At 37.4% G+C, this 121,896-nt stretch overlaps 1 pseudogene; it reads right to left on the bottom strand.

Annotated features, from left to right (window-relative positions):
• Positions 1–5,217: 5,217 nt before the first annotated feature.
• On the bottom strand, positions 5,218–93,540 carry LOC122915450 (annotated as a pseudogene).
• Positions 93,541–121,896: the final 28,356 nt, after the last annotated feature.

Here is a 121,896-nt window from a genome sequence, read left to right as displayed (position 1 = left end):
ACAATTGTATACAATATTGTATACAATTGGTATGATCTGTAATAAAAATGTTTTAAAAAAGAAAAAAAGTTAAAGTTGTTCTACTGCAAGAAACTTTTCATACCTTATCAGAGTTATAGTCTGCTTAACCAAAAAATACCCAATTTTAATGCAGTTCAACAAATATTCAATATGTAAATTTTGGCAGCCACCAAAAGTTGCTTGCAATGTAAACACGGAGACACAAATAGCTTTGAGCTCAGAATTGTGTTTAACCGAGAAACAACAATTTATACACACAGTGCTTGGAACAAGGCATGTGTTTATTACCACATATTTAAGTCAAGCCTGTGGTAAGGCCAGTCCACTCCTAGGTCCTTCTCATACCAAGGCTAATCCAGAAAGAGAGAAGAGATGTCCTCGCCCACAGAATGTCGGAGCGTGAGAGGGGTATAACCTGCTTTGGAGATGGGTCTCTGGGCAGCCTATTTCCTGGGAGGTCACTGTTCCCTCATAGTGTAGTTTAACCTCCACACAGAACATCCCCTCAGTATCCATATAAGCCACAGGCACGTGGCTACAAAGACCCCGAAATACTTGGGCATAGATGATACTTAATAAGATAGAAACACAAGGAGTTTTGAGCAATAGGTGCTTCGTTTGAGTCCAAAGGGTAAATAAAATGTTTAGGTACTTGGATCCCTTTGGGTTAACCGTGGAAGCCCCTTCAGTGAATTTTCCAGCTTGACATTTGACCAGTGGCTTCTACAAGAAACACTGTGAACCTCTTTCAAGCCTTCACATATGCAATAGCTCCTCCCTCAATACTCTTTCACTTAGCTGCAGCCCTCAGCATTAGCTAATGAATGTTTTGCCTGTCATTTTAAACACAAAGTCATTCATATTAAAGTAAATAAAACAAGCACAAAGTCACTTCCGCTGTTTCCATATTTAGCTTTGTGTTTCTGGATGTTACTGCCTCTGCATAAGGTTTGTTGGCACAATTCCTTCTAAACTGGAAGTTGGTGGCTTCCTAATTCATTCAACCAGTACTGATTGGGCAGCTCCTTTATGTCAAGGTCTGTTCTATATCCCTGTGTACCCAACAAGAGAGTTTCTTTCCTCCATGGCGTTTACATCAAGAGAAATAGATGATATATAAGTAAATAATTAAGATAATTGCAGACTTGCATAAGTGCCTTGCAGGGGAAAAGCAGAATAATATGACAGAGGAAAATTTTGTGTGTATGTTGTGGGAGGTGCCCACCTCAACAAAGAAATGCCCTCTCTAAAAGATGATGTTTTTAACTGAGACCTGAAGTGTGAGAAGATATCAGCCATGAGAAATCAGAGGAGGCACACACAAAGTAGAGGAAACACCATGTCTCAAAGTCCTAAGACCGTAAAGATCTGGGTTATTTAAGAATCAGAAAGGAGCTCTGTGTGGATGAAACTTCACAAGACTAGGGAACAGACAAAATAAGGCCGATCATGTGAGCCTTCTAAGCTAGCTTAGTGAGTCCATATTTTATCTTTAGTACAGTGGGAAGCTGTTGAAGAGTTTTACACAGGGTTGTGAGATGATAATTAATATTAATGTAAGAGCACTTTGCAATACTGTGGAGACTATATTACAGAAGAGCTATAGGGGAAGCTTAGGTATGAAGCTGTTGAATCTCTATGGAAGAATTATAAGGGGAACTTACTTCAGAGAAGATAGAGAAACACAGACAGAATGAAGATATATTTTAGAGCTATGGTTGCTGACTTATTAGATATGAAGAACAAAGAATTTGGAGAAATCAAAGATTACTTTTTGCTTTCTGCTTATGTTGGATGGCAGTGTTGTTACTGAAATGATAAGGGTGTCACACGGTTGGAGAAGTGACATCAAAGATTATGACATCTATGGAAATTTTTAACCAATTATGTTAATGGGACAGTTATATGCATAACTGATTTGTACTCAGGTAAATCCAAGTGTAGTGATATCAAATAGTGAATCTTTAGCATGTAAATAATTTTAAAATTTCATTTCTATCATTTTAAATCTTAGAAATGAAGAGTGTCACCTAAAGAAAGAGTAGAGCTAGAGAAGGAAACATAATCCTAAACATAATTAGTACAGGGTGAGCACTCAGAAAGCAGACTGAGAATATGGCACTGGGGAGGTGGGAAGAAACCCAGCAAAGTGACGGAGAAACCAGAAGAAAATGTGTTTTGGGTCCAGAAAGTCGAATGTCATTTCACTTATACTGGATCAACGATAGCCCTACTTAGCCCCCTTTAATTCATAGTCCACACAGAATAAAATGGATTTTTATCTCTATCACTCTTATTCTTATTCCATTCAATGGATTTCCATTGATCTAAAAATACATTCCAAGTCCCTGGGTGTCCTTCTCAACATCATGCTGATGGAATCCTCATTAAGTCTGAGCTAGCCTCACTGTCTTTCTTTGCACCAAAAGATGTTATCTTCCATGGTTTTTCCCTGTACTTGAAATTCCACTCCTACAGCTTTTTATATTTGGTTATATTCCAATCATCTATCAATAAATACTGGCTGAAAAACTGGAATGATTAACTTGAAAAAACCCAGCTGTGAAATACAGGTTTTTTTTGAAAGAGTAAACATGTCCAGTGAGTTTGCATCTCATTGCCTTCTGCCGTTGCATAATTCTGAACCTGTAACTCTAGAGGAAGGAAAGACCAGTGTTCTAGAGAGTTGCTGAGTCTGGCAATGTATGCAGGTGAGCACCCGACCTAGGTGCTCCTCTCCAACACACTAGCACGTCTGTGCTTAGCTTATCAATCTCATTTTCCCTCCTGCATGAGGCTAAACTTGAATACTCTTATCAATGCTGAATCCCATCTTACCATTACCATCCCAAAAAGTACCAGTGTCACATCCAAATCTTCTCCCTACCCACATTCTTAGATCATGTCCTTCCTCTTTTTCCAGACTGCATCCTGTGCCCTGTTTCCTTTTCTGTGATTTCTAAGGTCCCTTCCAGCTTTGACATTCTGTCTGTAATTAGAGTGCTGCACGTGATCTGTCTATAAATACAGCAGGAGTTCAGAGGTTAGAGTAATTGAAGAAAGTTTCCTAGAGGAAATGTGGAGATTGAATAGGGTCTTGGGTAATAGGAAGAATTTAAACTGTCAGAAAAGATCGTCCCAGGCTGGGGGAACTGCATGACTCAAAGCAGGGAGGTGAGAAAAAAGATGTGTGCAGAGTGACTGATGAGAGATGAACTTGACTGGTATAGTGGGTGTGGATCGGGGATTCTGAAAAATAATCCTGAATCAAAAACAAATAATAATAAATAGGAAATAAACAAGCACCTGAGGGTGACTGAAATGAAATCTGGGTTTGGAAATGGCAACAATATTCTGCCCTAGGATTTAAAAAAGAGTTTAGAAGCCAAGGGAAAGTCTGAATTGAGAAATTTAGGATGAATTCATAACTCTACTATATACTCACTTTCTGGAGGTGAAGAATCACTTTAGTGGGTTTCAATACACCTAATTATACAGCATAGATGAAATACTCTAAATGAATTGTTTTTTAGGGCCTGACCCATACCTAAAGAGAGGTCCTTAGCTGGGTAGCTATGCCACCAAAAATAGAAAGGTGACCGGATCATTCAATCTTCACTGTAGTTATGTAAAAAGTAGGACACAAGGAGGCTTATATCACAGTTCAAGTCATTATTTAGACTTGTTAATAAAGGAAGGTGGAGGGCGGGAGGGAAAGATGGAGGGAGAGAGGGAGGAAGGGAGGAAGGGAGGAGAGAGGGTAAGAGAGAGGGAGGAAAAGGAAAGGAGAGGAGAGGAAAGGAATTTTAGTCATGCCCTAGCCTAAATTGTTGGCCTTTTACATCACAAAAATTAGACACTCTCCTCACGGCAAAACAGATAACAGTTAACAGCTGACAGAAAAACACAAATCCTTATTTTCCAAAACTTGAAATTTATGGCTAATTATTTAAAATAAAATACTTTTTTTATGTAGATACTATCTGCACAAGGTTTAAGAATGCATATACAGTTCCAGGTGCCTAACAAACATTACACCTTTAATCAGTACAGCAAACCACAGGAATAATGATTTTTAGTAATAATAATATAACAAGAATAGTTATGATATTTTTTCTCATGAAAAAGGAAGCTGATATTCAAAGCTTAAATGATTTACCAATTTATCCCAACTTGAAAATGACAGAGCTGCAGTATGAATTTGGGGAATACCGTACTCCCTAGCCTTCATGACTGCTGTTCACACATGCACTTTCCACCCCAAAACAGGCCAAATTAAAGTATGCTCAGAAAGCCAGCTGCATCCACATCACCTGGGAAACTTGTTAAAAACCAACATGTCAGAACCTACCTCAGACCACCTTCACTGTAACATGTTCTCCAGGTGATTCTGGTGTGCATGAAAAGTTTGAAGCAATGAAAAAAATCAAACTACTTCCTGTAAGTCACATAGTGTAAATGCCTCATGAACTTTTTAAATGAATTCTTCCAAACTACCAACTTGGTGTATGAGCCTCTATTTTCTTAAAATCCAGTATCTCAAAATTAAAGCTGAAGCCATTGGCTACCATACTTGACTTTCCAAAATAAGGCTTTTAAAGACAAGCCTTCTTAAAGAACTGAACTGAAAAACTGAAGAATGGCCAGTGAGTGGAGACATAAATAAAACAAAATTTTGAAGATGGAAATGTATTGGATGATCTGAGAGGTTAATAGAATATGCATAAATCGGAAACAGGAAAGGAGTGACAAGATTAAGACTGGTCAAGAAAGGATCTCAGGAACTCAAGTCATGTACATATTTTTAAAATCAAATATGTTGGGAGCCTTGGGTGGCTCAGTGGGTTAAGCCTCTGCCTTCGGCTCAAGTCATGATCTCAGGGTCCCTGGATTGAGCCCTACATCGGGCTCTCTGCTCAGCAGGGAGCCTACTCCCCCCTCTCTTGCTCTGCCTGCCTCTCTGCCTACCTGTGATCTCTCTCTCTCTGTCAAATAAATAAATAAAACCTTAAATAATTAATTAAAAATATGTTGAGATATAATTTGTATAATGAATCTATGTAAGTGTACAGTTTGATGAGGTTTGGTTTTTTCCCCCCAAATCAATACAACCTTCACTGCATCTTTAAATTATCACAAATAAGTGTGAAAAATCACCCAGCATCTTGCTGTTTCAGTAGCTGGACAACTTAGACCTTATTCGTCAGCCTGCTGGACTTTTCCTTTTTCAGAAACACAGATTCCAGACATTTTCTGATATTCTTATTTTTTAACCATCGTGGCTTGCTGAATCAAAGCAGCTGAGTTTGATACAAATTCCAATGTCATTTTCTTCAAGAATTAACTCATCTTTCTGGGCTTGAGATACTGAACAAGCAACACCTGGCCTCACCTGACCCCTATCGATGTACTTTTCACCCAGGAAATTTTGAATTTCAACAGCAGAACCATTCTCCTGAATAACAACACTGATGGGGAAACGAGCATACATAGACCTCATCTTGTAAAGAAAGCCCAGTGCAATGCCCTGATCATGTTCCATATGTGACTGCAGAGAGTGTGAGCAATAGCCGGTTCTTTTCTAGTCCATTGACCGTTTGTCAACTCGGAGCCTCTTCTTATTCTTTCCAAGGATACTGAGTTCTACAATGATGTGATTGTTGTCCCTTTATGGGGTTGCTCTGGGGCTCTTCGCAGTAACAATATGCCCATTCCCTCTGAGTCTCATTGCTGAGAACTGTCTTCACTCTTAGAGAAGATGCCACAAAGAGAGAGCTGATGAGTCTTGACCAATGCATACAATCATGTAATTCCAAACAGGATCACTATCTAGAACTTTTCTATCACTCTGCAAAGTTCCCTTGTGCCCCTTTTCAGGCAACACTCCTCACCTCTGGCCCCAAGCAACCACCAACTGGCTTAATTATTTCTCTTTTAAAATGTCATATAAATGGAATCATACAGTATATGAAATCTTGTGGGTCCATGTTGTTGCTTAGAACCAGTAGTCTGTTCTCTTTAATTGATGTAGTATTCCATTATATAGATACACCACAATTTATTCATCAATTCTTTTTTTTTAAAGATTTTATTTATTTATTTGACAGAGATTACAAGTAGGCAGAGAGCCAGGTGCAGAGAGAGAGGGGGAGGCAGGCTCCCTGCTAAAAGCCCGATATGGGGCTCGATCCCAAGACCCTGAGATCATGACCTGAGCCGAAGGCAGAGGCTTAACCCACTGAGCTACCCAGGTGCCCCCATCAATTCAGTTCTTGATGACTACATGCATTGTTTCTAGTCTGGAGTTACTATGAGTAAAGCATCTATGAACATTCCAGTGAAAGCCTTTGTTTGGACATATATTTTCATGGAATTGCTGTTACATAATACATGTAAGTTTAACTTTATTTAAAAAAAAAAAAAAAACTGTCAAACTGCTTTCCAGAATGGTTGGGCAATTTAACAATCTTACCAGCAATGAATGATAATTCCGTTTGCTACACATCCGCACCAACAGTTGGCATTGTCAGTATTTAATTATTCTACTGGGCACAGACAGATATCTCAATGTATTTTAGTTTACGCTTTTTGCATGATCAACGATGTTGAGTATTTTCATATGCTCATTGGCCATTCATATATCTCCTTTTTTGAAGTGTCCAAAACTGCTTGCCATTTTTGAAAATTCTATCTTCTAATTATTGAATGAGTTTTAAAAATTAAATCTGTATGTAACATCTTTGTCAAATAAATGTGTTCCAAATACTTTTAGTCTGCAAATAAATAAATAAAACCTTAAATAATTAATTAAAAAATATGTTGAAATATAATTTGTATAAAAATGAAATGAATCTATGTAAAGGTACAGTTTGATGAGGTTTGTTTTTTTCCCCCAAATCAATACAACCTTCACTGCATCTTTAAATTATCACAAATAAGTGTGAAAAATCACCCAGCATCTTGCTGTTTCAGTAGCTGGAAAACTTAGACCTTATTCATCAGCCTGCTGGACTTTTCCTTTTAGTCTGTGGTTTAACTTTTCATTTTCTTAATGGTCTCTTTCAAAAAGCTAGAGCTTTAATTTTGATAAATTCCAATTTACTACCTTTTTTGGTTCATGCTTTTTGCATACTACCTAAGAAATGTCTGACTATGCTGAATGGCAAAGATTTTCTCCTAAGGCTTCTTCCAAAAGTTTTATTTTTTTATTTAGTATTTATGTTCAGGCCTATGATTTATTTTAAGTTTTGTGCATCGTATTAAAAGTTGAAGTCATTTTTTTCCATATGCATAGCCGGGTTTTCAACACCATATTTTGAAATTACCCAGTGAGTTTCTTTCACATATTTCTAAAATATCTATGAACAAATTTATGTGTAGTACTACCTCTTACATTTTTCTCTTCCATTGATCTACATGTTCATCCTTTCCCAAAATCACATTGCCTTGCTTGGCCTAGATTTATAGTTACCTTTAAATCAGTTAATGTAAATGTCTGATTTTGTTCTTGTTTCACAAAACTATTTTAACTATTCTAAATTCTTTCAAACTGCGAAATGTTAGTAAGACCTTGGCAATTTTATGGAAAATGTCTGCTGGGATTTTGGTTGAATTTGCATCATATTTATCTATCTGTTTGGAAAGACTCTGTTAGCACTGTTAGCTAAACAAAAAATGACACCTTAACAAGAGTCTTCCGATTAAAAAAAGAAATCATCTGTCTCTCCATTTATTTGTATCTTCTTTATCTTAGCAAAATTTTGTGATAGTCAGTATAAATTTATTAGACATGTTTAAAGGAATTATTCCTAAATATTTCATATTCTAAGTGCTATTATAATTGTATTGTTTCTTTAAGTTTTGTTCTTTTTTTTTAAGGAGAGCATGGGGGAGGGGCAGAGGGACGGAGAGAGAGAATCTTAAGTGGGCTCCATGCCCAGCTGGAGCTCAACTGGGGGTTCCATCTCACAGTCTCAGAGCATGACCTGAGCGGAAATCAAGAGCTGGATGCTTAACCAATGGAGCTACCCAGGCACCCCTCTTTAAGCTTCATTTCTAATGCTTATTAGAAATAAACTGACTTCTGTGTGCTCTAGCCATACTAAATTCATTTAATTCTGATAATTTTTTGGACCCTTTGAATTTTCCATATATTCATGGAGTCTGCAAATAATAGACAATTCTGTTTTTCTTTCTTCCATTTGCATGCCTTTTTGTCTTTTCCTTTTTTTATCAGTACAGTGTTAATTGGTAGTGATAAGAGTATTTGACTCTACCATGCTCTTGATCCTAGGTCTAAGCTTCCAAGACTTCAAGAACTAAGTGTCCTGTTTGCTCTGTATTTCATACAGATTCCCTTGACTAGGTTGGTGCTATTTATATTTTGCTGAGAGTGTTTATCATGAAAAGATACTGAATTTTGTTAAATGCTTTATCTGCATCTATGTAGATATTCATGTGATCTTCTTTTATTCCTTTTTTTCTTTTAGTGTGTCAGGTTTTTGAAAGTTAAATTAGCCTAGTATTCCTGGGATAAATGCCTCTTGTTCGTGGTATATTATCCTTCTTTATATTATTAAATTTGCTACCATTTTGTTAAGGATTATTTTGTCTTTATTCAGCCTGTGATTTCTATACTTACAAAATAATTGTCAGGTTTTTTTTGTTGTTGTTATAAAATGAGTTGGAAAGTTTGTTCTATTGTAGTTTTCAAAGTATTTGCAGATGATTTGATTTACTGTTTTCTTAAATGCTTGATTGTGGGGGTTCCTGGGTGGGCTCAGTGGGTTAAATCCTCTGCCTTAGGCTCAGGTCATGATCTCAGGGTCCTGGGATGGAGTCCCATATCAGGCTCTCTGCTCAGCAGGGAGCCTGCTTCCCTCTCCATCTCTGCCTGCCTCTCTGCCGGCTTGTGATCTCCCTCGCTCTCTGTCAAATACATAAATAAAATCTTTAAAAAAAAAATGCTTGATTGTGGTTTTAATCTGCATTTTTGTGAAGACTAGTAATGTTAAGCATATCTCCATACTTGAGGTTGGTTCAAGTTTTTTGGGTTCTTTTTCTTAATATATTGATTTCCAGGAATTCTTTATATGATCTGCATTTGAGTTCTTTGTCATATATGCATTGCAAATATTTTTTAAGTCTGTGGCTTGCTGATTCATTTTTTTGATAAATAAAACATTTTGATGAAATACAATTTATTATTTTTTTTCCTTTGTTTGGAAAGCAAAAAAAGCATTTGTTTGAGAAATATTTGCTTACCCCAGAATGACAAACAGTGTTCTATGTTTTCATCTAGAAAATTTATGGCTCTGGCTTATACATTTAGGTCTATTATCCATCTCAAATTAACATTTGTATCTGCGAGAACAGGATTGAACTTTTTTTCTTAATCTAGTTTCTTGTGCATTATTTAGTAAAAACATTTAATTTTTTCTCATTATATTGACTTGATGCCTTAGTCAAAAATCAGTGCTTATTTCTGCATTCTCTTTTTTTGGTCATTAAACCTATTGATCTTTATTCAAACACCACATTGTTTTGATTACTATAAGAAATTTTGAAGTCAGGTAGAATAAGTCCTTAAGCTCTGTTCTTTCTCAAGATCATTTTGATTTCAAGATATTTTAAATATCCATTTTAAGATCAGTTTTCACTTACTGAAGGAAAAAAAAACACTGGGATTTTGGTTGGGATTGTTTTATCTATAACTTATTTAGAGAAAGTGTTCTTTGATTCTCTAGAATAAATTGTATTATGTTTAAAATCCACTTTAAAATTCTTTCCAGATAGTTTATAGAAATACAGCACATTTTTGTATATTGATGTTGAATCCTGTGAAATTATAATTTCTTAGTTAACTTATTGCAGTTATTTGTAGGTTGTTTGGGGTTTTCTACACAAATAATCATGGTATCCACAAATATTAACAGTTTTACTTTATTGTTTATAAGGTTCTGCCTTTTTTTCTGCTTATTGCAGTAACTAGGATACATAGAACAATATTGAATAAAATCAGTGAAATTAGACCTTGTTTTGTTCTTGATTTTTGGGGAAAAGACTTCAACATATCTCATTAGTTATGATATTAGTTCTACATTTTTTGTAGAAACTCTTCATAGAAAAAATTTCCTTCAATTTGTAGTTTAAATCATTTTTACCATGGGTGTTGAATTCTTTTAAATGCATTGTTCTGCACCTACTAAAATTATCAGTTGGGTTTTCTCCTTTACTAATTAATGTGATGAAATACACTGATTTTTGAATGATTAAATCAAATTTGCATCACTGGTGTGAACCCCACTTTGTCACAGTATATTCTCTTTTCACATACACTATTTTAATACTTTTTATGTCTACATTTATAAAAGAGACTTATCTGGTTTGTCTCCCTCTCTGATTTCTTCCCATTCAGTTCCCCCACCCCCACAGGGACCTATGGTCCTCTGTACTATTCCTTACATTCCAATGATGTACTATACCTTGGCTAATTGAATTTAACTTTAAAATAAAAGAGATACTTGTCTGCATTTTCCTTTTCTCACAAAGTCTTCTGAGTTTGGGTAGCAGAGTAATGATAATCTTATAAAACTGAGTAAGGAAGTATTCCTTCCTACTTTATTTTCTCAAATAATACATGTTGAATTGGTTTTGTTTTATTTTGCTTTTTCTTGGCTGTGTGATAGAATTTGCCATTTAAGAAATCTGAGCTTATAGTTTTCTTTGCAGAAAGATTCTTTTTTTTTTTTTTTTTAAGATTTTATTTATTTATTTGACACAGAGAGCGTGAGTAGAGAGAAACAGAGAGGCAGCACAAGCAGGGGGAATGGCAGGCAGGGGAGCCTCCCTGCTGAGCAGGAAGTCCAATGTGGGGCTCGATCCCAAGACTCTGCGATCATGACCCAAGTTGAAAGCAGTTGCTTAATCAATTGAGCCACCCAGGCACCCCCTTTGTGGAAAGATTCTTAACTATGAATTAATTTTTTAAGTTGCTAGAGGGCTATTGAGGTTTTCTATTTCTTCTTGGGTTATTTTTGGTGCCATATGTCCACAAGAAATCTAGGTTTTAAATTCATTACCATAATATTTTTCATAATATTTCCTTGTATTGTCTTTTAATATTTGTAGGCTCTTTAGTCAGATCCATTCTTTCATTCCTATTATCAGTAATTTATGTCTTTTCTATTTTCCTTGATTAGTCAAGCTAGGGGTTTATTGTCACTTTTACTGATTTTTTTTGGAACCAGATTTTTATTTCCATCAGTCTTCTTCACCCTCCTTCAGTCTTTGTAGGTCATGGCCTTGCAGCCAGTGAAGGACTGAAGTGTTTCAGAGGAATTGCTCTTAGTTCTGCCTTCATAAGCATTTTACCCCATGAATGTGAAGCAGGCCAGTGGAAAGACTGGAACAAAAGGTGCAGACTTTTGTGGCTGGGGAGGCTCAGGATTCTAAACCATCACACCAGTCAACAAGGGGCCATCTAAAGTATATTAAAATCTTGGTAGATATCTCTGTACTTCCATATCTGGAGGATTTCCTGCTTTCTGCTACTCTTCTAGGGATAAAAGCAGCCATTTTTAAAAAATCTTTATTAAATGTTTGCCATTTTCTGATTTTAGGTTTATATGAATCCTCAGCCCTCTGATTGTTTTTTTTAAAGTTATATAATTTCGAATACATTTGTTTCATTCCCTTTGTTACCAAAGGAGTTTTGTTTGTTTGTTTTGTTTTTAAGTAAAGTCTATGTAATTGGGGTGAGAAAGAAGATTACTGGAAAATCATATATACAGATCACCCAAGATATTTCCCCAAAATTCTCAGTATTGTGAAATTGTTCAGTCCCAATCACCATTAGAACTATAACATAGTCTCTGATTTTTTTATTGCCATTAGAGTTATAATCCCTCCAAACCTTATATTTATTTCACATTAAATGACACCTGAATTCAACTGTTTTTTAGATATAGCTGTTAGCCTTTCCATTCTTAGAACTAAAGAATTCTTCAATATTTATCTGACTTCTATGGCTAGTTATACCATGCAATTTCCAAGCTGATACAATTCATCCTGACTCTTCCATATTGGAGATTTCTTTAGTTTTGATTTCATTGCAACATGTATTTCTACTAAGTTGTTATTCTTTTATTAATTTATAAGGGTGTGATCTTCTTTTTAAATGGGGTATACTATCTGCTATATCCTGTATGGAATCTATTTACACTTGCTACCTAGGAGGAATTATCTGAATTTGCCACCTTTACTAAAATTATATGCCTAAATTTGTCCAAATAATAATTAAACAACAAATCTTAATGTTAGTTTCTTAATTCCTTCATCTCAACAAACTATTGAGTCTAGATATATTCATCCAGTCCTGTCAAGTTTGATCAATGTGGACTCTAATGGGTGTTTTCTAAAATTGCTTTATTATTCTTTGCAAGTATAGGAAGAGAAAGATTTCTTCCTCATCTACCTCTACATGAGTGATGGTAGTTCCAAACAAGAAGTCCTGTAGCATCTTTATTTTACCAGTTACAAAGTCTAGTAAAAACACACCGATTTTTATGAGATATCTGTGCAATAATTATACATGTATTATTACCTTCTTTTACAGTTATTCCTAAACCAGCTACTATTTTATCATATTTGACCAGCCTCTAAATATTTTATACTACTAAATTTATGCTCCGCCTTCTCTTCTATTTCAATCCAACTTGATAGCCAATTCTTCTGTTCTTTTTCATAGAAAAGCTTCCAGTTACTTAAACTATACTTGAACTATAATTTCCCAAGTCTACATTAAAAGTATATTTTAATCCAACAGATTATGTATTTCTATATCACATATTGATTGTAGTTTATGTTATTTTTCTCATTGGAATCTGTAAATGGTTTCCTTAATTTTACTTACTGCTTTAGTCTTCAAGATTCACATTAAAACAAAAACAAAGGAGAACAAAATGAAACCATTTGTATGTCTACATAGATTTTATTTTTGAAGCTATGATGATTCTATAAGAGGATTTCTATGCTTTTCCCAAGTAGAAGCTATTCCTAAAGTCCTCAGGCTACATCTCTCATTCCTAAATAGGACTGTCTATTCTTATTGATTGATATGGGGACATACTTAAATTGCTACTTCCCTATTACATTTCACTGAGGTGACACCTTAAAACCATTACCATTATAAGAAATGGAAGATACATTTCATTTCTCAGAGCTACTTTTTATTCCTTTTACCTTGTGAAGAAGTGGATTGCATTAGAAAGAAACAAGAGTAAGGATAGGCTTGGTCATGCTACAGTAACAAACAATCCACATCTCAGTACACTACCCAAGCAAACTTCCCTTCATGTTCATGATATTTATTCAATGCAGACCATCAGAACAGCTTTATTATTGCCACTCAGGAAATCAAACTGATTAATTCATTGTTATTTTTGCTTCCATGATCTCTAAGGCAAGGAGAAGGGAACCTAGTGAATTATCTATCTCTCTTTTTAAAGAATTCATTTATTTATTTGCCAGATCAAGAGCAAGAGCGAGAACGAGAGTGAGGGAGAGAATGCACAAGCAGGGGGATAGGTAGGCAGAAGAAGAAGCATACTCCTTGATGAACTGGGAGCCTGATGTGGGACTCGATCCCAAGATCCTGGGATCATGACTTGAGCTGAAAGCAGATGCTTACTTAAACTACTGAGCCACCTAGTTGTCCCTATAACTCTTAAAAGAATTATGTCTGGTTGCTGGTCACATTTCATTAGCCAAATTAAGTAATATGGCCATAAAAACAAACAAACAAACAAACAAACAAAAAGAAGAAAGTATAACTCTAGGTTATACCTAAAAGGAAAAGAACCAGAATACGTCTGAATGGTCCTATTGATTACCACAAAATAACAAAATTAATGGGCAAACAATAAATTTTGCTTATTAAATATCAATCCTAGGCTCCTTTAATATCCTGATTTGGTAATAAAATATAAAATACTAATTTGACATTGGTCAATAAAGCAAGTATAAAATCACAAGTTTAAGGCTATCTGCTGTTTGACTTTTTCTTGACTAGCCATCTTTATCTCCTTTATACTTTGTATTTACCCTTTACATATAAACATGGTTGTTATGACACTGAAAACACATTTACTATATGCCTTGGAATATTCTTCGCCTGAAATATTTTTTGATCTGTGTAACTAAATTTTAAAATTCTTTGAGCCATATTTTTGGGTCTACAATTTTCATGAAAACACATCATGGCTAACTATAGGGAAATTAATGCATTTAATGAAATTTATTGTATCACTTTTCCTACTACTTCTACCTTCTGTTTACTTAATTTAGACTTGGTCTCCCTGGGTAAAAAAATTCTTAAACTGATATCATTATCTGTAAATTTATTGAATTGGCCAGATTATCCTAAAGGGAAAGAAACTTGTTTTCCTGAGCAGGATTTTAAAAATGTATCAAAACTTAGTCAAAAAACACTTAGGAGCGAATGTTCTCTCCAAAGAAACTGGTACAGTTATGAGCAAGACAGTCACTCCAACTATCAAGGGTTATTGACAATAAGTGAATAATTTCACAGTTAGTGATCTAATTACTGGCAAAGACTAAATTAAGTCCAAGGCAAAAATTAATAAAGTCCATTTATTCATGAACTTGTGGAAGGGACTCCATCTGCTATCACTTTCATTTTTGCATGGCTCAAAGGTGTGAGAAAGAGTAAAAAAAAGCTGGCATACTTGGACAGGTTCTGATTGGCAAGTACTCTACTACGGTGGGATTTTTTGAACCAGGCAAAGTTTCTACTTGGTCTTCAGGCACATCTGGAGGTCCTTGCTCAGCTTTACCTCAGCAAGGTAAAGGTTCTTGCTCAGATTAATTAAGCAATCTGAGATAGTTCAAAAGAGGAAGGATCATTCAGTGTTAGGAGCAGAGGGTTTTCTGAAAGCAGTAATTTCCTGAAACAAGTGAGGTTCGATGGACTTTTTTATCATCAAATAAATTGTCATAATGGTCCTTATGAGGGAAGTGGCAGCCATGACAGGCTATTTCTCCCGACCATTGTAGGGAATACTATCAAAAGGAACTATATGGTATTCAGTGATCATCTAATAGGTTCTGTGCCCTAGGTTGGGGTCAGCAAAGGAAACTCTCCTTAAGTAAGTCAGATATCACATAAATTTGGGTCCATGTGTATGTTTTCAGTTTGGTCTTGAATACATAGTATTGCGTAAAAGTTGTTAGCATAGTTTTACTTCCATTTATACTTTAGAAATACAATTTTTTTGCAACTTTACATTTTTAATTATATCCAAACACAAACCAATACCATTAATTATTTTTTTCTGTTTCATGACCTCTAATTTTTTTAGTATGATAATTTTCCACTATAAAATAGGTTTCTTGTTTAGTTACAGAAAAGGGAAGAGGTCTGTAATTTATAGAGTACTTGCTATAAACTAGGCAGGGACAACATAACATTTTCACTCAGATTCATAACAATTCTCTAATATTCTCTTCTTTGTTGTTGTTTTTGCTGTTGTTTTCACAGGTGAGGAAATGGAGGCTCATAGTAATTAACTTGCTCAGTGACTCATGGTTCAGATTAGAAGCCAGCTTGCTTTTGGCACTAAAAGCCGCCCTGTCTTTGTGTGTGCGCATGTGTAGAAGACTGATGATTCACAGACCTGTACCCCTGAAGCAAATAATATATGTTAAATAAAGAAATAAATAAATTTACTACCAAAAAAATAAAATTACTTTTATGGAAAAAGTGAAGGCAAGTGAATGGGTCACTCCCTTCTAGACCTTAGACCACTGTTCTTCAACATCAGCACTACTTACACTTCACACAGGTAATTCTTTATTGTGAGGGGTTGTCTTGTAACTGTAAAATGTTTGGTAGCATCATTTCCCTCTGCCCACCATGTACCCAGCAGATACTAGGAGCCCCATTCTCCAGTCATAAACATTTCAAAAATCTCACAGCACATTAACAAAATGTCCCAGAGTATAGGGGAGACAAAATAGTTTCCAGTATAGAACTATTGCGTTCAACTCAATTACCATGGCTTGGCAAAGAGCTTCATTGTAAGAATTAGACCACTCAAAGCAACTGTATCTTTCAACACTATCATGTAGAAGTTATATTGACCTCATTAGTAACTTTATAGTGTATGGTGAAAACATGCATTATTTTTCAGTAAATATTATTTTAGATTTTTTTGAATGAATTCATTTGTGGAAGTTGATAGCAATTAATTTGGCCTGTCATTTTGCCTTATAAAAAAAGAATTGATAAAAATCAATACTATTAAATAAATAAATCTGTAATCTTCCTCTTTCAGATACATGACAGTAGTATACTTCTTGGTCCTCACTGTGTTTGCTAAGGGCCACATAACTTGTTCCAGCCATAGAACAGTGAGCAGAAGTGACACGGGCTGATTCCTCTCTAGAACAATGAAATGCCAGCCTGAGACCTACCGGAGCATTCTTTCCTCTGTGTTGGGATTTAACAGTCACCTTAATTATTTTTATCATAAACATGCATAAGAGGCGGGGTGCCTGGGTGGCTCAGTGAATTAAAGCCTCTGCCTTCAGCTCAGGTCATGATCCCAGGGTCTTGGGATCGAGCCCCGCGTCGGGCTCTCTGCTCAGTGGGAAGCCTGCTTCCTCCTCTCTCTCTCTGCCTGCCTCTCTCCCTACTTGTGATCTGTCTGTCAAATAAATAAATAAAAATTAAAAAAAAAAAAAACATGCACAAGAGGTATGCTTGGGTGGCTCAGTTGGTTGAGCGGCTGCCTTCAGCTCAGGTCATGATCCCGGCATCCTGCATCGGGCTCCTTGCTCAGCAGGGAGCTTGCTTCTCCCTCTGCCTCTGCCTGCCATTCTGTCTCCTGTGCCCACTCTCTCTCTCTGACAAATAAATAAAATCTTCAAAAAAAAAAATGCACAAGAAATACTCTAGATTAAAGGCAAATGATTTTTTTTTTTTTTTTACTTAAAAAACAAATAACCACATGGATTTTGGCATCTCAGTTTTTACGCTGTGGCAACACAAGGAGAGCCAGACCAAATCTACTCTGCATACGAAGTCTGTATCTCATATGAGAAACATAAAAAAAAAAAAAAGAAGAATTTTTCTTTGCTTATATTCAGGAGAAAGAGGTAACTGCCTTTATCTGTCTTACAAAAAGACAGGAGGAAAAAAACCTTGCCCTCTGAAGATGGGATGAAATGGATTCTGGGTTCTCACTGTAACCTTTCAGAATGTAAATACGATCTCTAAGGGCCAGAAATGCCTTCCTGCCCAACCCCTCCAACCTCACCATATCTTTGGTTTCTATGACCTAGAAGATATATTCAAGGTCCTGAGCATCATAAATCTCTCCAGTTACCTCACTATCTATTCAGTTGTAATTAATTACCCAAGGGTTGCTTATGGCCAAGCATCCCAATCCACAGAGAACAAAATTGTTCTGAAAACTCTAACTCTATAGCAACAAAAAAGTTTTGCTTAACATGCCACAAGTTTTACAAATCTTTATCTGGTTTTGGTATAGGGTACTGCTATCCTTGTAAACTATGTTGGGTAGCATTCCCTCCTCCTCTGTTGGCTAGAAATGGTTGTCAAGAATTGGTGTTATTACTTGAAATGTTTGGTAGAATTTTTGAGTGTAACTTTCTGGTCTGGAGATTTCTTTGTTGTTGTTGTTGTTTAAAAATTTTGAACTACTATTTAATATTATTTATTAGTTTTAGGACTCTTCAAAATATTTATTTTATCTAGAGTGGTTTTGATTGCTTATGGTTTTTGAGGAACTGGACTGTTTGAAATAGATTTTCAGATTTACATGTGAAGAGATTTTGTAGTAGATGGGTTTTTCTAAAAAAACACTTGCCAAGTCCCTAGCATCCATTCTCTATATATGTGGATAGATAGATAGATAGACAGAGACATAGATATAATGATACATATATATGAACATAGATATATACATATAATGGAATATTATTCAGGCATAAAAAAGAAGAAAACCCTGCCATTTTCCACAATAAGAAGGGGCCTTGAGATCATTGTGCTAATTAAAATAAGCTAGACAGAGTAAGAAAAATATTCTTTTTTAATATTAATATTTTATGATACAAAGTTTCCTTTAACACTCTTTCAGTTTCATCCCACAAATTTTGATATGCTGTGTTTTTATTCTGTTCAAAATATTTTCTAATTTCCCTTGAGATGTCTCCTTGACATGTATATTTTTTAGAAGTGTGTAATTTAAATTCCAAATGTTTGGAGACTGTCCCTTTATCTTTTTCTTACTGATTCCTAGCTTAATTCCGTTATGGTCATGCATGATTTCAAACTTTTGAGTAAGTTTGTAACATTACCCAGAATATGGTTTTAGTGTCTGTTCCACTGCACACTCAGAAGGAATATTCATTTTGCTGTTGCTGAGTTGAGTATTCTATAAATCCCAATCAGACACAGTTGGTTCACAATGTAGTTCAGTTCTGGTATATTCTTTTTTTAAAATTTATATTCAATTAGCCAACATATAGTACATTAGTTTCAGATGTAGTGTTCAATACAGTTCTGTTACATTCTTACTGATTTTGTGTCTATCTATTACTGAAAGCAGAGTCTTCATCTCTGTAACTGTAATTATGGATTTGTCTATTGATCCTATAAGTTCTCTCAGTATTTATTTCATATATTTTGAAACTTTAATGTGAGGTACATACACTTTTAGGATTGCTATGTCTCCTTGGTGAATTTGCCCTCTCATCATCATGCAACATCCCTCTTCATTTCTGGTAAATTTTTGTTCTTAAGTCAAATTGGTAGATATTAATCTAAGATTTCCAGTTTTCTTTTGATACATATTTACTCAGTAGGTTTCTTCCTATTCTTTTACTTTTAATCTAGTTATCATTATGTTTTTTTTTAATTTAATTTAATTTTTCCAGTGTTCCAAGATTCATTGTTTATGCACCACACCCAGTGTTCCATGAAATACGTGCCCTCCTTAATACCCACCACCAGGCTCACCTATCCCCCCACCCCCCTCAGTTTGTTTCTCAGAGTCCACAGTCTCTCATGCTTCTTCTCCCCCTCCAATTTCCCCCAATTCACTTTTCCTTTCCATCTCCAAATGTCTTCCGTGTTATTCCTTATACTCCACAAGTAAGTGAAACCATATGATAATTGACTTTCTCTGCTTGACTTATTTCACTCAGCATAATCTCCTCCAGTCCCATCCATGTTGATATAAAAGTTGGGGATTCATCCTTTCTGATGGCTATATAATATTCTATTGTGTATATGGACCATATCTTCTTTGTCCATTCATCTGTTGAAGGTCATCTTGGCTCTTTCCACCATTTGGCAATTATGGACATTGCTGCTATGAAGGGAGTACCTGAAGTGAGTTTCTTTTCAAAAGTATATAGGTGAGTCATAGTAGTACTATATAAATTTCTGAAAATAATTGTTTTATTTGTTTGGTAGTTTTTGTTTTTATTTAATTGATGTGGTCTAACTCATGATATTTAATTACTTGCTATTAAGTTTGAGTTTAGATTTGTTGTTTTATTATATCTTTCCTATATATTGACATGGTTTTTCATTTCTATGCCTTTCTTTTGCTGCCTCCTTTTAGATATTTTTCACATTTTAAAACTATTTCATCAATTGTGTTATTTACTACAACACTTTTTATAGTATTTTGAGAGGTTGCCTTCAGCATTAAATACGCTATTTAACTTTTAACAAGTTACTTATTTTACCACTTCAAGTGGAATGTAGAAATCTTACCACCATATAAATCCCTTTTCCTTCTCTGCTTATGTTAATGTCTTATGTAGTATATTCACATGCACTGAAAATTCATCAGGTGATTTTCTAATGTTTTGTTTCATATTTTTAAAAACTCAAAAATATAATAATAGTTTGTTTTATTTCATCAATATTTGTAACTTTTCTTATTCTTCCATCATCCTGCTATTCCAAGTTTCTTTCTGGTATCATTTTTCTTCTGTCAAAAGAAATTCTATCATAGTAAAATTTTACAACAGTTATGCTGACCACACATTCTCTAAGTTTTGAGAAGTTTTTACATCATTTTTTATTTTTGAAGGATAATTTCACTGAATATAGTTTTGGGGGCTGACAGTAGTTTTCTTCTAGCCCCTAACAGATATGAAGACACTTCCTCCTAGCCTCTATGAGAAATCTCTTGCCTTTAAATCATTATCCCGCTATAGGTAATACACTATTTCTCTCTCATTGCTTTCAAGATTTTTTTCTTTCTCTTCAATTTTCAATAGTTTGATTATGATGCAAAGGACTTCTTTGTTTATTCTGTTTGTGGTTCAGTAAGATTGCTCAACCTAAGAGTTTATTCCTTTATCTAAATTTGGAAAGTTTTCTGCCATTATTTTTTCAATTTCTTTTTTCTGCATTGCACTCTTTTTCCTTTCTTTCTGGATCCCCAATGACACATACATTAGTTCTTATTGTATTCTCCCATGGGTCCATGAGTTAATAGGGTTTTTTTTTTCTCATCTTTATCCCCATTGTTCAAATTAGATAATTTCTACTGCCCAACCTTCCCTATGTCATCTCCATGCTGTTATTAAGCTGATCTTAATACCTCACTCATCCCATGAGTTTTTCTTTTTAAAAATGAACACATGTCTAAGATTTTATTCAGCTCATTAATTACTGAGGGAACCAGTCAGATGTTAAGACTAGTTCTGAGAGATATGATGAGCTAAGTATCTATTTGTAATTTATAAAAGAAATGTTTAGGATAAGATTTCCGTGTTAGATACAAACTAATTAATGTCCTCCAGGACAATGGATTATAAATTTTGAGGTTATCTTTCTTCTGCCAGACAGATTTTTGCTTTTCTCATGTCTACCAAATAAAAAATTCACAACTTAAATGTAACTTCACCAAGATCAGGCATTTTGAAGAACAAACAATATGTTGAAGAAAATGCATTGCCCTAGGCAATTTTTAAGAAGGCTTTTGCCCCTACATGACATTGAAAAGGCACACTGCCTTATTTGCAGTTTTTTGATAAGTTTTCTTAACAGTGGGAGAGAGGTAATGAGATTACTGGCTCGAGAAGAAACACTTTCAAAACACTGTATAATCACTCACAAGGAAGACAAGAATCCACACAATTAGAAACCAATGAAGCGTAAGTGCTGTCCAGTTACACTGAGCAACTACCCTGAGGTGTCACCCACTTAGCTGTGGCCACAAGAGCCTTATGATACCTGGAAGATGGATTTGACTCTTTACAAATATCGGAAAGCCCAAGGCCTTCTGCAAGATTTCTGAGAACCCCAAGAAGGTTTGCATTCCCATGTTCTTCTCTGGCTCTGAGCTCTTATTTTTGGTGAATTAATTCAATTTAAGGATTATCTCATTCTCTTGCTATCATTGTCAATGACAGAAAATGTGTCCCTTTCCTTAATTTACACAACCCCAAAATGAAATAAAGCCCACTTATATAGGCGTTTATAGGGACATCACTGGAAGGTTTAGGAAGATGGATTTATATTTCAAGTGCAAACAGCTTAAATATTAACAATTAGTATTCCCCAAATGATGCTCCTGCTTCTGCTCCCTTCTCAGATATTTTATACACTATTCTCCTTCTTTCTGACCAACCAACTTGTTTAATTCTCAATAAAAAAAAAATCATCATGGTTGCTAGTTAACTTAGATGCTCAAGAGTTTTAATTTCACTTTAAGCAGTTTATTTTAAAATGGTCTTGGGGCATTGGGGTGGCTCACTCAGTTAAGTGTCCAACAGTTTATTTTAGCTCAGGTTTTGATCTCAGGGTTGTGGGATGGAGCCCCTGGGTCAGGGGGGCAAAAAGTCCCTGCTCTGGTGGGAGTCTGCTCTTCTGCCCCTCCCCCTGCACACTCCCACACACACTCTCTCTCAAATAAATAAATAAATCTTAAAACATAGTAGTCTTAATGGAAGTTTGATTCTTCCTCTCAGAAAATTTCTGGTGCCAATTGATAAATCAAATTCTCCACCCATTTTTTTTCCCAATTTATTTATTTTCAGAAAAACAGTATTCATTATTTTTTCACCACACCCAGTGCTCCATGCAAGCCGTGCCCTCTATAATACCCACCACTTGGTACCCCAACCTCCCACCCCCCCGCCACTTCAAACCCCTCAGACTGTTTTTCAGAGTCCATAGTCTCTCATGGTTCACCTCCCCTTCCAATTTACCCAAATTCCCTACTCTTCTCTAACGCCCCTTGTCCTCCATGCTATTTGTTATGCTCCACAAATAAGTGAAACCATATGATAATTGACTCTCTCTGCTTGACTGATTTCACTCAGCATAATCTCTTCCAGTCCCGTCCATGTTGCTACAAAAGTTGGGTATTCATCCTTTCTGATGGAGGCATAATACTCCATAGTGTATATGGACCACATCTTCCTTATCCATTCCTCCGTTGAAGGGCATCTTGGTTCTTTCCATAGTTTGGCGACTGTGGCCATTTTTTTTTTAATAATAAAGTATTAAATTTGTCTCCTCTGTAGAGCAATAGTGGTTGACCTTAACCTCCTTTGGGGACCACAGCTCTGTAGTTGGAAAGGAAGTTTGCCTCACTCTCAGTTTTAAGTGCCTGCAACCTGTTTCCCCTGCTGTCATCATCACCATCCCTGCAAGTCAGTTAGTCTGGGAACTGGCATGAGAAAGAGTGGAAAAAGAAAAAAAAAAAAAGAAGAAAAGAAAATATGGGGTTTCCCTCACCATCTCTGAATATTAGACAACCTCTTGACTGTTTCCCAAGTCAGAGCTAGAGGAAGTCTCCTGGAGTGATCTCAACAACATGCACTTCCAGATTTGACCCAACCATAAGTCTGGGCAAGTGAATACCAAAGCGGGGAACAAGACAGAGTCATCTCTTCTATGTGGTATTTCAAATTCTGTTCTTCTTCCCCAATCTGCCTGCTACTAATTACTTCTTAGCGTCCTGAAATAGCTTTCCCATGAGTTCTGTTCAGGCTTAGAGCTCTACCAGTGGCAGAGAGAGAGGAAGTACTCTATCTTACTCATAAAGAGAACCTGTTTAGTAGTTGAAGTGCTTTTGACTAACAACTGATGAGAATGGCTCTGCTTACATATATGTATCTTTTTTCAAATGGTTATTTTTGTCAGAATAATTTTAATAGCAAGCTGATGTAACCAGTACTCCAACAGTGTTTGACTGATTTAGTGTCACGATGGCTATATACATCATATGCCATATCTCTTACTCTTTATTTAACTATAAAGACAAATCTAAAACATATTGAATATGTACTCTATGTATTTTCTAAGCATTTTGCATATATTAAGCCATTAATCTTAAAACAAGCTTATGAATTAACTACAACCCTGAATTCATGAAAGCATAGAAAAACTTGCTCTGAGTACCCAGCTAGAAGGTAGAATCAGACCCAGGGTCCAAGTATTGGCAGAAGGGTTCCACAGTCTTTGTTATTAATATACTAGACATCTTTCCTGGTATAAAATAATTAGTAAGCAGTGTGCTATGAGCTGAACTGTGTTCCTTTCAAATTTCATATGACAAAGTCCTAATTCCTAGTACCTCAGGATTTGACTATATTTATAGACAGGGTCTTTATACAGGTGATTAGATCTCAATATTAAAGATAAAATGAGGTCATATGGCTGGGCCCTAATCCAATATGACTAGTGTCCATTTAAGAGGAGGAAAATTTGGACATGGACCTACATGGACAGAGGGAAGACAGTGCGAAAAAACTGCCACTTAAGAGCCAAAGAGAAAGAACTGGAACAGAATATTCCTTCCTGGATTCTCAGAAAGAACTAGCCCTACCAACACCTTGGTCTTAAACTTCTAGCCTCCAGAATTATTTAAAAACTAAATTATATAAAAACTAAATTACACCCGTCAGTCTATACTGTTTTGTTACAGCAGTGCTAGCAAACTAATATGGTAGGACACGTTTGATTCTCAAAATATCAGAAAAATGATTGAAATATTAAAAATAGCAAATACATGTTGCTCTATTATCATTTGAATCATTTAGGTAATTTGAGGTAAGTAAATAATTAATTCCATTTTTATCTTAAAAAGATATTTGTCAATGTAATTTTCATATATCAACATAAGAGCTACTTCTGTAGAGTCAAGCTAGACAACCAGAGAACACTGGAGTGAAGAGGATAGACCTTCCCAGAAAAGGCAGCAAGATACAAACGAAAGAACTATAGACATCTTACAAGAGAATGGACCATGGAAATGGGGTAGGGCCATCATTTTTTTCTGACATTTAAGCCACTTGTACTGCAAATCCAAGTGAATGTTACAATACATAGATTTTCTTTCTTTCTTTCTATTTTTTTTGCACAGTTTAAATATACTGACATTTCTTTAGCACTTTTTAAATACTTTAAGATCTACTTCATTTGTCATTTAAAATTTAACTATCTTCTATAAAACTAAATGCTTCTTCTAGTAACACTTTGGTGTGGCTGCTTACTCCTCAAAGATATGGCTAGGGGAAATGGGACATAAGATTGTGGGTGTTAGAATAAATCTCTGAACATGTGGGCTTGTTCCAGAGACTGACGAAGGCTCAAGGGGAATGTTGGCTACAAATTATGAAGATTAGATCTGGTTGCTTGCTCTAACATGATGGCCAGAAGCAAACCTCACAAACTCTATGCAATTTTTTTCTTTTTTTTTCCCCTGTAAGAATTAGCAATTATGCAAGGAGACATTAAAAATGAAAGACAGGAAACCTCTATAAGATATGAAAACTTGAGCACATTCACCCCCATCACTATTATAGATGCTAAAATCAACGAAGGAACATAAAGCAGAGAGAAAATGCATAATAAACAGACCCAGGAAATGGTGCCATCAATGTACCATAAATGTCAAAGAATTGTTATTGCATATAGCATATATGAGACCATATTTTTTAAAAAGCTGGATAATACATCTCAAAAGAGAAGAAAATTTTGTTTTCCTGAGAGGGAAAAAAAAAAAAAAAACAAACCATGATGTTCCAAGAAATGATCCAGAAAGGAACCCAAGAAGATTTTAAAATCTGGAGGTCAAAGGGATGTAAGGAAGAGGGAGGATCATGAAAGAAATGAACCACTTATAACATTGAGGGTTTTTATCTATCTGGGATCAAGTGATAATCAAACCAGCCACTCTAAACTGACAATGGGTATGAGGTCGCAGCAATGGGACAGAAGACTGCCTCTCCCTCTATAGCCAGGTTCTTCTCAGCTGTAGTGGACAGGGATACAAGAAAAAATAACACAGCTACAGCTAATGCCAGAGTTTGAAGCCTACACAAACAGAAATGGAGTGTATGCATTGAGTAGAAGAATGACATGGAAGAGAGAAGAAAATTTGTCAAAAATGAATTATTTTTGAAGTAGAACTCAGTACTTGGGCTTTCTTCCAACCCATCCCACTTCACTCCAAATAGACTGACATGTCAACACACCAGTGATGCAAAATTTTATCTACAAAGCCTTCGATTTTACAACAGAGAGGAGGATTCCAAGAGCATCTGGGAGAAAAAAATAGTAGCGGAAATAAGTCAATCCACTCTATCTGGGAAGAACATGCCAGTCATGAAAAGGGTCTCTATTCAAGGAAAACTTAACAGAAAAGAAGATACCAATGAGTGGTCTGCTAAAATATTTTGCAACAAACAAAAAATAAGTCACATAGACAAAACACAAGGATATATTTTTAAAAAGATTTGTTGAGAGAGTGGGGAGGGACAGAGAGAAAGGGGGAGGATCTCCAGCAGAGTGAGTGGGCCAGACACAGGGCTCAATCCCAGGACCCAGAGCTCGAAATCAAGAGTCAGAATGCTTTACCAACTGAGCCATCCAGGCGCCCCAGCCAAGGATACATTTTTAAAACAAAAATATGGACCACAATGAGATACCACCTCACGCCAGTCAGAATGGCTAAAGTTAACAAGTCAGGAAATGACAGATGCTGGCGAGGATGCAGAGAAAGGGGAACCATTCTACACTGTTGGTGGGAATGCAAGCTGGTGCAACCACTCTGGAAAACAGCATGGAGGTTACTCAAAATGTTGAAAATAGAGCTACCTTATGACCCAGCAATTGCACTCCTGGGTATTTACTCTAAAGGTAAAAAAGTAGTGATCCAAAGGGGCACATGCACCCGAATGTTTATAGCATCAATGTCCACAATAGCCAAACTATGGAAAGAACCTAGATGTCCATCAACAGATGAATGGATAAAGAAGAAGTGGTATATATATACAATGTAATAGTATGCAGCCATCCAAAGAAATGAAATCTTGCCATTTGTGATGACGTGGATGGAACTAGAGGGTATTGTGCTTAGCAAAATAAGTCAATCAGAGAAAGACAATTATCATATGATCTCCCTGATATGAGGAAGTGGAGATGTAACGTGGGGTTTTGGGTGTAGGAAAAGAATAAATGGAACAAGATGGGATTGGGAGGGAGACAAACCAAAAGAGACTCTTAATGTCCCAAAACAAATTGAGGGTTGTTGGGGGGAGGGGGGAAGAAGAAGGGGTGGGGTTATGGACACTGGGGAGGGTATGTGCTATGGTGAGTGCTGTGAATTGTGTAAACCTGGTGATTCACAGACCTGTACCTAATAATACATTATATGTTTATAAAAGTTTTTTTAATTATAAAAAATATGGTTGAGGAAATAAAAATGACATTTACAGATTATCTACTTTGTAGTCTTACTCAAATCTATCGACTTTAAGAAAATTTGGGGAAAAAATAGGTGATAAGAGTATAGAATATAATAGATAATTGGTTAGTGTATAAATCAGGGAACGTAAAAAGAATAATATTCAATAGAGTTTTAAAATATTACAGTACAGGCAGCAGTAAAATGACCTCCAAAAATTCATGAAAGTATGATCAGGACACAGTGAATAGTGAACAAAAGTATAAAATAGGAACAATTGATCTTGCTAAAGAAATGTTCAAAACAGAAACAGAAATAGATGTTAATAAACAAAATCATGAAGCCAATCATTGTGAGCTAAGGAATGACCTAAAAATGATCAAGAGAATAATATAATTTGGGGGAAAAAAAGAGGGGGAGAAGGAAAAGCATTTTTTATTTATCTACTAATTTTGACTTTAAAAAGCCCAAAAAACAAGACAGGATGAGAGGGCAATCTGGCTACATCTGTCACTCCATTGATCGCTGGGTTTGATCTAGCTGATTTGGCTGGCTAGGTGGGTGTCTCTTTCCTCCCTCAGTACTCATGTGTCTCCTTCTCAAGCTGCCAGTGCCCTTGGTCAGGGAGGATGACCTTCCCTGAGAGATGAGGACCATTCTTTGGGTCAAGGGTATAGGAAAAGGTGTGCTTTCCTGCTAGAACTTCTAAAAAATCTCTCAAGGCTCATTTGTAGGAGAAAGTAGGATAGTCAAGTTTCTAAGCCTCCAGACACATCCAAATGAGGCACTACATGTGAGAGTCTGCCTTTCTTTAAACAAAAACAAAAACAGAAGGTAAAGAAAGAACTCACTATAGAAATAAGAGTCTGAACTAATTAAATTTGCCTATCAGTTAAGCACATCAGAATTTTGTCTTCCCATTATCCTTAGGTTGACTGACCCATTAAACACAGAGGATGCTATGGCGAGGCAGAGACCTGATGTAGGAAATAAAACCAGGTATTGAAAGGAACCCTAATTTTAGGCTGCTACAACAAACACAAAGAATACAATAAACAAAAAGCTCCATTAGGACCCAGAAATTAATTTCTCTGAATTTCCTATCCCTATTAATCCTTTTGTGTTTTTCACTGAGAAGGTCAACTCTTACCTATAGATAGCTCTAGAAACAATCCAACGGAGGCTGGAGAAGTCTGTAGCGTACTAGGGAACAGCCAATGATAAGTAGATCAAAGAACATAGAGAACCACACCAGAACACTTCAATTGGAGAAGGAGTCTTTGGATTCAGCCCAAGTCTGAATTTGGCAGAAATATGATAGTTGCTATGTTAAACCTAGGGCTGGCAGTCTTCCACTTTCCTGGAGGAGGACCCTTGCCTGACATCTGCTCCTGCCCTTTGAACTCCAAAGGGAAGTTTGCTTTATTCCTGTTCTCTGGTGCCCCGAAGCAATTTTTCATGCTTAGATAAGGGAGGAAAAGAGAATTTCCCTCTGAAAATAAAACTATGCCCTGGGCAATCTTTATATAATATGCACAGCTAGTAATGTTTAGGAATTTTGACAACTGGATGTATCTGGAGCTAAGTCAACTGAATGGCAGCACCCTCAGAAGAAGAAACACAGACCCTTCCACTGTTCCTGAGAATAGAGATGCCCAAGATCCTGCCACATTATACCTCTGATTTCATGAATTCTTCTAATGACATCGTATAAATTCTCTTACCTAAATTAGTCAGCATCAGTTTCTGTGGATTCTAATCAAACCAATTTTGAATAACTTTAATAAAAGATGTTGATATGAGGCACATTAGTGTAGGTGGTTGAATTAGGTACCAGTCAATCATTATCTCCTCTGTTCACTTGGGACTAGAGGGATGAGGAGGGAACCTTTGCTGAAACAAGCAAGTGTTTAAAACAATTGAAAATATCTTCCTTAGATTTTTAGGAGATGGGTTAGAAAGTCTCTGGAATTTCTTAAAACAGGTATAATCTGTCTTTTCCTACAGTGATTTTTGCATTTCAGATTCTAGATTATTTTAAATGTGAATCCCGCTCCCTAAGGGGTGATGAGAAGTAGAAAATAGAATTGCTCAGATTCCTTGAGGTAATGGTAGATAACTTAAAATAAGAAATTGATGAAGTGACACCCAAAAACTCTTAGCTCAAGATGAAGAAAACTCAAAGAATTTATGTGACACAGCTGAATAAATAGTTTTACTCAGTACAACTGTTGTGCTAATGCTATAGAAATTAAATTCTCTGAGATTCTTATATAAACATTAGGGCATCTCTGAGGAAAGATTTGGATCCTTAAAAGTACATAAAATTGCAGTAAGAAATGGGCCAGAAAAATTTGAAGTCTCATATTCTTCCAGTAACAGTTTAAAAATATGGCCTTCAATTTCTTTGACATTCCTACCATTGAGACATGGGGTCCATATCCCCGCCCACCAAATCTGGACATTGAGAATATTTGACTTGAACATGATAGAATTCATATGATGTTAGTTTCAAAGCCTCAGCCTTGGGAAAGTTGCAGCTTCCACTTCCTCTCTTATTTTTGGGACCTGCTACCGTATCACAAGGAAGCCCAAACTGGACAAAGCAAAGAGATCATATGGAATGGCCTTGTGTAGAGGTTGTCGTCCACAACTATCATCAACCCCCAGAGAGGTGAGTGAAGATACATCCAGATGATTCCAGATTCCATATTTAAATCACAGTCAGCCTTTGAAGTCTGCTCTTCTGACATTTCAGATCTCAGAAAATATTCTGTCCTCAGCATGACTTTTACAAATTTCTAACCCATACAGTCTGTATAATAAAATGGTTGTTTTATGTCACAACACCTTGTAGTGTTTCTTTTTGTGGCAATCTTAACTGAAATTCACCTACAAAAATCTTTACATGCCAGCTTCTTGCAATCTTCTATTGATTGATTGAGTTTTCTTGCCATTAGTGAATAGTAATCCATAAGAAAATATAATTTTTTTTCTCATATGTGATTAAATCTCTGCAGACAATTTGAAGGTGATTAACTAAGAAGAAGAAAAAAACTGAAATTTGGATCACATGGAATATATTGCAATGGCTACAATAACTCAACTGAGATACTACACTATATTCCATGTTCAACAAGTAGCTACAGTTCCACGCTCGACTGACTAGACAAATCTGAACCAGTCGTGGCTAAGGCTAACGGACCCTGAAAGACCAAAAGCAGAGAAAAGAATTGAAAAACGTTAGGAGAAATAAATTTTATGAATTCTATACCATAAATAGCATATTGTGCCCAGACACTGCCTCATTCTTATACACTAATAAAACCCAGTAGACTTTTTCACCCCCTGGCAAGGGAATCTTTCAAAAGTGCTTTATCTTTCCTCCCTTCTTCATCAGCAATGATGCATTTTCTGATTTGGCCTGAAAGGAAGTGTGATGGGTCTAAGATAATAAATTTTCTCATCACTCACCTAAGCAGGGGCTGACTTTAATTGGGACTCTGGCTCCACATATGGCCTTTGGTACTTAATGTACAGTTATTGACTTAGCAAACACATTTTTCTTTTTTCCAATACATAGAGACCACACAAAGCCAAGCTGTCTCACCTGCTGTGGGAACTCTATGCCAATAAGGTTCTGCCACTTTGATTACTGCCACAGTCTGAGCTATAGAAACTAATCTCTTGGAGCCTTTCAAGACATTAGACTACTTTATCATGTTAATGATGAAAGCTTGACAGAACTAAGTAAGCATGAGTAGTAAAATCCTTACAAGCTTTTCAAAAATATGAGATGATGAGAGACAGGAAAAAAATCTCACAACAAGTGTAACTAACACCCAGACCCCTCAGGGAAGTTCCTGGAAATATACTGATCTAGGCCAGTCTGAAATATGCACTACGAAGGAAAGATGCAGCCTACGTCTTCTTTGATTAAAAGGAGCATTTAGTATCTCTTGTGCTTAGTTGGAAGAGAACCCTATTTGGATGTCCTTCTTCCACTTGTCAGACAAAATACATATATATTTTATGATTTAATGGAGGTCATCCATGGTTGACAGCTTCTAGGATGATTCCCAATGATCCCTGCCTCCTGGTGATTAAGTCCCTTTTAATCTCATTCCCTTGAGTGTGGACTGGAACTAGTGATGTGCTTGTAACAAATAGAATATTGCAAAATTGAAGGAATATCATTCCCATGATTAAGTTACCAAAAACATTTCTGGCTTCCTGCTTCCTCTTTCAGCTTTTCACTCTCATAAAGTCAGATACACTGTTGCAGACTGATCTTTGAAGAGCTCCATATGTCAAGGAACTTAAGGAGGCTTCTGGCCAACATCCCGAAAATAACTAATATCTGTAGTCCAATAGCTCCCAGGAAACCGATGCTTACCCACAGCTACATGAGTGAACATGGAAGCAGATGCAGATTTCATAGTACAATTACCTGCTGAAAATGGCTAAAAATTTGAGCCTACTTTAGAGATGGTATCACACAGTATGGCAGCATTAGCCATAAGTGTTTTGCAGTAGTTTTTAAACCCTTCTCAGGGATTATCAGGTAAAGGAGAAAAAGAAAAAAATCCTCTCATTGGCATGACTTCAAAAACTCTACCTTGTTTTTCACTTTACCTGGAAGGGAGAGGTAGCCTCAGGTCAAGATATCTACTGATTCTTGGACAGTGACTGATAGTTCGGGTAGATATCTAATAAAGGGCTTTGAATAGCAATATTAGAGGATTTTGTGAAAAGGAGTTTTGGTAAAAAAGCAGGTTTCTGAGGATCTAAGAAGGGACTTAAAGCAGTGCTACAAAATTACTGGCTTGTGACGATAAGACTTAAAAACAAAACAAAAGTTTTTTTCAGTGAAGATGTCTTGAAAAGTACTGAAAAGAGTATTAATATATTTGTATCCCTCACCAAAAGGCTACCACTGCAAAGCAGCCTCTCCAGGATGAGACTCTGTGGATGTCCATTAGCCTTCTTTCCCAACCAGATCAGTGCTGCTACAATAAGCCCAAGAAACAAAGTGGGTAAAGGGGCAGAGATGGGATAGATCTGTAGGTTTAACTATATGGAACTGCATCTCATCTGGGTTGACTTGGTCACCCCTCTTGCTGAGACCAATTCCAAGCCCATAATATGACACCATGCATTAGGGGCCCAGACAGCTCTCTGGTAGTAGGTTGATTACATGTGACCCTTTCTGTCATGAAGGGGGCAAAGATTCGTCCTCACCAAATAGACACCTAATCTAGATTTGAAGTTACTTTCCTTGCTGCTGTCAATATCATTCATCCATGAAATTACTCAATGCTTTATACTCTACATCCAACCAAGAAACCAATTCAAAATAAAGGAAGTAAACGAGGGGCTGTTGCTTGTGAAATTCACTGGTCTTCTTTTCTATCCAACAGCTATAAGTAACTGGTTTTCAAAATAATAGAAAAGCCTACTGGAAGCTGGGGACAATACATTCAGATGATAGGATGCCGTTTCTCTCTTGGAGACAATCTATTTCTATCCCATGGAGATAAACCCAGTGCCATGAACAAAGGAGCAATGGTAGAGGGAATAAAAGGTGTCTATCAGAATTATAACTAATAGTCCACCTTGAAAACTTTAAATTTCTTGGGTTGTACCAGACGAGAGGTTTTATTATGCAAAAGAATCAGGGTTTGCTGAACTGGAGAAACCAAGAGTGTGACTTAGCTTTACATAACTCCTAATGTAAATGGAGAAATTATGAAAAAAAGAATATTTGTTGAAATTACTGAATCTGACCACCCAGAATAGTGATTCCTATTGGCTGCCTCCTGTTCTACCGTCTCAATAGTTAAGACCTAATTTTCTTCATATTGAGGTCTCCCCTCACTTCTCCATGCAAGTGAAGTTACCAGGTGAATCCATGTGGAATACAGAGAGGGTATTAGAGCGAGTAAGTCACATCCATCCCGCAGGTGCAAATTCAAAGACACTGGAATTTCAGAGCTGCCATAAAAAACAGATTACGTATTTTATTATGTATGTTTCTTATGTTCCCCTATCATCTGTAGAGCATATTGATAGAGGGAAAAATACTATTTTCCTCATAGATACAGAAAACTGAAATTTGATCAAGATAGATATAGAGAAGGATAAGAATTTCTAAAATATTTTAGAGCCAGAAAATAGAGTACAAATTAGAGTCAGTTCAGCTGCAAGTAACATAAAATGTTTTTAAGCAAATCACATAATGGAAAGTTTAAAGTAGAGCAGGCTTTGCTTCATTTCCCTTGGCAATGAGCTAGTGCTTTTCTCTCCTCTCTACATCAGCTTTCTACTCAGGTGGTAGCCAATGGCTTTCAGCAGATTAGACCTCACATCTAGGCACTGAATCACTCACAGTAAAAAATATCATTACTAATTTCATGTATCTAAAACCAGGATATTTTTCAAAGGAACCTCCAGGACTTTTCGTCTCAGAATTCACTAGCCACATTTAAAATATGGGTCTAGGGGAGCCTGGATGGCTCAGTGGGTTAAAGCCTCTGCCTTCGGCTCAGGTCGTGATCTCAGGGTCCTGGAATCGAGCCCCGCATTGGGCTCTCTGCTCAGCGGGGAGCCCTCTCTCTCTCTGCCTGCCTCTCTGCATACTTGTGATCTCTGCCAAATAAATAAATAAAATCTTTAAAAATAAATAAATAAAATAAAATATGGGTCTAACCCTAAATCATCTCTGACAAACAAGGTGCGTTACACATAGTTCAGTGAAGCTGGGGGTATGGTCACCCTGGGAGCATATGTGTTTGTGTAAAAAGACAAAATACATGAATTACAAATGCATCGGTGGTAAAAAGGAGACAGATCTGAAAGCATTTATCAGCAATGTTCGGGACAACGGATACCCCAGAACATCCACTGTGAACACAGAAACTAGAAGTAAAACGACTGTCTCCTGTTGGAAAGCATGAGTGCACGTACGGTTGTACATGGTGTAGACGGATCATTCTAAACATGTCCATTTGGGAGTCTTTGAGCGCAGGGAATAATAGTTTATTTGAGTTCACACAGGTGGACCCTCTTCCCCATGGCTATGTCTATGTTACATAATCCTGTACCTTTGGTCATAGCCAGCTCAATTAATGGTAGACTGTTGACCCACGGGGACCATTTTTTTTTTAAAGATTTTATTTATTTATTCGACAGACAGAGATCACAAGTAGGCAGAGAGGCAGGCAGAGAGAGGGGGAAGCAGGCTCCCCACTGAGCAGAGAGCCTGATGTGGGGCTCGATCCCAAGACCCAGAGATCATGACCTGAGCCGAAGGCAGAGGCTTTTAACCCACTGAGCCACCTAGGCGTCCCCCACTGGGACCATTCAGATTCTCGTTCTCTAGAATCTGAAGTCTGCATGGAATAAACCAAAGCCTGAATTTGCATGAGGAGGTCATGCTATTTGCAGCATTTGTGTTGGAGAGAGAAGATCCATAAACTCCCAACTAGTGAGCATCTCAGAGCTGCTCTTATTCATGAGACTCCTGTGGTTTGCCGTTTGTGTAACTATTCCTTCAGGGCTGATTAACTCTAAGACTCACCCAGTAATTCCAATTTTTTTTTTTCCCTGAAGATTTGATTTCTATTGTTGCCACCCTGGTACAATATTAGCTGATACTGATACGCTATCAAATTGGAACTCACTGATAGAGTTCAAGCCTTTAAATCTATTCATAAAGAAAGTGAACTCAAAAAAATGTAAATTGGTTTATACAAGGACACTCAGCTTCTTGAAAATTAAACTGTAATTAGCACTCACAACCCCATAACACTGGCCAATGAACTCTATCTCTAAAAAGAGATAGATATAAAAATACTGAGTGCCTCTCAATGCAACCCAAACTCCAGTGTAGAACTTTTCTTTAGAAAGTTCCCACCAGTGTTTTACAGACACCCGGGGGATTGCTGAACCCACTGAAAGTTCTATGACCCACTTCTTGATATTTTCTAGGATTTAGTAACCTTTTCTTCTTCTCCTGGACACATTTTATTTTGAGCCTTCCACCCTTCCACCATTGTAAGCTTTTCCCATTTTAACCTTAAGACATTTGAGGAATAAAAAGAGTTCCTGATCGTAAACAATATGAGTACCCTCCCTTACAGTATAGTCTTGTAATACTAAATAACAACAATTGTCTGTTTTCTCAGATAGACTCATGAGAGGAGAGGTCTAAAAATGCCCTTAAAGGGGAATGTAATACAACAAAAAGGGCAAATAAAAAGCAAACCAGGGGCATAAAAAAAACTTGTTAAGTAAAATAATCAGAACAACAGATCCTAACCTGTGGGTTCAGCCTGAATTTATCTGGATTCTGACAACACGTTGACCTTCAATCAATTTGTTTTATTTCCTTGAAATAACATTCTCTGATCTCTGTCAGATCTCATTCAATTCCATCCACCTCAGCCTTGAAGGATGTCAGACTTCTAGGAAATATAGCAAGAAATTTTATGTACATTATATTTTCTAGATTGTGGAATCTAAACAAAAGTTGATGCTTTTAATCTATGAATCCTTCATTTTCAGACAAAACAAGCAAAAGACCAACTAAATATCTGAGAGAGCACTGACCCATTCTTAGATGCTTAAACTGTAGAAGTAAACAGGATAAACACTTGTCTGCCTTGTGTCCTTCAGGAAAGAATGGGTTGTGATTCCTGAGTAAGAAGCCAAAAAAATTTCATAGAAAATAATGGTGTTTTATCAATATGGTTGACTATAGACTGAATGTGTGACTAAGCCTGGTCAGCAGAATAGAACAACCTGCTTTCCACCTAACTGGTCAGAGAGAATGGCCCCAGGCACTACACATTTTAGTTATCTTGGTATAGCCTCTGGAGCAGATCACGTCTTCACTCAAGGGAATTTAAAGAGTTGGATTCAATAACTCTGACAACCCATAACAAAGGCAGTTTTTAAAATCACTCTGATTTGTACCACTTCTCAGGTAATTAGGATCATGTGTTCATTTAATCAAGCCTCGTTTTAAACTCCAGTTCCAGCAACAAAGTTCTTGTCCTGTTTTTCTCTGTTACTATCTCAGTTCTCTTAATTATCTTTGCCTTATAAACCAGGGACTGATAAACCACAACCCAGTGGTAAAATCCAGTCCACTTCTTGCTTTCGTAAGTTGTTTTATTAAACAACCATACCTAATTGTTTATGAATTGTATATGGCTACTATTATGTTAATAATGGCAGAGTTCCATAGATATGAGAGACTTCATATGGCCTGCAAAGCTGAAAGTGTTATCTGGCCGATTACAGAAAATTAACCAAAACCCTGCCTCAAGCTTTTGCCAGTTTCCCCAATATCCAGCCCAATGTTCTTACCTTTATCCTGTGATTTGAGCATCTGATATCTATCTGAATATTTTTCTCAATTTCCTCTGCATTTTTTATCTCATTACAATTTTTTTTTAAGTTTTGGAATAATTTAAGTTTTACAGAAAAGTTGCAACAATATTACAGAGAGATGAGATTGGAAGACAAGTTCCTGTATTTTTATATTCACTTTTCTCCTAATACATTTATCATAACTAATAAAGAAATATTGACACACTATTATTAAATACAGCCTATAATTTATTCAGATTGATTTCCTTAGCCGTTGTCTAATGTTCTTTCTCTGTCCCAAGATTCCATCCAGGATACCACATTATATTCAGTCTTCATATCTTTTTCCAATCCTTTACCCTGTGATCGTTTCTCGGTATTTCTTTGTTTTTGATGACCTTGTAAGTTTTGAGGAATACTGGTCATGCATTTTTGTAGAACATCCTTCAATTTGGGTTTGTGTGATGTTTTCTCATGGTTAGATGGGGGGTAACATTTTTGTGGAGAAAAAGCACAAACATCAAGGATGCGTGAAATCAAAATGACTTATCACCGTCGTTAACCCTCAACAACTGGCTAACATAGTGTTTGTTTGTCAGGTTTCTTCACTATAAAACCCTTTCCCCCACTTCTTATTCTGTATTCTTTAGAAGGAAGTCTCTATGCATTGTTTTTGGCATTTTTTATCAAGCTTTCTATAGCCCAGTACTATGGCATCTCCATTCGATTCTCTAGCAAGTTTTTGCTGATGCCTGCATGGATTCATGATTATTTTCTGCCACCAGACACTCTGGAAAACCACACTATCGTCTCTTAGGCCTCCTTCTCACCCCTCATTGTTTGTGTTCTGGTGGGTCTACCTACTTTACCTGGTGTTTTTCTCTGCTTTGAATTGCGTTCTTGCCAGTCAAGGTCACTTACAGCAAAACAGACATGATTTGGCATAGATTGAGATATGGAAGTTGAAAGAAATTAAATAATCTGTAATTATTATCATGAACATTTAATGACATGAAGAAATTGAACAATGATTTCAAATATGGTGAGCTGGATGTGACAGTGTGTGGGGCATTAAGGTGACTTTATTTGTAGGCACTTGGATATATGTGAGCAAAGCCTGTTGTGTTGAGAGAACTAGATTTATAGAGTTCTTGAGGATAGTTGGGCTCTGGGGTACAATAATGGATATTAACAGCATATAATTATATATGAAAATAGCACATTGATATAATTATCTATTTTCAGAAAAGGCAAAAACTTAACCAAGATTTCAATGCATTGGTACAAGAGAGGTCATGAGGACTCATAAAACAGAACATAGGGGATGTCTCAGGAAAACGTTTTAACCAATTCAAAGCTGCAGAAGGCTTACATTAAAAAAAATAAATAAAAAAAAAATAAAAATGAGGATAAGGTGGAAAATCTACTCAGACAAGAAACCTACTGCTCCCGGCCAAATTAGAATATAAGATAAGCTTTGCAAAAATTGTGCTGGCGGTCAAGTGAATACTTTTAAGAATTGGAGATCATTACAATGCAGGAAGGCATTTAAGCTGCTACTTAGCTGAAGGTTGGAATTAAAAGTACAGCCTGCCCTTGGATCTATTCATAGAAGCTGTAATGTTTATTAGCATGTGAGAGACAGTCATTAAGGTATTACTGCCCTAATTTGTATCAGGACATATAAGAAATAATTTAATTAGGTATTAAACAGTTTTTTCAATTTTTAACAAAATTTTCATATTTAATCTCTGACCAATTTGGGATTCACTAACAATTTCTTTCTAGGTAGCTTAAGTCCATGAACTCAAATCTTCTAGCATACGGAGCATCTCAAATTTTAGTGACTACGTGTTTTTCTTTTTTCTGAGCGTGTTTGTTAGTTTTGAGTGAATTTCGATTAAGAAAAGCAACAAATTACATTGATAAACACTGCAGTTAAATGCCAGTTTCTGAGATGCAGACTCCAGCTGTGTGTTTTCTCATCTACAAAGAGGTTTAGGAGGGGAAGTTAACCTTGTTCTCCCTGTTCTTTGTAAAGTGAAGCTCTCCCCTTTGAGATAGGTGATAATTAGAACAAGGAGTGTGGCATTTAACCAAAACATTTGACTACATAATTAGATAGCCTCAGTTTTATTTAGATCACACAAAGAAGCTGCAGGCTTCCTGAAAGCAATGGGCAGACTCCCCAAACCTCCCTTGGAGATGTTCCTCTGTAGGAGCCTTGCCTGAGAAAGGGCTCCAGAGTGGGCTCCCTTGATGCTGGCGGCAATGGTGGCTTCACAATGCCTGTGAAGGCGGGATTTGGCTTGCTGCACAGACCTTGTTTTCATCCTCTTGCTTTGTCTCTAAATACATCGAGATTTTTTTTTTTTTTTCTCCTATGAAGCACACTGTTCCCAATGGGAGCTCTGAGTGAAAAGCTAAAGCTATAATTTGCTTTAGTGAAATATAGAAAATAAATGCATAAAGTATTTTTCCAGAGGCAGGTCTGAATTCTACCGCCTTAAATGTTAGAAAAAATGACTGGTACATGTTACTTACTCATTTGATCCAATTTTACTCAAAAGGTACATTGATACATATGCTTAAATATTTTATATCAGTCATATATCCACAACTTTCACTTATTGTTATTATTTATTATTACCTTTTTGCCGCCTTTTAAATCTGGACCCCTGCTGCCTTTAACTTTTGAATTATTGACGCCTTTTTATAGCAATGACCATAGGGTCATGATGTTCTCATAATTATCTGTGTCATCAGTTCTTTATTGACTGAGTGATAAGGGTATTGAACTACTGGTCAGCCTTGTAAGCAGCGTGTTTCTTAGATCGATTAGAACTGATCTTTCTTTGGACTTATATGAAAACTGCGCAAGACTGGAATAAAGGTAACAACTCTCAGACCAAGTAACACTCTCATTCATCAGCATTTACTTAAGAATCTGGGATACAAATCGTAGGTGACAAAGACACAGATTCAGTCTTAGAAGATTAGCTACCTCTTCATTTGCATATATGGATTAATGACGCCATAACAGATGTCTTTATCTAAAACAGTACCATAACGGATGGACGTGGAGATGCAGTATTCAGGTTCCTACCTGAAGGACCTACTTATTGCCTCGACTAGTGAGAGCGCTCCCAGCCCCTTCAGAGATGGCCCCAGCTACAGAAAGCCACCTTGCTCAAGGATGGTGCCCAGGCAGTGACTGATGGAGGCCAGGTTAAGAAGGTCTGGTCATTTGGGCACCATGTGAGTAACACTGGTGAGACCCTCCTGCTCTAATGCTCCCCATAGAGCATGTCACAGTGTGTGTCTGGCCTGTATCACAGCTCAACTTATTTCTCTGCCCAATCTTTCTTTTTGCCTTCCTCCCTCTTCTGTATCCCACCACTACCCTCTGTCTTAGAGTCCGCGTTCAGTAGAAGCTACCCCAAAGGCCTTGCCGGGATCCAGTCTGATGTGAATGGTAGTTGGGTGAGAGGCCTTTCCAGCAAGCCATTCAGTGCTACCTGCATTACATAAAGATTGTATGGCTATACCCTGAGACATGGCAACAGCTTTACCATTCCCTTAAGATAGAGGCATTTGAAGGATGACAGCAAAGCCAGATGTTGTAGCCATATCATAGGGTGGTCGAAACAGCAAGTGATGATACAATATAAAGAGAAAGTCAAAACAGAATAATTTCATTTCTCTGTGGCAGTAATATTATGTAGCAAATGCGACCTAAGCAAAAATGACCCTAAATCCTAAAGAGTTCTAAGAGGACAGATGGGGTGTGTGAGGACCTCCTTACAGCGATGGTGACTTAACAGGGCGAAATAGAAATAATGTGTCAACTGATAGAAAGACACGAACCGACTTATTTCCTCACTACTAGAAAATCAACACTTGAGAGATGATCTTAGGGGCACCTGGGTGGCTTAGTCCTTAAGCGTCTGCCTTTGACTCAGGTCATGATCCCAGGGTCCTGGGATTAAGCCCTGCATCAGGCTCTGTGCTGGGAGGAAGCCTGCTTCTCCGTCTCCCACTCTCCCCACTTGTGTTTCCTCTCTCACCATGTCCCTCTCTGTCAAATAAATAACCAAAATCTTTTTTAAAAAGGAAAAAAGTTAAGATGATCTTATAAAGACCTGGAGAACAGGCCTCCTATTTAACTGTAGAATCACTTGAAGTCTGAAACCAACCCTCATAGGTTTTCTTGGATTGAACAAGGCCTCAGGAATTCCTCTAGAATAAAGGTATAGTGGATAAATTTTTGAGGTATATATGCTTTGGGTTTCTTTCTGATGAATAGACCAAAGTTGAGATTTACTACCAGGAATGCAGAATTAAGTGATGCGTGACATGATACAACCCAGCCATCCCAGAAATGTCTTCTCTGAAGCTTGGTTGGCCCACAAGCATAAGGCAATTATCTCAGTGCATGGAGTGAGCTAAAGAGGTAAAGAAAAGTGGACAAGATTCCAACATTTCACCAGAAAACAGCTTCCTAATGGAAATAAGGATTTTTTTTGCAATTTATTTAATTCATATTAATGGGGATTCTTTTGCAGAGATGTATGCTTGTCACAACAATAATGAATCATTTCATCTGAAACTGATAACAATAGTTTATGTGAAAGTACTTTGTAAATTTAAACAGACGTAAAATGTTACTTATCACTGACACAGTGCCTAGAACAGCAGGCAATCAATAAATGTTAATTGCATGGTGAGTGAAACCACTGGAAACATTATTATCTTTATTAGTAGCAGTATGAAGGGATCTATTTGCCTTTGTTATACAACATTTTTCACATGTAGTAATTAATATGTAATTAGATAGAAAAAATATACTTTTATATGATTTGAGTCAACATTCCATGGATAATGTAAGCACAATATTATTTTCTTTTTTTTTTAAGCTTTTTATTTCAATTCCAGTTCGTTAACATACAAGACACAATCTTACTTTTAGATAATCCTCAAAAAAGGAGTATTGTGAGTGTTTTTGTTCTGTTTTGCTTTTGTTTTTTTGCTTTTTGGTTTTTTTGTTTTGTTTTGTTTTGTTTGGGTCTCTATTGTAAGAAATCCAATCAAGAGTCCTGGCTTATTTTGTCGTTTTATACTTTATGGAAGTCTATTGATTAAGCACCTGTTCCTATAGTTGCTAAAATATAAGGAATTTCCAACCACTTATGAATTCAGAATGCTTCACTTTATGTTCTTTTCAGAGAAGATAATCTCAGATGATCTGCTATCAAACTTTTATCCAAAACCCAGATGAGAGAAAGAATATTTATGGAAACTTGACAGAGTTACAGTCCATTCATTTTATCCTTAAATGAAGCTGAGCTCCCTGAGGGAAATATGCAAAGATCATACTATTTGATTTTCTTGTCTAATTACAAGGCTTTTTCAAAGAAAGAATAATGTTTAAAAAGTAGCAATGAAAGATATCCTATTATGTCTTTTTTTCCCCTTTCATTTTTAAATTTGGCTTTGGATCTGTTAAAGAATCTGATAAGAAATATGAACCTGCTCCCCAGAAAAACCTAAATCTACAGAAACTGCGTATATATACAGATACTTACACCCTCACTTTCACTAGTACATAGACTCTTTGATGCTCATTCATAGACTTTAGAAACCTACAGATAAGAAGTTGAAACTTCTCCCTAGTAAGCATGCACCCTAATTCCAATGTTTCCCTTTAAGCATCTTACCAGGTATTGGCTTCAGCTAATGTTTTATTGTTACCTTATTAGGAGTTTTACACAGTATATTCAATTTCCTCACAGGATTTTTACAATTTATTGAGATAATTTTCTAATCTGACCTATTAAGATGATTATTTAAATTAATAGGTTTTTCTGCTATGAGAAATTTTGGCATCCCTGAACTAAATTAACTTGGTCTTGTTGTATTTTCTGATACCGCTGGCAACTTTTTACTATAATTGCTCTCAATAAAAAGATACTTTTCAGCACAGAATTCAATGATATTGTGGAGGTGTGATAATATAAAACTTCAAAAACACTGCCAAGAAAATAATTTGGTCAAAAATCTAGCCATATCTGTATCTACCTCTGTAGCTATGTACCAATTTATCTTCAGATAACTTTAATAAGCTAATGTGATTAACTGTGTTTTAAATATTTTCTATAATAAATATTTTAGTAATTGTGCAACAAAAAGAAAAGAAATAAAAGATGCTCATCTACCTCCAAAGTAGGAAGTTGATTTCAATGCCTCATATACCCTTGCATTTCGAGTATATCGATTGTACTCCAAACCTGTGATCAGAATTCTCAGAATCTGTTCCTGAGCTTTGAAATCACAGTACTGTCAAAACCTTCCCTCAAACCTCCATGATTGCTGGTCGAGTCCTTGTTCAGAGCTGTGCCACCATCCCCAGTGAAGACAGCAATGAATGATGATAAGAGCTTTTGTTTGCAGGAAAAACACCTAAACCAAAAACACAGTCCCGCTTCTAAGAATCTTTGGAATTAAACTAAGCATGCTGCTGCACGTTGAGGATACTAGGTGCTCTAGAGGTTTCAGCAGTGAGAGGAAAATGAACCACAGTCTGACAAAAGAGTGAAGTAGTTGGACATGGCCTAATGATTTGGGACTGTGGGGGCAGACACTATAATTAATGAACTAGCAGGAGAAAATACGTATGTGTATGGAATTTTCAAGAACAGATGGGCCTCTTGTGGTTGGAATTGTTCATTCATACACCCGCTAAAAACAAAGAAATAGGGTAGATCTATAGAGTAGATCGAGAAAAGGTATTGATATTATTTTGTACTCACTTACTCCCTTCTTTAGACATGTGTTCATTGAATATACATAAAGACACTTGGTCCAGCCACTGTAAAAGTTAAAGAAAAAATATTAAAAATTGCTTCTAAAAACCCACAGCTTTACTCAGTATCACTGTATCAAATTTCATTCGTGATCATTAATACTAATGACTCACTTCTCTGAAAGGTCCAGTTGACATATAGGATTCATTTTATGGCTCTCTGAAACAAGACAGTACAAATGTATGTGTAGGTGAACCCGTTAAATTCAGCCTTGGGCAGGAAGGACACCTTTAATTCAAAAAGCCCTTGTGACTGTAGCTACAGTTTGTCTCCATTACCTTATGATATGAGATTCCTGACACTTTTTTCTGGCTCCCTATCATGGCTCTTTTGTGTCCCCCAACCCTTGATTTCTTAAGCAAACAAATGTCTCTCCCCTGAACAACTTGCTGTACTAGAGCTGATCCTGCCTCAAAGGGGCTGAAGCTGTTTAGTTTAGTTCCACAAACACCTCTATAAAGAGGAAGTACAGTTGGAAAATGTAATAGGCCCAGTTTTTCAAGTCATCAAGTTAGCACATTCCAAAAATTGAGTAGAGCCAATCAATTATGTCGCTCAGGCTGACAAAAATTGTCAAATCAACTGATTCAGATATTAATAACATCACAATGAACTGCCCCTGCTTGTTTGTGACTTATCTATTGACAAGTCATTTAATTGTTAAATATTGCAACCAAAAAATGTGTCATGTTAGGAAAAAAAGTACTTTTCTGAACTGAACCAACAGCAAGAGGGAGAATAAAATTTGACCCAGACTCTTCTTAAAAATCTGACATACCCACATGGAGCAGTTATTCTTGCTACTTCGTGTTTGGAATTTTCATTTCCCATGTACCTTTTCTTTTGGATCCCGCCAACAAAGATATATCTGTCTTATATTTTTTTAAAAATATTTTAATAGAACAAAGTACATGTATGTGTGTGTCTCGGCAACTGAGATGATAATATAAGTATATACCAGGGTTTCAAATAATATTTTTAAATGAAAAATTTGAGACTTAAAATACATGGGAGAATTACATGTTATGATGGCAACACTTACTTCCTGCTCCTCACATTTTCAAGTAGAGGCTAAGATGAACTCTAGCTTTTTTGTATTTCTTACTGCTGCTCACAGAAAAGAAGTGAGTTGCCTGATAAAAGAGTGACAACTTTAATTTATATTTCTCAATTGGGTGAAGTCAGTCTATTAAAACTTCATAAGCACTGGTGCTTCAGGCTACTTTCTTCTCTTTTCATTCAGGTTCTGGGTTAATGTATCTGTTCTGAAATCTAAATTTTCCCTCAGATGTGAGGTCCCAAGTTCTAGAGGGAGGGCAAAGGAGGGATGGGGAGTAGAAAGTATCAGCAAGTCCATTTGGTGACATACGTAAGACTTGTCTGCCACCTCAGATTATATCCATAATAAAGCTAACACTTAGGGGCATCTGGGTGACTCAGTTGGTTGAGCAACTGACTTGATTTTGGCACAGGCCATGATGGAGCTCTGCTTCCGGCTCCTCGCTCAGTCAGAGTCTTCCCTCTCTCTCTGCTCCTATTTCTGCTCACGCACGCACTCTCTCCATCTCTCTCAAATAAATGAATAAATAAATAAATAAATAAATAATAAAGCTAACACGTAAACTTCCATCAGTCTGAGTGTCTCTCTGGAAATTGGTTCCAAACTTGGGCAGCGAAAAGGGGCAGCATCTATTGACAACCTATAACCTTAATGGTCTCAAAATACTATCTGTTGATTGTGCATTTTCTTGCCCACTGATGATAATGATTTGTAGGGTCAGCTTTGTATAACTTCAGAACCACAAAAATCCATCCAGACAGGATGTAAATATTATCCATAAATAGACTGTTATTTTATCGCTTTTGGAACCCAGAGGGACCAACTTAGTTATGCAGGAATTCTTCCCTAACTTTCTTTGTCCTACTTAATATTGACTATTTTTGATTATTGCCTTCTGTACCATTTTTAGTTCTCAGCATATTGCACATCTTTTTTTTTTTTTTTTTTCTGCAATGGTATCCAGACACAGCAAAGTGAGTCTTAGCTTTGGACTTATATTTTGTTTGGATTTTAAACTTTTTGATATGATAACGTTAACCTACAACTGCTGATAAGCCCACGTTTATCTCATAGTCTATGATATTTTTTCCTTCAGTTAGAACATACTTTGTGATGTAAATAAAGAAAAAAACAAGGCATAAATATACAAGGTATATGGAAACACTCAGCATTTTTATTCAACACCAGTTTCACTCAGTGACCCTACACACAAGACATTGGCTTTAAGGTTGCTCAGCACAGAAAATAGCAAGCATTTCATAATGACTAAACTAAGTTTTTACTCTACAATGATTGTTTTATTTAGAGCAGGCATTTCCTAAGATGAACATTTTTTTCTCTGTCACTGTTTCTGTTTGCCACTTTTTAAGTTAAAGCCAAATCTTTTATGAATATGAAACTGGTTCAAGAATTGGACAATTGAGCTCAAAAGGTTCTGTCAATTGCTTTCCTCAAACTTATTTTCCTGACCAAAAAAAAAAAGAACAACAAAAAACAAACACAATTTATATCTAAAAGAAATATCCATTTCCTCTCACAAACCACCTATGCAAGGTTAAGCCTGATGAATAAAGATAGAAAAACATAGGACGGAATCAGCTATTCAAACTTAGAGTGTCAGGACCAGTATACAGCATGTTGGGAAATAAGAAAGAGTTATAAAAGGTTTTCCAGGGAGGGTAGGTAATAGAACAAATATTTTGTTTTATAAAATTGCTTATTTTAAGGAATTCTAGCACAATCCATAAGCCACATTGTTAAAATGAGTAAACAATATTCCTAATATTCTCTGTGATAGATACCTGCCAACTCTGTCATAACTAGAAGGATAGTTAGATAGATACTCAAAGATAGATGAATAGGTAGAAATTTTTGTAGGAATGAGTCTCTATATGCTATTTTGATAAATAGTAATGCATTATAATTTTAATGGAATTTAACAGAAGACAAAACTGCAGTGAATCTGAGGTCAAACTCAACGATCCAATGATTTACTTTTTTCAACATGTCTTCACTCAAGAGTGAAAACTGAGAGTATTTTGCAGTGGGTTGAGGGTTGCATATGTGAGAAAAAAGAAATAGGAATGTTAAGAAAATCTTCATTTTTCTGATTTGTAATATATGGGTAAAGACACCATTTACAAGTCAGGAAAAATGGGAAAAGGAGTACTGTTTGCCTGGTACATGGTACTTAGGAACATAAGAGTTCCTCTGTATATATGTTAAATTTGTGATGTCCATTGGATAGCAAAGTGAGATATGAAGCAGTTAGCTGTATATATGAATGTAGTGCTCAGTAGAATTGTTATAATTGATACACATAAGATCAAAAATCATCACAAATATGATACATCTTAAACGGTATGGAATGCTTTCAGAGAATATGTTATGCTGGGTGCCTTTTAACAACAAACTTTTTCTCACAGTTCTGGATGTGGAAAAGTCCAAGATCAAGACACTGGGAGACAGCATCTGTTGGAGCCCACCTCCTGTTTCATAGACATCTGTCTTTTCACTTTGTCTTCCCATGATAGAATAGGAGCTCTCTGAGGTTCCTTTTTTCAGGGTATTAATACCATTCACTAGTGCTTCGCCCTCAAGACACAATCAATTCTCGAAGGTCTCATCTCCTCATACCATCACACTGGGAATTAGAATTTCAACATATGAATCCAGGGGGACACAAATATTTAGTCCATAGCATAAACTACATATAGCATTTAAATGCATAGAACTATATGATATCATCCAGAACTATATGATATCAACTATATGATATCATAGAATTATATGATATCATATGGTATCATCATTCCAGCATGCATAGAAAAGAAAAGAAAGTAGTTAAATATTTATGGAATATTTATTATAAGTTAGGTATTGTTTAAAATACTTTATTTGTGTTAACTAATTAAATCCTCATAGTGACACTATATAGTATGTTACTCTTATTGTTCCAGTTCTAATACTGAAAACTCTGAGGCAAAGAGAAGTAACAGACCCATGAGCATAGAGATAATTAATCATATATCTGGAATAAAGAAAATTAAAGAGTAGAGAAGAAAAAGGGTAAGGAGAGAAGGAAAGGAAGGAGAGGAAAGAAGTTGGTGGGTTCGGGGAGGGAAGATGAAGAGTGACACTAGAAATGGGGACACTTCAATATGTCGCATAATTTTCTTCGAAGTATGTTACCAAAATTCACCAGAGGAATGCAGTATGATTTCCAAACAATACTAGCTTCGCAATTCACAGTCATGATTTTAGAGTAAAAGCAGTTGTGTTATTTTCTCCTTCAGAGTCCAGCTTCTTTATTATAGGTTCAAAAAAGACAATTTGTGTAAAAGATGTTGGGAATTGACCAAGCAAGTAGGACAGAAGTACACAACACCAATTTTGCTTTTATAGCATCAATTTTGCTTTTAATAATAACGGAATCTAAGTCAGTAAAGAAGGCAGAAAAAAGAAATGTCGGGAATGGTGCATGATTCAATTATACTAGTATTAAAACACACACACAAGATCAGGTCTTGAGGAAAAGAAGGAAAAAATAAATATTTTTGTTTACATACTGTCCCACGTTTCATAGTTTGCTGATACATCCATGTCATTGGATAATTATACTTACCCTCACCTTTCTATTGGGTACTCAGGGGGGCAAAAGGGAAGCTTGTTTAAAAAAAAAAAAAGACAAGAAGAGGAATCGGGGTCAGTTAAAACTTGGGAAAGGATTTAATAAAATAATTGGGGGCCAAGGGGAAAACTGATTTTTTTTTAATCTTTTGTACCCTTTCTATTTCAAACACTTTAAGCAGTTTTTGTTTACTCCTCCAGTCTTCATTATGAAACTTCTCTTAATTGAAGTATAATTTCTTTATGGCATACAAAGTGAGCATCGACAATAAAGTGTTGCAGGATGTATTTTCCATCTATACATGGTTACTATGGCAGATCAATGGAGTCAAAAGCAGGCAAAAAGGTTTTACATAAGATTGAGCACAGCAGAATATATACTTTAATGTGAAGAAAGAAATTCCTCTGTATATTGAATGCTCATAATTTATTTTTAAGATATAACCATATTTGGGACCTTTGGGTGCCTCAGTCAGTTAAGCGTTTGACTTTACCTCAGGTCATGATCCCGGGGTCCTGGGATTAAGTCCCTGTGGTTGGTTGGGCTCCCTGCCCAGCAGAAAGTCTGCTTGTCCCTCTCCCTCTACACTGTCCCTGCCCCCCCACTTGAGCTCTCTCTCAAATAAATAAATCTTTAAAAATAAATCCATAAAAATAAAAATAAAATATATCCACATTCCAATAGAATAACTGACTCCAAGAATTTAGAGGCTTTCTACTTGGTTTCTATACCCAGAATTTCTATTAACTTTCTTACTATTTTCCCTACTTAACAAATATTATTCTCCGAAGGTATTTAATAGCCAACAACTTTGAGTCAATTATTTCTAGACACACGACTTCCCCCCAAGTCTCTTTTTTCCCAGCTTTTATTCAAATGGTTTCAATGAGAATCAAAAAACGCACAACACCTATGTTAGTTAAAAGACTTATTCAGAGTCCAGAAATAAACACTACAACTCAATACTGAGAAAACAAAAAACCCCACCAAAAACAGGCAAGGGATTTGGAAAGACATATAATGAAAGAAGATACACAAATGACCAATAAGCACCTTAAAAAGAAGGAGACTTCATTAATTGTCAGGGAAATGCACATTAAAACCATTTAACGTATAACTAGGCACCTATTCCAACGAAAACAGTCACCAAGTGTTGGCAAGGATATGGAGTAACTAGACTACTCACACATTCCTGATGGGAAGAAACAATGTTACAGCCACTTTGAATAATGATTTGTTGGTTTCAACAACAACAACAACAAAAATGCATCCACAGAAAGGTTTGTACACAAATGTTCCTAGCAGTTTAGCCAAAAACTGGAAACAGCCTAAATTTATTTCAACAGGTGAATAGAAAAACAAATCGTGGTGTATATATCTAATGAACTGACTTATTTATGACTTAGCTGCAAAAAGGAATACACTATTAATACACACAATAACATAGAGAAGTCTCAAAATCATGCCAAGTGAAAGCAGCAAAGCAAAATTGGGTGCGTACTGTATGATAGTGCCCGAGAAAAATGCAAACTGATCCACAGTGACGGTAAACAAATCAGTGGTTGCCTGGGGATGGAGGTCAGAAGGGAAGATGGATTGCCAAGGGGCAGGAGGAAACTGGGGAATAGGAAAATATTTATTATCTTGACTGTGGTGATGCAAATATATCAAAAACTGATTGAAGACATGAAATATGTTCAACTTGTTTTATTTTTATAGACCTAAATTATGTAAAAAAAAAAAGTCAAAGAACGCCCTCCCTTGCCTCATTTGTATTGTAAAAGCTATCATCTTTATGAAGCCTCATGTCTACATGTCCCAAATGCTTTTTGTCACTCTCTCCCCTACAACGGCGCGACTACATTCACCTCCATCATAGAAATAATCACGTAATAATATAATTGGTTTCAGGGAAAAACGGCTTTCAAGTGACATCTAAAATTTTTGCCTAGATAGTGTCTCATTAAATTTACTACCTCTGCCCACATTGATATCTGTGTTTATATCAACACAGCTGTTTCCCCAGTCCCCGCCAGGTGGTAGGATCCTTGAGAAAACCATCTCTGATTAGTCCTCTGCTCCAGCACCTGCACACTGAGAGTCACACAGTAGGCATGCAGTCAGCACCTGCAGGAGGAATAGCTAATGCTTATGATATTTGCTCTGCTCTATGGAGCTTTTTGGATATGTTTCTGGGCTCTTGACTCTGTCCTCTATCGCCGAGATTGCTTTATAATTGAGGTGTTGGTTTCGACAATGTTTATGACCCATAAAATTTACAATTCCCTGGGAAACATTCAGAAGAAATGATATGGGGGAATTATTTCATCCAGCACCTCCAGTGTTTACATGATGGGTTTTTATCTGCTGTGATACTCATCTTCTGTGAAAAAAAAAAACAACTTAAGTTTTCCATTTGTTTACAAAAATCATCTTCTGTTGTCCTCAATGGCAGTTATTTCTGATTCTGCCTTCTGAACTGCAGTATTTACACACATAATCTCTATTCAAAAGAATATAGCACACTTTTAAAGCCATTATCTACCACTGGAGGTGTGTTTATTATTGCTTTCTGTGCCTCTATTGTCTTCTCAACTAGGAATCCATAACACAAAATCCTGCAAAGCTTTTGTCAGAAATGTCATAAAAGAATATGTAACTAGAGGAGATGTGAAAATTCCATTTGGGCTTATTTACCAATTGAGAGAGATAGTCAAGGTTGGGACAATATTATCAGCAAAGACTGCACTGCAAATGGTAATAGGCATCTTTTATTAGCTCTTTCTTTAAGAAGAGAGAAATCTAATAGAATACATTTTTGCAAGATAAGTGCATAAATAACCAGTTTTGTGCTAGGTTTTCCCCTGCTATTGCAATGCTGCCCATTAAGTGTATTTATGGAGTACTTAGTGACAAGAAAATTGTTTGATGGACATATCCCCCATAATGAGATTTTTCTGAAATTGTAGTTTTATTTTAAGTAAAAGTCTAGAAATGTCCACAATAATATTTCCAGACAAAAGGAGTGGACCCTGGGGAATTAATGTACACTCATTTCACCTTTAACATCCTGGGAAGTAACAGCATTTTTGAAGGGAAGAAAAAATATTCAATCCCATACTAATAACCATTTTTACTTAGAAAAATAAGCATATAGAATATGGACAGATAAAGCTTCTAAAGTTTCTTAGGCTACCCTGTTGAGGCATTTAAAATTCCTTGTTTTACAGCAAATGTAAGTGGAGGCTTGAACATAGATATCTAATCATATATCCTAAATCCTGACTGAAATGACCAAAAGATATATAAAAATAGGGGAAGTCTTCATCACACATTCAGTAAATGCCAGTCTAAATCTGCTTCTACCTCTTAAAAGAAATTGATCTTGTCAAGGTCACAAAGGACATGACTTCCGGGAATCTGGGCTGAACAGCCATTTTCTTACTAACAATCCTGCAAATCTAGACACAGCTGACTCCTCTTCTTCTCTTTCAATTTTTCATTATGTTCTTTTTGGTCTTCTTTACAGCTTTTCTTTCAAACTCCAATATTGGAATGTCCCTGGGCTAAGTTCCTGGTACAGACTGAATGTCTGTGTCCACCCCCAAAACTTTTAACTGAAAGCTAATCTCTGATGGGATAGTATTTGGAGGTGGAACTTATGGGAGGTGAGTAGGTCATGAGGGTGTAGCTCTCATGACTAGGATTATTGCCCTTGGAAAAGAGGCCTGAGTGGGCTGTCTCATCTCTTCTACCATGTAAGGACACTGAAAGAAAAGCCATCTATGATCCAGGAAGTGGAGTGTCACCAGACATCAAATCTACCGGTGCCTTGACCTTGGACTTTTCAGCCTCTAGAATTGTGAGAAAATCAATTTCTGTTTATAGGCAACCCAGTCTATGGTATTCTATCATAACAACTCAAACTGATTAAAAAGTGTTCCTTACCCATTCATTTTTCCCTGTACACATATTTATGAGATGATTTCATCCAATCCCTTGGCTTTATATAATATCTATTTGCTGATGAATTTCAAATTCGTATGTTAAAATCTGACCTCAAATTTGTATCTACAACCATCTACACAATCTGTCCACTAAGATATTGAATTAGTTGGCTCATGCTAAGTTCTAATATAGTAACTAATAACCCCCAAGTCTCAACACATTCCACCAAAGTTTTATTTACACCCTCAATAAATGTTGCCTCTTTGTCAGCTGAAGAGCTCAGATCCATGTGTGCTTTTTTTTTTTTTTTAAAGATTTTATTTATTTATTTGACAGACAGAGATCAGAAGTAGGCAGAGAAGCAGGCAGAGAGAGAGGGAAGCAGGCTCCCTGCTGAGCAGAGAACCTGATGCGGGGCTCGATCCCAAGACCCCGGGACCATGACCTGAGCCGAAGTCAGAGGCTTTAACCCACTGAGCCACCCAGGCACCCCCCATGTGTGCTTTTTAACCCTAAATCGAGTCTGAAGGGACAACCTCCATCTGGAATATGCTGCTTTCATGTCCTTCCACCCACAGTTCATCAATCAAACCATCATCAATCATATGACCAAACAGGATATCAGTGGAGCAGGAGAATATAACCTTCCCACACAGAGAGACAAGCAAATACTTGAGAACTGTGAATACTATTTGGCACAAATGTCTGATAAGCGTCTCAAAGTTCACATGTCCAAAATTCAAGTATTTACTTCTCTGGCTTAAGAAGACATGGTCCCCTCTGATTCATCCAGTCTCACCAAATGCTATCTCCATCTATCTACTTGACCCAGCAAGAGAGTTAGAAGGAAGCAGTGATTCATTCATTTCCTTCTGCCCATCATCCAATCCATCATTAAATCTTACTGATTCTGTAGATTTGTCAAAAATCCAATTCTCTCCCACTGTTATCATACTAGTGTAAAATACAACCCCTTCTCTCCTGGACAACAAGGCTGTAGATCCCCCTAACACATCCTCCTATAATCCATTTACCATACAACAGCTAGCATTTTCTCTTTGAAATATGAATTGGATGATATTACATCAATATTTAACATCCTTCAGTAACTTCTATCACAATTATAAAAACATCCAACTCCTAGGGGTGTGGTGACTCAGATGTTAAGCGTGTCCTTTCAGCTCAAGTCATGACCCCAGGGTCCAGGGATCGAGCCCCACGTCAGACTCCCTGCTCAGTGGGAAGCCTGCTTCTCCCTCTCCCACTTCCCCTGCTTATGTTCCCCTCTTTCACTGTATCTCTTTCTGCCAAATAAATAAAATCTTATAAAAAAAAAAATCCAACTCCTTACAGCTGAGTACAAGGCCCTGTGTTACTTGACTCATCAACCTTGCTAACCTCAAGTGGAGCCTGTTTGCCACCATGCACCCTTTATTTGGAATCCATAGCACATCAAACTCTTTCCCCCCCAATAATATGCTAATATTGATAATCTGCTCCAGCATCTGGACTACCCTGCCAGCCTACAGTTCTCAGATGCCATTTTGCCTCCTTAAAGAGGCTTTCTCTGACCATTTTATGCCAATAAGAAACTCAAACCCCCACCCTTGCATCCATCTACACTCTGTAACAGCAAAGTATTTATGTCACTTATACAATGATTCCATCATTTTCATATTTATGTCATTGTACTAGTGTTTTGTTTGTTTCCAATACTGTCGTCTAAACTTCACCAGGACACTGTTCTTACTACTGTCGAGTACCAGCCATCAAGTAGCTAATCAATACACACTTGTTAAATAAATGACATGATTTTCCAAATATCTTTGAGGAATTTCTGCAGAGGCAACCTAGGTGAAGGAAGAAACCAAATACTAACCTAAAACTCTCACTGGGGGAAAAAACAAGTATTTTATTAGGAAGTAGAAAAGTCTGGCAGATATCTAGTAATACCAGTGAGAGACACAGGTTCAAGGAAAGAGAGAGGTATTGCAGAAAAGAAAAAAAAAATACATATAAATTACTCCTTTCATTTCCCTGTTATCATCACTCAGAAAGAAATGTAACTTGGGAATCTGGAGGGAAAGTAAAGCTCTGCTCAGTGGGGAGTCCACTTCTCCCTCTCCCTGTGCCTCTCCACCTGTGCCCTCTCTCGCACTCTCTATCAAATAAATTGGAAAAAAAAAAAAAGTCAGTCCTTCCTCTTATCCTCCTTTCTTTCTTTTCTTCCTCTCTCATTTCTTCTTCCCTTTTCCTCCTGTGGTTCTTATTTAAAAAGAAAACAAAATAAGGCTATTAAGCACAAATGTGGTTGCATTGCAAACATTTTGACACAGAGTCTAATGATTTTTTACATAGTTCATTATGTAACTATGTAAACATTAACATTTTTTTTAAAGATTTTATTTATTTGACAGAGAGAGAGATCACAAGTAGGCAGAGAGGCAGGTAGAGAGAGAGGGGGAGGAAGCAGGCTCCCTGCGGAGCAGAGAGCCTGATGCGGGGCTCCATCTCAGGACCCTGGGATCATGACCCGAGCCGAAGGCAGAGGCTTTAACCCACTGAGCCACCCAAGTGCCCCAACATGATTTTTTACATAGTTCACATTGTGTCTTCCTCTTTAACCCAAGAATTTTATTTTGTCTTTTTTTTTTTTTTTTTGTGGGGGAAGTATTTACAAATTTTTGAGTAAACTATTGTATATAGCTGTGTCATTCTTTTTATATTTCATTTGCATTTTTCCAAGAATATGTGGGCTGTACTATTTTGACTTTTAGAATTTACTAAGGGCATAATGTTTACTAAAAAGAAACTAAAGACATGTACAACACTATATAATTTTTAATAACTAACTACTTATTTAATTTTTGTCTTTTGGATATTTTTAAGATTGAGTGGGAAAAAATCACATTTTTTGTCTATGTTCTCTAGCAACTTTTCTTTCCATTTATATGCATTTTGTTTTGAAAAATAGCAAAAATACATAAAACAAATTAGAGCCCACTACTTCTATCTCTGCCATCATTCTGAATTACTAGTTGTTCATCTTTGTCATCTTTGCTGCAAATCTTTTTCTAAAGAAATAAAACATTTCAGAAAAAGCTAAATCTCTCTTTAGCCACCCACCTTTGCTTCCACCTCTCACCACCTGCTCAGTCCTTCCCCAGCAGCCCTCCTCCACTCACTCAAACCACTGCCATCATTTTGGTACAGATTCTGCAAGAGGTTTTTAGAAATATTTATTCATACATATACATCTTCCTACAAAGATGGATGAACGCTTTAGGTTTACATAAATAACACACTCTATGTATCACTCTGCACCTTGTTTTTGCCTCGTTTTATATTTCTGAGTTCTACTTATGTTTTAATATACATAGGTCTTATTCATCATCTTAACTTTGTGTAACATTTTCTAACTTTTTTCACTTGCTCACTGTGAAAGTGGAAAACTTAACTGCCTCATACCACTTCTTTCTCAAACACTTAACATGGTTTCTCTTATTCTCATTTATTGAAAATTGAAACAGTGAGAAAAGATCCTCCATAAGATTCTACCACAATGACCTCCCTATTGGCACCTGTAGATCTATGCTGTCTTCCTCTTGGGCAACGAATGGACTGCCCACAAGCCTAATGAAGTCCAGCTCTCTCTCTCTCTCACACACACACACACACACACACACACACACACATGCATGCACACTAAGCGGTATCCACTTTTATCCTATCAGGAACATTTATTTTATTAGTTGCCCCTCCCTCTTGCATCACTGATCCCGCCCCCACCCCGACCCACCTCACTAAGTGATCTGCGTAAGCTCTCTTTTGACCCCAACTTACCTCCCTCCTACCTCATTCTTCTAATCGCATTTGCAGTAGAATTCTTAAAAATAGTTATGGACATTTTTGTATCCATTCCAAGAAATTCCTCATGTGGCATATCACTAACTAGAAGCCCCTTAGTTCACTTTTGCCTTTCCTGCAATACAGTTTGCATACATTTCCCTAACAATTTTTGGCACACTGACAGCATACTTCTTTACCTGCTCCTCAGGACGAAAGTTTCTTGTTATTTTTATATTCCTTTGGGTCATTTTCAATGCTCAACCTATCATTAACAAGAAGTTAAATGTTAGTTTGAAAAATGCAAGGTGTATAAATTGAAGCTTAAACAAGCTAATAACCTTGAAGAATTGAAATGGAAATGTTTTGCACTGTGTGATTTTAGTGCTCGGAATTTGCTGGCAAAATCCAAAGCATCAGTGGCAATTAATGTAATGCCTTAGATGAAAGAGATATTTGGTTAAGGGTAATGGATATTATTTACCATGATTGCCCCACTCATTATAAGTCAGAAGGAAACAAAAGTTCTATTCAGTGTCCTTTCATCTCAACTATTTGTTACAGTGTCCAAATCCCCAGAATAATTTGCCCAAGGCATAGTTTTCATTAAGCATTGCTCTAAAATGAAAGACTACTTCTAGTAGAGAAAATATACTTAGGATGGTAAATTAAATTCACAGAATTTAAAATAGTGTGACAACTCTTTTCTTCTTTTCTGTCTGACCTCCTAAGCAACCAGTTTCACAAGAGTCCTACAAACTGGGGTAATTGTTTCAGTGATTACAGAGTGTTTAAATTATAAGAAGCCATTGGTGGAAATAAAGGGAGATGGAACAAGGCCAGAAGTTAAAAGGGAAACAGGTTTTGATGCAATAAAAAAAAAATAAAAGGATTTCATTCGGAGAAGAGAATTATTGCTATCTGTCAAACTTCTAACAAGTCCCCTCACCATACTTCAAGGGCTATTCTATTCATTTCCTACTTTTAACAAACATAATCACAAATTCCTTTCCTTTTTCAAAAATTATTTTCTTTGGAATATTACTTTTAAAAATGTCACCAAAAACTATGAAGTAAAGACAACCTTTGCAATTATCAAACTTGGTCTTAATCCCAGTCCTCTCTCTCCCAATTCAATTCAAATTGATTAACCCATTTCCATTCACCAATGTTTTCTGGTTGATTGCTATATACCAGGTAATGGGATCTAAAGTACACATGATTTTTTCCTTATGGAATTGTGTTTTATGGAGTTTAATTATTCAGGAAATTATTACAAATGGAGTAAGGATTATAGAAGTTCATCTAATATGGAAGCATATGGGAAGGAGGTGATGGAGTAACTTCCTGAAGAACTAACATTTAAGTTGAAATTAGAAGAAAATATAGGAATTAACCAAGCAGGGAGAAGTTGCAGGCATCTGCTGCAGGATCTGACAAAGACCAATACATGTAAGGAACTAAACTAAATCAGCATGTCTGGCAAAAATAGCAATGGGCTATTTTATATGAACCAAAGGAGAAAGACAAGAAAATACTACAACTTGGCTTTGCAACCATGTGTGAAGAGGTGAATAATATCGTACTTAATTAGTACCAGACTGTCTTCTAGGAAAGAAACCATCTTTTTCTGGAAAAGACCCTTGCTTAATTAGTTGGTGTGGAGATGGAGACACTGAAGGCAGAGGTATTCCCAGTTCTGCTCCACCTGAGAGAAAGTAATGGTTGTGTTATTTTTAACCTTTCCCCCATCTCTGGTAGAATGGGAAAGAGATGAGAAAAAAGCCATAGAGAAGTAAGAGAGGACAAAGAAACTGTCTTGTGTTCACTTCCCAAAAGCAAGCTCTTGATGTGGCCTTAGATATGGATGTTTGTTTGGGAGGTGATTTCAGGAAACAGGAGAAGGGACAGAGATAGTGAGATGAGGGAAGGAAGGAAAGCAAAAAAAAAAAAAAAAAAAAAAAAAAGAGAGAAAGAAAGAGAGAGACAGAGAGAGTATTAACCTGGTAACTGTGATGGCCAGCCATATTCTATCCTGCCTGAGAAACCTTGAAGAATCTATCTCAGGTGATCTCTATTCAAAGTTTCCCTCCAGAGGGTCAACAACCCCAAGATAGTGGAGTAGGAAGATCCTGGTTTACCTTATCCCATGGATAAAACTAAATATAACTCACATCAGTGTAAGTGACCCAGAAAATTACCCCAAGATTGACAGAGTAGACTCTTCACAGCTAAATGTAGAGAAGAGGCCCCATCAAAGAGGTTTGGAAGGGTGCAGAATCAGTCAGAAGCCAAACTGAACCTTGTGACAGCCCATAGGAGGGAGGGACACTGTGAACACAAAGAAGGGAGAAGAGTAGTCCCCATAGCCAGCCATCCCAGACATAGGAGGCCCACACTAAAAAAACAAAACCCCATGATATTTGGCTTTGAAAAATAGAGGGGCTTAACTTCTTGAGTTCTTACAATCAGTGGAGCTTAACATCTGGGACTTTAAAATTAAGAGGCTAGGCTCTGGGAGATCCAGAGAGCTATGGGAAATTGAGTCCCCACCCTTGCTGAGAGAGCACAACAAACAGCCCTGCGGAGATATAGCATGGGAGCTGCAGTTTGAAAGATACATAGGATATATGGGAGGCATATTTGTTTGCTGATCTCAAGGCTTATTTTGGAGGGGCAGGGATCTTTGGGAGACTTCTCCAAGAAAAGGGAGCTTGTGGGTGTCATTTCCCTCAACAACCCTCAAGCCTAGACACAAGGACATCTTGGGAAAAAACTCATTGTGAACACTCTCCACCTAGCTTGCTAAAAATGTGCCCTGCCCCCCACACTGTCCCACCAACCTGGCCTCCTCCCACAGCAGACCTACACAAATCTTGTTAACACTGCATGCCCTGCCCCCACAGTGTTCTCCTGCTATCTAACCCCCTCCAAAACACCTTCAGTAGGAGTCCATCCAAAGTGGTACCAAAAGCATTGTCCTATGAAAGCAACCCCAATAGGGGCTGTACCACCCCAAATTGACTCTTGTCCTAGGGAGAGGGAAGGATAACCACAGACCCAGGTTGAATACAGTCCCAGCAGTGGACTGGGTACAAACATCTTCTCTGACTGCAGGTCTTGCCCATCAATGGAACCTTCTCAGAAGACAACACAGGGGGAGCGCTGTGCTACTACAGCTCTGGCAAATGCCTGGTCTGACCTCACTCCAGCCTAAGGTGGCCCCAGACTTGCCCATTGACAACACAGGAACCTAATTCAGCCCACAGTAGGCAGACCATTGCAAGCGACTAGGCTGAAGGCAAACATAGCTCAACTACAACAGTAGGGTGCATGCAACACACAGAAGAGACACCCCTGAAGTACCAGGTTCTGGTGAACAGGGGACATTGAAGTGCAGGGCACTACAGGATTTCTTCTTCATCAAGACACAACTTTCAAGAGCAGGAAATGTAGCTGACTTTGCAAACACATAGAAACAGACACAGAGAGTCAGACAAATGGAGGACACAGAGGAATATGTCCCAAAATCACAGCAAGAGAGCTAAATGAGACAGAGATAAGTAATATGCCTGAGAGAAAATTTAAAGTAATGCTCATAAAAATATTGCCTGGACTTGAGAAGAGTGGAGGACCTCAGTGAGATCCTCAAAGGACAGATACAAAATATTAAAAAAGACTAATCATAGATAAAAAAAAAACTCAATAACTGAAATTAATAATACCCTAGAGGGAATAAATAGTAGACTAGAGGAAGGAGAAGAACAGATCAGCAACCTGGAGGACAGAGAAATGGAAAACACTCAAACTGAACCGGGGGGGGGGGGAATAATAATAAATGAAAATAGATTAAGAGAGCTTAGTGACACCAACAAGAGTAATAGCATTTACATTATAGGATCTCCTCTGGGATCCTATAATGTAAGAGAAAGGAGGCAAAAAATTTATTTGAAGAAATAATAACTGAAAACTTCCCAAATCCAGGGAAGAAAACAGAAATCTAGATCCAGGAGGCACAGAGACCCCCAACAAACTCAAACCAAGGAAGTCCACACCAAAATATATAGTAATAAAAATAGCAAAAATAACTAGAGAATTTTAAAAGTAATAAGAGACAAGAGAGTAGTTACATATAAGGGAAACCCCACAAGGCTATCAGCTGACTTTTCAGCAGAAACTTTGTAGGCCAGAATGGAGTGGCATGATATATTCAAAGTGCTGAAAGAAAAACCTGTAACGAAGAATATTCTATCATTCAGAAGAGAAGAAGAGAAAGTTTCTTAGAAAAATGAAAACTAAAGGAATTCATCACCACTAAACCAAGCCTTACAAGGCATTTCAACAAACTAAAGTTCAGGACCAGATGGCTTCATTCTTTAAATGTTTTATCATTCTTTAAACATTCTTTAAATATTTTATCAAACATTTAAAGAAAAGCTAATACCTATTCTTCTCAAACTATTCTTAAAAAATAGAAAAGGAAGTCCCAAAAGTTTAGTTTCGCTTTTGGGACTTCATCAAAATCAAAATCTTCTGCATAACAAAGGAAACAGTCAAAAAAACAAAAAGGCAACCCACGGAATGGGAGAAGATATTTGCAAATGACAGTACAGACAAAAGGTTGATATCCAGGATCTATAATGAACTCCTCAAACTCAACACACACAAAACAAGCAATCATATAAAAAAATGGGCAGAAGATATGAACAGAGACTTCTCCAATGAAGACATACAAATGGCTATCAGACACATGAAAAAATGTTCATCAACACTAGCCCTCAGGGAGATTCAGATTAAAACCACATTGAGATATCACCTTACACCAGTTAGAATGGCCAAAATTAACAAGACAGGAAACAACATGTGTTGGAGAGGTTGTGGAGAAAGGAGAACCCTCTTACACTGTTGGTGGGAATGCAGGTTGGTGCAGCCTCTTTGGAAAACAGTGTGGAGATTACTCAAGAAATTAAAAATAGAACTTTCCTATGACCCTGCAATTGCACTCCTGGGTATTTACCCCAAAGATACAGATGTCGTGAAAAGAAGGGCCATCTGTACCCTAATGTTTATAGCAGCAATGGCCACAGTCGCCAAACTATGGAAAGAACCAAGATGCCCTTCAACAGATGAATGGATAAGGAAAATGTGGTCCATATACACTATGGATTATTATGCCTCCATCAAAAAGGATGAATACCCAACTTTTGTAGCAACATGGATGGGACTGGAAGAGATTATGTTGAGTGAAATAAGTCAAGCAGAGAGAGTCAACTATCATATGGTTTCACTTATTTGTGGAGCATAACAAATAGCATGGAGGACATGGGAGTTAGAGAGAAGAGAGTTGGGGGAAATTGGAAGGGGAGGTGAATCATGAGAGACTATGGACTCTGAAAAACAATCTGAGGGGTTTGAAGTGGCGGGGGGGTGGGACGTTGGGGTACCAGGTGGTGGGTATTATAGAGGGCACGGATTGCATGGAGCACTGGGTGTGGTGAAAAAATAATGAATACTGTTATGCTGAAAAGAAATAAATTCAATTAAAAAAAAGGAAAGAAAGACTCCAAATTATTCTATGAGGCTAGCATCAATCACCTTGATACCAAAACTACCTAAAGACACTACCAAAAAAGAGAACTGCACGCTAGTATCTCTGATGAATGTAGATGCAAACATTTTCAACAAAACATTAACAAACCAAATCTAACAATACATTAAAAAAAAATTCACCACAATCAGGTGGGATTGATTCCTGGGATGCAAGAGTCATTCAATATTTGCAAGTGATACACTACTTGATACACAATATGATATGATACACAACTTCAACAAGAGAAAGGATAAAAATCATATGGTCATTTTAATAGATGCAGAAGAAGCATTTGACAAAGTACAACATCCATTCATGATAAGAACCCTCAGCAAAGTAGATTTCAGGGACTATACTTCAACATAATACAGGCCATATATGAAAAAACCATGGCTAACACCATACTCAATGGTGAAAAACTGAGATTTTCCCTCAAGTCAGGAACAAGACAAGGATGTCCACTTTCACAAATTTTATTCAACACAATACTGAAAATCCTAGTCACAACAACTAGATAAGAAAAAGGAAAAAAAAATGGCACTCCAGTTAGTAAGGAAGAAGTAAAACTTTCACTATTTATAGGTGATGTGATTCCACCAAAAAACTACTAGAACTGATAAATGAATTCAGTTAGGTCACACACAGGATACAAAATCAATATACAGAAATCTGTTGTATTTCTATACAGTAATAATGAAGTCACAGAAAGAGAAATTAAGAAAAAAATCACATTTACAGTAGCATCCAAATAATAAACTATGTAGGAATAAACTTAACTATGAAGGTGAAAGATCTGTACTCGAAAAACTATAAAACCTTATGAAATAAATTGAAGATTACACAAATATATGGAAAGATATTTCATGTTCATAGATTGGAAGAACTAATATTATTAAAATATCCATGTTACCCCAATCAATCTACAGAGTCAACATAATTCCTATCAAAATACCAACAGCATTTTTTCATGGGAGGAGGACAAAAAAAAATCCAAAAATTTGTATGGAAACAAGAATCTTGGAACAAAATTGGAGGTATCACAATCCCAGATTTCAAAATAAACTACAAAGTTATAACAATCAAGACAGTGCAGTACTGGCACAAAAACAGATACATAGAGCAGTGGAACTGAATAGAGATCCCAGAAATATAGTCACAGTTATACAGTCAATTAATCTTTGACAAAGGAGGCAAGAATATGCAATGTTTAAAAGACAGTCTCTTCAACAAATGGTCCTAGGAAAACTGGTTAGCTACATGCAAAAGAATGAAACTAGACCACTTTCCTATACCATACACAAAAATAAACTCAAAATGGATTAAAGACCTAACTGTGATACCTAAAACCATAAAAATTCTAGAAGACAGCATAGGCAGTAATTTCTCTAATGTTGGCCATAGCAACATTTATCTAGTTATGTTTCCTGAAGCAAGGGAAACAAAAGCAGCAATAAACTATTGGGACCATATCAAAATAAAAAACTTCTGTACAGCATAGAAACAATCAACAAAACTAAAAAAAGAGCTTCTGAATGGGAGATATTTGCAATGGACATATCCTATGAGGGATTAGTACCCAAAATACATAAAGAACTTACACAACTAAACACCAAAAAACCCCAAATAATCTAATTTAAAAGTTGACAGAAGACATGAACAGACATTTCTCCAAAGAAGACATACAGGTGGCCAATAGACACATGAAAAGATGCTCAATTTTACTCATAATCAGGGAAATGCAAAGCAAAACTACAATGAGATATGACTCCACAATGTCAAAATGGATAAAATCAAAGACACAGGAAACAAGTGTTGGTGAGGATGTGAAGCAAAAGGAACCCTCTTGCACTGTTAGTGAGTATGCAGACTGGGGCAGCTGCTGTGGAAAACAGTAGAGAGGTAACGCCCAAAATTAAAACTTCCACTGTGGAAAACAATAGAGAGGTTCCCCAAAAAATTAAAAATAGAATTACTATATGATGTAGTAATTCCACTACTGGGTATTCAAGCAAATAGCAGAAAAACAGTAATTCAAAGAGATATATGCCCCTGTTTGTTGCAGTATTATTTACAACAACCAAACTATGGAAAGAACACAAGTGTCCACTGATTGAAGAATGGATAAAGGAGATATGATATATATAATGGAATATTACTCAGCCATAGAAAATGAAATCTTGCTATTTGCAACAACATGAACATATCTATAGTGTATAATGCTAAGTGAAGTAAGTCCATCAGAGAAAGACATCTACCATGTATATGAGAATTTAGGAAACAAAACAAACAAAAAAGAGACAAACCAAAAAAAATAGACATATATAGAGAACAAACTGGTGGTTACAGAGGGGAGATGAGTGGGGGCTGGGTGACTTGGGTGAAGGAGACTGAGAGAACACTTAGCATGAAGAGCACTGAGTAATATATAGAATTGCTGAATCACTGTATTGTATACCTGAAACTCATGTAACACTGAATGTTAATTATACTGTAAATTTAAAAAGAAGTTTGAACTAACAAATATGGCAAAGTCATTTAAGGATTTTAAATGAAATGTCATGTGATTCAATGTGCATTAAAAATTAATCATTCTTGCTACAGGGTAGAAACTGGATTAGAATGGTGGTAAGAGCAGATTTAAGGAGAACAAGTCGCAAACGTGTTGTCGCATTTCCACCAAGAGTCTGCAAGGTAAAGGAGACAGATGAATGAAAAGGGTCGCTGTTTGAAGTTTAAACAATAAAATTACTGAAAGAGAGAATATTGAGGAATGAAGAGGATTAGGAGGAAAGTGATGTATTTAATTTGGAGGCATGCTGAATTTGAATACCCTAGGAGAAAATAAATGGAAATACCCAATAAAATTTACACATCTGGCATTCGAAAAGAGCACGAAGTTAGTAATACAGAGTAACCTTCATAAATTATCTAAAACCAAGGAAGTAGATAAGGTGTTTTGAGATTAGACTGAGTTAAGGCGAGGGACTGAGAGAAATAAGGGAGGAGGGAGAAGCAGCAGCAGAGGAGGAGGAGAGAAAAAGAGAAGACAAGATATAGACAAAACAGAATCTAAGGAGATAAAACCCTAGTCATAAATATTTAAGGGCTGGGAGCAGAGGAGGAGGAACTGTAAAAGAAGACGAAGAAGGCACATTTAGATGTGTAGGGAAAACAGAGAATATGCTCACAAAATTGCAAGAGAAAAGAGTGTCTTAAAGAAGATGCCTAATGGTTCACCATGTTCAAACACAAACAAAATTGAAATATGTCCACTTACCCCAACAAACTGGAGGCTAGCATGACTTTCGTGAGGAGTATTTTTAAAAGCTCAAATACGATAAAGACTGAGGTATATTCTTTGACCTTCAAACTGGAGGACAGCGTGACCCTGGTGGGAGAGTTTCAGCATGTGGTGATCCACTGCAGTGAATGAACTGAGAAAATATGGAAAACAATCTGAGGGGTTTGAAGTGGCGGTGGGGTGGGAGGTTGGAGTACCAGGTGGTGGGTATTATAGAGGGCACAGCTTGCATGGAGCACTGGGTGTGGTGAAAAAATAATGAATACTGTTTTTCTGAAAATAAATAAATTGGAAAAAAAATGCGAATAAAAGAGCACCTGGGTGGCTCAGTTGGTTAAAAAAAAAAAAAAAAAAAAAAAAGAAAATATGAAAATCAATGGACAACAACCAAAGGGGTTTAGCTCTCTCTCACACACACATACCCGCACACACGAAAAGTAAATTAAGTGTTATTGCTATCATTTTAGGGATGTAATAACTGAGCTTTATAAAGTTAAGTAACTTGTCCAAAACTACATAGCAAATATCAGAGCTGGGATTCAAAAATCCTTGTTAAATTCACTTAAATCCATTATACCACATCCCCATGCATCACCGCAGCTTAGGAATGTCTAGTGAAGATAGGGGCATTTTATTGTATGTTTAAGTGACACCTCAATAAAAAAAAAATTAACTGCAAGGTATAGAAACAAATGTGCAAAAATATGTAGCATCACTAAAGTGTTAAAGAAAAGTTAATGGGAAAATTAAGAATTTACTTTTTTAATATTAGTTTGACCAATGTTTGAAAGAGAACAGGCTAGGGCAGGTATTAGGAAGACATAACCTACAATATGCTCCTGGAAATGCAACTGTGATTATCTCGTGAGACTGCAAGCTCCTCTGGGACAGTTTCATGTCTTAATCATCTTTGTTTTCCCCACTGCCTTTTACAGTTTTTGAAAACAAACAACGCTCTTATGAAGTATTTATTGCAGTTTAGTGAATTGCACCGAATTAAATAAGATTGTGAATTCTAACTCTAAGACATGATAAATTGCAAAATTATTTAAATATAAGTGAATATTATTCTGACTGCTTATGATTTACTTCTGGATTACTTTGCTTCTGAGAAGTATATTTCTTTTTTTTTCCAATTTATTTATTTTCAGAAAAACAGTATTCATTATTTTTTCACATACCCAGTGCTCTATGCAAGCTGTGCCCTCTATAATACCCACCACCTGGCACCCCAACGTCCCACCCCCCCGCCACTTCAAACCCCTCAGATTGTTTTTCAGAGTCCATAGTCTCTCATGGTTCACCTCCCCTTCCAATTTACCCAAAAGCACATGCCCTCCCCAATGTCCATAACCCTACCCCCCTTCTCCCAACCCCCCTCCCCCCAGCAACCCACAGTTTGTTTCGTGAGATTAAGAGTCACTTATGGTTTGTCTCCCTCCCTAACCCATCTTGTTTCATGGATTCTTCTCCTACCCACTTAAGCCCCCATGTTGCATCACCACTTCCTCATATCAGGGAGATCATATGATAGTTGTCTTTCTCCGCTTGACTTATTTCGCTAAGCATGATACGCTCTAGATCCATCCATGTTGTCGCAAATGGCAAGATTTTGTTTCTTTTGATGGCTGCATAGTATTCCATTGTGTATATATACCACCTATTCTTTATCCATTCATCTGTTGATGGACATCTAGGTTCTTTCCATAGTTTGGCTATTGTGGACATTGCTGCTATAAACATTCGGGTGCACGTGCCCCTTTGGATCACTACGTTTGTATCCTTAGGGTAAATTCCCAGTAGTGCAATTGCTGGGTCATAGGGCAGTTCTATTTTCAACATTTTGAGGAACCTCCATGCTGTTTTCCAGAGTGGTTGCACCAGCTTGCATTCCCACCAACAGTGTAGGAGGGTTCCCCTTTCTCCGCATCCTTGCCAGCATCTGTCATTTCCTGACTTGTTGATTTTAGCCATTCTGACTGGTGTGAGGTGATATCTCATTGTGGTTTTGATTTGTATTTCCCTGATGCCGAGTGATATGGAGCACTTTTTCATGTGTCTGTTGGCCATCCGGATGTCTTCTTTGCAGAAACGTCTGTTCACGTCCTCTGCCCATTTCTTGATTGGATTATTTGTTCTTTGGGTGTTGAGTTTGCTAAGTTATTTCTTTTTCTGAAAATTTTATTTGTATTGTGTGTCTGTGATTGACTTTATGACAGTATGTATATGTGTTTTGATTAGTAGATCGAACAAATTGAAAACCAGTCAACTTTCCTTACTCATCTATAAATAGTGTTTGATTATTAGTACTCATTTGTGTAAAATTTCATTTATATTTCCCATCAAAGTTGGCTGCTAATTAACTGAGACACTAAAAAGTCCTCCATAGCTTTAAATAGTGCTGCTAAACTGCTGTCACGAAAGGTCACAAAAATCTAGCAGTTCAAGCAAATCAGAAGTTCACTTCTCTCATGTAAGAGCAGGCAATCTATGGAGGACAGATGGTTCTGTGACATGAGATCATCCAGAGACCCAGAGGCCTTGAACTTGCTACCCTCTCATCCCCTACAGAAGTGGTTTTCAGACTTGATATATGTCAGAATCTCCTGGAAGACCTGTCAAAACAGACTCCTGGAACCAGCCCCCAAATTTTTGATTCATTAGGTGGGGTAAGACCTGGGAATTTACATTTCTAAAAAGGTCCCCCTTGAAAGAGGGTATAGGCACATACTGCTATTCTGAGGACCACATTTTATAAGCCACTGTCCTAGATCGTTGGCTCTTTCTGCCTGGTCCAGCTCTACTCACCAATGGGGCCCATTATGTACAACTTAGGGAAAGGCACACACAAAAAAAGGAAATGCACCTTTTGATTATCTTAATGGAAAGGCATAGAATATATACTTATACAAATATATATTGATGTATTTAATATATATTTATCTTTATATGTTTTTGCTGACATCTCTTATTCAAAAACTTGGTCATAGAGCCATATTTAGTTGCATAGAAAATGGCAACTATAGTCTCTAGCTGGGAAAGATGTATGCTTAACTAAAACTCAGGAGGCCGTATTACCAAAACGAAAGAAAAAAGGGAAATACTAGTACTTTGGGTGCCATAGTATGATCTACCACAACACCATAGTAAGGGTCTTAAAAATGTTAAGATCAAGAAGAAAAATCATCTATAAAAGGACATAATAATAACAGCCAAAATTTCAATGTTTATTATATTCAAAGCTCTGTGGAACAACTCAAATGTAGTATATCTCTTAATTTTCCCAAGTATTCTAAGAAGGAGGTCATACAATGCCCTGCAGCCCTCCAATATACACACTATTAGGGATGAACACTAATTTATTATTGCGATTTTATTACTTATTTGATTTTGAAATGAGTCTGACAATCTTCAATTGTACATAAAAAGAACTCAATTTCTAAAGCACAAATGTTAAAATTAGCTCAGTTCTACTTAGAATCCTTAGAGTCTAGTCTACCTTTATTCATTTGCCAATTTATTACATAGCGGTATCATCACTTTAAAAATGCTAATTAGTGTTAGTATTAATAACAGTTAACATATATTGAATATTTCTTACCCGCCAGGCACTTTTCTAACTTTTCTTTTAACACACTACCCCATTAACTCATTTGAGCCCTGAGATCACACTAGGAGGTAGGCACTATAATTATCTTTATTTACCAATGAAAAAACTGAGACCTAATCCTGCTTAAGGTCACAAGACCCACAGAAACTGAGCTGAAATTTGAACCCCAAAGTCCATGCTCTTAATCACTATGAAATATAACAACTCTCAGGATAAATCACTATTGTGTTAAAGAGCAAAGAGGTAATTACAAAATATCTTGTAACTGGATAGTGAAAAAAGGTTATAGGACTTTTAACTCACAAAGAAACATACATAAAGCACGTTTATCACTTTGGTAAGAATATCATGAAATGTATATTTTGAGGTGCATTACCAGGGAGTCATAACTGAGCTCAATTGAACTAAAATGGTTCTCCAAATGAGTAGACAGTACCCATCTGGTCTGTTTCCATTAAGATGTCTGTGGGTTCACTGCACATTAGCATAAGCCCACTAAAATCATTCTCACTGTAGTCATTGCAGTTTTAATGGAAGAACACATGGAACATGAAGTGTTGTCTATACTCTCCTTCCATTTCTTCCCTCCTAGTCTCTCCTGAACTCAATCCAGTGAGGCTTTCCCCTCACTGCCCGGAAGTTGCTCTGATCAAGTTGCTAATGAATCCATTGGTCAAGCCCCCATGTTATCGAAGCAACCATTAGCATCTGGTCTGGGGAATCACTCCCTCCATTTGAAGCAAAGTCTTTACTCGGCTTTTGGTGTGCCACTCCCTCAGTTCTCCTCCAGCCTCACTGACTCCTTCTGAATGTCCTCTCCTGTTCCTCTCCCTCTTCTCCTCAGCCCTGACTGTATCAAATCTTTAGACTTCTACTCTTTTATCTCCATGTCTTCTCTGCTCTGTCTACAATTACACCCGTGATTTTGAATACTATAAGCTTCCAAATTTGTATCACTAACCCAGAGTTCTCCCAGGAACTCCAAACCCCTTTATCCAATTGTTCGCTGGACAACACACCTGAAGCTAACATTCAGTCACAAACCCAGCATTTCCAAAATACAAACTCCTAATAAAAACTCCTGCAGTATGCTTTTCATATTGTCTCACTCATCTTAGTAAAGGAAAAGCCTATACTTCCGATAACTTATACCGTGACACCCCAGAACAAATTACCTTAACCATATCCTGCTGCAGTTATTTTAGAAAATCTCCTGTACAACACAAACACATCTATGGATAATAGATAGATGACAGACAGATAGATGGACAGATAGACATTGATCGATTGACTGATCTATAGATGGATGGATAGATGATAGATAGATAACCATACTGAAATAGTTCACTGATCCCTCCCTATTCCAAAAATTGGCAACAAAGACACATATTCTCAAGCTGAATTAAAATCTTCTGTCTACCTAAACTATTTCACAATGAATTCAATGCACCAAGTAAACTCATGATCTCAGAAATGGCAACACCTTGTTGGCAAAATGCAAGCCTAACACATATGCAATTGCCATTTTACCTTTCAGTTTACTCCCATGAGTAAATGACTTGAAAGCAGAGGCTGTGTTTTCTTCATATAGAGATTCCCACACCTAGTTTAGTGCCTCACACATGGTAGTCACACTCTAAATATTTGTGGAATATGTTTAAAGTGATTTCAACAAAAACAAAATAGAGTCGAGGTGAAAGATAAGCAATGGTGACTATCATAGGCTGCATAAATGCATTAGGAAATGCCATCTTGGGAAACTGATACTCAGATAATGAAGTTTCTAATAACACACGAGAAAGAATGGTATCTTTGTTAATGCCCAATATCTATTATACCACTGCACAAACAATGGGATAATAATACTGTTACACAAACTCAAGACTTTTCAGGGAATGTATTCTGGTGCGAGCTGCCAGGCATAACCAAGTACCTGCCCCGACTCAACATCCTCATACATGAATTGATAACTATTAAAATACACATGGCTGCTTTCTGAGGGCTGATGGGAATTTCCTGGCCCTCTTCAAAACTCTAGGTACTTGGGATTTCATTACTTTTGTGGTTAAGAGAATATTATCTTCCTGAATTTCAGATTTATTTTCTGTAAAACAAGAGGGTAAAAACACCCAGTACCATGTCATATGTGTGAACATTCAGTGAGACAATACTTGTAAAACAACAACCCCACTGCCAGGTGTGCTATAAATGCCAATTTTTTAAATAATAATTGCTTAGAATTTGCTGTTTTATGACAATTATGAATGAGAAGGATTGAAGTTTTCATATTTTTTGATACCTTACCTGCCTGTCTGAAATCTCCCTGAGCAGTTTATCTCACACAGGACAGGATTGGAGGGTGGAAAGAGGAACAAATCTAAAGCAATCACAGATGGGGCTTCTTCCTATTGGTTTTTAGAAAATATTATTTTCAGATGTACATTTCCCAGCCATTTCCCCTCTGTTACTGTTGATTTTGGTTTATTCTAAGGTTCTTGGTTAGAGGATGGTGTACTTGCTAGGTGAGTGTACCTTGAAATCACTCTGGGTATTCTAGGCTATGTGGGTCTACTCCCAGCTCTTACCCCCATGCCTGGCTTTTACTCCCCAGTATCATTCGCTTTATCTCTATGAGTTCTAACAGATATTTTAATTTTAATAATAGCTTGCTGGAATACAATGTACTTAGAAAGGAATAAAGCTTAATTCCCATTCAGGAGCTTAATGAGAATTAAAGACCTAGCCAAGAATAAAGCCAAGTGGCGATTTGATAATTTCCAAATAGCACATTCTAGAAAAACTTTAATTTTTTGTACTGCATTTGCCTAAATTGATAAAACGGAGTACCAATTTTGTATTTTAGTTTGCTTTTGTTTATTTTTTGCTGTCAACTAGCCATAGGTAACCTCCACAAAAAAAAAAAAAAAAAAGAAAGGACTAAGCAAGAATTAGCTTAAATAAAGGGATAGTTTGTCTAAAGACATGAGAAAATCCATTTTCCATTTTCATGACCAAGAAAAAATTTTACAAACTATGGATAGTACTTGTAAAACTGTTACAGTGCATAGTAATTCCTCAGGCCATGTGGTGTTCAGTTTGATTCAAATTTAGCTCTTCAAATGTCAGAGAATTTCTTTATTTGAGATAGGAATTTTCAAAATAGCACAATCTTATTAAACTTAATATATACAAAAACATAACTCCTTGTAACTGACAACTAAGGGATGGGTAACTGGAACAATTAATATTGGACTCATGTTCAGGGAAACCAGCCTCACTAAAGGCTTGGGGATGGAGTTCCAGTTATTATTTGTATAATTCTGTTGTTTCTCTCCTCACTGTCCATGCCACCCCTGAGCACAGACAATGTCAGGCTCAGGAATATTTCTCCAACTTCTCCCAGGGCCAGACTTTGAGTAAAGTAAGTGATCATGTTATAGGAAGTTTTTCCTACTCGAGCCATGTAGACAGCTGTTGTGTTCAGTGACCAAGACTTCAAGCAGTCTGAGCTGTCTGGCAGGGAAGGTATCCACCGGCCTCCCCTCATCCATCACGGGTATATGTTGAAAGCATAGAAGCATCTTCATTAAGAAAATGATGCTACTGGGGCACCTGGGTGGCTCCATGGGTTAAAGCTTCTACCTTCAGCTCGGGTCATGATCTCAGGGTCCTGGGATCAAACCCCACATTGGGCTCTCTGCTCAGTGGGGAGCCTGCTTCCTCCTCTCTCTCTCTCTCTCTCTGTCTGCCTCTCTGCCTACTCTGTCAAATAAATAAATAAAATCTTAATAAAAAAAAGAAAATTGTGCTACTTGCTAGATGTTTTGGTTGATTCTCACTTACAGTACAGTGTAGGTTTTTTGATGTCCAGCAGCATAAAAATAATATGTGATAATATGTGCAAATCCGGATACCTTTAGCTAGCTGCTAATTATGTGTATGAAATCTTTGTGTTTTATTTAGGGTCATCAAAAGGAGAAATCAAGGTGCGCTCACTTTATTTTCCCCTGTAGATGACAACACTACCAATTAGTGACTCTTCCCTGTTTCCCAAAAGGAGGACAGAAAAAGTAGTTTTGCCGTGTATTGTTAAATGACAGCAGAAGTCACATTTTTAAAATGTTAAAAAAAATTTGAAGCTCTAAACTTTTAATGATCTTTTGTATTAACAAAGGGTTCTATCTACAGGAAAAGAGCTAAGGTGAAATAAGCACACACTGTTCATTCTGTCATCAAACAGAAGTCGGTTGGTAATCAACTTGAAACAATGAGGAGGCAACTTAATCCCAATTAAATGAAAAGAGTATTTATTTGCCCACTACTTAACTTGGAGTTTTTCCAAATCCCTCATTGTACAAGTTGTGTCCTGTTGTAAGGACTTCAAACCAGAGTCTCAATAGCAAACCACAAACCAGTGAAATAAATTCAGTCTGAAATCAATTAAACCGCTGACATCATTTGATTAATTTTCCAACACTAAGACATATTTGTTATACATTTTCACTTTGTTAACTTCAGGAAGTTCTCAGAGTCTCCTGGAAGATTTTGGATAATTAAAAAAAAAAAAAAAAAAAAAACGTAAGGAGTGATTTCAAAAATATAAACCAAACCCTATACATCTGTACCTAAATTCTGAGAAGCACTACAATTTGCTAGATGCACAGTAACAATTTTTAGGGTTTGGACTGTATTTTTAAGGTTTCCTTAAAGCCATAAACTTTATACAAAAGACTGCATCAGCCATTTAGAGTAAACTAGTTAGAATTCTAACTTCATCTTTCATTTCTTTCATCTGCTAGTCCCCTCTGCCTGAACTATTATGGTTATTTAGAAATTAATTACTTTTATTATGTTGCTTAAAATTTTGGGTGCTAAATAATGACACCACACTTGTGTCTTTATTTGTTTTTTTCCACATGTTCTTACCATCTTTCCATATCTGTGTGCAAATGTGGTTCAGTTAGTATCAAAGCTCAAATTTAAACTTCACTTGGTACCAAGGCAACTAAGTATCTCAGATTGTGTCCTTTGCCTTATTAGATCCCACAGACAACCTTCAGTGAGTTTCTCTAGTTCTTCTAACACATGAAGACAGTGGAGAATTATCAAGCAGGACAACTCCCACAAGAGCAGTGAAGTATTCCTCCTGTTGCCTCCCCTTCTCAAAATGGAGCCTCACAGCCAGGCTGCCAGGGTTCTCTGCTGGCCCCAGTGCCCCAGTGTTCTGATACTCTGTCCCATGCCTTTCAAAGGGTCTGACAATATGCTTGTCTCTGACTCTTCCAACAAATAGCATTTGCTCCTTGTCTTATTTTTCTGAGACAAATTTTTTAATCTAACTAATTACTTAATTTCAAAGAACATTTAGCTTAATATGAATTTAGCAGCACCCACACAAAAGATAGGAACCTCCAGTCTTTCAGAGATAACTTTTAAAACACTGTTGGGGTTGGGAGTCAAGATGGTGGAGAAGTAGCAGGCTGAGACTACTTCAGGTAGCAGGAAATCAGCTAGATAGCTTATCTGAAGATTGCAAACACCTACAAATCCAACAGGACACCAAAGACAAGAAGTGCAACAATTCTAGAAACAGAAAATCGACCACTTTCTGAAAGGTAGGATGGCGGAGAAGTGAATCCAAAGTGACGGGAAGATAGACCGTGGGAGGAGGGGCCAGCTCCCGGCAAGCGGCAGAGCAACGGAGCACAAAATCAGGACTTTCAAAAATCTGCTCCACTGAGGGACATTGCTCCAGAGGCTAAACCAGGGTGAAGCCCACGTGGGGTCAGCATGGCCCCAGGTCCCACAGGGTCACAGAAGGATCGGGGGACTCTGAGTGTCGCAGAGCTCGCAGGTATTTGAGCAGGGAAGCTGGCTACAGAGACAGAGCCAAGGAGAGAGCTCTCAGCTCAGGGTTACCTTGAACTGGTCACAAGCTGGGTGAGCTAGGAGCACAGCCAGAGGCCAGGGAGACAGGAATGATTAAGTGCTTTTCTCTGAGGGTGCACTGAGTGGGGACCAGAGCTCTTGGCTCCTCAGGGCCAGAGATTGGGAGGCTGCCATTTTCATTCCCATCCTCCAGAACCCTACGGAAAGTGTTCAGGGAACAAAAGCTCCTGAAAGCGAACCTGAGTGGATTACTTAGTCTGGCCCCTAGTAAGGGTGGTGCAATTCTGCCTTGAGCAAAGACACTTGAGAATCAATACAACAGGCCCCTCCTCCAGAAAATCAGCAAGAAATCCAGCCAGGACCAAGTTCACTTACCAAGGAGAAGAGCGGAATTCCAGAGGAGGAGAAAGCAAAGCATGGAATTCATGGCTTTCTCCCCATGATTCTTTATTCTAGAAGTTAATTTAATTTTTTTTCTTCTTCTAAGTTTTTTTTAACTTTTACACTCCCCTCTTTTAACATTTTTTAACTAGTTTATCTTAACAATACCTTTCATTAAAAAAAATACTAATCATTTTTGAACCTTCATTATTATAGTCATATTTTATCCTTCATTGTATCTGACTTTATTTTTTGTATAAACATAGGGTTTTTTCTTCTAAAAATTTTGGGGTACAACTTCTAATAGATCAAAATATACCCTAAATCTAGTTCTGAGCTTATTGTAGTCTCCAGCCTGAGCAAAATCTCACCACTTTCTTTTTCTTTATTCTCCCAACCAACTTACTTTATCAATTCCGTTTTTAGAAAATAAAAAAAAATTTTTTTTCATCTTTATAGGCATATTCCATCCCTTCATTCTGTTTATCCTTATACATGTTTTTCATTCTTTAAGATTGTGGGAGGTAGTTTCTTCTAAGAGACGAAAATACTCCCCAAATTAAGTGAGTGACCCTGTTCTAGTCACCAGTCTAATATATATATTTTTTCTTTTTTTATATTTTTTAATTTGTTTTCTTGTTTTTTAATTTTTTTCCCCCTGAACTTCTTTTTATCCTCTTTCTCCCCCCCCCATGATTTGGGGGTCTCTTCTGATTTGGTTAAAGTGCATTTTCCTGGGCGCCTGGGTGGCTCAGTGGGTTAGGCCGCTGCCTTCGGCTCAGGTCGTGATCTCAGGGTCCTGGGATCGAGGCCCACATCGGGCTCTCTGCTCAGCGGGGAGCCTGCTTCCTCCTCTCTCTCTGCCTGCCTCTCTGCCTGCTTGTGATCTGTCTCTGTCAAATAAATAAATAAAATCTTTAAAAAAAAAAAAGTGCATTTTCCTGGGGTCTTTGCCACCCTTTTAGTATTTTATTTGCTCCTTCATATATTCTTATCTGGACAAAAGGACAAGGTGGAAAAACTCACCACAAAAAAAAGAATAAGAGGCAATACCAAAGGCTAGGGACTGAATCAATATGGACATTGGTAATATGTCAGATCTAGAGTTCAGAATGATTCTCAAGGTTCTAGCTGGGCTAGAAAAAGGCATGGAAGACATTAGAGAAACCCTCTCTGGAGAGAAAAAAGCCCTTTCTGGAGAAATAAAAGAATTAAAATCTAACCAAGTTGAAATCAAAAAAGCTATTAATGAGGTGCAATAAAAAAAAATGGAGGCTCTTACTGTTAGGATAAATGAAGCAGAAGAAAGAATTAGTGATATAAAAGACCAAATGACAGAGAATAAAGAAGCTGAGCAAAAGAGAGACAAACAAATACTGGACCACGAGGGGAGAATTCGAGAGACAAGTGACAGCATAAGATGAAACAACATTAGAATAATTGGGATTCCAGAAGAAGAAGAAAGAGAGAGGGGAGCAGAAGGTATATTGGAGAGAATTTCCCTAATATGGCAAAGGGAACAAGCATCAAAATCCAAGAGGTGTAGAGAACCCCCCTCAAAATCAATAAGAATAGGTCCACACCCCCTCACCAAATAGTAAAATTTACAAGTCTTAGTGACAAAGACAAAATCCTGAAAGCAGCCCAAGACAAGAAGTCTGTGATATACAATAGTAAAAATATTAGGCTGGCAGTGGACTTATCCACAGAGACCTGGCAGGCCAGAAGAACGGGCATGATATATTCATAGCACTAAACAAGAAAAACATGCAGTCAAGAATACTATATCCAACTAGACTATCATTGAAAATAGAAGGAAAGATAAAAAGCTTCCAGGAAAAACAAAAACTGAAAGAATTTGCAAACACCAAACCAGCTCTACAGGAAATATTGAAAGAGATCCTCTAAGCAAAGAGGGACACTAAAAGTAGTAGATCAGAAAGGAACAGAAACGATATACAGTAACAGTCACCTTATAGGCAATACAATGACACTAATTTCATATCTCTCAATAGTTACCCTGAATGCTAATGGGCTAAATGTCCCAATCAAAAGACACAGGGTATCAGAATGGATAAAAAAACAAAACCCATCAATATGCTGCCTACAAGAAACTCATTTTAGACCCGAAGACACCTCCAGATTTAAAGTGAGGGGGTGGGAAAACAATTTACCATGCTAATGGACATCAGAAGAAGGCTGGGGTGGCAATCTTTATATCAGATCAATTAGACTTTAAGCCAAAGACTATAATAAGAGATGAGAAAGGACACTATATCATACTCAAAGGGTCTGTACAACAAGAAGATCTAACAATTTTAAATACCTATGCTCCTAACATGGGAGCAGCCAACAATATAAACTAATTAATAATAAAATTAATGAAACACAACAACAATAATACAATAATGGTAAGGGACTTTAACACCCCCACACACACTGAAATGGACAGATCATCCAAGCAAAAGATCAACAAGGAAATAAAGGCCTTAAATGACACACTGGACCAGGTGGAAATCAAGATATATTCAGAACATTTCATCCCAAAGCAACAAAATACACATTTTTCTCTAGTGGACATGGAACATTCTCCAGAATAGATCACATCCTGGGTCACAAATCAGGTCTCAACCGGTATCAAAAGATTGGGATCATTCCCTGCATATTTTCAGACCACAATGCACTTAGAACTCAATCACAAAAGGAAATTTGGAAAGAAACCACATACATGGAGACTAAACAGCATCCTTCTAAAATGAATGGGTCAACCAAGAAATTAAAGAAGAATTGAAAAAATTCATGGAAACAAATGATAATGAAAACACAATGGTTCAAAATCTGTGGGACACAGCAAAGACAGTCCTGAGAGGAAAATATATAGCGGTACAAGACTTTCTCAAGAAACAAGAAAGTTCTCAAATACACAACCTAACTCTACACCTAAAGGAGCTAGAGAAAGAACAACAAAGAAAGCCTAAACCCAGCAGGAGAATAGAAGTAATAAAGATCAGAGCAGAAATCAATGAACTAGAAACCAAAAACACAATAGAACAAATCAATGAAACTAGGAGCTGGTTCTTTGAAAGAATTAATAAGATTGATAAATCCCTGGCCAGACTTATCAAAAAGAAAAGAGAAAGGACCCAAATAAATAAAATCATGAATGAAAGAGGAGAGATCACAACCAAAACCAAAGAAACACAAACAATTATAAGAACATATTATGAACAACTCTATACCAACAAATTTGACAATCTGGAAGAAATGGATGCATTCCTAGAGACGTATAAACTACCACAACTGAACCAGGAAGTAATAGAAAACCTGAACAGACCTATAACCAGTAGGGGATTGAAACAATCATCAAAAATCTCCAAACAAACAAAAGCCCAGGGCCAGAGGGCTTCCCAGGGGAATTCTACCAAAGATTTAAAGAAGAATTAATACCTATTCTCCTGAAACTATTCCAAAAAATAGAAATGGAAGGAAAACTTCCAAACTCATTTTATGAGGCCAGCATCACCTTGATCCCAAAACCAGACAAGGATCCCATCAAAAAAGAGAATTACACACCAATATCCTTGATGAACACAAATGCGAAAATTCTCACCAAAATACTAGCCAATAGGATTCAACAGTACATTAAAAGGATTATTCACCACGACCAAGTGGGATTTATTCCAGGGCTGCAAGGTTGGTTCAACATCCCCAAATCAATCAATGTGATACAATACATTAATAAAAGAAAGAACAAGAAACATATGGTACTCTCAAGAGATGCTGAAAAAGCATTTGACAAAGTACAGCATCCCTTCCTGATCAAGACTCTTCAAAGCGTAGGGATAGAAGGCACATACCTCAATATTATCAAAGCCATCTATGAAAAACCCACCGCAAATATCATTCTCAATGGAGAAAAACTGAAAGCTTTTCCGCTAAGTTCAGGAACATGGCAGGGATGTCCATTATCACCACTGCTATTCAACATAGTACTAGAAGTTCTAGCCTCAGCAATCAGACAACAAAAGGAAATTAAAGGCATCCAAATCGGCAAAGAAGAAGTCAAATTATCACTCTTTGCAAATGATATGATACTGTATGTTGAAAACCGAAAAGGCTCCACTCCAAAACTGCTAGAACTTGTACAGGAATTCAGCAAGGTGTCAGGATATAAAATCAATGCACAGAAATCAGTTTCATTTCTCTACACCAACAACAAGACAGAAGAAAGAGAAATTAAGGAGTCAATCCCATTTATAGTTGCACCCCAAACCGTAAGATACCTAGGAATAAACCTAACCAAAGAGGCAAAGAATCTATACTCAGAAAACTATAAAGTACTCATGAAAGAAATTGAGGAAGACACAAGGAAATGGAAAAATGTTCCATGTTCCTGGATTAGAAGAATAAATATTGTGAAAATGTCTATGCTACCTAAAACAATCTACACATTTAATACAATCCCTATCAAAATTCCATCCAGTTTTTTTTTCAAAGAAATTGGACAAATAATCCTAAAATTTATATGGAACCAGAAAAGACCTCGAATAGCCAAAGGGATATTGAAAAAGAAAGCCAAAGTTGGTGGCATCACAACTCCGTATTTTAAGCTCTATTACAAAGCTGTCATCATCAAGACAGTAGGGTACTGGCACAAAAACAGACACATAGATCAATGGAACAGAATAGAGAGTCCAGGGCGCCTGGGTGGCTCAGTGGGTTAAGCCGCTGCCTTCGGCTCAGGTCATGATCTCAGGGTCCTGGGATCGAGTCCCGCATCGGGCTCTCTGCTCAGCAGGGAGCCTGCTTCCTCCTCTCTCTTTCTGCCTGCCTCTCTGCCTACTTGTGATCTCCCTCTGTCAAATAAATAAATAAAATCTTTAAAAAAAAAAAAAAAAGAATAGAGAGTCCAGAAATAGACCCTCAACTCTATGGTCAACTAATCTTTGACAAAGCAGGAAAGAATATCCAATGGAAAAAAGATTGTCTGTTCAACAAATGGTGTTGGGAAAATTGGACAGCCACGTGCAGAAAAATGAAATTGGACCATTTCCTTACACCACACATGAAAATAGACTCAAAATGGATGAAGGACCTCAATGTGAGAAAGGAATCCATCAAAATCCTTGAGGAGAACACAGGCAGCAACCTCTTTGACCTCAGCCCCAGCAATTTCTTCCTAGGAACATCACCAAAGGCAAGGGAAGCAAGGGCAAAAATGAACTATTGGGATTTCATCAAGATCAAAAGCTTTTGCACAGCAAAGCAAACAGTTAACAAAACCAAAAGACAACTGACAGAATGGAAGAAGATATTTTCAAATGACCTATCAGATAAAGGGCTAGTGTCCAAAATCTATAAAGAACTTAGCAAACTCAACACCCAAAGAACAAATAATCCAATCAAGAAATGGGCAGAAGACATGAACAGACATTTTTGCAAAGACGACATCCAGATGGCCAACAGACACATGAAAAAGTGCTCAACATCACTCGGCATCAGAGAAATACAAATCAAAACCACAATGAGATACCACCTCACACCAGTCACAATGGCTAAAATCAACAAGTCAGAAAATGACAGATGCTGGCGAGGATGTGGAGAAAGGGGAACCCTCCTACACTGTTGGTGGGAAATGCAAGCTGGCGCAACCACTCTGGAAAACAGCATGGAGGTTCCTCAAAATGTTGAAAATAGAACTGCCCTATGACCCAGCAATTGCACTACTGGGTATTTACCCTAAAGATACAAATGTAGTGATCCGAAGGGGTACGTGCACCTGAATGTTTATAGCAGCAATGTCCACAATAGCCAAACTATGGAGAGAACCTAAATGTCCATCAACAGATGAATGGATAAAGATGTATATACACACAATGGAATACTATGCAGCCATCAAAAGAAATGAAATCTTGTCATTTGCGATGACGTGGATAGAACTAGAGGGTATTATGCTTAGCAAAATAAGTCAATTGGAGAAAGACAATATCATATGATCTCCCTGGTATGAGGAAGTGGAGATGGAATGTGGGGGGTTTGGGGGATAGGAAAAGAATAAATGAAACAAGATGGGATTGGGAGGGAGACAAAACAAAAGAGACTCTTAATGTCACAAAACAAACTGAGAGTTGCTGGGGGGAGGGCTGTTGGGAGAAGGGGGTGGGGTTATGGACATTGGGAGGGTATGTGCTATGGTGAGTGCTGTGAAGTGTGTAAACCTGGTGATTCACAGACCTGTACCCCTGGGGATAAAAATACATTATATGTTTATAAAAAAATTAAAAAATTTAAAAAAAAAAACACTGTTGGTTATATGGAGCAGTAAGATACATAAAGACAAAATTAAACAGTGGCATTTCAATTTGGGGAAATTTTTTTTTAATTTCAAAAAGAACAAAAAGTAATGTAACAATCACCCATACATTACCTCTTTCTTTGTTTGTATAGTGGTGAGTATCCCCGCCTGTCACCCATACGTTACCACCTAAAGCTAATAGGTTAGGTTTTGGACGATTTAGTAAACTCTACTTTTTATGTTGCTAATTAAATAAATATAGATATACATATAGATATAATGTCATATGTATGGTATATAAAGGTACTGGCTTATTTATTTATTTATTTATAAAAGTTGAACATCATAGCAAAGCTGAAGTTTACCTGAACCAAAATGTATAGCAGTTCTTTTCTCTTATATCTGTCAGCCAGATCTAAGTCATGATCATTAACAACAAAAAGATCTCATTAGAAAGAAGGAAAAATATCAAATAAGTTATGCTGCTTTATGATTATGAATTAATAAATACTCCTCTTACTAAGTGTCCACTGAGTAAATGTCAGATGTTATACACACACACATACACACACACACACACCATTATATATGCACGCAAACACACATGTATTCCACTCGTTTCCACATGGATGGTGATCAAAGGCCATTTAGCCTTCATTTTTAAGTAAGGAAACAAAAGCATATGTAGTTAATGACTTCACCACAGGCTCAGCAAGTAGAGATATGATCTGAACTTTAATCTGTCTGATGTATAAAACCATATTCCTGACTAAGGCCTCTGTTCATTCTGTCACCAAACATGAGTTAAAATTTGACATTTTTCCCTTCCTTGCCACCAGTCAAGTTTTGTTTTGTTTTGTTTTCCCACAAATTCTATACCAGGTAGTAATCATTATTAAAATAACATTTTTGAAGAGTTTCTTATTTTTAGAGGACATTTAGATTTGATTTATTTCACTTAATGACCTAAATAATCAATTTGAGACAGTTGGTATGTTTTAACATTTGGATCATAGCTTATTATTTGACTAATACACAAGCTGAGATGGGATTTGGCTGATATGGTGAAGTATCAATGTGAAAAGGGAATATTTTTGCAAATCAAAATTATTGCTTTAGCCAGATTCATTTTCATAAATATTAAAACCAATATTTACTGGCTTGGATTACTTCTCTCATAGGGCATATCTAAGTTAAAATATTAATGTTGGCAAGGAATTCGTTTATAACGTGGCTTCATTGCCATTTGACATTTTAAAGCAATTTGAGATATTGAAGTTTTTGTTGTTGTTTTTGTTTTATCTATTTTTTTCTGGAAGACAATATATACCTTTAGCATCTGCAGAGTAACTATTGTTTAAAACACATTTTAGGCCAATTTGACTCAGCTAGAAAGGAGGCTTATGATGTAGCCTATTTAGCTGGTAAAATTTCTCATTGAGTTGGATTTCCCAAACCTAATAAGTCAGTATTATTTTTCTGTGAAACTGGTTTATATCCAATGGGATTTTTTTCCCATAAATAATATATGTAAAACCATGTAAACAACTAGCTGCAGGGAATCATTTTTCCTTTTTATTTGCCCAAAACTTGAATAGTATAAATGACATTGTAGGAAAAATTGATAAGCAACCTTGTGGAAGTAACCTACCTCAACCGCTTTTCATGTGTCCATTTAGATCTTTCCAACTAGTAACCCAACTAGTAATCTTATGTATGTCTGACTCATTTGCCTTAAATGACATTATCTTCTTAAGCTACTGTATGTAAAGAAATTAATATCTACTTTTTCTTGAAAATCAGTCTTTTACAATGTCTCTCTAAGCCTCAATAAAACCAAAAGTATAATTTTAACAATATTATTGCTCCTTATTTTTTGGTATTACTTTTGTTTTTATTGTTACAATAAGTGATGTAAACAAAAATGCCTAGGTACCCCCAGGGCTTCTGGATCTTCTAGACCTTTAAAATCCAACTACACAGCTCAAGACCATTCCGTTCATGGTTGAAAGCTCAATAAACACCCTTCCTGGGATATCCATCATGGCCTCAGGGTGGGGGTATATGAAGGCTTGCATTCTCCTAGTCATTTGAGCCTCTAGATTTGGTTTCCATCCTGTCATCTTACCTCCAGAGCCAATTTCATTTCATCCTTTGCAAGAATGCTATGACTCTCCCTTAATTTTGTAAGCCAAGCATCAATAATGCAATGTTGTGGTATTTCGTAGGTATTTGCTCAAGCTCTGGAAATAAATCAGAGGCCTACTTTGTAGCTCCAAGTGAGTAATTACCAAAAGAGAATATCAGACTCCACAGTTTTTAAAGTTACTTGGGATATCCCTTCAAAGAGAAGTTCTCACTGCTCATTCTTTGCCTTTTGATTGATTGAGCCTGAGCTACTTTCCTCCTGACCATGCACCCACCCTTCCCTTCCTCCCTTTTCAGGCCCTCCTCTGACTGCTCTTTATTTCTCAGATAGGCCATGGTATTACTCTCTTTCTCTTTCTTTTTCTTCAATTGTCTTGTATTTAGGTGAGTCTTCTGAATACATTTCATAACCAAAAGTTTCATTCATAGGTATTTCTAAATTAGGGGAAAAAAAAAAGTCATCTACCTAAGTCTTTAATCCCAGCAAAACAAAATGTATTACTTTCATTTTCCCTTTTCCTTGAATTACTCACTTATTTTTAGCCAGTTATTTTTTTTTATTTAGTTCTACTGACGATTATTTTGGTAGTCTATTTGAAATCCTTTTTGAAGAATGTGTTATATAAACTTTACTATATAAATTATAGATAGATGGATGATAGATAGAGCTACACACACGGATACATGCAATGTTTTATCTTCACTTACTTTCTTATTGTCTGATGCATCACACATCAAAGGTCTGACAAATATCTGAATTTCAGAAAAAAACAAGCAATTTGCTTCAGAGTAGTAAATCGTACTTTTCAGTGGGATAACCTAAAATTTTAAAAATCACCTTTTCAGTGTTCTGAAATCATGATATTTATTAAGCTACATAAGTACCATGCCCCTTCCCTAGCGAATTTTCTTTGGAAAGGTTAACAAAATTTACTTGCACCCCCCACCCTTTTTTTTTGTGGGACTAACACTGTTGTACCCAATGCTGAAGCTAGCAAATCTAAAGGATCGTTCTTGCCCTAGAACTTTCACTGTATAAATAGCTAAAAGAAGAATGCACTGCAATTACTCTGCATTTGCTTCTAATTGTTCTAATTACCTCACTACTCTAGAAATATTCATTCCTCAGCTTTGATTTTGTTGCCTTATTGTTTAGAGAGAGAAAGAGCATTTTTTTTTCTTCATCATAAATGTGCTTATTTGGGGGAGAAGGGGGTATTTCTTCGGTCCTGTATATTAAGCAATGCATTTCCCATAAAGATTACTTTTAAAGTCATCAAAGATGTGACATTTATGGTATCAAAATATGAAAGAAGAATTGTGCAATGGCAGCACTCACTGCTTTCCATAAAGCACTTTCCATGATGAATTGATTAAATAGGCCAGGAGCAGAGTTAAACAGATTTCCATGGATCTCATCCAGATAGCATTTTTACCAGCCTGTTCTTATGCAGTGCCAGGAAAACTGTAAATAAGTTACTGACCCTTCCTGAGAGGAGATACTGCCAGAAAGTTCAGTGTTTTCAGCTTATAAGATAAAGGACTTATGGTTTCATTACCATTATTATCATCCACATCACCTAATGGTCTCGTGCTAAATTCCAGACAAAGCATGAGGCTGAGGGTTTTACAGACATTATCTGGAATACTCACACCAATCTTGAAAGACAAATAATGGTATCTTCACTAACAGATGAGAAAACTGAACTTCAACATTTTAAATTGTGTTTGCAATGCCTTAGAACCATGTTTATTTACTTCTGTTTAAGACCAGTATTAATTTTTCCTACACTAAGTTATATGCATAGTAAAATGTTACTATCAAAAACCACATGGGATGAAACTCTGCTATTTTAAAATTACTAGACAACACTGAGATGATCAAGTTCAACTTTTATAAATTTCAACAGGCCCCTATGTGCCTCATACTATAAAAAGTCAACTAAACATTACATTTTTCCATATGCTCACATTTTTTTTTTAAGTGTGGTATCCCTTTTACTCTTCTCTACTCTTTCACGTTTACACCCTGTTCCACTAATGGTTATATCCTTAAAAGGCACTGGGCAACATGCAGAACAGGACAGTGATCCTGGAGAGAAGGAAACACATGTGGTGAACCCCAAAATTGCTTCATCTGTCTGCCTCAGGGCATTTTGCTGCCACCAATCCAAGCAGAGTCGGTGTCTCCCAAAGCTGAGGAGGTAGACGAAAAAGTTCCAAAATACAGAAGGGGCTGGAATTTGCAAGGCAGGACACCGGAGAGGAGGAGCTGTGCAGGATGAGAGTGGAGGCAAAGTATGCGTGGGTATCACTGCAGATACTAAGCTGGGGCTCAGCTGGATATTTGCAGGGCTGGACTCCACACACCAGAACAGAGATGGCTGCCAGGGAGTTGAGAGCTGAAAGGTTTTGTCAAAGGTTGTGTTGTATGGGGGAACGTTGGAATAAAAATAAATAAGTAAACAGAAAAAACTTATAATCACACTGATAAATGTTAAAAGTCCTCAGCATACTAGAAATATATGAAAATTTTCTCCATACTACAAGTGGCATCAATGAAAAACCTACTGTTAATATTATATTTCACCGTCACTAAATACAAGTTATGTTCACTCTCATCAGTTCTGTCAAACAGTGTGTAGTAAGAGTGCTCATCTGTGTGATGAGAGGACCAAAAAATAATAAGACATAAAGTTGGAAAAAGAAGAACTAAATCTGGGGTTTTTTTTTTTTGTTTTTTGGGGTTTTTTTTTTGCATATAACATGATCATTTACATAGAAAACCTTAAGGAATCTATAAAAACTACTATGTGGATTTAGTAAGATCATAGAATACAGAATATATGAAATCAGTTGTGTTTCCATTTACTAGCAACAAATATTTGGAAAATAAATTTTAGGAATAAAATCTTTTTAGAATACTATCAAAACATCACAATCTAAAAGAATACCTAAGAAAATATGTGCAAAATATCTATACTGAAAATTACAAACATGGATGAAGAAGTTAAAAAACTAAAACTATGTTCATGGATTGGAGGACTCAGTATTGTCAAGATGTCCCCCGCCCCAAAATGGTATGTAAATTCAGTACAACCACTCTCAATATTCCAGTAGGCACTCCAGAAGAAAAAGATACACTGATTCTAAAATTCATGTAGAAATGCAAGAGTACAGAAAAGCCAAGTGATCTTTAAAAAGAAAAACAGAGTTGGAGGATCACACTACCTGAATTAAAGATTTACTATAAAGATACAGTAATTAAGACAGGGTGGTGTTGACATTAGCATAGAAAACTGTGTCATAAGAACAGACTACAGATTGTAGAAATAGATTCACTGCTCAACTCATTTTTAATAAAGGGACCAAGTAAATCCAGTAAGGAAAGGAAAGTCTTTTTAACAAATGATTGTGTGACAACTGGATAAATCTATAGGAGATAAAAACAAATCTACACCACTATCTCACACCATTCACAGAAAATAATTTGAGATACAACATTTGCATTAACAGAAAATCCATATGCTTTTAGAAGAAAACAAGGTAGAACATCTTCCTGACCTTGGAGTAGGCAGTCTTCATAAAGTGGACATGAAACATACTAACCATACACCACAAATAATAAATTAGACTTCGTACAAAATTAAAATACTCTGATCATCAAATAATATTGTTAAGAATATTAATACATGAACCACAGACTGAAGAAAATAATTGCACCACTATGTATCTGTTATATTGTATATACAGAATATATATGAAACTCTTTAAAAAATAACTAATTAGAAGATTAAGCAAAGAATTGAGTGGATATTTTTTTCTTAAGGATTTTATTTATTCATCTGACAGAGAGAGAGAGAGCTAAGCAAGGGGAGAGGGAGAGGGAGAGAAAAAGACTCCCACTGAGTAGGTAGCCTGATGCAGGACAAGATCCCAGGACATTGGGCTCATGACCTGAGCTGAAGGCAGACTGAGTCACCTAGGCACCCTTAAGTGGATATTTTAAAAGAGATATATGAACAGCCAAAAAGTACATGAAAACATACTTAACATCATTAGTCATTTGGGAAATGCAAATTTAAACTATAATGAGAAACCACTTCACAATCACTAACATGGTTAAGATTTTTTAAAAAGACTGATAATAACCAAACTATACTACAGAGGAACCAGAACTCCTAAATATTTCAGCAAAGACTAGATGATGGTATAACCACACTAGAAACTTCTTTGGTGAGTTCTTAAGAGTTAAACATAAGTCTATGCTAGTACCTGGTGATTCCAATTCTCGGTATATATGGAAGAAGTATGTAAACATATGCCCACAAAGAGATTTATCTAAGAATACTGATAGTAAGCTTACTCATACCAGTCAACACTGTGGAAGCAGCTCAAATGATTATTAAGAGAGAATGGATAAAATCTATTGCATTTCTATACATTAAAAAATAACTATCAAAAGAGAAATTAAGAAAATAGTCTCATTTAAAATTACACCAGAAGAATAAAATACATAGGATTAAATTTAGCCAAACAGAATAGACTTATACATTAAAACATTAATGAGAAAAAGTAAGACATTAATGATACTATTATTAATGAGAAAACTAATTAATATAAGACATTAATGAGAAAAAATGAAGACTGCACAAATAAATGGACAAATATCCCATGCTAATGTATTGGAATCACTAATATCGTTAAAATGCCCATGATCTCCAAAGCAATATACAGATTCAGTGCAATACCTATCAAAATTCCAATGGTATTTTTCACAGAAATAGAACAATCCTACAATTTGTATGTGACAATAAAGACCCCAAATAGCTAAAGCAGTCTCAAAAAAAAAAAGCCAGAAGTATCATATTCTCTGATTCAAACTACATTACAAAGCTCTAATAATCAAAACGGTATGTCATTGGCATACAAAAGACACAAAGCTCAATGGAACAAAACAGCGATCCCAGAAATAACCCACACATATATGGTCGATTAATTTATAACAAAGGAAGCAAGAATATACAGTGAGAAAAGAACAGTCTCTTCAATAAATGATGGTAGAAAACTGGACAGCCACATGCCAAAGAATGAAACTGGAATGCTATGTTACACCATTCATAAAAATAAACTTAAAATGAATTAAAGGCTTGAATGTGAGACCTGAAACCACAAAATTCCTAGAAACATGCTCTGATAGAAGTCTTGGCTGTGATTTTTTTTTTTTTTTTTGATTTAACTAGAAAATTCCTAGCACTAAAAAAGGGCATTGACAGCGGAAAAATATGACAGTAAAAAAAGCTACTACATTTAATCTCTCCTGGGTAATCAAAGAGAACACTGAAACTTTGAGTGAATGTTGCACTCCACAGCAAGGTAATGCAATACCTTTCACTCCTTCTTCTATATGTCTCCAATTACTCAATCTGCTCTTTTTGTTGTTGCTCCTAAATAAGACATTATTTTCTGTTAAATTAGTTGCAAAACCCTCCAAATATAAATCTTGACAACAAATGCACTATTTCTCAAATACATAGCTGGAAGAAATGTTTATTCCAAAAATGTGAAAGGCCACGAGGGCAAAGAAAATGGAGAATTTGAATAGAAGTAATGAAGTGGTCTTAATTACAGTGCTGAGATGAAACTTACCATGTGGAATGTTTTCAATAAACATAACTCTTTTGATTACCATTTCAATTAGCAAAAAATCTCTGCTTTCATATTTAGCATCGATTTGCAGTTGAAACAAAACATTTGATATTTTATATCCAAAAAGGTTTAAAAGAGTAATGTTTTTCAGGAGATGACACAATGACGCCACTCTATTTTGTAACCAAGAACTTCAAAACGCAATAAACATTAATTGCTATTCCACAGTTCCTGAGGGCCCGCCGTGTCCCAAACACTGTGCCATGTCAGAAATACAAACAAGACGATAATAAAATCACAGCCTAGGACATAGTCTGGCAGAGAGCGACTCTATACACAATATAAAGACTTCAATAGGGCTGTGTTCAAACAATTGTGAGATGCCTTCAAATTTGTGTTTTAATTTCAGAATTTTTTGCAGGAAAACATTCAAAAGGAAGGCATTACTCTAAAGGCCCAAAATAGACATTCATAAAGATTTCTATTTTAGTATTTATAAGAAATTGAAAACAAGGTTGCCTGGGTGGCTCAGTCAGTTAAGTGTTTGCCTCCAGCTCCGGTCATGGTCCCACTAAGCCCCACATCAGGCTCTCTGCTCAGCCAGGAGCCCATTTCTCCCTCTCCCTCTGCCTGCCTCTCTGCCTGCTTGTGCTCTCTCTCTCTCTCTGTCAAATAAATAAATAAAATCTTTAAAAAAAAAAAAAAAGAAAGAAACTGAAAACAATCAAGGTGTCTAAAGATAGTGACTGATTATCTGAGCCTTGATACCTCTACACCACGAAATAATATGCAACAATATAACAACAAATACATCTTAGTTTACCAGCATCCCTGGCTTGGGGCAAGACATTTTACCTTTTCCTACGTCTCAGATTTTCCATCTAAGAATAGCCCTAAAACATTTTCTTCACTGTTCTTGCAGATGCAGGGGATGAATGAAAACTAGCATGTAAATACAAGCCCGAAAGGACCCAATTAATAAAAATGGTAATCCCCCACAATTTTAATAAAATGGGAAGTTAGTAAGTGAAAGCACTGCCTCTTCATCACAAAAATTCTACATTCCTAGGCTTAAGAAAAAATTATTTTCATGATTAGAAGACTGATTAAAAACAACATAGTAAAAAACAAAACGTGTTCTATTCCTGTGGGGTTTTCCTATGCTGACTTTTCAAACTGAAGAGGTTTTCGTAAGCATTTTCAGTTCACCACCACATAGACGCCTAGAGTAGGGAGATACGTTATCCATTGCCCTGGTTTACGCATAACGATCCTACATTTTTCTCATGAGAACACTTCAGACTCCATTTTCATTATGACACCCACTTCATAATTCTTGTTTTAGCTCGTATTATGGGAAAAGCAAAATATACAAAGCTTCTTCAATCTTACTTTAGTTTGTAGAACAAAACACCCAAAGAAGCATAAATACATAATGCACAGTGCTGGCAGTTTCTCTCGCCACAGTTCTGGTTACCTCTTAATAAAATGGCAGAAGTGGGATTTATTCAGACTTCAGACAACAGAAAACAAAATGGTTATCCTTCGGTTGGAGTCCTCTCCACTGCATTCAGAACGGCAATTTAATTAGTCCTTCCTTTTGACTTTAGCCCATTGTCCCTAGCCCTGTTCTTGTTGTCACATCAAACAGGAGTCTGCCTTTTTCAAAAGAATTAGTAGATCATTTTTATTAGTCAATGACTGCAAAGTTCACAATAGTAGAAGAAATCATCAAAAAAAAAAAAAGATGTTCCATAAAGGTTTATTCAATTTTCCTTAAAATAATATTATGTAATAATCAAATGTTATCATACCCAGTTGGTAAAGGCCAGGCAGTCATCTAAGAAAACTACACCCTCTGCCCCACCTTAGTTTGGTCTGAGCAAAAAAGGTTTGTCTCCAGGCAGGCCCTATAAACCTGTTCCAGTTCACTACTGATCTCCCTCTTTTATACCCTGATGATTGAAAAGAATGGCATCCAATCACTTGTCCTTTCCTTTTTGGGACTCTGAGAAATGAGTGTCACTATTTTCTAACAGAAATATTATAAAGTAACAAGGTAAAAGCAAATAGAAAATTTCACCATATACAAAATCAAGATTAAAGACTATCTCTTCCTTGATTCCTTCTTTTCTTGTAGCTCAAGAAATAATCTCTTGGGAAGAGAGTAGTCTAAGCTTTGCTCTCGCAGTTAAAGAAGTCTGTGAAATCCCCCAATACAGCAAGCATCACAACGGAGTGAACCAGAAAAGTGTGCTAGGCCTGCGTCTGTAGGATTCTCTAAGAGTGTCCCAGTCCTTCAGATTCACATGACCTAGTGTTGTGACAGTATGGTCAGTCACCCGAGAGAGAGAGAATAAAGATTCTTCAGGCACAGTGCTCTAATCTGTAAGATTGAATGTGAGTACTTCCAAAATTCTGCCATATCCAATTAAATCGGATTTCCTATCTATGTTTTTCTGGGAAGGCCACAGTCTTGGAAATATTCCATGTCTCCCTCTCCTTCAGCCCACAAATCAAACAAATCACCAGATCCTTTAGTTTGTGCATTATGAACATATTGTAAATTAATACACTTTTCTCAGGCACCTTCATCATACCCCTGTTCAGGCACTGACCAATACATGGGCTGCTGAGATAATGGATCTCATGTCTCCCCTCAACATCTTCTAGACCTCTATCCATACATTCACCACAGAGATTATCAGAGTCTTTCCACACCACAGACACTCTTGAAACCTGCCAAAGTCTCCATATTTCTTTCAAACAAGGTCCATGTGTCCCATCATAGTGGAACTACAAATTCAGAGACCAAAGCCACCCCTGGGGCTGGGGCAGGGCTCTGGAGTCAGAAGGACTTTCATTCCAGGCCCTGCTCTACCATACACTAGGGCCAGGTAGTACAGGCACTCTCTTCCTATGGGACTGAGGGAAGATTTACTTAAACACTCTACCTATGGTATTTCCTCACAGTAGCCAGGAACAAAGTAAGCTCTTAAGAAATATTAGCTCATTACACTATCATTAACCCCACTTTGACCAAACAATCTGTGTGAGGTTTTTTATGGTATTTTGGTTTTATTTTCCCCTACTGTTATTTTTTTCCTCTTCTTTCTCTTTCCATTCAAGGAACTTGCCAATGATTTCTTTTCCCAGTCTACATGATGCCCCCTTGTGGTCATATTTCCTCAAAGGCCCGGAGGTGTGTGGTGGTCCGGAAAATAGAATTTTCTGGCCAGTCTCTCAACATAAGTCTAAGCCTCAGGACAATTCGTGTGTTGTTGAACAAAGCTTTAGGAAACCTGCAAGAAGTGTTCCTTACAGTTGAAACAGAAATTCTACCTGAGGTAGTAGATGAGAAACCGGGAGAGAGAATTTTGTGGAACCCTGGGGCAAGCAAGGGCCTGGCTCTGCTTTCTGTCTGCTTCCTGGCAACCTGAGAAGACCCAAGTGGTCAAGAGCTGCTCACCGCATTGAAAGAGACAGGTGCCCCAGCGCCCACATGGTATTTAGCTCACGGTGCATGATCAATAGTTATTGACCGAGATATAACCGAAGTGAGCTATTTTCAGCTGGTGATGGATAAACTAGACACAGAGCTGGACCACGGTCCTGTGGCAGTCCATTTCCTAAGGATCCCTTCTCATAATTCTTCATTTAGACATCTTACTCTTAATATCCATATCCTTCTCCCCCACTCACAAGCCTCTTGTGGATATTGGAGCCATGAGGTAAAAATTGCCACCCCAGAACAGGTGTTCCCATATTCTTAAATCACACTTACTTGGGACAAGATGAGTTACCAAAAAAAGATTGCTATTTTAATGACGCTCATCCCAGTCATGACTGGCTCAGGGCTTTCAAATCTCCTCCCTCAACTGCAGCAAATTTAGAAAGCCTGCATTTTTTTAAAGCATTCTAAAAGATTCAACAGTTTTCTCCATGTAATCAGAGACACTAATTATCAAGCCTATTTCAGATAAAGTAGTAGTTAATGCCAATTTATCAAGATGGGAAGTGAATTTGATTTTATTTCCATTGCGACTGCCCAAAGGCAGGTGGCTTAAGGCAAGTATATTTAGTTTAATGAGACTCCAGGGGATAAACAGTCTAAGTTTGAGCACCCTCGTTATGCATCAGCAAATACACTGACCTGCCTGCTGCAAGAATTCAGTTGATATTTACACAAAACATGACCATAGCCAGTCCACTGGTATAAATGTAAGATATCCGAGCTCCTTTCTCCAGATGGAATTTCTGTCATCCTACTCCAATATTTGTATCTCGAGCTTAATTTGGAAGTAATTTCTGGTCTAAGTGCTTCTTCCTTCACCTCTTTTAAGCCATTTCACAAAGCTATTATTTTCTAATTTTCAGGGATAGAGAGGAGTCTAGAGTGACTCAATTTCTAAGTATTTTATTCATTAACGTGTTCTCATCATAAAATTGTCAAGGATTTACTATTATGAAGATTCAACACTGCCTAATCCAGAGGTCCCAGAAAAATGCAGTTGAATGCAAGAAAATATTAACCCATCACTGCAGTGCCCAGAGGTAGTATTTAGGTGGGTCAGTCACCTGCAGTTCATTGCACTTACACCAGTGAACTGAGGTTAACCAGGAAGAAAAGGCCAGAATGAATAAACACACATGAAACATCTGGAATTCATTCTTAAAGGATTGTGTCTAAAAGGAAAGCTATCATAGGTAGTCTATATGAGCTGAATTTGGGCAAAGACCTTCATGCCCAGAACCTCCTTTTCCATACCCTCTACCCCAGTTCCCGAGACCGCACTATGATTTGGAAGAACACAGATGGGAAATCACTGCAATAAAATATTCCGTCAAATTATTACACCTAAGTAAATGGTGTACAGTTCAAAGGCGGGGTAGAGAGAGAGAAAAGATAAAGGGGAGAGGAGAGGGAGGAAAAGAGTGAGAGAAAAAAGATGAATTTGAGAATTCTAGTTCTATTCTCAGACAGCATGCATTTATTTCAATTCTTGATCCCGCTGAAGTTACGTGTAGCCATGTAATTTGCTTTGACTCATGGAATGATGGGTGGTTATTTCCCTTTGTGTTTGTGAGAGCTCGTGTGAATATGCCATGTTCTCTTTCCCTCCTTCATAGGCACTAGAAACATCCTGATGACGGTTGCCCAGCAGCATGGAGCGTGAGCAAGGGTAATGCAAAGAGCCCCAGCTGACCTGTGGTGGACATGGGAGATGAGCAAGAAATAAAGCTTTTTCTAGTTAGACCATGGAGGCTGTTGACTACCACAACATAACCTACTCTACCTTTATTGATATAAATGAGTAACAGTAGTGGGATATAGCTACGACCCTTAGTCCTTACATCTGTATCACTGCATTAAGGTTGAAGGGTGGGATTTGAGGAAACTAGTACTGGAGACTGAAAAAATGGTGAGATTGAACATTGGATAAATTGCCGCCTGTAGTTCTTGGAAGGCAGAACATGTTCCTAACAAACTTGTGTCTCTAGGAGGCAAGGACAGAAGACAAAATGTTGGTAGCATGTGTGATAGTTGCTGCAACCTGTGTTTAGTAAAGTAACATAAGCAAAAGACAATTTCAGAAAATAATCAGTTTGTAAGCACAGAATTAATGGGGGCAAAGAGTTCACAAGCTCAGAGATTCACAGAATTCAAAGAGGCAACTCTTTCTCAATCCAAACCTGGTGGTGGGGTGAGGGGTATGCTGAGAATGTTTCGAGGGAGAAATGCTATTAAAATCCAAGATTAAGGGGCACCTGGGTGGCTCAGTGGGTTAAGCCTCTGCCTTCGGCTCAGGTCATGATCTCAGGGTCCTGCATCAGGCTCTCTGCTCAGCAAGGAGCCTGCTTTCCCCCTCCCCCTCTGCCTGCCTCTCTGCCTACTTGTGATCTCTCTCTCTCTCTCTGTCAAATAAATAAATAAAGTCTTAAAAAAAAAAAATCCAAGATCAAGTCAAGGGTATGGCCACTCCTCCTTGATTCAAATTTCTTAATTCAATAAGTTCTATCAATACAAAGATCACTTTAATTTGACAAAGTTGTTAAGAGACAATGGACTAAGTGTAGCTTTCTCTCTGAAGCTCAATAAACTCAAGCTACCCACAATGAAGTCACAGAAGACATACGGATCAAGAGTGAGGCTGTAAAGACACATCACAAACTCGTAAGACCATATATCTAAAAAAATACCTGTGAGTATCTGTGGGTCTTTGCATCAAAAAAAAAAAAAAAAAATGACCACCAGACATGAGGAACTGCTATGGGCTGGATGTTTGTGTTCTCCCCAAATTCATATGTTGAAGCCTTAATCCCCAGTGTGATAGTATTTGGAGGTGGAGCCTTTGGGCGGTAATTAGAAGATGGAGTTCCCACGATGGGGTTAGTGTCCTCATAAGAGGAGGTAAGAGAGCATGTTCTGTCTCTCTGCCATGCGATTACACAGCAGGAAGGCAGCTGTCTGCAAACCAGGAAGAGGGCCCTCACCAGTCACCAAATCTGCCAAAACCTTGATCTTGGACTTTCCAGCCTCCAGATCTATGGGAACTACATGTTTGTTGTTTAGACCACCCAGTCTCCGGTTTTCTTCTTTGAACAGCCTAAACTGACTGAGACAGGTACAGATTAGTCCACATTAGCCAGACTTTCCAAAACCTTGAGCTAAATAATGCAAAGAGATACAACATGTCAGTTCTACATCTTGAGGAGGGTACCGAGATGCAGCAGACCAGAGACCCCATCTGACTGAGACAGATATATAGTAAAAGGATGAAATAAACCATTGCGGTTTTAAAACTCCAAGTTGTGGGGGTGTCTTGAACCACAGAATAACCTAACTCATCCTGATAAAGAAATAAATATTTCTTAATGTTGGAATACGAAAGATATGCTTTTACTTCATATGCATTTGTGCTTCTTTTAAAAATGAATGTATCTTAGTCACGTAACAAAATACAACAAAGTTTAAAAATCATTACTTTTATAACAGCATTAGATATAAAATAACACAAATAAATATTTTATGAATTTACATGAATATAAAAAGATATCAAAAATAAATTTTTAAGGGGTGCCTTGGTTGCTCAGTGGGTTAAGCCTCTGCCTTGACTCGGGTCATGATCTCAAGGTCTTGGGATCGAGCCCCACGTAGGGCTCTCTGCTCAGCAGGGAGCCTGCTTCCTCCTCTCTCTCCTCCTGCCTCTCTGCCTACTCTGATCTCTCTCTCTCTCTGTGTCAAATAAATAAATAAAATCTTAAATAAATAAATTTTTAATATATACTACAAGGGTAAGAGTTAACTATTTGGAAGCAAAAAGAGAAAGAAAGGGGAAAAAAAGTTAAAACTTTACTCTCACCCAAAGAAAATAAATTCTTAAAGTCTTGACATCAACCAAAGTAACTTTTCTTTTATTTCTGTTAATCATTGGAATTGGGGTAATGCCAACAGTAAACCTAACACAGCTCTTACTATGAGCAGAGTACTGTTCTTAGTGCCTGACATACACTAACTCATTGATCCTAACTCCACTGAGTTATTACTGTCTATTATCACTCCTGCTTCACATATAAAGAAACAAAGAAACAGAGAAGCTAATTATGTTACCCAAGTTTACACAGTTAATAAGTGAAAGATGAAAACTGGCTTCAGGACCTGTGATCTTATCCACTATGATGTCTATATTGCCTCTCAGATCATCCGGGTTAACGGTTCTTTAGGATAACACTCATTTGAAAAAGCTTTCTTTCTAAAATTGTTGGAGAATTCTCTTTTATAACATTTTACTCTAATTTATTATTTTCATAAACAAAGTAGAAAAATGAATATGTTGATAGTAGTGAAAAGAAGCATATGACTTTAATACAATTGAGAAAAATATGGAAATCATTAAGTGTAACAAATTGTTAAATCTGAATCCTCAATTGGAAGGAAATTGGACCTTTGAATTTAAGCCAACCGTCTGTGTGTTCAACTATGACAAAAACGACAGAATGAAAGAACATCTTGGAAATGTAGGAAACATTTTATTGCTAGTTGGACCTGAAAAGAGAGAAACTAAAACTTCCGGAAAAATGGGAGAGGACATATGAATTTGCATAATTTCACCCCTGAGACAGGCTGAAATTAACAAAAGGAATCAAACAAAGGGAAGGAAGAAATGAAGACATGGCTTCAACTTATGTTACAGCTCATGTTACAGCTCGGGAGAATCTGTACAGCAGGGGTCTTTGCCTCTATTGGATGAAGCTTCTGAGCAAAGTGTCAGATCAGCCAGATCTCCATCCTGTGGCCAGTTTTGCAACTGACCCCCTCCTTGTTGCTGTCTCTTATGTCCATGAACACTAAGTGCCCTATCCATCACACACACAGAGCTTTCTACTTCTACCTGGTTTCCTAAGTGCAGAGAAAGTGCTTTCCTAAGTACCACCAGGAACATCTGCTGCTGTTGGGAAACTTCTTTCCCATTTGGCCACCACTGTCCCCCAATTTATGTAGCTATTCTTGCCTGAACTTTCCAGCACAGTTTCCATTCAGTTCTTCTTTAATCCCTTCCAGCCGTAGCTTTCTGCTGTACTAGATACTAGTTGCAGTACAGACATCTCCCCAGAAGCATCTGCTACCGATGTAGGAAATGCTGGAGTTCGGAGCCAATGGCCAAGAAAGAGTTCTTGAGAAATCTTTGGTGCACAAAGCCAATTTTATTAAGGCACAGGGACAGGACCCGGGGGCAGAAAGAGCTGTACCGGGATCATGAGGAGTGGCTGATTATGTACTTTCAAGTTGGGAGGGTTTAGGAATAACCTATGTGTCTAGAGAATTTTGAAAGCAAAGATTCCAGGGCCTTGAGGGTGCTAGCTATTGTTAGGAAAAGGCCATTTATTACTCTCTAGTAAAAACACTAGTCATGAGACCCTTCAGATGTGTATCAGTCAGTGATATGCTTGGGGGATGATTGTCAACATGTATCTTGGGGGGTGGTGGTAGAGATAAAGGAAGTTTCCAAAGGAATTTTTAGATGTTAAAGGAGACTTACAGCCTCCTGGGGGTCCAGATAATGTTAAGTTAAGATTGCTTTTTGCCCTAAAGAAAGTATTAACATCAAGGCAGCTGAGTTTCTAGAGGAATGCCACTCTGTGTGTTTCAAGGACTTGTCAATGGGCTTTAAGTAGTAAGGAAATTTAATTTTTCTTTTACCTTTGTTTCCCACATCACTATCATCAGAGACATCATTCCCCATATCAAACTACAGTTTGTTCCTATAATGCAGAATTTCTTTTACATGATTCCCAGAAGCCAAATTCCTTTAGAGGGAGGTGAATTAATACTCTTAAAACTAATGATAATAATAACAATAATTATGATGTTAATAAAAATAATATTTGCCCTAGATTCCATTGATTAGTGATAGGTGCTGGCTGGGACTCAGGCGGCCCCTGGGTCATGTGTCCAATATGCTATTGTCCCTGTTGATTAACAGGCCCCATTTGCACCATGCCAGAAATTCCTGAGTGCTTTTTTTTTTGTTTGTTTGTTTGTATAGCAGCCTCCTCAGTCTCCAGAAATGATACAGATTCTTCTCTATTTGTAGTGTTTTCTACATCAGAATCCAAGGTGAGGAGAGGGGCAGAGGTACAGAAGATGCTGGTGCTCAGCTGTTCTCTTATTTACTGGAAGATTTCATTGTGCACTGTTGATTTTGATGGCAAATATACACTCTTCTTAGCTCTGTCTAGACACAAATAAATCAAAAGCAGCATTTACTCTAAATCTACAATCACTCAAATAGTATCTTCTATTCTCAGCTATCAGTCTTCTACTGGGAATGTTTCTAAAATTTGTCACTTCTGTTAGGGTGAATTGCTCCCCAGAGGCTAAATAAAGGGAAAAAAGGAGGACTCCCCAGAGCTGTTTGCCTTTCAAGATTAAGTACCTCAAATCTGGGGTCAGAGTTGGAGATGTTTCGTGATTTTTAAAATAATATTATTGAGTTGAAAATATTCCCTGAGTGAGTTGATGTTCATCATAGGAAGCGCAGGGGTAAAAACCATGCCATGCCAAGGATCTGAAAAATATTCAAGGCAGCATCATAACAAAGGAAGAGGAATGAATGTTCTACTAATATTCTAATATTCCCTGAGGCTTTCAGAGTCCTTTGTAACAGGGACCATGTAAGACTGCTTAGTTTTCCACTGCGATCAAATTATTTTTTCATTTCAGTCATGCCCTGGAAAGTAATTACAAATTTTTGATTTGTCCTGTTAAGATAATCACACTAAAAATATTAGAATTTTTTTCTAAAATGTATATATGGAATGTATACTATACTTCTCATTTCTTCTTTTCTAAGCTTCTCTTTCTTCTAACATTTGTACCTAGTGGACTTACTCCTTCTCCCATTCACTATTCATTAGCTATCCTTTGACTCAGAGCTGTTAAAACAGCAAATATCCCTAACAAACATACCTAAATGTGGCTCCTTAGTAAACACACTGTCAAACATTTCTTCTGGATGCCTGCCCCAAATGAACTGATAACCTGATAACCTGATTAAAAAAAAAGGGGGGGGGGTGCCTGGGTGGCTCAGTGGGTTAAGCCTCTGCCTTCGGCTCGGGTCATGATCTCAGGGTCCTGGGATCGAGCCCCGCATTGGGCTCTCTGCTCAGCAGGGAGCCTGCTTCTTCCCTCTCTCTCTGCCTGCTTCCAATCTGTCAAAATAATAAATAAAATCTTTAAAAAAAAAAAACTTAAAAAAAAAAAAGGTGGGGTCAGCTGAGGTGAGCACCTATGTAGGAAGGGGAACTTGTTATTTTAAAGAGTTTAACGTAGAAATCTATGATGACAGCGAACAAATGAATGATCCCTTTTGTGACATTCACTATCAGGAATATGCTTCAAGATGTGTTCTTGGCATATGAAAAATGCAAAAATTTAGTAAAGTGTGAATGTTCTCTGTTTTGCTCACAGATCATCCATTAATATCTTATGGGGAATATTGGCATAGACCTTCATGTTTTCAGCCTTTTTCAAATAATAATGTATTGGGAGTTTCTTTTCCAAATCCTCAGGAGGTAAAGCAACATATAAATTGAAGTTCTTGGTATCAAAGGCATTCTCATTTCAGACCAGTCTGTCAAGGGACCATTGTTCTAATTCACATGTTGCCAAAAGCTGCACATCTGTGTGTGGGCTTGAGTTTTACAGTGAGAGAATTTCTATGGCTGGATTTGCCACTGAAGTTGAAAGGCTAATGGTATCCACTGAATGAGATGAGAGGAATTTCATCTGACTGCATGGTAATAAAAATGAGTTACTATTTCATCTAAAACTTTGATTGTTAGAGATAAGGAACTTTCTTTGACAGAAAATAGAAGGAAGGAAGCATAGAATGAAGGAAGAGAGGAAGGGTGGGTGGGAGGGAGGGAGAAATGGAAGGGAGGAAGGAAGGAAATATCTGGACTGAAATTTCAGATATTTCACTCTTAGAATGATTACAATTTCAATGCCTTAACTTTAAAAATAAAATGTCCACATATCAAAATTGATAATCAATAAATTCTATCATAATACTGAAGCCATGCTAAGTAGTTCTAGTCAAAAATTATAAAATAATTTACAACTGGTTCCAAAGAGATCATCTTACTAATTTATTGAGGAGACTGGTATGACCCTAACAGGTTTAAGAACCTTTAAAACATTTGTAGAAGGAGCAAAGGCAGAATGGAAAAATAAAATGCAATGTCTGTCTTTTTACCTACTCTTTAAAGTTCCCTGAACCCCTTCGATTCAAATCTATTTGCATGCAGTAAACTTTCATAGGAAGCCTCTCCTCAGGTAGACTTCACTCCTACAGGTGGTATATAAATTACTCCAGAAGGAGTTGAAATAGGATGTGAAAATATAAGACAGATATTTAACCAAGCAGAACAGAGCAACAAAGAGACAGAATGGCCAGCAGACCACATGCGATGAGAAGGGGAAGCAATACTTCTGGTCCCACGGCTGCTATCTTCTGCTTCTTTGGTTTTAGAGTTTCTTGTTCTTTCTATTTTCTCTGATTTTGTCTTTATTTTGTGCCCCAAATTCCCTTGTGTTTAAAAAAAAAAAAAGCACATACAAAAAGAACAAGAAATAAAATACCTCTTACATAATGACAAGCATGCATGGATTTATTTTATTAGGGTATATATCTAATTTTTAAATATTAAAAATTCTGATGCCTTCTGTTTTTCTACTTATAAAAGTTGAAATGGTAAAAGGAGTTCTTCAGAGAGAAGAAAAATAATACAGGCTCATATGAGAAACAGCATAAAGACTCATAAGGGAAGGGACAGAAAACTGAATGGAAAGAAATCAGAGAGGGAGAGAAACCATGAGAAACTCTTGACTCTGGGAAACAAAATGAGGATTGTTGGAGGGGAGGGGATGGGGGGACGGGGTAACTGGGTGATGGGATGAGCACTTGGTGTTATAGGCAAGTGATGTATCATTGAATAGGACATCAGAAACTAATGATGTATTGTATGTTGGCTAATTGAATTTAAATTAAAAAAGTAATAGAGTTCAGAAATTTGGATCTACATAAAGAAAGAGCAATAGGAAAAGAAAAACTTTCAAGGAAAACAAACCTTTTATTTTTCTTATCCTAACAAAGGACCATTTGTTCAAAACAATAATAGCAACAATGTATTCAGTGATTATAGCTTGTGGATAAGGGAAATCAATGACAGCAATATTATAAGGAGGGAGGACTCAGGAATGCCCTGTCATAAACTACTTCACAACACAGTACACAGTATAGTGTTATTTGAAAGTGGGTTTACCTTAGTTGTAAATGTATGTTTCAAATTCTAAGTCAACCACTACAAATATTGCTAAAGAATATAACTGATACGGTAAAAGGAGAGAAAATGGAATTAAATAAAATCATCAGTTGAAACCAGAGAAGGGAAAAGAAGAATGGAAGACAAAATAAGAAACAAATAATGAGGAAAAAATATATAACTTATGTATGCTGAGTGCAGGCTTCTGGGAAAATCACAGGTGATGATCTGAGAGGCTGTCCCACGAGAAAGTTACCATTCTATATTGCCCCCTGCCCAACTCTTTATAGGCATGTGGAATTCACCAGAGTAGCTTCCCTTCATATGTTCTATTGAATTACAGCTCTAAGTCAGTATCACAGATGGCCACTCAGTATGGCACCTAGAGGCCACTTTGGAAACAACTTGATCCATCAACTCAACTTCTTTAATGGCATAATCCCAAGGAAGAGATACATTGTATCCCTTTTTTCTACTTAGAAATTAAAAATAAGTTCTTTAGATTATATCTATATAGATTATACCTATATATATATAGAGGTATTATAGAGGTATAATCTATATATATATAGATATATATAGGTATAATCTATAGATATATATAGTATAGATAAGATATAATCTATATCTAGATATAGATCTATAGACCTATATCTAGATATAGATTATACATAGATTCTAGATATAGATTATACCTAGAATCTATATACACATATATGTATATATGTGTATATATATACATTATACATACATATATACATATACATACATATAAATGTATATACATATATGTGCATATATATACATACATATGTATATATACATATACATATTTATACATATATATGTGTGTGTATATATGTATAACGAGTTTTCCAATGTCCCCATTTCTCCATAAATATGTTGCTTGTATTTGAATAGTTCAATGTAAAAATCTGCATAAAGTTCATGTCTCTCAAGAGTCTCTTAATCCAGAGGTTTCCCTTCCCTTCTTTCTCCTTGCATCTTCTTCTCGGAGTAAACTAAATTCATATGCCCTATCAGGATTTCCAGATGCAGGATTCTGTGGCTCACAACTCCAGGTTAGGTTTTTTTGTTTTTTGTCTTTTGTTTAGTTTTGTTTTGTTTTGTTTTAAACATGTTCCCCTGTCTCCTATGTTTTCCATAAACTGGTTGTTCAATCTAGAATCTGGGTTGGATTCAGGTTCCATTTTTTATCTAGAACCCTTCATAGGTTTCCATCAGATGTACATATTAGACTTGTGTAAAGCCAAAATCCACGTCCGCTATCTCCCTTTTTGAAGCTAGGCACGGAGGCATCTTTGCTTGTTCAGTTTCCTTGCATTGGTATTGACTGTCCTTTATCCTGAAGCTGAGATTTCCTTCTTGAGTCTTAAAGAATCTGTCCAAAGGTAAGAGTGAGCACTTCCAGAAATGCTCGCTCTTCTGCCTATCCAGGCAGGTGAGTACATGTCATGAACACTCAAGTCTGATGCACTCCGGAGTGAAGGTGCTCTGTCCCACTAACATTAAGAGCCCAGAATCATAGGGAGCTGGAGAGTCACGACACTGAAATCCAGCCTTCAGTGAGGGTTCATTTGGCTTTCTCTCTAATATCACTTTTCTAGATGCACCCACACATAAGTGTGGGGCAGTGGCCATCTGGAAAATTGAATGGGGCTATAACCAAACAACCAGGCCATGTTTAATCTCAGGTCTTCTACTTTTATTGTGTCTGTGACCTTAGAAAAGTCACTTAACCTTGCTGAGTCTTATTTTCCTCATCTCCATAATGGGAATGACATACATTCTCAGGATTTTAATTGTATCTTGTGCTAATTAAAGCATAAAACACACTTAAAAGTACAGAGCAAAATACAAGTGTAAGTTTCCTGTAGCTATATATCAGATGCCATTAGTAGGCTAGTATGAAAGGGATCCAGCCTAGATGAAGCATGAGTGAATAAAAGGAATAGACATCCTTCACTATGTGTCAAGCACTTCATGTATGAAGAAAGGAATAGCGAAATAATAAGAGTGAAAAAAGAATATTTCACGCAATGTGCATGCTTGAGGTTTTCACTGATGATCTTAACTAAAATCAGGTTCAACTAACTGTAAACACTGGAACAAGTCCCTACAATATGCTTTATCTTGTTTAAAGCTCAGAAAAATTCCACATAAGGCTATTATTACCCCCATTATGAGGAAGAGGAACCAAAATTCAGAGAAACTTGCCTGTTTTCAGTTTAGACTTCTCTCTTAAGAAAGACTGTGTTGGTTATTGAGATTTCTTTGTCATAACGACACGAGCAAGAGAGCAAGATTATAGGAATAAATGGTAAAGTCTGCAGTCCTGATCATTAAAGAAAAAAGCCATTTGAATTAAGCTGGTCCATAAATCATCAATTACCATATGCTGAAAACAGAAGTAGTAAGATTAGTCGGAGGTGAAGAGGTGACAGGGAAACAGTATTAGGTACTTGGCTACCCACAGATTAGGTTAATAGAAAAGCTACCGCCAGATGTAAGAACTACAGGCAATAGTCTCCATGCAATTGAAATCAACAGATAGTTATTAAACCTCTCTGAACTCTGTTCCCGCTTGCTGTCTGTGCTTACTTGATACTTACCTTAAGTTGCTCTGCATTGTCAATTCTCCTCACACATGCACCTGTCATCTCTCCACCAAGTGAGGACTGCCTCTGTTCTGCCCATGGGAGGATTTCCTCAAGAAAGATTTGGCTTGCACCTCCTCCTTCCCAACGGACACTGCCCATTAGAATCTAAAAACCATCAGCTAACAGGGTTCCTGAATTCAGTCTTCCCCTACCCTTCAATTCACCCAAGCTGTCTAGCAAAAGAAGACCACCAGTTCTTCCAGTGAGGAAGCTAGATATCCGATGCAACCTACTCTCCAAGATTCTAATAAATAAGAGAGACCACAAAGGACCATGAAATGCAGTCGCTGTCTATTTTGCTACTGGAATGGGGAATGAACGTTGTAAGTTCCTTTCAGGGTCGTGTGTGTGTGTGTGTGTGCGTGCACATGTGTGTTGAGCACAATATTCTCTCTAGCAAGCTTCCTGGGAAGAGTATTGAGCTCTGAACGAAAAAACAGCCCTCCTACGAGGCCCACCTATGAAGAGTCACTCAGTTCATCTGAACCATCTCTGCTATATGTAGCAAAAAATCATAGACTCTTACTATGAATTCTTTACCATAAAATCGAGACATTCTTTACCCTCTATAAAATGTGTCACTGAGGTTTCATTATAGTCTCCCAATGCCCTGGAACAAAAACAAAAATCAACCTTGAACCAGTCTCCCCAAAAGCAAACCTGATCTGAGTATGCGCCATATGTGTGCTAAGAATGTTCTGGCCTTGCTTGAAGAACTGTCCATCCCTATCTAGCTTATTAGTACCCAGAGGCCCTGAACCTAAGAAATGATTGGAAATTAAATCTGGTTCTAAGTAGGTGTGGCCCACAATAGAAACAGAGTACGCAGGGGTGCCTCAAGACTCTGCCATCTGTCAATGTCTAGAGATATTCATAAAAACAGTGGAACAGATAAACAAAAATCTTTAGAATGAAATCAATATAAAGTATTTATGTTATATCTTTAAAACTGATAACAATAAGTAATAAATCTGGTAAAATTTAGAGCTAAACCTAACTATTTTAATGGCTCTGATAGTAAATTAAAAGAAAAATATAGAAATCTGAATACATAAGGAAGCTTAGGGAGGAAAATTTTTTTTTTTTTACTAGCAAAATCAGTTTATTCAGTAATAGCAGAGGAATTGTAATTTGGGACAAGCAAACTATATAAACCATGGACAAGTCTGGAGAACAAAGGGAATGTCAACTTTTTTTTTAAGACTTATTTATTTGAAAGAGGGAAGGAGGGAGAGGGAGGGGAAGAGAGAAGCTTAAGCACACTCCACACTGAGTGGGGAGTCCAACACAGGGTTCCATCTCATGACCCTGAGATCACGACCTGAGCTGAAACCAAGAGTCAGACACTTAAGTCAATCTACCATCCAGGTGTCCCAGGAAGGTCAACTTTTAGGAGGTTTTATGAGGAAACTTGTGTTCAAAACACAAGTTTATTTGAGAAAAAAAAGACTCTGAGGTTGTGGTAGTTTCTCCTCAGCAAGCAGTGGTTAGTGTGCTGTTGTTGGGGTAAAGAAAGCTCCTTTTTTTTTTTTAAGATTTTATTTATTTGACAGAGATCACAAGTAGGCAGAGAGGCAGGTGGGGGGTGGGGCGTGGGAAGCAGGCCCCCCGCTGAGCAGAGAGCCAGATGCAGGGCTCAATCCCAGGACCCTGGGATCATGACCTGAGCTGAAGGCAGAGGCTTAACCCACTGAGCCACCCAGGTGCCCCAGGAGGAAATTCTTTTAAAATGAAATTCTTTTTTGGGATTCCTGGGTGGCTCAGTGGGTGGAAGTCTCTGCCTTCGGCTCCGGTCATGATCTCAGGGTCCTGGGATCGAGCTCTGCATTGGGCTCTCTGCTCGGTGGGGGGCCTGCTTCCTCCTCTCTCTCTGCCTGCTTCTCTGCCTACTTGTGATCTCTGTCTGTCAAATGGATGAATAAAATCTTTTTTTTTTTTTTTTAATTCTTTTTTGTGCCTGGGTGGCTCTGTAGGTTAGGCATCTGCCTTCAGTTCAAGTCATGATCTCTAGGTACTGGAATTGAGCCCTGTGTCAAGCTCTCTGCTCAGTAGGAAGCCTACTTCTCCCTCTCCTTCTGCCCCTCCCCCTGCTTGTTCTCTCTCTCTCTCGCTTTCTCCCTCTCTCTCTCTTTTTCTCAAATAAATAAATAAAATCTTCAAAAAAAATCTTGACTCCTATTGAAGGTTGGGCTTTTGATTCTGAGGTGGGGATGGGTATACAGAAAGAACATGAAGGAATGCTCCTGGGATGGTAAACAAGAAAAGACGGAAAAATGAGATTCGGCAGAGGAAGAAGAGGAGCCTCAGTGGAGTCTCAGGGAAGGTCCCAGCTGACCCCAAGAGGAAGGTGTTCTGAAGCTGAGATGACCACTCAGATTTGTCGCTAGTGGGGTGAGGGAGCTGGCTGGTCCTTCACACGCCTCCACTGGGAAGGCACTGAACATTGGCCACCTTAGGAGGAGGATGTGGCCTTGGATGAAACAGCTCCCCTCCACCCTGGCTAAGAGGGCTAAGAGCTGAGGGTTGTGGTCTCCCAGATACCCAGCAGCCTGGTGCACAAATGAAGTCCTTCCACTGTGATGGGGAATCAGAGAGCATCACGGCATCACAGCACTCACCACATGGTCCTTGATAAATTTACTGCTCAATTTTATCATTTCAGAACTGATGTCTTAAAACTATGAGAATTTTCAAAAATCACTCAATAAAATCATAGCAAATCTAAAGGACATCATAACCATGTTAAGCTGGGGCTGAGGGGAGGTCGACAAACTTCCCCCAAATCTTTCATTGAACTGAGAAGACTTTAGTGGTAAATTCTATTGAGACTGCAAAGAATAAACAATCAAGTAATAAACCAATCTCTTTATGAACACAGTTGCCAAAATTGTAAATAAAACATAAACATATGAAACCCAGCTCTGTCCTATAACATCATGCACAAACAGGATTTATTTAAGACAGGAGGATATAATGAGATAGGAAGCATGATCATTTTCACAGATGCCCCTAAAAGAGCATTTAAAATTTCATTTTTGATGCATTCACTAAGTTGGTTAAATATCCGACTTTTGATTTCAGCTCAGGTCTTGATCTCAGGGTCATGAGTTCAAGCCCATGTTGGGCCCCATGCTGGTTGTGAAACCTACTAAGAATAAATACATAAATAAATAAATAATAAAAATTGAAATATTAAAAATTTTAATAAACTATAATCCAAGAACACTTTTTTAAAATGTTAAAGCTGATTAATCTCAAAAGAGCATTGGCATTATACTTTAAAAATGTAAAATACTTTTGTATATTACTAATTATAGCAAGAAATAATATGGATGCTTGTTTTCACTACAATTAGTCAACATTGTTTCCTAAGTGCTACCTGATGCAAATAGCTTTTGTCAATTGGTTCCCAACTCAAGCTACTAGATCAATTTTTAAGCTCGCAAAATCAACAGAAAATGAAGTTCTACTCCACATACTTATGATAACATGATAAGTAATATTACTGATATTTCTACTCTACATTAAGTCTCATTTCTGTTGTCTAGTATTTTGCTTTTCTTTGGTTTGAGGCCTAGATGTAATTTGGAACTTCAGCCACAAAAATTTGACTTCTGGCTTTATTACATGCTCAATCTCCCCATGCTTTCAGGATGCAAATTCAACATACCTGCAGCTAGCAACTCTACCTACTATGGCAGAGGTGATGAGGGAGTTCCTCAACCCAGCCAAGTAGCTTTAGCCCAGGCACCATACTGTTTTCTTAACTGATGTCAACTGTTTGCTCACTAGTCTCAATTTCAACATATCCACTGGCCTGTATTTTCTTTCTTGGCGCCCCACAGGCCTGCTGGGATTGCCCTATACCTTTATATTAGAGCCCAGCCACTTGCTGTTTGCTCGCACCTTTAATAGTGTCCTGTTTTCCTTCTAGAACTGTTCAGCTCTAAAACTATTTGACTCATTTCCTGGGAAGATATTTGTCCGGGTGGCAGGAACTACTTTACTTAGACTGGTTATAAAAAATATTTTTGGGATGGGTGCCTGGGTGGCTCAGTGGGTTAAAGCCTCTGCCTTCGGCTCAGGTCATGATCCCAGAGTCCTGGGATCAAGTCCCGCATCAGGCTCTCTGCTCAGTGGGATCCCTGCTTCTTCCTCTCTCCCTGCCTGCTTCTCTACCTACTTGTGATCTTTGTCTGTCAAATAAATAAATAAAATCTTTTAAAAAGTATATTTTTGGGTAGTTGAAAATAAAACCCAATAGAAAGTTTGGCCTGGGAGAATCAAAGCTTACATGCCCTCTTCCTTGCCATATCCCCAGTGCCTAATAAAGTGACAAAAAAGAAGACAACTCAAAATATTTGTTGAATGCATCATTGTCAAATCTCAATTTAAAATCAATTTGTAGTTATGTTTTAAAGAATACTAATATGAGGGCTCCTGGGTGGCTCAGTCAAGCATCTGCCTTCGGCTCAGGTCATGATCCCAGGGTCTTGGGGTAGAGCCCTGAATCAGGCTCCCTGCTCAGCAGGAAGCCTATTTCTCCCATGCTTGTGTTCCCTCTCTCGCTGTGTCTCTGTCTGCCAAATAAATAAATAAAATCTTTTTAAAAGAAAAGAATACTAATATGAATATTGTCAGTTTAGAACTGCTAGGTAAAATGATGGAGACAAGGAAAAGCCAAGAAGAATTGCTATTGACACATGCTATCAAGGCAAACTCTGTGAACTCATGTGGGTTCTGATCTCATTAAGCTTCAGGGACATATAAAGGTATCTGGAGGACATTACAGATATCAAAGAAAGGGCCCATGAAACAAAGGAACTCAGTATGTGGAGTAATTAAAATATGTTAGTATTTAGGGTTAAAGAAAATCCCTCCTTCCCCACTGATAATTCCACAAAGCCTTTGAAAACCTCTTGTTTCTAAGAGTCTTGTATTTAAGTTCTAGGACATCATTTAAAATTAAATGTGTGATATTTTTCAAGTTACTAAGCCTCCTTTTCTGCTTGAGATATTTCTCATTTGTAAAATAAGATTAGGATGTGATTAGGATCTCTGTCTCCTCTGGTGCTTAGTTATTTTATAACTCTGTAATAGCAGAGGTTCTATTTTTTTTTTTCCAAGATTTTATTTATTTGAGAGAGAGCATGAGGAGGGAGGGGCTGAGGGGAGGGAGAGGGATAAGGAGAGTCCATACTGAACACAGAGCCTAACACCAGGCTGATCTCAGCACCCTAAGATCACGTACTGAGCTGAAACCAAGAGTCAGACATTTAACCCCCCAGTAAGCCACCCAGGCACCCCAAAGCTCTATTTTTATGGACAAGGGCAACGTTCCTGGGAATAAGTACAAGCTACATCCTGGGGTATCTATGCTGGTTAATACAACATTGGGACACATGAGGTGATTCTGGCCGTTATTGAAGAGAAATATGCTGATTCAATCTGGCCCATGGCATCATCTGCGAAGCAGAGAAGTCACCGAAGGCCTCTGCTGGACAAATAATGCTTCTTCAATATAGCGAACTTGACCTGAAAGTACCTCATGCATCCAGGATATAGAGTGAGGTGGCATCTTAGCCCTTTAGATAGTAATTTTACTAACCAGATAAAACAGGACTCAGGGGGCATCTTGGAGACAAAGACATCAATCCTATCCACAGGTCTAATGCATGGGAGCAAGAGGGTGTGATGGAGTCACAGTGCAAGGAGGGACAAGAGGCCCCTTGAGAGACTCCAAATAAAGTTAGATGAAATCTAGAATTAAAACAACAAAAAAAAAAAATAAATAAACAAAAATTAAATACTGACTTATAAAGTAGGACCAAGAATTTCAGGGCCCTGGCACTTTTGAATGAGGTATTGGAATGATATTGGGAATACATCCCAACCCAATCCCACAATGGTATGTTTGTCTTCAGGGAGGGAAAAAAAAAAAACAAACAAACAAGCAAAAAAACTGAATTTGTGATAGAGCTCTAAATTCTGACAGTATCAGAGCCCAAATTATCTGGCCCTTGGGGCCTCTCCCATGCTCCCAAATTAGTAAAGATATGAAAAAGGAGAATTTTCTTTCTAGTTTTTTAAGGAATCACTTGGGTGTCAAAGCCCCAGTTTCTATACAGCAGGATGCTGGTTACACAAAAGTCTCCTGAAGAAGCTTGTTAAAAATGCAAATTTCTGGCTTTTTGGCTACAGAAATACTGATTTCATAGAAACAGGAGCTCAGGAGTCTGTAGTAAAAAGCCTCTGTGGTGACTGAGTATCAAGGGGTACTAAGAGCACATTTTGAGAAATAATTCTCTGACACCTTGTCATTCACAGTGTGGTCCATGACCCAGTAGCACCTTCAACAAGGTGGGGTTATTAGAAAGGCAGAATCTCAAACCCCACCCCAGAACAGCTGAATTAGAATCCACATTTAACAGAATCCCCAGGTGATGCATGTGCAAATTAAAACTCACTCTAAAGCTTCGGACGTCATGGTTCTTTTTAGGAAACAGGGACTCTCAGATAAAAGCTATATTGTGTCTCCTGAATGACTAGAACCTAACCTTTGGTAACAGTAAGAAATGTGTCCAGCAACTAAGGTGGAAGGAGGCTGCACAGGGGACTAGTGGTCAGGACCTGCCTGTCTAATGTCTACAGGAAGGGATGGTAGGACTGATTCATGCACATATGTAAGATGGCTTTGGGCATTCTAAAAATTACTTGAGGACAGGCTACTCTTCAAGGAGCAGGATTCTATCTTCCTAAAGGTGGGAGTTTCGAACTATTGAGATGTAGGCTTAAATAATAATGCAACTAAATTTGTATTCATAAGCTACTGAAAACTAGGACATTTAAATTATGGTATATAAAGATTAAAATTGAAAATTAGGAGGGGCGCCTAGGTGGCTCAGTCACTTAAGCATCAGACTCTTGACTTCACTCAGGTCATGATCTCAGTGTCTTCAGATCAAGCCCCATGTCAGGCTCTGCACTAGACATGGAACCTGCTTAAGATTCTCTCTCCCCTTCTCCCTCCATCCCCCCCACTGCTCACACATGTGTTTTCTCTCTCTCTTAAACAAAAAGAAATGTCTATTTAGAGCTGCACCCATTCTCTAAATGGATGAAAGACCTCAATGTCAGACAGGAATCCATCAAAATTCTAGAGGAGAATATAGGCAGTAACCTCTTCAACATTGGCCACAGCAATTTCTTTCAAGACAGGTCTCCAAAGGCAAGGGAAACAAAAGCAAAAATGAACTTTCAAGACTTCATCAAGATAAAAGCTTCTGCGCAACAAAGGAAACAGTCAACAAAACAAAGAGGCAACCCACAGAATGTGAGAAAATATTTGCAAATGACACTACAGATAAAAGGCTGGTACCTAAGATCTATAAAGAACTTCTCAAACTCAACACCCAAAAAAAAAAAAAAAAAAAATCAAGTTAAAATAGTGGTCAGAGACATAAACAGACACTTCTCCAAAGAAGACATATGAATGGCTAAAAGACACATGAGAAAATGTTCAGCATCACTAGCCATCAGGGTACTTAAAATCAAAATCACATTGAGATACCACCTTACACCAGTTAGAATGGCCAAAATTGACAAGGCAAGAAACAACAAATGCTGAAAAGTCTGTGGAGAAAGGGGGACCCTTTTATACTGTTGGTGGGAATGCAATTTCGTGCAGCCACTTTGGAAAACAGTGTGGAGATTCCTCAAAAAGTTAAAAATAGAGCTACCCTACAACCCAGCAATTGCACTACTGGGTATTTACCCCAAAGATACAGGCGAAGTGAAAAGAAAGGCCATAAGAACTCCAATGTTCACAGCAACAATGTTCACAATAGCCAAACTGTGGAAAGAGTTGAATTGTCCTTCTACAGACGAATGGATAAAGATGATGTGCCCCAACCCCCAAAAAAGAAGAAGAAGAAGAAGAAGAAGAAGAAGAAGAAGAAGAAGGAGAAGGAGAAGGAGAAGAAGGAGATGATGATGATGTAGTCCATATATACAATGGAATATTACTCAGCCATCAGAAAGGATGAATACCCACCATTAGCATCGACATGGATGGAACTGGAGGGTATTATGCTAAGTGAAATAAGTCAAGCAGACAAAGATAATTACCATATGGTTTTACTTATATGTGGAAGGTAAGGAATAGCATGGAGGACATTAGGAGAAGGGAAAAATGAGAAGGAGGGAATCAGAGGGGGAGATGAACCATGAGAGACTATGGTCTACAGTAAACAAACTGAGAGTTTCAGAGGGGAGGGGGCTCGGGGGATGGGTTAGCCCAGTGATGGGCATTAAGGAGGGCATGTATTACATGGAGCACTGGGTGTTTTAGCAAACAATGAATCATGGAACACTACATCAAAAACTAATGATGTAGTGTATGGTGACTAACACAACATAATAAAATTTTAAAAAGTAAAAACAAAACAAAAAAAAAGAAGAAGAAAAAGAAAAATGGAAATTCAGGAGTTCCTTTTTGTGATATCTTTTCCCTCCTTTTTAATATGAAAATGAAGAAACGATACATAAGGTTTCCTTAAGCTCAAAAATGGAAAGAACTGATTACTTTTTCTGAATCCTAAGAATGATTGCCCTCTGTATGCATGACTTCGGATGAAAAGATCTGGCATGTTCACCGATGTGAGCCCGTATTACCACCAAATCATGACCAGCTGTCCTCCATTTACTTATTTAAACACTGTCTCTTGTTTGTAGCTGCTGAGGTTATTTACAGAGTCTGTCACTTGCTGCGACTTTTCATTATCTGCCTAATTCTTTTTTACAAAAAAAAAAAAAAAAAAAAAGAAAGAAAAAGAAAAAAGAAAATGCTGCCAGGAATTGTGACACGCCAAATGTATCCATCCATCCTTCATGTTCCTGAGTAGCCAAGACACCTGGCAACATTTCATGCAACCATGTATCCATCTATGCAACAAGCTTCCCCTTTTCTCCCTTGGTTATTTTCCTCTCTGTATTTCCTCTCCATTCTATTTCACTTCATTTATATCCCTCTTCCACTCTCATTTTATTTATTCATGTGTCATTTATATAGTTAAATATGATACACCCAACAACTCCATTAAGAATCAAGTAAATGTTACCATCTTCTATGTAAAGTGACTAGGACAGCACCTGGCAAATACAGGCATTTCTTAAATGTTGGGCATTCACTGGACATTTTTTGTTAGCTGCCTACGTTGATACCATGTTGCTATGGAAAGTGTGGGATATAAAATACAATTCTGAGTTCATATCATTTATCTCCAGAATTAACTACATAATTTGCTAGGCTCGGTGGAGGTTGAAAATGTGGACCTCCTGTTCAAAAATTATTAAGAATTTTAAAATAGTGACAGTAGAGTAGGACCCTTTGTGCATAGACACAAGCCATGTATCTGTAAAGCCATAAAGATCATGGTAACTCCAGTCAGAAAAGTTTTTTTGGAATGTCTGCCTCTGCTAGACATTTAGGGGGAAACCCAAAACTTGTAGCAAACACATTTCCATTTTCTTTTTTAAAAAATGTAACCATCTGCTAGAGTATGTCCAATTATTCAGTGCTGATGGAACAAAGATAATACATGGAAAGGAGGAGAATAGAATAGCAGAATTTAATGATCACAAAGACCCTGACCTATAAATAACATTAACATAATATTTTATTAATGATAATCTGAGTCCATCATGACAGCTAGAGGCACATATCAGAAACTATGGCATCTTTCTCCCCCTCACCTATCTCTTCCCTCCCTTCCTTAAATCAGAGAATGAATGCATTTCTTGGCTGAGAAAATATCAATAATGAGGAATTAATACAAATTGAAATGCACTGTAACTTTTTGGCACGTTGGGGTAGAAAAATATGTTGAAAGCTATTACTTTAACTTGTGCTAAACGGCCGTGAAGAATCCTGTGCTGATCCTGCTCATATGTACAGAGCATCTAGCCTTCTGTCCTTATTTACACAATGTCCCAATTGTTTACATATGTCTCCATTACCAGACTCGAAGGTCCTTCCGAGCAGGCTTGCTGTCTGCTTTTTAGATGGCCCCAGAACTAAAAATGGTTTTTAGTGTTTTTAATAATTGAAAAAAAATCAAAAGAATATTTCATGACACATGAAAACAAGATGAAATGCAAATTCTGGAATTCATAATAGTTATGGGAATAGAGCCACACCTGTTCCTTTCTGTACTGTCTGTGGCTGCCGTGGTCCTACCACAGCAGAGCTGAGAAGTCAGGATGGCCCGCAAAGCCTAAATTATTTGCTGTCTGGCTCTGTGCAGAAGAAGCTTGCTGACCTCCACTTCTGCGTGAGGGCTGTGTCTTCATCAGTGAATTGTCTGAGCCTAGCATAATGCTAGACTTGCAATATATGTTTCATAGGAGGACAGTGGGGACAAAGAGGGCAAAGGGCAGTGGCAAATTCCTATTTTATGTGGCATCGTTCTTGAGGTCCGCTGACCCTCCCGGGCTGTCTCCTGAATAGACCTCAGTCCAGCCTATCTATATTGCTTTTTTTTTTTTTAATAAGAACATCTAAATTCTAGTCCCTTAGCAAATTTCAATTACACAATACAGTGTAGCCACCCCGTCATACATTATACCCTGAGATCTTACTCATAATTGAATATTTGTAGCCCTTTACCAAACTCCCTATTTCTGCCACCTCTCAGCCTTTCACAACCACTTTTCTACCTTCTCTTAATTTTTTTTTTTTTTTTTTTTTTTTTAGTTTCTACATGTAAGCTGGTGGTAGTATTTGTCTTTCTCTATCTGGCTTATTTCACTTGTAGTATTTGTGTAGTATTTATCTTTCTCTATCTGGCTTATTTCACTTAGCATAATATCCTCCAGGTCCAGCTATATTGTCACAAATGATAGAATATCCTTTTTTAAGGGTATGTGTGTACCCATGTACTTACACACACATACTTTGGATAAAGAAAATGTAACATAGATAAATGTGACATATATTTGTGTGTGTGTGTGTGTATGCGTATGTATGTATGTTGTGTGTATATGTCTGTGTACATGTATATTTTGCTTACACCTTGACCTCAGACTTCAAGTCTCCAGGATTGTTAAACAATATATTTCTGTTTCTTGAATCACTGAATAGTATGGAATCATTTCTGCTAACCATGATTCCTTTCTCACATTAAAAATAATTATGAGAGCTCCTAAACATGAGCAATCTGTGGTTTAGAGTATATATAATAAAAATATACTAAAAACTCAGTAATACCTTTAAAAATATATTTGTACTTAATAACCCAAACTGAATAAATATACACTGACAAAGGATTTTACCCACCTATGTGAGACATTATTGGTTGCATCGAGAGACCATTATTTGCCATAGTGCTTTGCACACCCCTTACAATAAATTGCAGTAACCTGGAATCTCCCTTGCTTATCCCCAGAGGTCTGTAATCCACAGGCTTAGAATTCTTGTTTTCTCATGTAACTGATTTATTGGAAAGCCTCAGCTCTATGAGGGTATAAACATTAAACTGGTTTTCTTTTTCTTCAATCCTTACTTCCAACCAGGTCTTGTCAAATCGTTCTTTTCTATTCTTTAATAGTTCGGAAAAATCTGATAATTTCATAGTCTCAATTATAGCAAGTTCAGATTAATTGCCAGCCTTAATCACAAACTGATTTCAGTCTGGTCTCTTCACCTTTCCCCAGCAAGGTTGATAGAATCCCGCCCTCCTCATCTGTAGTAGCTAGTTCCTCTGGTGCTTTGAGATAGGCTTCAGGGAGACAAGAAGGGACAAATATTTCGATTCTTGGCTTGTCTTAACTGTCTGTCCCTGTGTCTGGTCAGCACCAGCTGGACATCAATAATGACTGTGTGCAGTAATTTCAAAGCTGTCTCGTTCATGGTTGGGCGTCCTTCATAGGACCTCCCTGCTGTCACTCCCCAACCTAGGACACCCCAGTGCAGGCTCACCCATTCATTCCCTCCTCTCATCTTCCACCACTGGTAATCTCCCCATAGCCTCCTGCAGCTGAGGGTCCCTTGAACAGAAGGCCACCACTTGAGTGAGGCTCAGCAAAACTGTTGAATCGTAGCTACTAGTCATTACTTAACATCAGTACCCTTGCATATCAAATAATGGAGTTCACATCTCCATTCAGTCATCTTTTTCCAGTTGTCTCCTATTCTGTCCAAGTCAGCAAGTTGGCTATTTAAGAATGCCTAGGAACTGTATCTTAATAGAGGTGTGGGTTACCCGGGTGCATACATTTGTCAAAGCGTATCGAACTGCACACTTAAGATCTGAGTGTTCCACTCTATGTAAATTACACCTCAATTTAAAAGCAAGAATGTCTAAGAATGGAAAATTAATAGTGAATAATGCTTAAGAATGAAAATAAATGCCCACTTCTTTTTGAAAGCACTCTGAGTTTCTTTAACTGAAATTCTTTGCGCTCTTATCTTAGCTTTGAATGGAAGGGCTCTCTACCTCTTGGAAAAGAGAGAGAAATATCATTTTACCATGAACTCTGCATTCCCCCAAATTCCAACAATACAGTTACTCTGAGTTTTCTTCTCTCTCTTGACTAACTTCCACTCAATACTGACTAGGAAAGGTGAGGGGGGTTTGGCATAGTGAGCTATGATGGAAAGAGCAGATCTGTTGCTCTTAGAGAAGTATCTGTCTCAGGTGCTATCAAAAGTGACTTGCTTAAAGTCTCTTGATTTTAGCTTGATCCTGGTAATGAATGCAGAGGCAGTTGGTAAGTACCATCAATAATCTCTTACTGAAAAAAAAAAAAAAAAAGAAGAAGAAGAAGAAAAAAAGAAGAAGAAGAAAGAAAGAAAGAAAAAATGTAGGATGCATATGAAGGGGAGAGTTTTAGAGAGAACAATTCCATGGCCCAGGTCTGACTTTGCCAATCATTTATTTAAAATAAAACTGAATACCTACTATATGCCATGACGTTTCTAGGCCCCAAGGATTGGGGAAGAATCATCAGGATCAACAGATGACATTGTACAGATTGCGGCATATACAAATCAAAGATATATACAAGGCAATCCTGCTGTTCTCAGAACCAGATAGAAAGAAAAGCTTATCCTTCTCCCAGTTGGGAAATAAAAGACAAGTAAATCAGGTATTGTACTAAGACTTGTCCTAAACTAAGATGGAGAAAGCCCGAGATTCTATACAGACACATAGGAGAGATGCTGAACCAAGATTTGGGACAATCAGAGGAAACTTCCTGGAAAAGGTACACCTCAGGCAAGACCCAAAGTTTGAGTAGGATTAGCAAGAGCCAAAAGAAACAATTCTAGGAGGAAGAATGCAGAGTCACTATGTTAGTTTCACAGGGCTACCATAACAAATTACCACAAAGCAATTGGCCTCAAACAAGAGAAATGTATTGTCTCACAGCTCAGGAGACCTGAAGTCTGAAATCAAGGTATTGGCAAGGCTGGGTCTTTTCGGAGGCTCTAAAGGAGAATCTGCCACATGCTGTTCTCTCAGGTTTTGGTAGTTGCTGGCCGTTCCTGCCTTCTACCTGCCTCTCTCCAATCTCTGTCTCTGCCACCCCATGCCCTCTTCCCTATGCATCTCTAACCGTCTCTGTGCATCCTCTCCTCTTCTTAAAAAGGCACCAGTCATTGGATGTAGGGTCCATTGGAATCCAGGACGACCTCACTTTAACATAACTAATTATACCTGTGAAGACTCTACTTCCGTATACGGTCACATTCCGAAGTTCCAGGGGGACATGAATTTTTGGAGGACACTATTCAAGCCACTGTAGTCACTAAATGCCTGTGTGATACTTAGCAGGTTTTTGCCACTTTGCTCTCAAAGTAAAGTCTCTTTTACAATTCAGTTTTTCATACTGTTATAATTAATGATTTGAGAACCTGTCATCCTTCATAAGAAGGTTAGTTTTTTGACACAGAGAATGAGACCATCTCTAGCCCAGAACCTAGATGACCAATAAATGTTCCTCAAAAAATGAGAATTTTTGAAACATGGCTTCCTCAACTATAATTATGGGGTGGGCTCACTACACAAAACGTGATCTTTCTCTTCTTTTGTCAAGAGCTCTAAGTTAGAGTATTCCTTGGTCTGAAATGTAGAAATATTCAGAGGCCAGGCATCAGAGAAGGCGGCTTTAAAATGTGCTTGGGGGCTATGTTCTTCTTCCTACAACTCATTGCTATTTCATTTTTATGATAACAGTGATTATGATAGTGCTTGAGCAACAAAGAAGGGGTAATGACAGTTTATACCCACTCAGCCACATGCTCTCTTTCTAGCATGGTTGTGAAAAATCCCTTGAAAAGGTGATTTTATATAATGTAGTAATATTTTCTCTTCAAAGCATGAAAAGATTTCTATAAGATTAGGAAGTCCTTGATTACTTTCATGCTAGAAACATGAGAAACTAACAAAAGCATTATAAACACAAAAAAAATTATAAAACAGATACAATGCCTTCTAATAACAATGTTTTTCTGTGAAACATATTTTTCTTTTTTTCTTCTTTTAATTACTTTTAATATGCTCACCATGCTATACATTATATCCACAGAACTTACTTATCTTGTAAGTTTTATCCATATTGCCCATCCCTCGCCTCCACCACCCTCCACTTCCGCAACCACCAATCAGTTCTCTGTATCTATGGGTTCAGTTTGTTTCTGTTTTTTTTATTTTTTTAATATTCCACATACTACATGAGATCATACAGTATCATACTCTAACTTATATCACTTAGCATAATCTCCTCAAGGTCCATCCATATTGTTGCAAATGGCAGGATTTCCTTATTTTATAGCTAAATAATATTCCTGCATGTGTGTGTGTGTGTGTGCGCACGCGTGTGTGTGTGTGTGTTCCTTATTCATTTTCTTTATCCATTCATCCATCAATGGATATTTATGTTGTTTCTCTATCTTGACTATTGTAAATAATGCTGCAATGAACAGAGTGGTGCAGACATTTCTTCAAGATGGTGATATTTGTTCCTTCAGGTGTATACCCAGAAAAAGTGGAGTTCTGGATCACAGGGTAGATTCATTTTTAATTTTTTGAGGATCCTCCAAACTGTTTTCCATATTGTCTCTACCAATTTGCATTTCCACCAACAGTGGACAAGTGTTCTCTTTGCATCCTTGCCAACACTTGTTATCTCTTGTGTTTTTGATGACAACCACTATTACAATTTTGAGGTGATAGCTCATGGTGGTTTTGATTTGCATTTCCCTAATGATTTGTGATGCTGAGCACTTTTCATGTGCCTATATACATATACCACATCATCTGTATGTCTTCTTTGGAAAATTTTCTATCCAGTTTTTCTGCCCACTTTTTTTTAATTATTTATTGGACAGACATAGATCACAAGTAGGCAGAGAGGCAGGCAGAGAGGGAGTGGGAGGCAGGCTCCCCACTGAGCAGAGCCTGATGCGGGGCTCGATCCCAGGACCTTGGGATCATGACCTGAGCTGATGGCAGAGGCTTAACCCACTGAACCACCCAGGCACCCCCTGCCCACTTTTTAATCATATTTTTTTTTTTTTACCACTGAGTTATATGAATTCTTTATATATCATAGGTGTTAACCCCTTATCAGACATATGATTTGCAAATATCTTCTCCCATTTCCATAGGGAGCTGTCTTTTATTTTGCTGATGGTTTTGGACAGAAGCTTTTGAGTTTGCAATAGTCCAACTTGTTTATTTTTGTTTCTGTTGCCTTGCTTTTGGTGTCAAATCGAAAATATCACTGCCTAGAGCAATGTCTAAGTGTTCACCCCTTGTGTTTTCTTCTAGGAGTTTTATGGCTTCAGGCCTTACATTCAAATCTTTAATCTATTTCGAGCTTATTTTTGTGTATGTCAGATAGGGGCCCAGTTTCAATCTTTTGCATGTGGCTGTCAATTTATAATTTTCATTGTGGTTTCAAATATATCTCTGTTTGGCCCTCATAAATATCTCACAAGATAGGGCAAGTGTTTGAGATAAGATTTCCTAAAGGTAGAGCATAAGATGGAACTCTCAGGCCCACAATGTATCAAGGGAGGGTTCTGAAGGGAAACACAGAGAAAGTGGGGAAAGAAGACGTCCTAGGGAAAAACCAAGCAAAGATGTGGTTTATCTCAGACTGATCCCACAGGTATCTCTGGAGTATGAATAAGATCATAGAGCTGTTCTGCCTTTAGGCAAATGGGCCAGGCTTTTGGCCCCTTCGTTAGTCCGTTATGGGTTCCGTGTCAGTCACTGGAAGCAGATGTAACCTTCCAGGAAGTTTGGGTGAGCTGGCTCCCATCGGCCAAGGGCAAGTGTCCGAAGAAAGTGCAGCTGTGGACCAGTAGCAGCCAATTCTTACAGCCACAGATGGTAGGTGCTGAGCCAGGTAAGAAGAACCTGGGCAGGGCACCAACAGCATCTATTCGAGCAAGGAAATGATCCCATTTCATAAAAGCAACAACCAAGGCTTAGCGAGGTTAAGTACTTTCCGGGACCACTGAGCCAATAAATGGCACAATCAGAGCATGAATTCAGGCATTGCTTTCTAAACTATCTTCTTCTTGTAGCCTCCGAAGACACTCCTTTCTGATGAAGGTTTTACAACAAATTCTTTGATAAATGCTCCCCGCTGCTACAAATAATCCCACTAGGCAAGAGTAGGTGGGTTAATTCTAGAACTTACTAAACAGTGACTCCTTTCTAGGGAACAAGTTACGATAGAAACGGCTGTGAATCCCGTTCATGTAGACGGACCAGAATTATGCTGTTATAATCACACCTCAATGTAGTCTTCTTAATTTTTCTTATATATAAGCCTTTCTTTTCTCTCTCTCCTCTCTCTCTTTCTCTTTTTGATCTTCATGAAAGATTTTGCTATCAACTAGAGATTATGTTAAAAGTTAAAAAGTTGATCCCAAATGATCTCAAGGGCAAGCAACAAACTATTTTATAAGATATTATAAAACTATTCATTAAAAATCACCACTTGATCAAAATCAGAACATGCCCAGTGCATATTCCTTATCTCAGGAAAGCAAAGCATATTTGAATATATGGTGTCTAGATTAAAGCACCTCTCAATTAACTTGAGCCATGAGATAGCAATAGACCAAATCTGCATAGAGCAAGGCTGAGAGGAAGCACTATTTCTTAGGAACACCACTTAAAATAAGGAGCGGGATGCCTGGGTGACTCAGTCAGTTAAGTGTATGATTCTTGATTTCTCTCAGGTCATGACTTCAAGGTCGTGACTTCAGGCTCTGTGCTGGGTGTGGAGCTGCTTAAGATTCTGTTTCCCTCTCTACCTACTCCCACTTCTTACTTCTTTTTTTTAAAGATTTTATTTATTTATTTGTCAGAGAGAGAGAGCCCACAAGCAGGGGGCAGAGGGAGAAGCAGACTCCATGCTGAGCAAGGAGTCTCAGTGCAAGACACAGGAACGCGGGATCCTGACCTGAGTCCAGCTGCTTAACCAACTGAGCCACCCAGGTGCCCATTTCTCTTCTTAAATAAATTAACAAACAAAGAAGCTAGCAAGCATTTCATGCAATATTCTCTTCCAAAGTTTTGTGTATAAGAAAAATTATGAAGACTACGTTGAGGAGTGATGATAACAGCATAATTCTGGTCCATCTACATGAATGGGATCCACAGCCATTTCTATCATAACTTGCTCCCTAGAAAGAAGTCACTGTTTAGGGGCGCCTGGGTGGCTCAGTGGGTTAAAGCCTCTGCCTTCGGCTCAGGTCGTGATCCCAGGGTCCGAGGATCGAGACCCGCATTAGGCTCTCTGCTCAGCAGGGAGCCTGCTTCCCTTCCTCTCTCTCTGCCTGCCTCTCTGTCTACTTGTCATCTCTGTCAAATAAATAAATAAAATCTTAAAAAAAAAAAAAAAAAGAAGAAGAAGAAGAAGTTACTGTTTAGTAAGTTCTAGAATTAACGCACTTACTCTTGCCCAGTAGGATCATTCGTAGCATCAGGGAGCATT

The sequence above is a fragment of the Neovison vison genome, chromosome 8 (genome assembly GCF_020171115.1).
Source record: "Neovison vison isolate M4711 chromosome 8, ASM_NN_V1, whole genome shotgun sequence".
Lineage (NCBI taxonomy): Eukaryota > Metazoa > Chordata > Mammalia > Carnivora > Mustelidae > Neogale > Neogale vison.
Note: the sequence above shows the minus strand (reverse complement) of the source record. Positions and strands in the feature narration are given on the sequence as shown.